Source organism: Ylistrum balloti, unplaced genomic scaffold (assembly GCF_031769215.1).
Source record: "Ylistrum balloti isolate Yb309-2 unplaced genomic scaffold, AGI_CSIRO_Ybal_v1 Utg370448, whole genome shotgun sequence".
NCBI classification, from domain to species: domain Eukaryota; kingdom Metazoa; phylum Mollusca; class Bivalvia; order Pectinida; family Pectinidae; genus Ylistrum; species Ylistrum balloti.
The window spans coordinates 93,175-223,522 of record NW_026782298.1 but is presented as its reverse complement, the minus strand read 5'-3'; the positions used below and the strand labels follow the sequence as shown (position 1 = coordinate 223,522).

Genomic DNA, 130,348 nt, shown 5'->3' with positions numbered 1-130,348 from the left:
AGTATACCCTCACAGACGATTCATCCGATACCAGCAAGGCGCTGTCTCCCCTCCTTTTATTGTATTGAAAGTCTACCACAAAAGAAAAGTGTACACATCTCTCACCTGTGATATAAATATAGCTTTTATTTGGGGTGAAAAAACCGCAATGATGTGGTATGAAAGGTGACCTGGTTTCATGGTTAACTCTAGCATCAATGACAAGATGCAGATAAACTTGAGTGTCTTTTGTACAAGCATCGAGACTACAGCAGGTAGACACTGCTGGTGGTAGACACTACTGGTGGTAGACACTACAGGCGGAAGACACTGCTGGTGGACTCTTAGTCCCACAGGTTTACTGTAACCTGTATACCACGTTTCGGTTCAGAATATACAAACGTACTTCAGTTTTTTTTCTAAAAGATCTGATAAATGAAACTAATAAATCTATTTAATTATGGGGCAGCTGTACCTCCCAATCTAGATTTTTTTTAATTTTCTTTCAATCACTTTGAATATTCCTCAGTCGCCTAAACGTTTCAAAATTTAGATCCTTAGCATGACTGACGTGTACTTAACTCTTATTTCTATGAAAAAGCACTATTTATTTTGCTTTTTTTTACAATCTCCATACTGATTTAAAAGAATACCAAAAGGTTTCCATTCGACCTAGATCGAACAGTTATATCTCAATGTTCGGTCATCAGTAAAGGTTTTACAAAAGACAGGCGAGCGCACCAGTTAGTACATATTTAGAAATAGACAAACAATAATTGAATCATACAGCTTTTCGTCCTTCTAGGTCTCGTCAGTGATGCTACATCATACAGTTGTTTCGTCCTTCTAGCACTCGTCAGTGATGCTACATCATACAGCTGTTTCGTCCTTCTAGGACTCGTCAGTGATGTCACATGATACAGCTGTTTCGTCCTTCTAGGACTTGTTAGTGATGTTACATCATACAGCTGTTTCGTTCTACTAGGATTCGTCAGTGATACTACATCATACAGATGTTTTGTCCTTCTAGGACTCGTCAGTGACGCTACATCATACAACTGTTTCGTCCTTTTAGGACTCGTCAGTGATGCTACATCATCAGCTGTTTCGTCCTTCTAGGACTCGTCAGTGATGCTACATCATACAGCTGTTTCGTCCTTCTAGGACTCGTAAGTGATGCTACATCATACAGTTGTTTCGTCCTTCTATCACTCGTCAGTGATGCTACATCATACAGCTGTTTCGTCCTTCTAGCACTCGTCAGTGATGTTACATCATACAGCTGTTTCGTCCTTCTAGGACTCGTCAGTGATGTCACATGATACAGCTGTTTCGTCCTTCTAGGACTTGTTAGTGATGTTACATCATACAGCTGTTTCGTCCTACTAGGACTCGTCAGTGATGCTAAATTATACAACTGTTTTGTCCTACTAGGATTCGTCGGTGATACTACATAATACAGATGTTTTGTCCTTCTAGGACTCGTCAGTGACGCTACATCATACAACTGTTTCGTCCTTGTAGGACTCGTCAGTGATGCTAGAGGCCTAAAATTTAAGAGGCGACTGAGAAAATGTCTAAATTAAACCAAATCAAATTTCAAAATATGGCTAAGGGACTTTCACACACATCTGTTGAACCTTGCAACATCAAAAGGGTTGAAACACAAATAGGAGAATATTAAAATCACTTATCTGGTAAAACCATGTAAATAGAGGCGATATAAAGGTGGAGTGTTGGTGTGGGTGAAATCGCCTTCAAGATTTTTCATATGATTAGGATGGAAGAACGAATGAACAAGCATACACTGACCTCGTCAATGGACAACTTTTACCGAAAATACTGTCACGTGGATGACAATACAAAAGCTATTTTTTATCATTTAATTTCAACCAATTAAACTTGATCTTTAAAGAGATGTTATCGATTTTTAAGCTAAAACTATCATTTAGGTAGAATCATCGTATGATTTATGAATTGTAGATCGGCGTTGTTGTTCTCCACCATCAATGAGCTGAAATATTTTATAAATCCTGTTAGAAAGGAGTTTTACTATCAGTAATATCAATAAGTGTTATGTGTATTAAATATTTCATTATAAACAGTATTTCTATACCCAATACATGTTTACAAATTAGAACTTAAAATAACAGTAACATATGTTATTTGTCCGGGTATTCCTCGTACTGAAGTTTGTTGATCTTTTAAAAAGTCAAATTGCCTGTTAGATATGAGATTGGATAGCTTTGTTTTCACTTAAAGTTTTAATATGACATAATGTAAAGCTGGAACAATAAGAGAAAGCTCAGGTGTGGATTCCCGCCATTATAATACAGATAGGTACTGACACAATGTATTGAAATGTTGTATATGTCTCTGTGCTATTTATAGATATCCCCCCGGTTAATAAACCTTTGTTTCCCTATCTATCCACAGATATGTTACTACATCCTATCTTCTATACAACGGCATATTTTGTAGACTTTTTACTGCACGAAACCTACCTGTATAGGTAGTATATATATAGGTAAGGCTATAAACACGGTCATTTAGAGTCACTGTAAAACAATGTACGCTTTACCTGTGTATTTACCTGTGTTATATCTACACACATAGACAATCTATCGAGCCTATCACCTGTCCTATGATGTTAAGTCGGCGCTTCCGGACAAACCGAGCACCAAAACAGGTCGTTAACATGTATCCCCGGGGGACAGGACGAGGCTCTCCACTCGTATCCCCGGGGGACAGGAGAGAGGCTCTCCAATGGGGTTTCTAAAAAAACGTCATATGTATTTTCATTATCATTCATTGTTTTTATTCTTTTATTTTGATAATCCAACTTTTCACGTGCTCTGAAATGACACAATGAAAAAATTATCAGAAAGTCTGTTTGGCGGAACGCATGGTAGATCGGGGAGGGAAGGTGTTATAATATGCTATAATATGTATACGTTAATGTATATGTAATATGTAATATGTATATGTGATATGTAATATGTATATGTGATATGTATACGTTATATGTATATGTAATATGTAATATGTATATGTGATATGTGACATGTACTATGTGATATGTATACGTTACATGTATATGTAATATGTGATATGTAATATGTATATGTGATATGTAATATGTATATCTGATATGTAATATATATATGTGATATGTAATATGTATATGTGATATGTGATATGTAATATGTAAATATGATATGTAATATGTATATGTGATATGTATACGTTATATGTATATGTGATATGTAATATGTATATGTGCTATGTAATATGTATATGTGATATGTAATATGTGATATGTAATATGTATATGTATAACCTAGATATAATACCTAGATACCAAGTTAAAATACCTAGATACCAAGTTAAAATACCTAGATACCAAGATAAAATACCTAGATACCAAGATAAAATACCTAGATACCAAGTTAAAATACCTAGATACCAAGATAAAATACCAAGATGCCAAGTTAAAATACCTAGATACCAAGTTAGAATACCTAGATACCAAGATAAAATACCAAGATACCAAGTTAAAATACCTAGCTACCAAGTTAGAATACCTAGATACCAAGATAAAATACCAAGATGCCAAGTTAAAATACCTAGATACCAAGTTAGAATACCTAGATACCAAGATAAAATACCAAGATACCAAGTTAAAATACCTAGATACCAAGATAAAATACCTAGATACCAAGCTAAAATACCTAGATACCAAATTAAAATACCTAGGTACCAAGTTAAAATACCTAGATACCAGATAAAATTCCTAGATACCAAGTTAAGATACCTAGATACCAAGATAAAATACCTAGATACCAAGATAAAATACCTAGATACCAAGATGAAATACCTAGATACCAAGTTAAAATACCTAGATACCAGATAAAATTCCTAGATACCAAGTTAAGATACCTAGATACCAAGATAAAATACCTAGATACCAAGATAAAATACCTAGATACCAAGATGAAATACCTAGATACCAAGTTAAAATACCTAGATACCAAGATAAAATACCTGGATACAGAAACCAAGATTAAAGACACCAAAATGAAATGCATATGAAAAATACAAAGATCAAATGCATAGATATAAAAATGTAGTATCAAGATACTATGATAAAATAACAAGAACGAATAAAAATGATACGGAAACCTTCCTCCGGAGACAGATTTCCGATGACGAGTAAATTCTAAGTTAGAAAACGTGTGTGTTATACATTACTAGTCACGATAATAGATCTGATATGATTTTAACCAGAAATATACAGAACCTATTTTGTAATATGCTAATTTTTGTTTCCTCTGAAGTTGCCGACAGAGGGGTGGGGGTCATTTTTTAATCACAGGATATCATTAAGATAGTTTATTGATCTCTCTGACCCAAGTTAATAATAAAGAAAAGAGATAAATAGATTGATAAATTTATAATCCAGAGCGATTGTACAAAAGACACACAAGTGAATAGCGCCTATTTGATCATTTAGAGCTTGAGACAGTAGCGCCAAACAAGGAACTAAACTGTACCATACAGCTGTTGGTGTAGACAATTTGCCTTTTGTGTAAATCTCTCAGGAGAGATTGTAGAAAAACAATAAATTAAACACCAACATGTCAACAGAATCTTACTGCAAACCCAAATTCAACAAATACATAAGAAAATAGAAAGATTTACCCGGATACTCCAGTAAAAACAGTGAGAAATGTAATTCGATCCCAGTATTCAAGGTACGTTAATGTACTACCAGCCCACACCGTCTTAAATATCATTCCCCGATACAGACCACATCATTAACCTTCAATAACAGACTATAATGTTACACCGGTAACTTTTATACCTTGTACAATATACACTAATTACAGAAATACAGGTGCGTTGTGAGTCGTGTAGTTAAAGGTCTTTTCAGTATTAGAATTATAAGATTGAGTCATGGAGTTCATGCACCTCCCCAACTGATTTCAATTTTCTCTCTCAATTTTCAAATACTTAGGGTTTTTGTATGGTGAACGCGTCCTAGCAGAACGAAACAGCTGTATGATGTGGTATCACTGACGAGTACTAGAAGGACGAAACAGCTGTATGATGTAGCATCACTGACGAGTCCTAGAAGGACGAAACAGCTGTATGATGTAGCATCACTGACGAGTCCTAGAAGGACGAAACAGCTGTATGATGTAGCATCACTGACGAGTACTAGCAGGACGAAACAGTTGTATGATGTGGTATCACTGACGAGTCCTAGCAGGACGAAACAGCTGTATGATGTAACATCACTGACGAGTCCTAGAAGGACGAAACAGTTGTATGATGTAGTATCACTGACGAGTCCTAGAAGGACGAAACAGTTGTATGATGTAACATCACTGACGAGTCCTAGAAGGACGAAACAGCTGTATGATGTGGTATCACTGACGAGTCCTAGAAGGACGAAACAGCTGTATGATGTGGTATCACTGACGAGTCCTAGAAGGACGAAACAGCTGTATGATGTAGTATCACTGACGAGTCCTAGAAGGACGAAACAGCTGTATGATGTAGTATCACTGACGAGTCCTAGAAGAACGAAACAGCCTTATGATGTGGTATCACTGACGAGTCCTAGAAGGACGAAACAGCTGTATGATGTAGCATCACTGACGAGTCCTAGAAGGACGAAACAGCTGTATGATGTAGCATCACTGCCGCGTCCTATTAGGAGGAATCAGCTGTATGATGTAGCATCACTGACGAGTCCTAGAGGGACGAATCAGCTGTATGATGTAACATCACTGACGCGTCCTATTAGGAGGAATCGGCTGGTTGATGCCGTTTTCTTAATTGTTTGGCTTTGCTTTATTCTATTTTGAATTTGTGATAAAATATAGCAATTTTTTTTATAAATACCAGTACAGATTTGTTTTCAAGGAAATCTGCTATACCCCGGCTCAGCCGTTTCTTTACTATTAACATTGACTGATTGACTGACAGGTTTTCCGTCTCCGTGACTCCTGTCTTGTCCGGGTATCGTCTAACCGACGAACGTCACTGTTCTGACGTCGCGGGTGTGATAAGTGGGTCGGCGGTTGTCAGGTTTTCTGTCCTCGTGACTCCTCCCGTTGCCGGGTATCGTCTCACAGACAAACGTCAGTGTTCTGGCGACGTGTTTACAGGAGGAGTAGTACACTTCACATCAGTGTCGTTCCATGATTAAAACACATATAGAAAAGGTAAATATACGGTTCCAATTTGACCTTTGACTCCGGTATCTTTCTAAGTATTAACGCCGTGTTAGGTTTTTCGTCCTCGACCTGTATGCCTTGTCATTTGTTGACTTCTTGAGTTATATTCTTTCCTTGGTGACATTTTGTTGTGTATTCGATGTTACATCGATATCATTCTGTTGTGTCATAACGTGCTAACTTTATCGTATAACTGTGCATTAATATTTCCCTTATTCTTCGTAATGGAGATTAAACGTTACATTTTCCTACTCCAAAGTCTATAATTTCTTATTGGTTCTCATCAATGTCTATAATTGCTGATTGGTTCTCTTCAAGGTCTATAATTTCTGATTGGTTCTCTTCAATGTCTATAATTTCTGATTGGTTCTCTTCAAGGTCTATAATTTCTGATTGGTTCTCTTCAATGTCTATAATTGCTGATTGGTTCTCTTCAAGGTCTATAATTTCTGATTGGTTCTCTTCAATGTCTATAATTGCTGATTGGTTCTCTTCAAGGTCTATAATTTCTGATTGGTTCTCTTCAAGGTCTATAATTTCTGATTGGTTCTCATCAATGTCTATAATTGCTGATTGGTTCTCTTCAAGGTCTATAATTTCTGATTGGTTCTCTTCAATGTCTATAATTGCTGATTGGTTCTCTTCAAGGTCTATAATTTCTGATTGGTTCTCTTCAATGTCTATTATTTCTGATTGGTTGTCATCAATGTCTATAATTGCTGATTGGTTCTCTTAAAAGTCTATAATTTCTGATTGGTTCCCTTCAAGGTCTATAATTTCTGATTGGTTCTCTTAAAAGTCTATAATTTCTGATTGGTTCTCTTAAAAGTCTATAATTTCTGATTGGTTCTCTTAAAAGTCTATAATTTCTGATTGGTTCTCTTTGGACATCAGTTGTTTATCTAATCATTCCCTGGAACGTTTTTGATTAGTTGCTTAACACATTGTTTATTTCTAGTGGTGTGTTTTCAGCCATAAACATCTATTATCGCGAAATTATATTATAATTACAAGTATATCGTTATTAATTGTCAGTTGATTATCAACCATAGTTTAGTGTTACATGGAACATCCACGGCATAAAAACACCTAGAAAAGATGATTCTTGAAACATGATCGTGTTGACAATATGTCCTGCCTTTTTGGATGAATTCTAATTTAAAGTAATATTTCATTATTCAAAATTATTTTCTTTTCGAAAATAAATTCTTTTTGAATATTGGTATTTTCTGTCAATAAATTTTGTTAAAGACATTCATTTGTGTATAAGGGCAATACAGCGGCTATTTTGTCTGCTGTCATTAAACTTTTTTGTTTACCTCTAAGATATGTTATTTTTCCATATCGATTACCCTACCATACGGCTAGGTTTCTTATCAGATTCCTCTAACATTCCGTATTTAATTTGTGGACTGTATAGATGTCTACAAGTCGGTAGTGCTCACCCTCTAGCGCCCCACATTTCATCACGGCGAGATACATATCTTGTGATCTGGGTGCGACAAAACCTTGATAGCCGCGAGCGGTCAGCGTGACGAACAATCAGAGTCATAACAAAGCTTAACGGTGAATCACTTACAAAAATGGCATATCTGAAGTAACATGGACACACGATTTAGTAGCCAAGTCATCTGACATCCCGTAACCATTACCTTCACGAAAATTATAAATTAATAAACATTTGCTTTTAAAATAAATTTCTAGAATCATCAGTTCACACCTGTAGGTATTTACTTTATCGTGAAACACGCAATAATATCTCTATATTGTTCCAAATCATTTGGTGAATTTGTCCTTGGCCCAATCAGGACCATTCATTGCTATTTTATATATCCTTTATATATAATATATATTTGTTTTATATAGTATAGTATATATTTTATATATAAAAGCTGTAACGTGAAGTGGTTCTATCACTGATATTTAAACCTGTTTATTCTTTATATTTCAGAAACATACAGTCAGGTAAGTAAACTTATGTCAGACAAAAGGAAATACAGAACAGATTAGGGTATATAAGCGTTTGTCTACGTTTTTCTCTCGAGTTTCTGCGAATGAAATATGTTTATAGAGGTTCCGTCCCGTACTTTGGCCATTGGTCGCATTGTTCCTAGCAATAAAACAGAACAATTTGATACAGTACGGTAGTGTATCAGGCCAAAGTTTTGCCAGAGTGACCACTTAACCAAAAAGTATTGTCCATACAAGACATTTACAATACTTACCACCGGTGGCCATATTGGTATATTGTCCGTTTGAGTCCAATCTGGACGCGAAAATCACACTAACAAACTAGTGTTGGTTTCAAACAATGGCGAACAGGATTTTTCGTGACAGACGTGATTCGCCGCTGGTCATCCGGAGCGCAGTCATCTGATTGGCTGTCGTGACAGTTCATAATTCTTCGTGACGTCACAAGGTGAAGGGATAGCCGCCCGCGCCCGCGGTTGCTGCTGCAGTCTGGGATCAAAGGTTACGAAATGATGTGTTGAGGGAACAGAAGGATTCATACATGACTGATACAGGTACACTAATTACAGGTGAGTACATGTGACGAAAAGTTGGCGTGAGTCCCTCAACATGGACTGAAGATCAAAGAAACCTACACATGTGTAATTTAAAAACATTACTCTCGACACTAAACATGTATTTATAAATAAACAAGATTCCATAAACATGAACATATTATCATTAATCTGTTTATAACTGACAAAAACAAACCCATGTTATAAGGTAAATGTACCTAAATCTTCAGTCAAATCAAAACACTGGTTTTTACTAGAGTTTCTAAGTTTTATCCTTTATGTTAAAAATATCAAACACGTGCGATATAGAAGTCCTTTCCAGATCACTCAAACGCTTGAGAAAATGTTCTGTCATTGATCCTCAAAACCCATCTTACGTCATCAGTCCTTCAAGTGTCCTTTATGATAATAATCATATTCCTTACATAACGACAAGCTCTACCTGTTAGACTGAATCCATTTTTTGGTTTTATTTTGGTAGACTTAACACAACTAGAATGTAACAGAGTTTATGCAAGATGATTTGCCCAGTATAGATTTTGAAATTCTTGTCCCGAGCGTTAGGAGTTATCTGTACGTATCGAAAGTGATTTTTTTCTAATTTCACGATGTTAAGTGATGACTGTTAACAGTTTCAATGTTAACATAAATTGGGCATAAAGCATGTGACAACATTGACATCAGAGTAAAGGCACGTGCCTACTGTTTTTCCCTATTTACTAAAGACATACTCAATTCTACTCTAGCTAAAGTGGACATGGGTCTGTGATTTAAGACAGAAAACATCCTTCCCGCACGGGAAATGGTCACAAACTTAAGATTAGAATATCTCAAACCTTCCGTATATAATTGTAATAGTAGTGGATCGGTGTGACTTACACATAGTGTTAAATACAGTCTCTGTTATTCAGCTGACGGGGTGGTGTGTCTTGGATATATTGTTGAATACGGTCTATGTCACTCGGCTGACGGGTCGGTGTGGCTTGGATATATTGTTGAATACGGTCTCTGTTACTCAGCTGACGGGGTGGTGTGACTTGTGTATAGTGTTAAATACGGTGTCTGTCACTCAGCTGACGGGTCGATGTGACTTGTATATAGTGTTAAATACGGTCTGTCACTCAGCTGTCGGGTCGATGTGACTTGTATATAGTGTTAAATACGGTCTGTCACTCAGCTGTCGGGTCGATGTGACTTGTATATAGTGTTAAATACGGTGTCTGTCACTCAGCTGACGGGGTGGTGTGACTTGTGTATAGTGTTAAATACGGTGTCTGTCACTCAGCTGACGGGTCGATGTGACTTGTATATAGTGTTAAATACGGTCTGTCACTCAGCTGTCGGGTCGATGTGACTTGTATATAGTGTTAAATACGGTCTCTGTCACTCAGCTGACAGATCGGTGTGACTTGTATATGGTGTTAAATACGGTGTCTGTCACTCAGCTGACGGGTCGGTGAGACTTGTATATAGTGTTAAATACAGTTTCTGTCACAGCTGACGGGTCGGTGTGGCTTGTATATAGTGTTAAATACAGTCTCTGTCACTCAGCTGACGGGTCGGTGTGACTTGTACATAGTGTTAAATACGGTCTCTGTCACTCAGCTGACGGGTTGGTGTGGCTTGTCTATAGTGAAAAATACAGTTTCTCTCAGCTGACGGGGTCGGTGTGACATGTATATAATGTTAAATACGGTCTGTGTCTCTCAGCTGTCGGGGTCGGTGTGGCTTGTATATAGTGTTAAATACGGTCTCTGTCATTCGGCTGACGGGGTCGGTGTGACTTGTATATAATGTTAAATATGGTCTCTGTCACTCAGCTGACGGGGTGGTGTGGCAGTCACAGATTGAGTGTGGACTACGGTTGTTTGGTTTCCAAGGGTTGTCTGCTCGTCAGCTCTGGTGAAGTAACAACCAAGGAATGATTTACATAGAACATGTGACCATTACATACAGCTTTCAATTCATGCTAGTAATGAGTTTAGTTTCGTATTAATTCAGTCGATTGTGTTTTGTGTAATTTTAGTTTCGTATTAATTCAGTCGATTGTGTTTTGTGTAATTTTAGTTTCGTATTCATTCAGTCGGTTGTGTTTTGTGAAATTTTAGTTTCGTATTAATGCAGTCGATTGTGTTTTGTCTAATTTTAGGTTCGTATTTCTGATTGACTCGTACGCACCACTAGAGTCCGTATCCGTTCATATATCATTAACAAGAGTAACTCCAGACGAACAAGTCTTTTTTTCAAATCTCGACCAAAATACAAAATATAGAACGTTTTAGCGTAGATCCGTACCGTGTACGTGGTGATTTCTACGTAAACAAAAAATAACACAGACAAACCAAAACAGGTTTTATTAAGCATTTTCATACCATAGAGTTTTTACTTTATAGAGTAGTCTCCCTTTATCTTTGAGCACGACTTTTGACAACACAAATGCACAATATCTGCTGATAGTAAATATTTGTGATTTCGATGTTACTTGTGTCCAGTCTTTTGTTCACAAGTTTCCAAAGTCATTCTGTTGTTACACAGAATGGTATTTGTCAACAAAATTACTCATCGGCATATTCACCTGCATCAATTAGTAAAAAAATGTATGTCGTAATTATGACATCTGTTAACTACGATTAATTATGTCGTAATGACGGGAAACGATGTCGTAATTATGACGTAACTAAGTGGTAATTACGACGTAAGTAAGTGGTAATTACGACGTAACTAAGTGGTAATGACGACGTAACTACGTCGTAATTACGACGAAACTAAATGGTAATTACGACGTAACTAAGTGGTAATGACGACGTAACTAAGTGGTAATGACGACGTAACTAAGTGGTAATTACGTCGTAACTAAGTGGTAATGACGACGTAACTACGTCGTAATTACGACGAAACTAAGTGGTAATTACGTCGTAACTAAGTGGTAATGACGACGTAACTAAGCTATATTACTAAATTCTATGTACATGTATCTCATGATAACGATATGATATATCTCGTGTGGTACTAGCTGTATCTAGTATATTTGTAACGGGTTTTTTTTTTACAGATTAGAAGGCTGAAACGTCACTTCTGCTTTTCAATCACTTTCAGTAGTGAAATATTTCAGTCACACTTACATATATATATCTATATAGAATAAATTTTATCAGTACTGTAATAAATGTTTGTTAATATCGCCATGATTTACTGATTTGTGATTCTACTCAAAAACAGATCGCAGAAAGCAGTCTCTGTTATACATCAGCATCCTCGTGGTGGTTACCGTTTGGTGACAACCTATTTAATGGAACAGCTTCGTGAGAATTGCCATTCGTTCTAACAGATCCTCTAGTCATCATATCTAATAGCCCCCCTCCCTTCTCTTTTTCCGCTTTTGCCTTGGCTTGAATCTTTTTATTGTGTTCCTCCTCTAGAGCGAATTGGACATGTTTATAATACATGATAAAATTATTAACGAGGACAGGTACAGAAAACCCTATCATAAGCAAACCAGACAATGCACAGAATGACCCTACAAGATAACCCAGGTTGGTGGTCGGGAACATATCCCCGTACCCTACCGTTGTCATGGTAACGATCGCCCACCAGAAAGCGTGTGGTATAGAGGTGAAGGTCGTCCGGTCATCCACGTAGTATATTAGCGAGGAAAAGACTAACATCCCCACCAACAGAAACGCTGACATCAACAGTAACTCCTTAAAGGAGGCACGTAAAGTATATATCAGAATCCACAGTCCCGGCACGTGTCGGATCAGTCGAAATATCCTCAGTACCCTAAAAAAAAACAGTGATTTTAATGATAAATACACAAGAATTGTCTGAATTAAAAGGAATAATATATAAATATATATATATATATTAGGTTTTGATATCGTTTATTCTGAACCAAGCTCATCTGCAGGAGATTTCAGGTTAGAGTTAACTCCCTTAGATTGATCATCACGAACTGGACATTTCTTTTCCGTCCAAAGTAAATCTCCAGTCAGTCTTCCTAATGTTATTCGATTACCTTTATATATAGATTTGAGTGTGTACAGTTACCCGGAAGTTAATCGCCCTTGTTAACTCGGGTACCTTTACACACGTATACTAGGCGGAAATACAAACAGGCACAAGTAATGACAAATTATTGGTACTCTAGTTAGCTGTGACCTGAATTTCCATTTTTCTATTTCTTCAAGAGGGAAACTGCTATCATTGATTGTATTTTCAATTATTACTTAATCTTCACGATCACAAGTCAAACCACTTCGTATTTGGTCTTACCTCCCTTGATCTCAAGCGCTGAATTTTTGGCAGAGTTACCTCCCGCTATCACATCCCCCAGAGAGAAACCTATTTAATTGTTATATCCCGTTACGATTTGGGTTCTATAGGTACTTGCCGATTTTCCTTCCCACAGTTAGACTGATTGTACTGCCTGTCTTAGTCTTAATCTCCGCGGGTTAAGATAATCCAGTCAGTCTTAGTGTTAATCTCCGCGGGTTAAGATAATCCAGTCAGTCTTAGTGTTAATCTCCGCGGGTTAAGATAATTCAGTCAGTCTTAGTGTTAATCTCCGCGGGTTAAGATAATCCAGTCATTCTAAGTGTTAATCTCCGCCGGTTATGATAATCCAGTCAGTCTTAGTGTCAATCTCCGCGGGTTAAGATAATCCATTTAGTCTTAGTGTTAATCTCCGCGGGTTAAGATAATTCAGTCAGTCTTAGTGTCAATCTCCGCGGGTTAAGATAATTCAGTCGGTCTTAGTGTTAATCTCCGCGGGTTAAGATAATTCAGTCATTCTAAGTGTTAATCTCCGCCGGTTATGATAATCCAGTCAGTCTTAGTGTCAATCTCCGCGGGTTAAGATAATTCAGTCAGTCTTAGTGTCAATCTCCGCGGGTTAAGATAATCCAGTCAGTCTTAGTGTTAATCTCCGCGGGTTAAGATAATTCAGTCAGTCTTAGTGTTAATCTCCGCGGGTTAAGATAATCCATTTAGTCTTAGTGTTAATCTCCGCGGGTTAAGATAATTCAGTCAGTCTTAGTGTCAATTTCCGCGGGTTAAGATAATCCATTTAGTCTTAGTGTCAATCTCCGCGGGTTAAGATAATTCAGTCAGTCTTAGTGTCAATCTCCGCGGGTTAAGATAATCCATTTAGTCTTAGTGTTAATCTCCGCGGGTTAAGATAATCCAGTCAGTCTTAGTGTTAATCTCCGCGGGTTAAGATAATTCAGTCAGTCTTAGTGTCAATCTCCGCGGGTTAAGATAATCCATTTAGTCTTAGTTTTAATAAGAACGGGATTTTGTTAACAAGTACTGGGATATTTACAGTAAGTTACCAAAGTTATCTACCTCGTGATCCTGAGAACAGAAATGAAATTCACGGATCCATCATACTGGAGTTCGGGACTGATGCTGTAGACAATAATTTCGATGTAGTCAGGTATGAGTGCTAAAAGGTCAATGACCCCCATTAGTGATATCAGGTACTGTAACTTCCGTTTGGCTAGAGTGACTCTACAGACAAATTCTACAGTAAAGAACGCCAGACACACGAGGTCTATCATTGACAACACAGGGTGTGTCGTGTTAATTGTTTGTTGTGTTATAGTTGTCACTGTAAGGTTCCCCGCGTCATCAGTACTTGTGCTCATAGTGACTGGAACCTCAGTTGCATTGACGTCACCGAATTGTGAGTATGTCGTGACGTTAGACCGCATTGTGGGCGTGTCGATGTGACGTGTGTAGCTGAATGTGGGGTGCGTTTCCGCCATGAAGCTGAATATAGACATCGCCACTACTACTAAGGAGATCCAACCGTATACCTGTAACAAACACAGTGAGGATATCAGCCCATGAAAACACGTTAATTATAACCGTATTAAAAATATATCTTATTATGTCAATAAACAGTGCGCGGAGCTGTTTTGATTTGAAACTTACAAAATATTAAAAAATGAGAGACTTCAGCTTAAGAAAAACAATGTTTCTACGTATTAACTCTAGGTGAGTTTACAAGGAATGCCGAGTATTTCGATCCTTATTGGATGACTGGTTTCTGATGTAAACATGTCAACATCCTTTCCTGGCGCATTTTTGGCTTCGAATGTTCCAGATACATAACAGAAAAGAAGAGATCCTAAATCCCTAGGATGTGAATCTGGTAAAGCATTTTAAGTACACGCTTCTGGCGAGAGAAGACGGACGGCAAAATATATAGAACACATAACAGATACACTTTCAGCAGACTATTGACATACCTTAAGGAACTAACTGTGTCCCTCTTTTGATCGAATTCATTGTGTTTTTTTTCTGTGCTGTGGTTAAATTTTTAACGAGGTTAAATTTATCTAAACAGGTCATAGAGACCTTCCGAAGACCTAAGATATCACTTTTACATATATTGATAGGTCTTGAAATAACGAGACGTTTATTAAGCCTGTTATTACATATGTCCGGCATCAGTCGAAATCAGGGCACAATAGACTATTCTACATCAACCGCTTACCTCGACCTTTTACAGGGACAGTTTTTCAACATGCTGTATATTGTGAGCGATGGTTAAATTTTTCTTTTGTGAACTTTCCATTTCTAAATAACAATCTCTACTTCCCCAGTCTAACTAAGACGTTTACATTTGATTCGACATGCAATTGCTAAACATCGGGTTTCGAGAGTCAGATTGATGGAAATTAAAGGAAAGTTTTATGGTTGCCATAAAGTTCGCTTTGGAAAATATTCTATTTCCTTGTACAATATGAAGTTGGACGCGTTTGATGCTCGTTACTATGCTGTTTGTCTTATTCTCATTCGTGAACAAGATATTACTTTGGATTGGCCACGATTTACATGACGGGTCTCGTCGATGAAGCAGAAGACGCTTACCCTCCCGGAACACCTGATGCAATGCACTTGTCAAGCTATTCTAAGAGCATTTTTTTCGCCAAAAACACAGTGAAATCTCCAACCCTGTGATAAGTCTGGAAATTTTAAAACCGGAGAGTAATCCGACTGTGTACTACAGTCCTGTCAGACATGATTACATAAATGGTCAGATAGTCACTGTACATTTAAATATTCTACTTTATATCAACATCACTGAAGGGCACATTATTTCTACTTATTCTGGAGAAATTTTAGCATACAGACATACACACATCATTCAACGTCTACGTGACCGCCGACGCGAGGAAATTTACAGTAAGGTGCATTGCTGTCTTGTCATAGATGTACCAGTGTGTATCGTTATGTCAACAACAAAATGCACTCAAATACACGGCACCATAAATAGGTTTCAACACTGTCACCTACGGCAGCTAAAATTACATGTTAACATCATGGTCAGGTACACTGCACCTATGAATGCGGAGATCTTAAGTCTGTTTCAGTTTTTTTGTAAATTATTCTGCAGACACGATCCGAGAGGTTAGACCGACCGTTTGTAGGGCCTCAACTCATTTCGGCGAAGCGCATTGATTCCCACGTTTGTGATGAATACAAACTACATCGTGAAGGTCACGTGCCCTTTGAATGACACTAAGCTGGCTTGAAGGAACAGCCGAAATAAAAACAAGGTGTCCTAACGGAACATGAAATGAATATGACATGTTTTGAAGGAGTAATATATAAAGGCTTTAGTGCAGACGAGCACACAAGATGAATTTGCAGACTTGCAAAAGTTAGATATTTTAAAGGAGATCTAAACTTGTGACAGTATTATCAGTATCGCTATGACTCAATACTGGGACCTGTTCTAACCAAACAATGTATTTAGATACAAGACTGTATAATAACAGCGAAGCTATACACCGGTAAGATCACATTCAGCTCACGTCCAGGACGAGAAGTCCCAAGAATGTGTCCATATGAGAAAAAAACTATGACACTATTTTCGCTTTCTAAAATTTGTCTTACTTGCTTTTAATTAATAATTAAACATAAAGATGATTTTTACACAAATTTCTTCACCCTCCAAGTACCCGGCGTATAATTCAACCAATATCATGACGTCACAACAAATACATACAAAACGTCAACGTCACAACTAATACACACAAAAGTCAACGTCACATCAAACACACACAAAACGTCAACGTCACATCAAATACACACAAAACGTTAACGTCACAACAAATACACACAAAACGTTAACGTCACAATAAAAAAACACACAAAACGTCAACGTCACAACAAATACACATAAAACGTCGACGTCACAACAAAAACACACAAAACGTCAACGTCACAACAAATGCACCAAAACGTCAACGTCACAACAATTGTGCGATCGATGATTTCATTTCACGAAACACTAACTTGTTAATAAAACCTTATAGGTATTTTATTTCCTGGACACTTTCTGCCGAGAATTTCCTTGCGGCGAGTAAGTTTCGGTTTTTCCAGGCACTGTCTGACATAAATGATTAACTCCTGTCTGCATTCTCACAAGGATCTGTGTATCTGTTACATTGATGTTACTATATCATAACGTGTTCTCATATTTCCTTTTAAGATACAAAAAAATTATAACAAGCATTCTCTAAACGGTATCTAATAGTGTAGAGTTATTGATCGTATTCTCTATATGTAAATATTAAGTACATACAAGTCAAAGGTCAGGGGTTAAATTTTATTATCTTACTTTAAAAAAAACAGTTAAATGTTAGAACAAAAGTTCAGTTAATGCTTGGTGGATGCATTTAGTCCAATAATTACAAAAGTTTAAGCATTGAACTGGAAAAAAATCAATAATTACAGATACATTTTATCATAAGGGAGACAGCTTCTATCTGTTTACATTACTTATCTCTACACTGTTGGCAGTTCATGGGCTGATAATACACAGCTGGCGTTGGCGAAGTTACATCGTGGCAATGCCATACAATGGTATATATTGTAGAATGAATGCATTCAAGGTAAGGAAACATACTTGAGAAACAGATGTATACTCTACTTGATGGTAGAAGTCAAACATTACTAAGATTTTACCTTGAAAATATGAAAAAAACCGAACCGCATACAGAAACGTACCACGGTAGTCAGTTTCTAAACTCATACGTACGCAAAATTCAAATTTCAATCGAGATTTAAGTTTTGCTGAAATACGATAGGTTATTAAAATGCTTTGGGATTGACACTTTTTTTCCTGAAGGAAAGTAAAATATATCATACCTATTTTTGTGTAAGCTATCGATTTCATACTTCTGGCTATAGTGGTTTAAATACAACACTCTGTTACTGATGTACAACACTGAGTGTAGAGCGGTGATAAGATTTCCAGTCCCGAAGGGTCAATCTGCCGAAGAGGTTTAGGAGCGAAGGACTTTCGTTAATAAAACGTCCTTCCCTTCTTTTGCAACTACGATTGAGAGCGAATGAGTGTAAACGATGACCCCGGTCAGTATAGACGTCTAAATACCAGTTAGAGACCAAGTCTAACACTTACCTACCGAGGTAAGCGGACCAAGATTTTTCTACAACAGGACGACACGAAAATTCACCCCAGGAGAGTTCAGGTTGGAAGCGGTGTCCGAGTGGAGTTATAAACCACATGATTCGTCTTTATCCAAACTATCCATTTCCCAAAATTGGTAATGCTAATTAAGATCTAAGTTTGATCAAAGCGCGTCACCAACTCTTAATATTTGAAACAATTGACAAATAGAATTTCAGTCTACATACAGGTATACAAACTAAACAGAAGTTCCAGTAATAGTTAGGCTCACTTAAAGAGCTAGACCCACTCCTCGACCGATATTATTTTACATTAAAAAAACACGATTTTCTATTTTTCTAGGGTAGCAAAAGTTCTGACTAACCCTGTAATGCCGCAATTTTAAAGTAAATCGCTACCAATCTGACATAATAATAGTTTTAAAAAAAATTCGAAACGACTCGGTGCTAATTCATAATTATGCGGGAAGTCCTGCCCTCTGACGCATGCGCAAAGAACTGTAAATAAATCTGCCGTCTTCTAATATGGCAGAAAGCGTGCGAGGAAAGCGGAGAAGAAAACGTGTTTTGACGGACTCTGAGGCGAAAAGAAGGAAGATGGCTGATTCATACTCTGTATCGCTCTCTGTTTGGCTCTCTCGTGTAGTATCACTCTAAAATCTTATTCATAAATGCTCTTATTGTTGAATATTCGCTTTAGATAGATCCATTTCTCGATGTATTATATGTATCATAGCCCCCATTTGAGGGCCTCTTTGCAATAAATCGTAGTTTTTCTTGTAATCTGCACGTTTTTGTGTCATATCTAAGCATTGAAAGATGTTATCAATACATAAGTTAGATGATTTCCATACAGGATATATAGAGAAATGATTGCATTTATCGGTAAAATCTCTTTACAAGCGATGTCACATGGACGTACTACTCTCCTCTTCCTCCATTTTTGTTTGACCGCGTCTGAACGTATCACGTGACTTTTCCTCATCAATATTCATATATTGGTGTTGATTAATGAGACAAATTCCGGCACCGATATCTCCGGTACCCTTTCAATTTCAAGTTCGAAACTTTATACAAGTCTTTATTTATATATTATCCATTAGTATACACCAGCATTTTCAGTCAATAAAACATAAAAAAAATATCTATAAAGGAGTGGGTCTGACTCTTTAAATCACGTGATCATACATAAACAAACTACAGGCATGAAAACTATGTGATTACAATACCTTAGTAAGTATGTCTGCAACATTATCAGAAACAAAACCATGTGTTTACCTTCGCTATTCGTGATGACGCAGGGTCGTTTAATATCATCCATAGCTTTGGTCGCCATTTCTTCCAGGCGCCCTTGCCTTGTTCCTCCGACTCGCAGGAATCTAGTAGCGACCCCTTACGGTCATGCTCGAGCTGGTTAAGGGCAGTAACTGTGGCATTCCATGAGTTGTAGTCTGTCCAGCAACATCGTTCAATTAAGTCGTCTGGGATCTGCCAAAATGCCAGCTCTGATTTGGCCGCAGGTCCGCATATATTGGAAGGGAGATGTAACTCTCCTGTTCGAAGGTAATTAAGTATACACTGGAAAATACAGACACTATATTATGTCACTTGAAACAGGCAGATAATTCTAAATGTTTTTTATACTATATGGATAATAGTCGTATTTTCAGTGGGCAAATTGGTAGAATAAGTGAGAAAATAATTTTTATAGATTTTGATCTTGTCACATAATTTATCCTTCAAGAGGATGTCAAAAACAGCTGAGTGCAAAAAAGGTGACAACTAAAACAACAAACATTAGGACACCAAGCAAACCGGAAATGTTTAAAACGGTCAAACTGAACAAACCAAAATTACAATCACGTTATTATTGAAGTTGACATTGAAGTTTGAGGTTAGAGCGTGGTATATCGTTACTTAATATCTAAGATTACATTACTATGTAAGGTTACAGTAATATCTAAGACTTTGTTAATATGTAAGACTTTGTTAATATCTAAGACTCTGTTAATATCTAAGACTTTGTTAATATGTAAGACTTTGTTAATATGTGAGACTTTGTTAATATGTGAGACTTTGTTTGTTAATATTTAAGACTTTGTTAATATGTACTTTGTTTGTTAATATGTAAGACTCTGTTAATATGTAAGACTTTGTTAATATGTAAGACTTTGTTAATATGTGAGACTTTAAGACTTTGTTAATATTTAAGACTTTGTTAATATGTAAGACTTTGTTAATATGTAAGACTTTGTTAATATGTGAGACTTTAAGACTTTGTTAATATGTAAGACTTTGTTAATATGTAAGACTTTATTATCTAAGACTTTGTTGGTATGTAAGACTTTGTTAATATGTAAGACTTTGTTAATATCTAAGACTTTGTTAATATGTAAGACTTTGTTAATATGTAAGACTTTGTTAATATCTAAGACTTTGTTTATATGTAAGACTTTGTTAATATCTAAGACTTTGTTAATATGTAAGACTTTGTTGATATGTAAGACTTTGTTAATATGTAAGACTTTGTTTATATGTAAGATGTAAGACTTTGTTAATATGTAAGACTTTGTTAATATGTAAGACTTTGTTAATATGTAAGACTTTGTTAATATCTAAGACTTTGTTAATATCTAAGACTTTGTTAATATCTAAGACTTTGTTGATATGTAAGACTTTGTTGATATGTAAGACTTTGTTAATATGTAAGACTTTGTTTATATGTAAGATGTAAGACTTTGTTAATATGTAAGACTTTGCTGATATGTAAGACTTTGTTAATATGTAAGACTTTGTTAATATGTAAGACTTTGTCATTTGTAAGACAACTGTTGGAGTAGGAATGAATTATTCTGAGAAAAAGACACTACGAGTTATGTATTTTACCTTTTATCCTGACAGAAAATTTTGTTTGTTCGATCGCAAATATTTCAATACACAGGAACTAATTTATGTAACAAAAAAAATCACAAAATATAGTGATAGTTTCGATAAAGATTGGAATATATTGCATCCTTTCATAGGTGTGTGGTATATAGTGAAAGCTAATTAAGGGAGTTCTGTACGAGATTAGTTCTCGTGTTATTAGATCTACTAGTGGGTTTGACAGGGATGTACTGGCGGACACTGTGTCGGGACTGTAGCTAATAGTCCTGGCCCCACTTGTATAAAACATCTCAACTTGAGGTTTCCTCAAGCCCAGATTTTCCTCTGCTAATATCTCCTTGAAAATATCTTGTATGAAAATTCCTCAAGGAATTTCAGGACATCCTAGCCGATGACTTCCTCCTGTTCCTTGAGAAAATTTTATACAAGCCGTTTTGGAGGAGATATCAGCTGAGGAAAATCTCGACTTGAGGAAATCCCAAGTTGAGATGTTTTATACAAGTGGGGCCAGATGACTTCTCTGTACTTGTCACCACCGTAACTAGTAATTAATTGCACTATTACGTAGAGTTATATATTTTCATGAAAGTTGTCTCTGAAAACATCCAGACTGTAAAGGTGAATGAGTTTTTTTTGACATTTGATGTTCAACGTTTCCTATGTCTCTATCGTTCAAATAAGACCAAACCTCGACTGACCGAATTCCACTGTGTAGAACGTTGATAATATAACAAAAACCTTGAAGAACTTGACAAATATAGAACACTGTTTTAACCGAGCGTAGCGACGCGCGAATTATTAATGTGATATTATTAGACCCTTCAGCAGCTTTCCCGCTCCTTCAACTTAAACCCGTCAAGTAACCATGATCGGAAATTATTATTAGTTGCGAGTTTCTGCATAATAAACACTATTTCTTTGCAGAACATTACCCATTTAAATAGCATCCTGAAATATTCAAGATTCAATAGCATGTTTAAATGAGAATGAGAAATGAAGGCAAGAGATATTCCTCACTAAAAGGTAGCATTGAGGAACGATAGACAGAGAAGCAGAGAGGAACGATAGAGAGAAGCAGAGAGGAACGATGGACAGAGAAGCAATGAGGAACGATAGAGAGAAGCAGAGAGGAACGATGGACAGAGAAGCAATGAGGAACGATGGGCAGAGAAGCAGAGAGGAACGATGGACAGAGAAGCAGTGCGGAACGATGGGCAGAGAAGCAGAGAGGAACGATAGACAGAGAAGCAGAGAGGAACGATAGACAGAGAAGCATTGAGGAACGATGAGGAACGATGGGCAGAGAAGCAATGAGGAACGATGGACAGAGTAGCAGAGTGGAACGATGGGCAGAGAAGCAGAGAGGAACGATGGACAGAGAAGCAGTGCGGAACGATAGACAGAGAAGCAGAGAGGAACGATAGACAGAGAAGCAGAGAGGAACGATAGACAGAGAAGCAGTGCGGAACGATGGACAGAGAAGCAGAGAGGAACGATAGACAGAGAAGCAGAGAGGAACGATAGACAGAGAAGCATTGAGGAACGATAGACAGAGAAGCAGTGAGGAACGATGGGCAGAGAAGCAATGAGGAACGATGGACAGAGTAGCAGTGAGGAACGATGGGCAGAGAAGCAGAGAGGAACGATGGGCAGAGAAGCATTGAGGAACGATAGACAGAGAAACAGTGAGGAACGATAGACAGAGTAGCAGTGAGGAACGATAGACAGAGAAGCAGTGAGGAACGATGGACAGAGAAGCAGTGCGGAACGATAGACAGAGAAGCAGTGCGGAACGATGGACAGAGAAGCAGAGAGGAACGATAGACAGAGTAGCAGTGAGGAACGATAGACAGAGTAGCAGTGAGGAACGATAGACAGAGAAGCAGTGAGGAACGATAGACAGAGAAGCAGTGAGGAACGATAGACAGAGTAGCAGAGAGGAACGATGGACAGAGAAGCATTGAGGAACGATGGACAGAGAAGCAGTGAGGAACGATGGGCAGAGAAGCATTGAGGAACGATAGACAGAGTGGTTACTCCGAAGTTCATTAAGAGACCCTGATCAACAAACAGAGGCCATGTTCCCTATTATTAATTCAACCATGACTGTAGAATACAAAACGGTTAAAGGCTATTTAGTCTATGTTCACTCTTGTGTGACAATGTTTATAAGTATGAAACGCATGGTTGAATGATTCATTGTATATATGAGTCAAAGCTTGATATACATATGTTTAACATAAGAAATGGTATATCTACCGCCCCTGGGTGCCAACTACAATGTTTTAAACAATAACAATTAAAAAAAACTTTTAGGTTAATAATTTCCAATTGAAAAGTTTACAAACTTCTTTTGAATTTACCTAGGACAGAATTATCAAACTTATCGGAAAACATCATCTCTGTGATACACAACATCATTTAACAAACTCCGTGTATACAACATCATTTAACAAACTCCGTGTATACAACATCATTTAACAAACTCCGTGTTACACAACATCATTTAACAAACTCTGTGCTACACATTATCATTTAACAAACTCCATGCTACACAACATCATTTAACAAACTCCGTGTATACAACATCATTTAACAAACTCCGTGCTACACAACATCATTTAACAAACTCCGTGTTATACAACATCATTTAACAAACTCCGTGTATACAACATCATTTAACAAACTCCGTGTTACACAACATCATTTAACAAACTCCGTGCTACACAACATCATTTAACAAACTCCGTGTATACAACATCATTTAACAAACTCCGTGTTACACAACATCATTTAACAAACTCCGTGTTATACAACATCATTTAACAAACTCCGTGCTACACAACATCATTTAACAAACTCCGTGCTACACAACATCATTTAACAAACTCCGTGCTACACAACATCATTTAACAAACTCCGTGTTATACAACATCATTTAACAAACTCCGTGCTACACAACATCATTTAACAAACTCCGTGTTACACAACATCATTTAACAAACTCCGTGCTATACAACATCATTTAAGAAACTCCGTGCTACACAACATCATTTAACACACTCCGAGCTACACAACATCACACTGACTTTGATGTCATCAGACACAGGAGAACCATCTAGATTTTGAAGTATGGAAAAGGTTGATGGTTAGCCATCTTTATTTCATTAATAACAACACTTGTACCCAATACAATACTGAGTTTAAATCATTGTTTGGATCTACTGTATCGTATGTTAATTTGTATCAAATGGTGCTAATCATCTCCGATGTGATTCATGTTTTGTATTTCTGATGATTTCGTAGTGAAAATGAGGATTCTATCCTGGGAGGTAGCACTGTTTGTCACGTCAGTTTGTCACATCACAGTTTATCACATCCCAGTTTATCACGTCACAGTCACGTCACAGTTTGTCACGTCACAATTCATCACGTCACAGTTTATCACATCACAGTTTATCACGTCACAGTCACGTCACAGTTTGTCACGTCACAGTTAATCACGTCACAGTCACATCACAGTTTAACACGTCACAGTTTGTCACGTCACAGTTCATCACGTCACAGTCACGTCACAGTTTAACACGTCACAGTTTGTCACTTCACAGTTTATCACGTCACAGTCACGTCACAGTTTGTCACGTCACAGTCACGTCACAGTTTATCACGTCACAGTTTGTCACTTCACAGTTTATCACGTCACAGTCACGTCACAGTTTATCACGTCACTGTCTGTAACATCCCTTTTTTCATTTCGCATTTTTAGGAAAAGAGTACGTAAAAAAAAAAAAAAGGATTTTTTAACTGGGAGTCTGTAAAATACTCAAAGTTGTCAACACAGTTTTAAAAATCTAACTCACAGCAGTGATATTCAACCTATGTAAAAAATCTACCACTCAACGATATACAGTGATCAGGCCATATCTTTATAGAAAGTACCCAGGTAACTTAACCTCGCCAGACAGACTTGATTTTATGTTGAGAAAAGACTGTAAACGATGTTATCAGACAAGACTGTTTGTATCTAGTGAATACATTGTACCCTGTAGATATTGTTTTATCTTGAGAACCAATCATTCGCCCGTTCTAACTTTATGACGAATTTATGTGGTCTCTGTAAACAGTAAGTTTTAGTGTCGATGGCTATAGTCAGTTAACTGACAATAAACAGAGCATTTTGTATAGTGTTCTATAGAGTTACTGTAGATAAACAGGTAGAGTGGGTTTTATTGGCGAAACTCGGGTACCAATGACAAAGAGAGAGAGAGAGAGAAGGAGAGAGAAACAGAGAGAGAGAGATAGGAGGGACAGTCAGACTGAGAGAGAGAGAGCAATAAAGAGAGAGAGAGGAGGGACAGACAGACTAAGAGAGAGAGAGAGAGAGAGGTGGGGGGGGGAGGAAAGGAAAAAGTGTCTTTCTATTGTGCCGGGTAATAAAACTTTTCAGCTGTCTTGTTCAAATAAGAAACGTTTCCCAAGCTCTAACAATTGTCAGTTTACTGATGAATGTACTGAAAGAGTATCATTTTCTGTGCCTACTACAATGTATATTTTATATACATATAGATAACTACAAACTTATTTAATGTAAACCAGGTAAAGTTAACAGTTTCCCAGTTTAATTTCACTTCGATTCACTGTAAAATTAGCCATTTTTATACTTAAATTTTAACCATTGTTTTTTATTGAACAACTGACTTTATATTCGACGTCAGAAAATAGCGGATCCGATAGGATAGTCATAACTATACTGGAATATTCAGTAGCTTCACAAGGGTCATTGATAACGCGAACAACAACAAAATACTTCCATAAGCTGATTGTTAAATTACTTATTTCATGTAGCCTTTTATCTTTCGTGTCGCCTCATGTTTTTATAAGATGTAGGGATGTTAATAATGACGAGATTGTATACTAATAGTATCGATGGCTACAAACAGTGGAGCTGGTAACTAACAACTTCGTCCAGGTACTAAGTAACGGACGACTCAATATTCAAGTTTATATAGCTACGCTCAAGTTTGTGTCAAACATCCACGCATTGTTATAATTTACACCTGAGTGCACTGCGCTGATAAGGGCGCTTTGGAAGGTTTTGAAGAGTAACAAAAAGCAATTCGCTCTACATAACAACATATTTAACAAAATATTGTTCGACATTAAAAATGAAACATGTTAAAATTAAAGACCGTTTAAAACACCTTGTGGTACTATTTGTGAAAACGTAAATTTTTGTTAGATTTATTGGCTAATATCTACAGTGCCCTTTGTACGTTATAAACTGTTATGTTTCTAATTTAACACATTAACCACAGTGAGATGTTCACGTACAATATCCACTTCGGATTTTTTTTTTTATCTATTGCCGAATTTAAGATAAGAAATGATAATATCATTGTCTTCAAAAATCTCTACAAACAAACAAAAAAGCATTTCTACAGCATTGTTTTGAATATTGAAAATAAATTCGAAAACAAGATTAATATGACTGAAAATGTATCACCGATATCTCACACATTCCTCACCAGCGATATCTCACACATTCATCACCGATATCTCACACATTCATCACCACCGATATCTCACACATTCACCACCGATATCTCACACATTCATCACCGATATCTCACATATTCATCGCCGAAATCTCACACTTTCCTCACCAGCGATATCTCACACATTCCTCACCACCGATATCTCACACATTCACCACCGATATCTCACACATTCATCACCGATATCTCACACATTCATCATCACCGATATCTCACACATTCATCATCACCGATATCTCACACATTCATCATCACCGATATCTCACACTTTCATCATCACCGATATCTCACATTCATCGCCGATATCTCACACATTCATCACCGATATCTCACACATTCATCATCGATATCTCACACATTCATCATCACCGATATCTCACATTCATCACCGATATCTCACACATACATCACCGGTATCTCACACATACATCACCGATATCTCACACATTCATCACCACTGATATACCACACATTCATCATCACCGATATCTCACACATACATCACCGATATCTCACACATTCATCACCACCGATATCTCACACATTTATCATCACCACACATTTCAAGTTGTGACCGGACTATAATCAGTGTTATCTCGATATTCCAATTAACTTTTCTAAATACCACTGAATCGGCTTTATATCAAAATATATCACAATTAAAAAAAAAGATAGGTAACGGAGTTGATGATAAAATTTGGTGGTCGGATTAAAAGTGCCGTCAACAACAAGGAGATCGATTTTGCTATCGATAACAGTAAATGCGATTTACAGATCCTAAATATGTCCATATCATAGGAATCCTGATTTCAGAACTTAATGAACAGCAATGATTGAAAGTGATTAATAGGTCAAAATAATGAACGCGAGAATTTCCGTCAAATTTTCACTTCAGAAAATTGCTTACACAGCCAATGAACGCTTAACCTTACTATTAAAGATTTCGTTATCGCTTTCATTATTCAAAATATTTTGTCACGTGCTCTTCAAAAGAAGCTGCGCACTATCGAGCGATACAGTGTATCTTTTCTTTGGAATTTTTGCCCCAAATTCGACATCATGTTCCTATCGCCAATCATGGCCGAGTCCTATATTCGGTTCATCAGTAGAGTAGCTATATCCGGTGTAGACGGCCGATCTCACACACACTGATGTGTACGATATTTATCTCGGGTAAACACCTCTACACCTATTGTGTAGGAAATGTAAGACGCGGTATGGTATTGACACCTGATTGTTACGATAGCATTCTGTCCCGTCAATGTCTCAGATTCATTCGTCTTGATAACGACAAATTAAGCTGTAGCAAAATATTCCTTGGTCGGCAATAAAAATACGGGAAAAGATAAAAACTGGGTATGGGAGTGGGTAAATACCAGTCGTGTAGGTAACCGAAATCGAAATCTCCAATATATTTACTTACTTATTTTTAAAGAAAGTCCCAGTACATGTTCGAGATCTGGGTCGCCACTTCCGTTCTTACGAAGGAAGATCACAAACGATGACAATTCGTTATATCGGGTAATGTTTCCTGTCAGCACAAACATTAATCCTTTCAAGAGGAACTTAACGTCGTGACAAGTAAGGGAGAGCGTGCAACCTGTCCGAATTATTGTAAAATGTGATAAATCACGAAAATATTACATAATCCGTTAACTGCGGACAGTGACGCGGGAAAGATTCGTGATATAATCAAAATATATAGCAAACAATGGGGGAATACATGTATCTATAGAATATACCAAACAACAGTCGGGGATACATGTATCTACAGAATATACCAAACAACAGTCGGGGACACGTGTATCTATAGAATATACCATACAACAGTCGGGGACACGTGTATCTACAGAATATACCAAACAACAGTCGGGGATACCTGTATCTATAGAATATACCACACAACAGTCGGGGACACGTGTATCTATAGAATATACCATACAACAGTCGGGGACACGTGTATCTATAGAATATACCACACAACAGTCGGGGACACGTGTATCTATAGAATATACCACACAACAGTCGGGGACACGTGTATCTATAGAATATACCACACAACAGTCGGGGACATATCTATAGAATATACCACACAACAGTCGGGGACACGTGTATCTATAGAATATACCACACAACAGTTGGGGACACGTGTATCTATAGAATATACCACGCAACAGTCGGGGACACGTGTATCTATAGAATATACCACACAACAGTCGGGGACACGTGTATCTATAGAATATACACACACAACAGTGTATCTATAGAATATACCACACAACAGTCGTCGGGACACGTGTATCTATAGAATATACCACACAACAGTCGGGGACACGTGTATCTATAGAATATACCACACAACAGTTGGGGACACACAACAGTCAGTCGGGACACGTGTATCTATAGAATATACCACACAACAGTCGGGGACACGTGTATCTATAGAATATACCACACAACAGTCGGGGACACGTGTATCTATAGAATATACCACACAACAGTCGGGGACACGTGTATCTATAGAATATACCACACAACAGTCAGATACACGTGTATCTATAGAATATATCACACAACAGTCGGGGACACGTGTATCTATAGAATATACCACACAACAGTCAGATACACGTGTATCTATAGAATATACCACGCAGCAGTCAGAGACACGTGTATCTATAGAATATACCACACAACAGTCGGGGACACGTGTATCTATAGAATTTATCACACAACAGTCAGAGACACGTGTATCTATAGAATATACCACACAACAGTCGGGGACACGTGTATCTATAGAATATACCACACAACAGTCGGGGACACGTGTATCTATAGAATATACCACACAACAGTCAGAGAAACGTGTATCTATAGAATATATCACACAGCAGTCGGGGACACGTGTATCTATATAAATATACCACACAACAGTCAGAGACACGTGTATCTATAGAATATACCACACAACAGTCGGGGACACGTGTATCTATAGAATATACCACACAACAGTCAGAGACACGTGTATCTATAGAATATACCACTCAGCAGTCGGGGACACGTGTATCTATAGAATATACCACACAACAGTCGGGGACACGTGTATCTATAGAATTTATCACACAACAGTCAGAGACACGTGTATCTATAGAATATACCACACAATAGTCAGAGACACGTGTATCTATAGAATATACCACACAACAGTCGGGGACACGTGTATCTATAGAATATACCACACAACAGTCGGGGACACGTGTATCTACAGAATATACCAAACAACAGTCGGGGATACCTGTATCTATTGAATATACCATAAAACAGTCGGGGACACGTGTATCTACAGAATATACCAAACAACAGTCGGGGATACCTGTATCTATAGAATATACCACACAACAGTCGGGGACACGTGTATCTATAGAATATACCACACAACAGTCGGGGACACGTGTATCTATAGAATATACCACACAACAGTCAGAGAAACGTGTATCTATAGAATATATCACACAGCAGTCAGGTCTGTAGAATATACCACACAACAGTCAGAGACACGTGTATCTATAGAATATACCACACAACAGGGACACGTGTATCTATAGAATATACCACACAACAGTCGGGGACACGTGTATCTATAGAATATACCACACAACAGTCACGTAGAATATACCACACAACAGTCGGGGACACGTGTATCTATAGAATATACCTGACAACAGTCGGGGACACGTGTATCTATAGAATATACCACACAATAGTCAGAGACACGTGTATCTATAGAATACACCACACAACAGTCAGAGAAACGTGTATCTATAGAATATATCACACAGCAGTCAGGTCTGTAGAATATACCACACAACAGTCAGAGACACGTGTATCTATAGAATATACCACACAACAGTCGGGGACACGTGTATCTATAGAATATACCACACAACAGTCAGAGACACGTGTATCTATAGAATATACCACTCAGCAGTCGGGGACACGTGTATCTATGGAATATACCACACAACAGTCGGGGACACGTGTATCTATAGAATTTATCACACAACAGTCAGAGACACGTGTATCTATAGAATATACCACACAATAGTCAGAGACACGTGTATCTATAGAATATACCACACAACAGTCGGGGACACGTGTATCTATAGAATATACCACACAACAGTCGGGGACACGTGTATCTACAGAATATACCAAACAACAGTCGGGGATACCTGTATCTATAGAATATACCATACAACAGTCGGGGACACGTGTATCTACAGAATATACCAAACAACAGTCGGGGATACCTGTATCTATAGAATATACCATACAACAGTCGGGGACACGTGTATCTATAGAATATACCACACAACAGTCGGGGACACGTGTATCTATAGAATATACCACACAACAGTCGGGGACACGTGTATCTATAGAATATACCACACAACAGTCAGAGTCACGTGTATCTATAGAATATACCACACAACAGTCGGGGACACGTGTATCTATAGAATATACCACACAACAGTCGGGGACACGTGTATCTATAGAATATACCACACAACAGTCAGAGACACGTGTATCTATAGAATATATCAGAGAACAGCCAGTCAGGGAACTGTATGTTGTATTCGTGTATGCTTACTCCCTAATAATGTGGATATTATATATTATATGTAACAGATTTAGGTTTGTAATGTTGACCACAGAGGATGCCCATTCATAAATAACGTCATACCATGCCCTAGCACCTCCATTATCACTTCTCCAGTCCCGATCAGTCAGTTCTACCATAAACATATTCTAAAACAAGATGTCGTACTTAGAAAGTAAGAAAAATCATTACCAAAGGGAAGATATAAATGTTTCACGAAGTGTTCGTGCAATTAACACACGCCGTTTTCATGTCCCAATTCAGAATTTTGTTGTAACCGGGAACCTAGTGTTTCATAAACATATCTTCTTTCTTTCGCAATATAGTTAAACATTACAATATATACTGGTGATATTACCGCTCACAGGAATCACTGTCAATTTTAAATAATGCCTGAATATAGCTTTATCATGTTACCTCTGCTACTTTAAAGTTGCATAAATCAACAACTATAATTTATGAAGGTTAAAATTGTTGGTCCAGACCAAGTGAATTGATCGCATCATTGGCTTGTGTTATACAGATACTGATATCACTGTGTGGTTTAAATGTAGGATTCGTGTATGTAAAAATGTCACTATATTATAGTACAAAAATCAACACATATCCTCACGTGTGCGAATGTTTACACGTGCAACGCTGAAAAGGAAGTAGGCACAAGAATTTGAACTATCACGTGATATATCCACTTCCTGTCTAAACATCCAGATCATGGGAAAGTTGGTGTTCAGAAGTTGTTAAAATAAGCCAATGTTTATTACGATTTCATCATAACGACTGTAAGATTCTATATTGTAAGGCTGTATTACTTCAATTTTTTCTTCGAGTTGGTAATGTTAATAGAATAGAAGTTTTCATAACCAAAAAAAAAACTAGATCAAATTGAAAACATTCATAGTCAAAGATCAATAAGTCTGCACTTACAGATCATTCTACACAGCAAAATCATATCATTGACTGGGAAAATTCCAAGATAGTCAACAGGAAAAAACAACCATTTCAGACAGTTGGTCAAGGAAGCCATCTGGATATGCTGTAGTGGGTCAGTACTTAATAGGGACGAGGGGGACCACAGATTCTCGCACATCTATGACCAAGTGCTAAACAAAGCTTAGCCGAATTGACAGCAGTACATTGTTACCATCTGGTGGTATTTTTTGTCTATAAGCTGTTTAACATCTCGTCACATTATTTTCGACCTTAATGTACAAAGAATTATAGTGCAGCCGAAAAGTTGGTCGATTCCTTACCATCTTGTACACTAAGTACGTCAGTGCTAGTACGCTCTACACTGGTCATTTGTCTGATTAAGGTGACAGTGTAGTCATCGAAACGTCACACTCTAATCTTCTACTGGTTGTGTTATAAAATGATGGTTACCGTGTAGTCATCGAAACGTCACACTCTAATCTTCTACTGGTTGTGTTATAAGAACTTCTATTCTACCGAAAGTTCCTGTTTGTTAATTCGTCAGAAATTGATATAGCAAATTAATAACTCACAAATTTTGACAGTGCCCAGATGTAAATAATTCTGTTAGTATTAGCAACATGCTGTAAGCGCCCGGATGGAAAGTATAAGAAGTATATTGCTAGTGATAGGACGCACGCTATATATTTAGTTACACAATATTTCGACAGTGCCCGGATGTTTGGTATAACTAGTCACAACAGTACATATAAAGAAATGGCAAACAACTGCCACAGTAACACTCACTTTGAACATATCAGGATCACGATCGAAGAAGTAATCCCCGGCGTCCTTCCGGAAGTGCCTCTGCAGAAAATTTTCATCCGCCAAAGCGAATTCGGGTTGGCTATGGAGCGTTGATTTAAAAGTTTCGAACCGCGTGCCACCGACATTGAAGATGACAGTCTCTCGAGTCGTGCCCACATTTACCACCACTTTCCCTCCTGACTGAATTTTCGCCCCTGGCAATAGAGCCGCCAGTATGCTCTGGTTTTTACCTTCCTCTCTTCCCTTGATCGGCATGGCCAAATTGTCGGCCTTCTCTGTAGAGGCATTACCTCTTAATTGTAACATTGTGACAGTCACGTGATCTGACGAACTAGGCAACTTGTCAAAAAAAAAATCTACAAATAATGTTAAGCAATGGAGTGGAAAGTGTACTATTCAGAATAAATCCGAGGAGTTGAATTGAATGTTTTATCTACATAACAACGACAGCATCATCCAGATATAAATCACGTTCTCAAAGGCGCAATCACCCATAAAAGGATTGCTGGAAATGTTAGGACAGGTAGATATTGTACCGATATGTATTTGCCCTGTAAAGTTAACTATTTAGGTTTCTCATTGATGACAGTTAAATGGCGTCTGTAAATCTGTGCAATGTTGTCAGTCATCAAAACAAACACCCAATGTCTGTAAACACTTGTATATATATGTCAATATCTGTCATTCTCTGTCACTCTGTGCCTGAGTTCTGCTGAAATTTTACAATACATTTCCCCCTCAAGCGTGAAGTTTATCGTGTTGATCTGGTCGGTCTTTTCTAAGTTGTCTGTCCAAAATTCTGTATAGTCTCCGGTATTAACATTACTACTGACCACTTGTATCACAGTTAACGTACATTGTAAACACTTGTGACAAGAATTTCTGGAACGCACTCACATTTTACATACTATAAAACTGGCGAGCACAAAGTGTGAGTGTCTAACCGTAGTTTAAGTGTCCGGAGATATTTTAGCGTCCTACTTTTGGTCCTAGTTCCCGAATGTTGTCCAAATTTCCGGATGTTATCTTAGTTTCCAGATGTTGTCCAAGTTCCCGGATGTTGTCTTAGCTTCCGGATGTTGTCCTAGTTCCCAAATGTCGTCCTACTTTCCGGATGTTGTCTTAGTTTCAAGATGTTGTCCAAATTCCCGGATGTTGTCTTAGTTTCCGGATGTTGTCATAGTTCCCGGATGTTGTCCTAATTTCCGGATGTTGTCCTAGTTCCCAGATGTTGTCCTAGTTCCTGGATGTTGTCCTATTTCCTGAATGTTGTCATAATTTCCAGATGTTGTCCTAGTTTCCGGATGTTGTCCTAGAGTCCGGTTTTACCCTCAAGGTCGTGTGGTATTGATGTAGGGGATATACACGTTGTATCACGGGAGTAAGACTTTTACAGTGGCCTAGAATGGAAGGAGTTTGTGGTTACCCTGGATATCACATTACCTTATGACGGTGAAAACATTTAATTTCACTTGAGAGTGTTATATTCATGGTTTTAATGTAGCTATCCCACGGTGCATATAAATGATTATGCAATCTAATGCTATTTTGATTTAAACACAAGGTCACGGACTTACTCAGGGCGGGTCTCTCGGACCTCTTGTGTTGTAATTGTTAAAGTATTAGGAGTTTACAGCTGATGTCGTTATGTAAACAAAAATAATCGTTTTATATGATGCACAAATAAAATGAAATACTGAACACATAGACACTGGTCATCTGACGTATTTGTCTCTGTGGCTACTCACGTGATTTATATGCACATCCGTCATCATCTGTTCGAAAAGTTCACATGACTGTATGATAGGGTCATCTGTTGAGTTTATGAAATGTTTTGACGAGAGCAGATGGTGTCTGTGATGTTTTATATGCCAAACAGAGACAGTATAATTAATGTAGCTCTTATTTTGAAGGTTGGACCATCTGATCCAACAATGATCAACATTTGACAGTGAAACAACGTGATTTGGGGTTAGGTTACGCGCTCAAGTCTCCTCACTTCTTTCTTCTTGTTTTCGGCATTTATTTCTATCAATCTGATTTGTCAATAGTCGACTTCTAGATTACAATGGATACCGTTAGCATCACTGACGAGTCCTGGAAGGATGAAATAGCTGCATGATGTAGCATCACTGACGAGTCCTGGAAGGATGAAATAGCTGCATGATGTAGCATCACTGACGAGTCCTGGAAGGATGAAATAGCTGCATGATGTAGCATCACTGACGAGGTCTGGAAGGATGAAATAGCTGCATGATGTAGCATCACTGACGAGGCCTGGAAGGATGAAATAGCTGCATGATGTAGCATCACTGACGAGTCCTGGAAGGATGAAATAGCTGCATGATGTAGCATCACTGACGAGTTCTAGAAGGACGAAACAGCTGTATGATGTAGCATCATTGACGAGTTCTAGAAGGACGAAACAGCTGCGTGATGTAGCATCACTGATGAGTTCTAGAAGGACGAAACAGCTGTATGATGTACCGTCACTAGGAGGCCTGAAAGGACGAAATAGTTGCATGATGTAGCATCACAGACGGGTTCTAGAAGGACGAAATAGCTGTATGGCGTAGCATCAGTGACGAGTCCTAGAAGGTGGAAACAGCTGTATGAGGTAGAACGTAGTCCTAGAAGGAGGAAACACCATTGTGATGAAGTTTAATTCATTATTTGACTGTAATGTTTCTAACTCTATATTTGTGTCTTTTTCAATCTCCAACACATAATAAAAAGTGGTGATGAAGGCGTCTATCTCCTTCCTCAATAACATCCAAATCTTTCTACAGAGCCTTTCCTACGGGCGCCAAGTCTACCTAATGTCGCTGTAGAGTAGTGCTTTAGAACAGTTGGCCTATTTAAGTTGCAATAACTTAGCAAACAGTAAAAGCGTGTACGCTTCTTGAACACCTGGTCTCATTCTTCCTGTACCATTTGTTTTGTAGATAACTATCATAATTGGCCCGTTGTCACCGGTCCTGCCGTGTAATTGTTGGGGCCCGAGATGGTGGACAATTGACGTCACTGAGCTTATCTTTAAGAAGAAGGGCGACTTGGTTCACTGCATCACAGCTAAAATTAGCATCCAAGTATCATAATTGCTCACTGTCGTGTGACACCTAATATACGGCTATATGTATCTGACTTCTATCCTGATATACCGAGTAACGCCTAGTATAGTTAGCTTGCCCTTCGGTGGCAAGATCGACGATCAAACATTGACACAAGGTTCACTGGCGGATGATTCTGCTTTGTTGCAATTAATGAAAGGAAACAAAAACAAATCGTATCAGTGATTGGAAATGTTTACGTTTTCAAGATTCACGTACTTTTGAAACATTTGCTCAAGTTGTAGAACAATGCTGCAGTTGACCTACTTTAACTCACCTATTCTCCATGCACCAGCTAACAACATCTGCACCAATGCATTTATAGGTACATAGTATCGTACTTCAGTATAAACTACAGCACGAAAGTTGTATTTCAGGGATTTTATTTCGGCCCGCTCGCATTTTAAAGTATTTGAGGTGCACATCTTCCTTACAATTTTTCCAGTGTTTTTCTTGGTTACAATTTACATAATGATTACGAACTGGACCTTTAGCTCTGTTGCACATCACTTTATCTCTGTCCAGGAGTAATTAGGTGTACACGGATCGTGGAGAGCAGGTTTACAATGAATAGTTCCGCTGAATGTTTCTAGTAACGGTTAAACGTCATTTATAAACACGAGCGTTGAGAGTGACCAAAAACTTGACCAACGTGTATAAATTCTACACCGTGTCCAGAGTGATTCTATATCATATGAGACCATTTCACGGCACCTACAGCTCATTTTTGTAGTCTTAAACACACACGGATTCGTTTTTCTAGTGTCCTATCTTTATTTCATAATTTTTCTTTATTTATCCAACTATATTTGTTCTCATTATTTATTTATCTTCAATCTTTTACTTGTTTACTTGTCTATTTATTTATCTTTGTTTAAAAAATCTAATTTATCTATTTATTTATTTATTTATTTATTTACTTATTTTACTAAAACCAAACAAGGATGTATGGTACAGAGTGTCCCTTACCATGTATCCTCGTCACGACAAAGGTGTACTCGATTCTCTCCACTATTATACAATCATTGATACTAGATTTTGACCTTTTTACACTTAAAACGTGTTCAAAAAGTTTTTAAGCGTGCTTCAATTCTATTATTTCCCCAACTTTTTCATAACTTTCCAAAGCTTATATATTGCATTGCCGAAACAAAACATTACGTCATGTATGATGACGTCACCCGATTGTGAAATGGTCACACCCAATACAGAAATAGCGCGATTTATTAAGATCACCTTTAGAACTGCTTGTGTTTGATAATTCCTAACACTCGTGATAAGAATATTTAAGTTACAGCCTCGATCTATACTTGGATTGATTAAATATGTAGGTCCATCTCCTCCTAGCACGGAGGCAGTCCCTGGCGAAGGTGATGAATATTATAAAAAAAATACGGTGACGAATTTGAGAATATACTGCCACCTTAACGTATATCTAGACCGAAAATTTCTATCTCTTAAAATGAAAGCGAATTAAACGATGATTTACCCAGAAATCTTGGGTTCATTTCAAAACAAGACAAGTTTATTTGCTATTTCTATGTCATTCGAGTGTGATTTCACCCCTCACCGCTTCGACTTAAAAATTCAATAGTGCCACCATTGCCAGCTGTCCTAATACAAGCCTGGACCGCCCGGTACCGTCCATCATTATCCGGAACAGTCCGATATTATTCAGTCGGGTTATTCAAACTATCAATAACCGCATAATAGAAGTGAATATTGACATTAAATTATCATTTTAGAGACAGAAATCTTCGGTCTAACGTATATATTATCTATCAGCCTCCGATGGCGTGACAAATTAGCGTGTAGAAATGAACAGTATGATGACGTCATGGGAACAATGCAACATGACGTCACAGTAAACTTTATTATTGGGGGTGGGATGGCTGAAACTGTCATGTTGAAGAAGATAATGTTGGGGTCTTATATATTTCAGAATAATCTTTTTTGGATTGCCTAGGAGATTACTATTTGTGCAGTATCGCATTGGAATTAGCAGTAAATTTGCGTTTTTAGCATTTTTTGAGTTGGACTAGTATATGTTTGACAGGATGCACAGGGACTTGTATATGTGTGATAGGATGTACTGGGACTTGTATATGTGTGATAGGATGTACTGGGTCTTGTATATGTGTGATAGGATGTACTGGGTCTTGTATATGTGTGATAGGATGCACAGGGACTTGTATATGTGTGATAGGATGTACTGGGACTTGTATATGTGTGATAGGATGTACTGGGTCTTGTATATGTGTGATAGGATGTACTGGGTCTTGTATATGTGTGATAGGATGCACAGGGACTTGTATATGTGTGATAGGATGTACTGGGACTTGTATATGTGTGATAGGATGTACTGGGTCTTGTATATGTGTGATAGGATGTACTGTGTCTTGTATATGTGTGATAGGATGCACAGGGACTTGTATATGTGTGATAGGATGCACAGGGACTTGTATATGTGTGATAGGATGCACAGGGACTTGTATATGTGTGATAGGATGCATAGGGACTTGTATATGTGTGATAGGATGCACAGGGACTAGTATATGTGTGATAGGATGCACAGGGACTTGTATATGTGTGATAGGATGCACAGGGACTTGTATATGTGTGATAGGATGTACTGGGTCTTGTATATGTGTGATAGGATGCACAGGGACTTGTATATGTGTGATAGGATGTACTGGGACTTGTATATGTTTGACAGGATGCACAGGGACTTGTATATGTGTGATAGGATGTACTGGGACTTGTATATGTGTGATAGGATGCACAGGGACTTGTATATGTGTGATAGGATGTACTGGGACTTGTATATGTGTGATAGGATGTACTGGGTCTTGTATATGTGTGATAGGATGTACTGGGACTTGTATATGTGTGATAGGATGTACTGGGACTTGTATATGTGTGATAGGATGTACTGGGACTTGTATATGTGTAATAGGATGTACTGGGACTTGTATATGTGTGATAGGATGTACTGGGACTTGTATATGTGTGATAGGATGTACTGGGACTTGTATATGTGTGATAGGATGTACTGGGACTTGTATATGTGTGATAGGATGTACTGGGACTTGTATAGGTGAGATATGATACACAGGGACTTGTATATGTGTGATAGGATGTACTGGGACTTGTATATGTGTGACAGGATGCACAGGGACTTGTATATGTGTGATAGGATGTACTGGGACTTGTATATGTGTGATAGGATACACAGGGACTTGTATATGTGTGATAGGATGCACAGGGACTTGTATATGTGTGATAGGATGTACTGGGACTTGTATATGTGTGATAGGATGTACTGGGACTTGTATATGTGTGATAGGATGTACTGGGTCTTGTATATGTGTGACAGGATGTACTGGGTCTTGTATATGTGAGATAGGATGTACTGGGACTTGTATATGTGTAATAGGATGTACTGGGACTTGTATATGTGTGATATGATGTACTGGGTCTTGTATATGTGAGATAGGATGTACTGGGACTTGTATATGTGTAATAGGATGTACTGGGACTTGTATATGTGAGATAGGATGTACTGGGACTTGTATATGTGTGATAGGATGTACTGGGTCTTGTATATGTGTGATAGGATGTACTGGGTCTTGTATATGTGTGATAGGATGTACTGGGACTTGTATATGTGTGATAGGATGTACTGGGTCTTGTATATGTGTAATAGGATGTACTGGGACTTGTATATGTGAGATAGGATGTACTGGGACTTGTATATGTGTGATAGGATGTACTGGGACTTGTATAGGTGAGATATGATACACAGGGACTTGTATATGTGTGATAGGATGCACAGGGACTTGTATATGTTTGACAGGATGCACAGGGACTTGTATATGTGTGATAGGATGTACTGGGACTTGTATATGTGTGATAGGATGTACTGGGTCTTGTATATGTGAGATAGGATGTACTGGGACTTGTATATGTGTAATAGGATGTACTGGGACTTGTATATGTGTGATAGGATGCACAGGGACTTGTATATGTGAGAAAGGATGTACTGGGACTTGTATATGTGAGATAGGATGTACTGGGACTTGTATATGTTTGACAGGATGCACAGGGACTTGTATATGTGAGATAGGATGTACTGGGACTTGTATATGTGTGATAGGATGTACTGGGTCTTGTATATGTGAGATAGGATGTACTGGGACTTGTATATGTGCGATAGGATGCACAGGGACTTGTATATGTGAGATAGGATTTACTGGGACTTGTATATGTGAGATAGGATGTACTGGGACTTGTATATGTGTGATAGGATGTACAGGGACTTGTATATGCGAGATAGGACGTACTGGGACTTGTATATGTGTGATAGGATGCACAGGGACTTGTATATGTGTGATTTATATAAAGGTAGTATTTCCCTGTGAAGATACGTGATGTCTAACCCAGGCGAAGCAGACTTACCAGTTATTAACTCGATTCTATAAATATATATATACACACACATATATATATCAGAAAACTAATTACATAGAAAATTATATTAGGAATACAATCATAAATTATTCTGTTTGAAATTTAAAACGCGTTTTATGTTTATGATATTTCTAATATACATGTATTTTAATTCATAATATTCATTAAATATCCTACTGAACATCAGTGGTATTAAATATGACCACAGACACATCAGCTGTATCACTTAATGAACATGTACCGAACAGAGTTGTCGTCCGCTTATAGAATTTGATTAACTCCGAGTGCTGCAAGGGAGATAACAAGAATTGGCAAAATGCCAAGTGTAGTACGAATACTTGTTCTTCGATAACCTGCTTGTCTGATATTTAGCAATATTCAATTAGATTAATATTTCATAGATATTCTTTTAAAAAGCGAAATTTATTTCGTTTCCTATAATGTTTACACAGAACTTGATAAATCAACTTACAAAAAAAGCATTTTTAAAAACGAGACAGGAACGACATATACAATATATTTGTTGACTCCGCCCCATCAGGATATTTCTCTCTGAACAATTCTTACAACTGAGGTGAAAATTATTTCCGCACCACAATTTTTCTGATGTGTGTTATACATACAATAAAAATGAAAATCATCAGAGCCTCACTGTGGATCAGTAGATTGGTCAATTCTCACGACTTTGTTGCCAAACTGACCGCTTTCTGTGAATTCCGTTTTAAGTTCAACAAAACGTTTGCCTGATTTCATGTTTAAATGACGGAGAGACGTTGACCCTCTGAACAAAAACATCTTCCCGACAGCTGGAAATAGGCCTACATGGTTCAGATATTTTTTTTTTCCAATAAATTTTGCTTAAAATACATCAGAAAGTAAGCAAGACGAAAATGAGATAGTAATTGTGTAACAGGGTGTATTTACTTTAATCTGTTTTTAAGAATACTACACCTCGGAGATAAATAGGACGCAATAATAGTAACAGTAATAGTAACAAGACACCAAACCAATCTACGGTACATGTAGTGACTTGTCCCTGTTTACTGTGTAGGATATTTACGGTACATGTAGTGACTTGTCCCTGTTTACTGTGTAGGATATTTACGGTACATGTAGTGACTTGTCCCTGTTTACTGTATAGGATATTTACGGTACATGTAGTGACGTGTCCCTGTTTACTGTGTAGGATATTTACGGTACATGTAGTGACGTGTCCCTGTTTACTGTGTAGGATATTTACGGTACATGTAGTGACGTGTCCCTGTTTACTGTAGTAGGATATATTACGGTACATGTAGTGACGTGTCCCTGTTTACTGTGTAGGATATTTACGGTACATGTAGTGACGTGTCCCTGTTTACTGTGTAGGATATTTACGGTACATGTAGTGACGTGTCCCTGTTTACTGTGTAGGATATTTACGGTACATGTAGTGACGTGTCCCTGTTTACTGTGTAGGATATTTACGGTACATGTAGTGACGTGTCCCTGTTTACTGTGTAGGATATCTACGGTACATGTAGTGACGTGTCCCTGTTTACTTTGTAGGATATTTACGGTACATGTAGTGACGTGTCCCTGTTTACTGTGTAGGATATTTACGGTACATGTAGTGACGTGTCATTGTTTACTTTGTAGGATATCTACGGTACATGTAGTGACGTGTCATTGTTTACTGTGTAGATATTTACGGTACATATAGTGACGTGTTCCTGTTTACTGTATAAGATATTTACGGTACATGTAGTGACGTGTCATTGTTTACTGTGTAGATATTTACGGTACATGTAGTGACGTGTTCCTGTTTACTGTGTAGGATATGTACGGTACATGTAGTGACGTGTTCCTGTTTACTGTATAGGATATTTACGGTACAAGTAGTGACGTGTCCTTGTTTACTGTGTAGGATATTTACGGTACATGTAGTGACATGTCCCTGTTTACTGTGTAGGATATTTACGGTACATGTAGTGACATGTCCCTGTTTACTGTGTAGGATATCTACGGTACATGTAGTGACATGTCCCTGTTTACTGTGTAGGATATTTACGGTACATGTAGTGACATGTCCCTGTTTACTGTGTAGGATATTTACGGCACATATAGTGACGTGTTCCTGTTTACTGTGTAGGATATCTACGGTACATGTAGTGACGTGTCCCTGTTTACTATGTAGAATATTTACGGTACATGTAGTGACGTGTCCTTGTTTACTGTGTAGGATATCTACGGTACATGTAGTGACGTGTTCCTGTTTACTGTGTAGGATATCTACGGTACATGTAGTGACGTGTTCCTGCTTACTGTGTAGGATATCTACGGTACATGTAGTGACGTGTTCTTGTTTACTGTGTAGGATATCTACGGTACATATAGTGACGTGTTCCTGTTTACTGTGTAGGATATCTACGGTACATGTAGTGACGTGTCCCTGTTTACTGTGTAGGATATCTACGGTACATGTAGTGACATGTCCCTGTTTACTGTGTAGGATATCTACGGTACATGTAGTGACGTGTCCCTGTTTGCTGTGTAGGATATTTACGGTACATATAGTGACGTGTTCCTGTTTACTGTGTAGGATATCTACGGTACATGTAGTGACGTGTCCCTGTTTGCTGTGTAGGATATTTACGGTACATATAGTGACGTGTTCCTGTTTACTGTATAGGATATTTACGGTACATGTAGTGACGTGTCCCTGTTTACTGTGTAGGATATTTACGGTACATGTAGTGACGTGTCCCTGTTTACTGTGTAGGATATTTACGGTACATGTAGTGACGTGTCCTTGTTTACTGTGTAGGATATCTACGGTACATGTAGTGACGTGTTCCTGTTTACTGTGTAGGATATCTACGGTACAAGTAGTGAAGTGTTCCTGTTTACTGTGTAGGATATCTACGGTACATGTAGTGACGTGTTCCTGTTTACTGTATAGGATATCTACGGTACATGTAGTGACATGTCCCTGTTTACTGTGTAGGATATTTACGGCACATATAGTGACGTGTTCCTGTTTACTGTGTAGGATATCTACGGTACATGTAGTGACGTGTCCCTGTTTACTATGTAGAATATTTACGGTACATGTAGTGACGTGTCCTTGTTTACTGTGTAGGATATCTACGGTACATGTAGTGACGTGTTCCTGTTTACTGTGTAGGATATCTACGGTACATGTAGTGACGTGTTCCTGTTTACTGTGTAGGATATCTACGGTACATGTAGTGACGTGTTCCTGTTTACTGTGTAGGATATCTACGGTACATATAGTGACGTGTTCCTGTTTACTGTGTAGGATATCTACGGTACATGTAGTGACGTGTCCCTGTTTACTGTGTAGGATATCTACGGTACATGTAGTGACATGTCCCTGTTTACTGTGTAGGATATCTACGGTACATGTAGTGACGTGTCCCTGTTTACTGTGTAGGATATTTACGGTACATGTAGTGACGTGTTCCTGTTTACTGTGTAGGATATTTACGGTACATGTAATGACGTGTCCCTGTTTACTGTGTAGGATATTTACGGTACATATAGTGACGTGTTCCTGTTTACTGTATAAGATATTTACGGTACATGTAGTGACGTGTCCCTGTTTACTGTGTAGGATATTTACGGTACATGTAGTGACGTGTCCCTGTTTACTATGTAGAATATTTACGGTACATGTAGTGACGTGTCCTTGTTTACTGTGTAGGATATCTACGGTACATGTAGTGACGTGTTCCTGTTTACTGTGTAGGATATCTACGGTACAAGTAGTGAAGTGTTCCTGTTTACTGTGTAGGATATTTACGGTACATGTAGTGACGTGTCCTTGTTTACTGTGTAGGATATTTACGGTACATGTAGTGACGTGTTCCTGTTTACTATGTAGGATATTTACGAAAACAGACATATATTATTCGTTAAATATTTGTGATAAAGGAGCATTTAAGAGTCACTCTAATCTCCAGTGTTCACTTATCAATTCCACACAGATAACCATCTCAACCGTTCCGTTTGAATTCAAATCAGCGTTAAAATACTATTCAAATAACACAGGAAATATCGAGAAGGGCGGTAAAATACAAAGCTTATTGTCAACAGATCAATCTGTTCGAGCGCAAATTATTGTCATCAGCAATCCACTGTAATCGAACTCAGTTCTTGAAATGTATTTTAGAAATAAACATTTACTACGCTGCAAATTGAAAATCCATTCCATGGCCTTAAATGCGTGGGAGGCTGTGTTAGGGTGTTTGTCATCTTGCGTTGTACTGAAACGTCTCCGGATCAATCCATTCATGGATCACTGAGATAGCCTGGTTTATCCTCCTTGTTCTCTCAGGACGATACCGTCAATTATGTCCGTTATATCTTTAAATATCCTTTATATATTATAATTTTGATAGAGAAATGTCAGAGATCAGAAATATTATTACTACTTTTTTCAAAAATAACTCTGAGAGTGTACCAAGAACTTGTCTGTGAGCGCGAGGAACACATTAAGTTGAACACAATCGCGGGAACGCAATAATATTTCAAGGGAATGGTCATTGCCTGTGATATGTTATAGAGTAGGGTTGAAAAATTATTGTGAGGGAACGATATATAATGAACGATATGTTCGCACGAATTTATTGCTGGCTGCCGTTCCCATCCAACGTACTCGTCTATTGATAAAACAGTCATCAGAAACCCGCACTAACCAGATACTCACCTTAACCGGAAACCCAATCAAACAGGAACCCCCCTCTAACCGGAGACCTACGCTAACTGGAGACCTACGCTAACCGGAAGCCCATTCTTACCCGAAACCCACTCTAAACGAAGACCTACGCTAACCGGAAACCCAATCTAACCGGAAGCCCACTCTAACCCGAAACCCACTCTAACCGGAGACCTACGCTAACCGGAAACCCACTCTAACCGGAAACATACGCTTACGGTGTCTTCATTTACATCAGTGTTGATAGAAATAGAATTTCTTTAGGAATTTGATCAAACTTACACATGTTTACAGGACTGTAGTATTTGGCACAGATTTTAGTTTCAGGTTTTGTTTTTTTTAATCTTATCAGGACTGCAGTGACTTCGCTCCTTGAGGGAGTTTGAACGTACATTACACACTTGCAATATCATTTTTTATTTTTCATAAATCATGATTACATTTCACATCATATGATATCTGAAGGACTAATACTTTTGAATTGTATTTCCATGAAGAACTTCTGAATTTTAGAGACAGTCCTAAACATTTGAGAGTAGTTCTCAACACAGAAGGTTAATGAGGAGATCACATAGCATCTACTCATACATCCGTCATGAAGAAAATAAATGTTGTTAGGAGTCTGAAGTACATGTTGAAAATATAGACTGTTGATTTTATAAACGTCTTTTTATCTTGTCGATTTTTTATCACTGCACTGAATTGTGGGACGGATGTACAGCTACTGAAAGTGAAAGTTTCGAAAAAATGTCAACGTGAGGCAGCTCGCATCATTACCAGTCACCTATCCTATGCTCCTTACGACTCTCTTTATTTCGAATATTCTAATTATAGACACCATAAAGCCAACTTATCTATTATCAGTTATCCCTAAATTGACAAAACAATGCAATGTTGATGTTTTTCGAGGTGTGCACAGATTTATAAAAACTAGCAAAAGGTTCGATTCATAGAAAGCATATTACTTGTACATTTATTTCTCTCTCTCTCCTCTCTCTCTCTCTCTGTCTGTCTGTTCGTCCGTTCGTCTCTCTCTCTCTCTCTCGCGCGCGCGCGCTCTCTCTCTCTCTCTCTTTCCCTCTCTCCCTCTCTCTCCTTTGTCTTTGTGCTGCTTTTAGTTGCATTAAGTTCCCTAAACATCTTACCATGCATTAGCATTAACATTACTACAAGGTAAGGATGTCCTCTCTATAATGTTAACATTAGTGGTGGTAGGGGAGGGTGAGGGGAGGATCTGGTGTACTACAAGGTAACGATGTCCTCTCTATAATGTTAACATTAGTGGTGGTAGGGGAGGGTGAGGGGAAGGTGAGGGGAGGATCTGGTGTACTACAAGGTAACGATGTCCTCTCTATAATGTTAACATTAGTGGTGGTAGGGGAGGGTCTGGTGTATTACAAGGTTAGGGTTCTCTCTATAATGTTAACATTAGTGGTGGTAGGGGAGGGTGAGGGGAGGATCTGGTGTACTACAAGGTAAGGATGTCCTCTCTATAATGTTAACATTAGTGGTGGTAGGGGAGGGTGAGGGAAGGGTCTGGTGTACTACAAGTTCATTGTTTCTAACTAAAAATAAATAAACCCAACAATGATTTAACCCTAGACACAAATTGATTGGCTGTTATGGTGACCCTTGACCTCAATCTATCACCGCCACATGTTTATATTTTGTGCATAATGGTTTACTCTCTAAATTAAATCCATCCAAAAACTACAGCAACATTGTGATATATGTTATCGATGTCCCCGGATGAAACAATCGGTTCCTATTGTTTTTGTGCTGTCTGTCTGTTTGTCTTTTTGTCTGTTGTCAACTTTAAGCTTGCCCATAATTGTTGCACCGTAAGAGGAAGGGCTGTCATATTTGGTTTGTGTGTTCCTTGTGACAAAACCTTTCCGGTGGTACCAAATATAGTGCAGAACTGTATTTCTTTTAACATTTAATGAAGGATAATTGTAGAAAATATCACTACACATAACAGCTGTGTTACGTGACGTCAGCTTATTCGCGCCATTTTCAGTCTTTCAAAATTCATTCATGACTGGGCCCGTCACAAATCAAACGGAAATGTGAAAATTATTAAATAACATTTTTTTCATCCTGATTAATTTGTTGTTATTTGCCGCCTATTTTTGTATACATTATAAATTATTTGAACATTTTATTTTACTTTTGGGTTACATCATTGAATGTGAAAACAGATATACCATTCGTGCAAAAAGAAGTTCCGACAAACCCGCCGCAAGGTGGCGTGTTGTCATTGACTTCTCCATTCTCTAATTATCCGTTGGATAAGTGAAAAGATAAAATAGACAAATCAGAGAGCGTCTCAGATAGTGGGCTTTTGAAATCGCCCTTCGTCCGTGGTCGGGCCGTCTGTCCGTGGTCGGAAGTTAGATATTATCATCGCTATTTCTGGGAAGGATTGTCCAAATTTTGTACCACGAAGAGAAAAAAGCAGAAGAGAACATAAGGAAAAGATACTTTTAAAGAACATATAAACATCAAACAATGATTGGCTCCAAGATGACTCAAATGAATATATTTCATCTTTCTGTAACAAAACCAAAAGCCAGGTCAGTCGTGTTTCATTTGTAAGCAAAGAAAAGATCGCGATATGTGTCTACTACAGGAGACTACAACTGTGTTTGATACAAGACAAATGATAACTGATCGGAAAGTGTTAGAGGAAACCATGTTTGCAGCTGTTAGAGAGAGATTGGGTGGCACTTGCTGCAGACAGGTCTGCTCCTCGTTCGCTTACGGTAAGTATCAACCCCTGTAAGTACTGTATCATCCCTGTAAGTACTGGATCACCCCTGTAAGTACTGTATCATCCCTGTAAGTACTGTATCATCCCTGTAAGTACTGTATCACCCCTGTAAGTACTGTATCACCCCTTCAAGTACTGTATCATCCCTGTAAGTACTGTATCATCCCTGTAAGTACTGGATCACCCCTGTAAGTACTGTATCATCCCTGTAAGTACTGTATCACCCCTGTAAGGATCACCCCTGTAAGTACTGGATCACCCATGTAAGTACTGTATCACCCCTGTAAGTACTTGATCACTGCTGTAAGTACTGGATCATCCCTGTAAGTACTGTATAACCCCTGTAAGTACTGTATCATCCCTGTAAGTACTGTATCACCCCTGTAAGTACTGTATCATCCCTGTAAGTACTGTATCATCCCTGTAAGTACTGTATCATCCCTGTAAGTACTGTATCATCCCTGTAAGTACTGTATCATCCCTGTAAGTACTGTATCATCCCTGTAAGTACTGTATCACCCCTGTAAGTACTGTATCATCCCTGTAAGTACTGTATCATCCCTGTAAGTACTGTATCATCCCTGTAAGTACTGTATCACCCCTGTAAGTACTGTATCACCCCTGTAAGTACTGTATCATCCCTGTAAGTACTGTATCATCCCTGTAAGTACTGTATCATCCCTGTAAGTACTGTATCATCCCTGTAAGTACTGTATCACCCCTTCAAGTACTGTATCATCCCTGTAAGTACTGTATCAACTTGGTAACTACTGTATCACCCCTATAAGTACTCTATCACCCCTGTAAGTACTGTATCACCCCTGTAAGTACTTGATCACCCCTGTAAGGATCACCCCTGTAAGTACTGTATAACCCCTGTAAGTACTGTATAACCCCTGTAAGTACTGTATCACCCCTGTAAGGATCACCCCTGTAAGTACTGTATCACCCTTGTAAGGATCACCCCTGTTAGTACTGTATCACTGCTGTAAGTACTGTATCATCCCTGTAAGTACTGTATCACCCCTGTAAGTACTGTATCACCCCTTCAAGTACTGTATCATCCCTGTAAGTACTGTATCATCCCTGTAAGTACTGTATCACTGCTGTAAGTACTGGATCACCCCTGTAAGTACTGTATCATCCCTGTAAGTACTGTATCACCCCTTCAAGTACTGTATCATCCCTGTAAGTACTGTATCAACTTGGTAACTACTGTATCACCCCTATAAGTACTCTATCACCCCTGTAAGTACTCTTTCACCCCTGAATGTTCTTGTGTCCCAACTCGTTGAGTGACATTTTCTGTGATATCAAAGGGATATAAGAGTAATTTTAGCTTCTAAAAATTGAGATGATTACCCCCTGCCCCCCACCTCCCTCATTTCCCCACAAACATGCTTCGTTGACTGTAAGTCATTAACTTATTTCCCCACAATGTACCTCATTGACTGTAAGCCATTAACTTATTTCCCCACAATGTACCTCATTGACTGTAAGCCATTAACTTATTTCCCCACAATGTACCTCATTGACTGTAAGCCATTAACTTATTTCCCCACAATGTACCTCATTGACTGTAAGCCATTAACTTATTTCCCCAGTGTACCTCATTGGCTGTAAGCCATTAACTTATTTCCCCACAATGTACCTCATTTACTGTAAGCCATTAACTTATTTCCCCACAATGTACCTCATTGACTGTAAGCCATTAACTTATTTCCCCACAATGTACCTCATTTACTGTAAGCCATTAACTTATTTCCCCATTGTACCTCATTGGCTGTAAGCCATTAACTTATATCCCCAGGATTTTTTGTAGATGTGCGGTATTTCCAGCTAGGAAGTATCAGCATTTATACTAGTATAGATGAACGTTTTATGCAGTCACTGCTTCTACAGCAGTTTCTCTTACAGGAAGCTCAGATCATCAGGAAAAACTCAACAGCCATCGTAGAGGTCATAGTTCGCACAATCATTGAAGTGTCAACTTTACAATATCACAGGCCATCACAATAAAGTTAATTAGAGGTCACAGTTCAACATATCATGGTAGCAGTTAAAAGTGCAAAGGTCATATTAGTAGGTACAATGACAAAGGTGCTTTCAAATACTGAGGTCACGGTTCCTCATCATCATAAGTTCAAAGGTTAAAGGTCCTAACATTTGTAGCATAATTCTTTGTTATGATTTCATTCTAAGCTCTCAGATCTTATCTTTATTTTCAGATGCAAAAACTGAGGATGAGGCTGAAGAAATACGGGAGCAAGCCAGAGCACAGGCTGCTGAAGTGAGGGCCTGAAGGCTGTATTCAATAGGCTGAGCGTTACAGATCAGAAATATAAAAGCAGTTTTGATTATTTACGAACTCTGCGAGGACTAAACCACACCCACCTGTCTGTTGACTTTCAGCAGCTCATCACTGGCAACTTCTAAATACACTCTATACTGTTAATTCTGCATGATTTTTAGAAGCTTCCGCAAATGTGAACTTGGAAAATACTTCAGGGAAATCGGTTGGTTCCAGAGCAAGACAAAGATTTATACAATAAATGTAACACTAGTTCATTTCTAACGAAGGGAGACAACTGTTATTCAATACACAGTAGGTAATGTCTCGCTCCACTAAAGGGAGGGAACTCATTTCAGCAACCACGAGGTAAATCTAGCACTGTTTCCATTCTATGTTTAATGGAGGCGGGGAATTTTTCATTCTTATCTGGAGCTACAAGTACAAGGGGTCCAACCTAAACCGTAGGTCACGGCCTAACTATCCCCGGTCACAACCAAAATGGCGGCGACCATCCGCTTCACGACACAGCGGTGAGTAAAATAAGTGTTTTGTCTGCTTACAGAGAACGTTCCTTATCACATCAATATTGCGTTTCGGATCTAGAGGAATTTATCTTTATATTCGTGCAACGAATTCACAATATAACCCCGTCCTGTAAAAATAAACGTGAAAAAACCTCAGTGTTTTGACAGTCAAAACTGGTATCGAGGTCGGTTTTCCTACTTATTTGACTAATATATGTTTGTCATTTCGTATCTATACATTTGTCATACAAGGGAGATAATCCTTGATACAAAACATTTTTAGAATGATATTAAAGAAACGTAACATTACATATTCGGGATTTTTCATAAAGATACTTGATTCTAATGAGTGTCGTAAAAACGATCAAATTATATACGGATTAAAAAAAATCTACCTCATTAAGACAAAATGACATTATTCTTCAAATTTCAGTTCATTTCTGTTTTATGTAAAATATTTTATGCAAATGGCTGAATTCTTTACCAATTGCACACATACATCTGAAGTGCTAATTAATTGTATGGGCTACATTCATATTATGTATCCTCTTTGTAGAAATAACCACCTTTCGAGTTAGTTCTGTGAATTTTACTTTCTCTCAAGCATGTCATATCAATGATGTGTCAAAACTTCCGGTCTGGTAAATGTTATTGAAAGTTAGAGAAACCTTCACAAACTGGTGTTCTTCATAACGATATCTTACACCAGTTTGTTTGATTTTAATTTGAAAATTGGAGAGTATCATTGTTGAAAACAGAAAGTGAAGATCACCTCAGTATTCTGAAAACAAAAAATGATGTTAAATTTGACTGTAATCATGGTCCAAGAGGCATTTATTGTATTTCAATATTATTGTCAAAAATTCAGTAAAGAAATAATCATATGCATCAGTTTTGTAATTATTCATGAATAAACTTTGTTTTAATATTTTTCAAATCGCCGTCTATGGTCTATCGGTAAACGAGTTGTGTTGTCTCTCTCAATAAGGACAATTACCCTATATAAGCCTATTCCTGGCATTGGGTAAACCTGAATGTTTTCACCCATGGCTTATTACCCTATATAAGCCTATTCCTGGCATTGAGTAAACCTGAATGTTTTCACCCATGGCTTATTACCCTATATAAGCTCAATTCTGACTTTGAGTAAACCTGAATATTTTCACCATGGGCTATATAAGCACAATCCCGACATTGAATTAACCTGAATGTTTTGACATGAGGCTATACAAGCACATTGAGTGAACCTGAATGTTTTCACCATGGGCTTATAACCCTATAACATGTTCTACCACGACTCCAACAGACCATTGGCTAACATTTGTGAGACGAAATCAAGGAACAGGCTGAGTCTTGAAGGCGGAAAACATTTAACGGACCAACCTCGAACAGGACACAAACAATGGCGAGGCGGAACCTACAAGATTAGGCGGAATCGGGTAGGCGGAAAAAATCTGTCGCCAATAAAGCAACTTTTACTGCTGGTCAGATAAATTCGGGACAAATGCCGCGTTGCTTAGGCGCAAAACCTTTAACTGAACAGCTACACGCCGACCGATCAGTAACTACCGTAGCTGAGACAAAAATCTATATCAATGGGTGAAATCGGATGAGTGGAAACCTGTAACCAACATACTAACTTCCTCTACATGTAGACAAACACAGAATATCGTCGGTGAGACGAAACATGGTGAGACGAAACATGGTGAGACGAAACATGGTGAGACGAAACATGGTGAGACGAAACATGGTGAGACGAAACATGGTGAGACGAAACATGGTGAGACGAAAAGCTATAACCAATAAACCACACGTCTACAGATCTTTAACTATCGCCGATATAACGAACTTAAGGAATAGGCTGAGTTGTATAGAAGAAAACCTGTTAACTAACCACCGACAGGACACTGACTGTCGCCGGTTAGCGGGACAGGAAACTGACTGTCGCCGGTTAGCGGGACAGGACACTGACTGTCGCCGGTTAGCGGGACAGGACACTGACTGTCGCCGGTTAGCGGGACAGGACACTGACTGACTGTCGCCGGTTAGCGGGACAGGACACTGACTGTCGCCGGTTAGCGGAACAGGACACTGACTGTCGCCGGTTAGCGGGACAGGAAACTGACTGTCGCCGGTGAGCGGGACAGGACACTGACTGTCGCCGGTTAGCGGGACAGGAAACTGACTGTCGTCGGTTAGCGGGACAGGAAACTGACTGTCGTCGGTTAGCGGGACAGGACACTGACTGTCGCCGGTGAGCGGGACAGGAAACTGACTGTGACGACACGTGGCTGTGTGGCAAATACGGAAGCGTATTCGGGCAACGTTGTGTTTTATTTTATCTCGAAATTTCGCGATAGCAACTCGAAATTTCGAGTTAGTAATCCGAAAATTTGAGATAGTAAGTTAATATTTCGAGTTGTTATCTCGAAATTTCGGGTTAATATCTGAAAATTTCAATAACTCGAAATTTCGACTTACTAACTCAAAATTTCGGATAACTAACTCGAAATTTCGATTTGCTATCACGAAATTTCGAGATAAAATAAAACACAACGTGGCCAGAATACGCTTCCGTATTTGCCACACAGCCACGTGTCGTGACAAAGAATCTCCCAGCCTAATATAATGGGGCTTAGATAAAATAAAACACAACGTGGCCAGAATACGCTTCCGTATTTGCCACACAGCCACGTGTCGTGACAAAGAATCTCCCAGCCTAATATAATGGGGCTTAGAACATTTCCGTGAACCGAAATTATGTGCCATTTTCACCTAAAGGATGACACAACTAATTTTTAATTAAAGATTGTCAAAGTTCAATCAATGTGTTGGAAAGTTACTATACTTGATAACAAGAGGTATACATTTGGAGATTTTTACGTAATACTGCTTTTATTTCACTTTGAAGTTGTCAAAATAATCGTTTTGTTAATAATTCGATAGGACTATGAATGACATTAATGTATAAGTTTTAACTAAAAAATGACACAACTAATTTTCATCTAAAATATATATATATTTGTAACGCAAAATTGTTAAATTACCTGATCAGAGGTTAACATTTGCGATTTTTTTATCTACAAAACGAGATATTAATATTTTTCTGAAATGCCGCTAAGTAATCTGTAGGGAAAAAAACCTTCACCTAGAATGAGAAATTCTCTGATGCGCGACGCTGTCCTCAATAATTGCATATGAATATGTTATTATCACATCTACCATGAACTCCTTCAGAAACAGTCTTGATAAACACTTAGAAAATCAAAACTTTAAGTTTGGTTATAAATGTGATGTCCCATGACGCCTGTTATCGTCTGCGTGTTCATTATTGTTTATTTGAGTGCTGTTTTTAGTGACCATGTACAGGGAGCAAATTTAACTTGTAGATTCCAATGACACAAAGACATTTCACGACAGGCTAAAGAATGTTCTAAATGAGATGACGTATATGTATGCATTATCATACATGGAGCAAATTAAAATTAAATTGATTAATCTGAAAAGTTTTAAATGTACATGTACACAGCAGAGACAGTATGGTTTGAAGATGATCACAATTAAAGTAAATCTTCAATTCTTTTAAAACATAGTTACGGGCATAGTATGGATTGGAACACGTGGTCCTATTGTGTGTTAGAATTCTAAATTAGTCACATTAGAAACAAATGTCTGTGGTCATATTTTGATTTACATGTAAAACGGGTAGCTATCTTACACGTTTAGAAATCTTAATAAAATACTGGTCAGTGGAACATTTGAAAGAAAATAGCTATGAATGCAGTTATGTTAAAGTAGATTCTGGCAAACATCCGGAAAAAAAAACATTATTTTGCCTGACTGCATTCAGGAGTGAAGAAGGAAATAATGTTATTGTCGGTGTTAAGTTTGATTTATATATTTCCTGTACATGTTTTACAAACTTCATGTTCTCGTCCTGTTCTTTCAAGGCCAAATTTTAAAGGGAAAACCACGTGACAATATGTATGGTCACATGATCAAACAGTGAAAATGGCGGACGGTGGACACCGGCGTGCACGAGTACTAATACTGGGAGGTAAGTAATATGAAGACAAATGATGTATCTGATGTAGTCCTTACATAATGGAGTGGCGCATGAGTCGATGTTCTAGTCGGTTGTGTCGAAACACAGGGAAGACAAATGGCAGTCGCTAATGTATGCAGGGTTTAGTCATAAAATAACACAAAATGTTATATACGTCACAATCTCAGACGCTCGTCTTGTTGAACCAGTTGTGTTCGTGTTAATTGTATACCATAATGACAAAGTTTACCTTTGATGTAACTACAGTATAACCACAACATTTTCTATTGTAAACAAACAGGAAAACATCTAGAATTTAAGTCAGGAGCCTGTGGTCAGAATGAGACAGCGTTACAGAACACAGAATAGATTTCTAGAATCTGTCTGAGATTACATGTGGAATTTCTCTTTCCTGGCTTCGGTGTTGATGATTTTTTATGCATTGCCTTACTTTAATTGAAACAAAGGATGCAGGGTATGATAGTAAAATCACCATTAGTTAATGGTCTTCATGTATATAGTGCTGCAGATGGAATGAATCGATGAAGTAACAGTTGAGTCATTACAATGAATCATTGTTACCATTTGTTTAATTTTTTGTATGTGTAACTTAACGCAATTCCAGTTTTGCATTGTTTCAGTATACATAACTAAAAACTTTAAAAGAAATCCAGTTTACTGCGTAATCTACTGGACACTTGGTGGTGCTGACCATTGTTCAGTAGTTCTGACAACATAGGGATTTTGTTACACATATGTTGTGTTCATGTAGAGACTGGGTATTACTATAATTATTACTTCAATGTCTTATTAAATCACTCATTAGCAGGTTCCATTTTAATTACATAAAAAATTAACATTCAGTAAATGTAATTATCATGTTAGGAGCCAGGGCTCTCAATCTGCCAGATTTGGGGCCGATATTTGGCCCCATTCCCAATGCAAAATAGTATCTTTTTTCCCAATTTAGACCCCAAGTTTTCCCAATTCTAAAGAAAACACCATTATTTTTCCCAATTCTAAGGGCCCCGGGCGTCAGTCCCAAAATGGGGTGTGAGAGCCCTGGGAGCAAAATATGTTGCACGATAATATTAAATAAGATTCTTATATAAACAATTCAGGTACAATTACAAAATCATTATCTTCATAAATGTAACTGTTAAGTTACTAAAGCTTACTAGAAAGTGTTTCCTTTGATGAAACTTGTTACCTTTAAGTCCAATTTTTCAATGTGCATACACTATGACTACTAGATGTGACTCGTTTGTCAATACATTCATGATTCTCTCTAGATATATGGTAAGTTGGAGCCTCTGTGTTACTCAGGCGTCTGAATACTTGCATCTGATTTGAGTTATTGTGATAGTAGACAAATCAATCCCTTCTCTAAATCAAGCTGAAGTTAAAAAGAGATAATTATTATCAATGTACAGAAAAAGTTCCGGGGCAAATACATGTAATGACATAATGTTAGTGGTGGAATATTTGTATCAAATAAAGTCTTTCTTTGTATGTGTTATCATACTGAAAGTTTACCTGAGGGCAGTAAAGCAAAGTTAATTTGAAGTGACAAGTTCCAAATTCATTTCAACACTTGATTGAATATTTGGCACTTTGTTGTTTTATTTAATATTTTGTTTATGACAGAAAAGCGGCTTGAATTCCCATTTACAGAATCTTTTCCAGGAAAAGTCTGGCAGGTTTGATATTGATGTTATTTACAAACAAACTAATATGATGATTGTTTCGATGACATGCCTAAAAATATCTCGACGACATGTCTAAAAATACCTTCAATTCAAAAGAGTTTGTTATCGTGATATCTGATATTCAAGGGCTTAACAATCTATTTGGAACTTTCAACTTTAAAAACCTAATATGATATACATCATGCAGTGTTGCCTGCCGCTAGTTATCAAATATCTGGTCATTCCCTTCAAACTCAAGTGCGAAAGGATGTTGTAAAGGGTCATTACATAAAAAGACTATATAATATAGTCCGTTGTATAGTTGTCACATCTGTATGAATTGCATAGTTATCACATTTGTATGTATTGTATAGTTGTCACATCTGTATGTATTGTATAGTTATCACATCTGTATGTATTGTATAGTTATCACATCTGTATGTATTGTATAGTTATCACATCTGTATTGTAATATATAGTTATCACATCTGTATGTAATATATAGTTATCACATCTGTATGTATTGTATAGCTATCACATCTGTATGTATTGTATAGTTATCACATCTGTATGTATTGTATAGTTATCACGTCTGTATGTATTGTATAGTTATCACATCTGTATGTATTTAGATGATGTTCTATGTTTGTATTGTGTAGTTATCACATCTGTATGTATTTAGATGATGTTCTATGTTATGTTTGATTAAATTTAAAAATTGAACTTGAAACGTTGAAATATTGATCAAAATTCAAGTGATTCTAGCATTTTTGATGATCTGAGTAATTAATGGCCTGTATGATTGTGGCCTGATGATATCAGATAAGTTGGTGACACTACATACTTATATGGAAACTGACAACCAGACGTAGTGTACTGGTAAGAGAACTCCTAAGAGATCTGGTGAGGAGATTTACACTGGTAATTGTTACCTGAAAAATTGATTATGAAGCTTCTCATTACAATTTCATGTACAGTAATCAATTCTACTAATTCAAAAATCTCAATTTTGTAACAAAACAGTCACTCTGAATATTCCCATGTTTACTGAAAAGGAGACTCTGGTCCAAAATAACTATCTTTAACTGTATGTCCATTGGAGAATTCAAGTTGGTGATACTCTCAAACCAAAGGCATTTTATTTAACATGCTGTCATGCGAATCATTTCACCTCTTATGAAGATCAGAGATAGGTGTGTTGAAATCCTGTGTAATCACATGTATTTACAGGTGCTTGAAGGATAAATACCTATGTATCACAAATACAGCCTTCCATTGAGAAGACGTACAAATATAATATTGAAAATTCCAGACTAGGTTTCTAGTGATCTTCTTAAATTCAATTAAATAATAGCAAAGCCCAAATGTACTCTCTTGGATAATGTGACCCTACATAAGTGATAACCCAACTGTACAATGTGACCCTACATAAGTGATAACCCTATTGTACAGTGTGACCCTACATAAGTGATAACCCTACTGTACAATGTGACCCTACATAAGTGATAACCCTATTGTACAGTGTGACCCTACATAAGTGATAACCCTACTGTACAGTATGATTACAACTGTGATTACTGTACCCTGTGACCCTACATAAGTGATAACCCAACTGTACAGTATGATTACTCCTGTGATTACTGTACCCTGTGACCCTACATAAGTGATAACCCTATTGTACAGTGTGACCCTACATAAGTGATAACCCTACTGTACAGTATGATTACACCTGTGATTACTGTACCCTGTGACCCTACATAAGTGATAACCCTACTGTACAGTGTTACCCTACATAAGTGATAACCCTACTGTACAGTATGATTACACCTGTGATTACTGTACCCTGTGACCCTACATAAGTGATAACCCTACTGTACAGTATGATTACTCCTGTGATTACTGTACAATGTGACCCTACATAAGTGATAACCCAACTGTACAATGTGACCCTACATAAGTGATAACTCTACTGTACAGTATGATTACTCCTGTGATTACTGTACAATGTGACCCTACATAAGTGATAACCCTACTGTACCCTGTGACCCTACATAAGTGATAACCCTACTGTACAGTATGATTACTCCAGTGATTACTGTACAATGTGACCCTATATCAGTGATAACCCTAATGTACAATGTGACCCTACATAAGTGATAACCCTACTGTACAATGTAACCCTACATAAGTGATAACCCTACTGTACAATGTGACCCTACATAAGTGATAACCCTACTGTACAATGTGACCCTACATAAGTGATAACCCTACTGTACAATGTGACCCTACATAAGTGATAACCCAACTGTACAATGTGACCCTACATAAGTGATAACCCTACTGTACAATGTAACCCTACATAAGTTATAACCCTACTGTACAATGTGACCCTACATAAGTGATAACCCTACTTTACTGTACATATGACTTTACACCTGATAAAGATCACCTGTGATAACACTGTAGTAATCTGTGATCCGTTACCTACGTTAACCCTATTATTTGTTTATCATTACAGGTACAGGATTCATTGGTCGTCACCTGGTGACACACCTGGTCAGTCATGACCTCGTCAGTAAGGTAGGTATGATACACCTGGTGACACACCTGGTCAGTCATGACCTCGTCAGTAAGGTAGGTATGGTTGTCAGTAGTTATCTTTTGTGATTGACACCTTTACAGACAAAAGTGATGTTTGTGTGATTGACACCTTTACAGACAGACGTGATGATGTGTGATTGACACCTTTACAGACAGAGGTGATGTTCTGTGATTGACACCTTTACAGACAGAAGTGATGTTTGTGTGTTTGACACCTTTACAGACACAAAAAGTGATGTTTGTGTGATTGACACCTTTACAGACAGAAGTGATGTTCTGTGATTGACACCTTTACAGACAGAAGTGATGTTGTGTGATTGACACCTTTACAGACAGTGATTGACACCTTTACAGACAGAAGTGTTGTGTAATTGACACCTTTACAGACAGAAGTGATGATGTGTGATTGACACCTTTACAGACAGAAGTGATGATGTGTGATTGACACCTTTACAGACAGAAGTGATGTCATGTGATTGACACCTTTACAGACAGAAGTGTTGTGTAATTGACACCTTTACAGACAGAAGTGATGATGTGTGATTGACACCTTTACAGACAGAAGTGATGTCATGTGATTGACACCTTTACAGACAGAAGTGTTGTGTAATTGACACCTTTACAGACAGAAGTGATGTTTGTGTGATTGACACCTTTACAGACAGAAGTGATGTTTGTGTAATTGACACCTTTACAGACAGAAGTGTTGTGTGATTGACACCTTTACAGACAGAAGTGATGTTTGTGTGATTGACACCTTTACAGACAGAAGTGTTGTGTAATTGACACCTTTACAGACAGAAGTGTTGTGTAATTGACACCTTTACAGACAGAAGTAATGTTTGTGTGATTGACACCTTTACAGACAGAAGTGATGTTTGTGTGATTGACACCTTTACAGACAGAAGTGATGTTTGTGTGATTGACACCTTTACAGACAGAAGTGTTGTGTGATTGACACCTTTACAGACAGAAGTGATGATGTGTGATTGACACCTTTACAGACAGAAGTGATGTGTAATTGACACCTTTACAGTCAGAAGTGATGATGTGTGATTGACACCTTTACAGACAGAAGTGATGTCATGTGATTGACACCTTTACAGACAGAAGTGTTGTGTAATTGACACCTTTACAAACAGAAGTGATGTTGTGTGATTGACACCTTTACAGACAGAAGTGTTGTGTAATTGACACCTTTACAGTCAGAAGTGATGATGTGTGATTGACACCTTTACAGACAGAAGTGATGATGTGTGATTGACACCTTTACAGACAGAAGTGATGTCATGTGATTGACACCTTTACAGACAGAAGTGATGATGTGTGATTGACACCTTTACAGACAGAAGTGATGTCATGTGATTGACACCTTTACAGACAGAAGTGATGATGTGTGATTGACACCTTTACAGACAGAAGTGATGTCATGTGATTGACACCTTTACAGACAGAAGTGTTGTGTAACTGACACCTTTACAGACAGAAGTGATGATGTGTGATTGACACCTTTACAGACAGATGTGATGTCATGTGATCGACACCTTTACAGACAGAAGTGATGATGTGTGATTGACACCTTTACAGACAGAAGTGATGTGTGATTGATGTTTCATTAATCTTTGAAAAATAAAGTCACACCAGACCCAGTCGGTCAGTAGGAAGTGACCAGTGAACACTGATCATCTATTTACCTGATAATTTTAGTGACATGCATTATATTATGCTAAAATCTACTCTTTGTCTACATGAAGCTGGAGTCAAACCTTGAGATGTACCAGATTTTCAAGGGAATATAATTACATACACGGCTGTCAGTGAATTACAGAGGCCTGTGTTATATATTGGTAGCCTCCTGTGTGGTGGGATGCAGGATTTCCTGACCACAAATATTGCACTGCATCATTGTCAGACCAGTATTACAGAAACATTGTTCACAGTGTGACAGGATTTTTATTAGTAATTATACAAATATTTCTGAACTAGAAAAATATTGCAACCACAGCCAACAAGTTTTTGAATGGCCGTAAAACCTAGCCCGTCTTGGAGACCTGGGACACCCCTTACATGTCCCTATTTCCTTCCTGCTGTCTTTACCTGAAGTGTATCATTTTATCTCTCTCTTTGGATCTCACCTATCTTTCAATCCAGACTTAAACAAGTCAACCAAAACATTTCAATCACACTCAATGAGGTTCTCATACTTCTTCATTAATCCTCATACTTCCTACCCTCTCCCTACACCTGTAATCCCCTATAACCTCCCACCCTCTCCCTACACCTGTAATCCTCATACTTCCTACCCTCTCCCTACAACTGTAATCCCCATACTTCCTACCCTCTCCCTACACCTGTAATCCCCATACTTCCTACCCTCTCCCTACACCTGTAATCCCCATACAACATACCCTCTCCCTACACCTGTAATCCCCATACTTCCTACCCTCTCCCTACACCTGTAATCCCCATACTTCCTACCCTCTCCCTACACCTGTAATCCCCATACTTCCTACCCTCTCCCTACACCTGTAATCCCCATACAACATACCCTCTCCCTACACCTGTAATCCCCCATACCTCCTACCCTCTCCCTACACCTGTAATCCCCATACCTCCTACCCTCTCCCTGCACCTGTAATCCCCATTCTTCCTACCCTCTCCCTACACCTGTAATCCCCATACTTCCCACCCTCTCCCTACACATGTAATCACCACACAACATACCCTCTCCCTACACCTGTAATCCCCATACCTCCCACCCTCTCCCTGCACCTGTAATCCCCCATACCTCCTACCCTCTCCCTGCTCCTGTAATCCCCATACCTCCTACCCTCTCCCTACACCTGTAATCCCCATACCTCCTACCCTCTCCCTACACCTGTAATCCTCATACCTCCTACCCTCTCCCTGCACCTGTAATCCCTATACCTCCCACCCTCTTCCTACACCTGTAATCCCCATACCTCCTACCCTCTCCCTACACCTGTAATCCCCCATACCTCCTACCCTCTTCCTACACCTGTAATCACCATACAACCCACCCTCTCCCTACACCTATAATCCCCTATACCTCCTACCCACTCCCTACACCTGTAATCCCCCATACCTCCTACCCTCTCCCTACACCTGTAATCCCCATACCTCCTACCCTCTCCCTACACCTGTAATCCCCATACCTCCTACCCTCTCCCTACACCTGTTATCCCCATACCTCCTACCCTCTCCCTACACCTGTAATCCCTATACCTCCTACCCTCTCCCTACACCTGTAATCCCTATACCTCCTACCCTCTCCCTACACCTGCAATCCTCATACCTCCTACCCTCTCCCTACACCTGTAATCCCTATACCTCCTACCCTCTCCCTACACCTGCAATCCTCATACCTCCCACCCTCTTCCTACACCTATAATCACCATACAACCCACCCTCTCCCTACACCTGTTATCCCCATACCTCCTACCCTCTTCCAACACCTGTAATTCCCATACCTCATACCCTCTTCCTACACCTGTAAATTCCTCCCTCACACACTCTCAATACACCTGTAAATACATCCCTTCTCTATCTCCTCTTCTTACCCCCTAAAGACCAACATTTCTCCAAATCACTTATCAGATTTTCCCCTTAAGCACTGACCTAGAACTGCAATTTCCCTCCGTTTTATCTGAAAACCAACTTTTCTCATAAGCTTCTGAAGTACCTTTTTGTCATAAACCCTTATTCAACTTCACTTTAAATTTTTGCTCACCCCTCCGAAAGGACTAGACACTTGAACCTGTGTCAGTGTAGGATATGTAATACAAGTATGTTATTTTGTAGGTACGCGTTGCAGATAAAGTTCCACCTCCGATGGCCTGGCTGAACAGCAGACACAAGGTAACTATTACAGCACCTCAAACTACGGTCATTATATCATTATGTTACCAACAAAATGTCACAGGATTGGACATCAAGTTAAATCCTTTTCAAACTTAATTTAAACATACATATAATACTATGTGGTAAGGGGAGACAATTCCATTTTGATTTGGAAATATATAATTTTAAATCATTAAAGTCACACTCTTATTCTACATATTAGCTGTAATATATTAACAACTGTACAAAAATTTCATTCTGCATAAACCCCTTGGATACAAACCATTAAACTACATATATTACAAGTATTGACCTTGAACTTGACCTTTTGTTTTATTTAGATATTGACCTTGACCTTGTTTTTGTTTACACAGGATGTGTTTGCTAATCCTCTGGTTGAGTTCAAGCATGCCAGTCTGATCAACCCAGGTAACCATAGCAACAAGTTGAAATGACATCCATAGTATATAGATAAAAGTGAAGTAGTGTGTCTTACTCATATTTATAGATGATTATATAAAACATGCGATACTGAAACAGCAAATAAAAATCAGATTTCTTTTACCTTTTAGACTGATCTCATTATCTTTTTTTTTTTTTTTTTGAATTTTTATCCTATTTTTTCAATCTTTTTGATTTCATTAAGCTTGTTTTTTTTAAAAGTATTTTAGGAAATATTTATTTTTCTTATTATCAAGGACTACAAACTTAACTGCCAGACTATTTACATAAAGACTTTGTTTATTTTATAAATGAGTCACAACCGTTGATCGTACTAGCCTACAAAGACAACTACTTGATCCCTACGTTTACAGGAAAACGTCAGCACGAGATTATTATTAGTATTAATTAGCTTAAGCCCGTGTGATTCATCAATGTCATGAACATTCATAATGAAATCAGGTTGTAGATATTTATACCTGGAATCACTTTCTGTGCCTTCTTTAACCTCTGATTACTTTTTAAATTGCTCTGGGTTTGTTTCAGCATCTGTGAGGAATGCGTTTACAGATTCTGAGGGCGATTATGATTATGTCATCAATTTGGCAGCAGAAACCAAGTACGGCCAGACAGACCCCGTAAGTATGAACTGCCACTGTAACTAAGGACATACACACAGACACAGTAACTAAGGACATACACACACACACAGTTACTAAGGACATACACACAGACACAGTAACTAAGGACATACACACAGACACAGTTACTAAGGACATACACACAGACACAGTTACTAAGGACATACACACAGACACAGTAACTAAGGACATACACACAGACACAGTAACTAGGGACATACACACAGACACAGTAACTAAGGACATACACACAGACACAGTAACTAGGGACATACACACAGACACAGTAACTAGGGACATACACACAGACACAGTAACTAGGGACATACACACAGACACAGTAACTAGGGACATACACACTGACACAGTAACTAAGGACATACACACAGATACAGTAACTAAGGACATACACACTGACACAGTAACTAAGGACATACACACAGACACAGTTACTTAGGACATACACACAGACACAGTTACTAAGGACATACACACAGACACAGTAACTAAGGACATACACACTGACGCAGTAACTAAGGACATACATACAGACACAGTAACTAAGGACATACACACAGACACAGTAACTAAGGACATACACAGACACTATCAGTAATAACAGACAGACACTATCAGTAAGAACAGACAGACACTATCAGTAAGAACAGACAGACACTATCAGGAAGAACAGACACAGAAAGCATAGACAGAAAACCCAAAGATAGGTACAGCATGGACAGAACCTGTTATCTCCAACCTCAAATATATTTATAATACAAATATATATATGAACAGTCTTATTACAATACTTAACAACACATACTCCTTCTGTATTATTCCATCTTGGTGTAGAATTAAATATTTGGACATACCTACAAGATGTGTGATATGGCATGAGTTGACATTCTCACTATGAATCTAGTATTTTAGAGGTGTGTCATTCTATTGCTTGTCACTAACTGAATTTTTCATTTAGATCTGACAATATTTTAGTGATGACATAGACATGATTCCGTTGTTATCAGTAGTCGTCAATAATGTTGATTAATGATTGATGAGTTGTCTCCCTTGCAGGTATACCAGGAAGGAATTATTCGACTGAGTATGAACTGTGCCCAGGAAGCTATGGTCCGGAAAGTCAAGTTATACATGGAGTTCTCAAGTGGTCAAATGTATTCCACTGATAAGGTAGGTTAACAGGTGTGTAAAGGTAGAGGTCAGTCTACTGATAAGGTAGGTAAACAGGTGTGTAAAGGTAGTGGTCAGTCTACTGATAAGGTAGGTGAACAGGTGTGTAAAGGTAGTGGACAGTCTACTGATAAGGTAGGTAAACAGGTGTGGAAAGGTAGAGGTCTGTCTACTGGTAAGGTAGGTAAACAGGTGTGGAAAGGTAGTGGTCAGTCTACTGATAAGGTAGGTAAACAGGTGTGTAAAGGTAGTGGTCAGTCTACTGATAAGGTAGGTAAACAGGTGTGGAAAGGTAGTGGTCAGTATGCTGGTAAGGTAGATATACAGGTGTGTGAAGGTAATGGTCAGTCTACTGATAAGGTAGGTAAACAGGTGTGTAAAGGTAGCGGTCAGTCTACTGATAGGATAGATATCCAGGTGTGGAAAGGTAGTGGTCAGTCTACTGGTAAGGTAGATATACAGGTGTGGAAAGGTAGTGGTCAGTCTACTGGTAAGGTAGATATACAGGTGTGTGAAGGTAGTGGTCAGTCTACTGGTAAGATAGGTGTACAGATGTGGAAAGGTAGTGGTCAGTCTACTGGTAAGATAGGTATACAGGTGTGGAAAGGTAATGGTCAGTATGCTGGTAAGGTAGATATACAGGTGTGTAAAGGTAGTGGTCAGTCTACTGGTAAGATAGGTATACAGGTGTGCAAAGGTAGTGGTCAGTCTATTCGTAAGATAAGTATACAGGTGTGTAAAGGTAGTGATCAGTCTACTGTTAAGATAGGTATACAGGTGTGTAAAGGTAGTGGTCAGTCTACTGGTAAGGTAGATATACAGGTGTGTAAAGATAGAGGTCAGTCTACTGGTAAGATAGGTATACAGGTGTGGAAAGGTAGTGGTCAGTCTACTGGTAAGGAAGGTATACAAATGTGGAAAGGTAGTGGTCAGTCTACTGGTAAGATAGGTATACAGGTGTGGAAAGGTAGTGGTCAGTCTACTGGTAAGGTAGGTATACAGGTGTGTAAAGGTAGTGGTCAGTCTACTGGTAAGGTAGGTATACAGATGTGTAAAGGTAGTGGTCAGTCTACTGGTAAGGTAGGTATACAGGTGTGTAAAGGTAGTGGTCAGTCTACTGGTAAGGTAGATATACAGGTGTGTGAAAGTAGTGGAGGACAGGTGTTCATAAAATACTGGGTATAAGTGGTGATATATATGTTACAGGTTGATGAGGAAGTGACAGGTGTTTATAAAACACTGGGTATAAGTGGTGATATATATGTTACAGGTTGATGAGGACATGTGTTTATAAAACACTGGGTATAAGTGGTGATATATATGTTACAGGTTGATGAGGAAGTGACAGGTGTTTATAAAACACCGGGTATAAGTGGTGATATATATGTTACAGGTTGATGAGGACAGGTGTTTATAAAACACTGGGTATAAGTGGTGATATATATGTTACAGGTTGATGAGGAAGTGACAGGTGTTTATAAAACACTGGGTATAAGTGGTGATATATATGTTACAGGTTGATGAGGACAGGTGTTTATAAAACACTGGGTATAAGTGGTGATATATATGTTACAGGTTGATGAGGACATGTGTTTATAAAACACTGGGTATAAGTGGTGATATATATGTTACAGGTTGATGAGGACAGGTGTTTATAAAACACTGGGTATAAGTGGTGATATATATGTTACAGGTTGATGAGGACAGGTGTTTATAAAACACTGGGTATAAGTGGTGATATATATGTTACAGGTTGATGAGGAAGTGACAGGTGTTTATAAAACACTGGGTATAAGTGGTGATATATATGTTACAGGTTGATGAGGACATGTGTTTATAAAACACTGGGTATAAGTGGTGATATATATGTTACAGGTTGATGAGGAAGTGACAGGTGTTTATAAAACACTGGGTATAAGTGGTGATATATATGTTACAGGTTGATGAGGACAGGTGTTTATAAAACACTGGGTATAAGTGGTGATATATATGTTACAGGTTGATGAGGACATGTGTTTATAAAACACTGAGTATAAGTGGTGATATATATGTTACAGGTTGATGAGGAAGTGACAGGTGTTTATAAAACACTGGGTATAAGTGGTGATATATATGTTACAGGTTGATGAGGAAGTGACAGGTGTTTATAAAACACTGGGTATAAGTGGTGATATATATGTTACAGGTTGATGAGGACATGTGTTTATAAAACACTGGGTATAAGTGGTGATATATATGTTACAGGTTGATGAGGAAGTGACAGGTGTTTATAAAACACTGGGTATAAGTGGTGATATATATGTTACAGGTTGATGAGGACATGTGTTTATAAAACACTGGGTATAAGTGGTGATATATATGTTACAGGTTGATGAGGAAGTGACAGGTGTTTATAAAACACTGGGTATAAGTGGTGATATATATGTTACAGGTTGATGAGGACATGTGTTTATAAAACACTGAGTATAAGTGGTGATATATATGTTACAGGTTGATGAGGAAGTGACAGGTGTTTATAAAACACTGGGTATAAGTGGTGATATATATGTTACAGGTTGATGAGGACAGGTGTTTATAAAACACTGGGTATAAGTGGTGATATATATGTTACAGGTTGATGAGGACATGTGTTTATAAAACACTGGGTATAAGTGGTGATATATATGTTACAGGTTGATGAGGAAGTGACAGGTGTTTATAAAACACTGGGTATAAGTGGTGATATATATGTTACAGGTTGATGAGGACATGTGTTTATAAAACACTGGGTATAAGTGGTGATATATATGTTACAGGTTGATGAGGACATGTGTTTATAAAACACTGAGTATAAGTGGTGATATATATGTTACAGGTTGATGAGGAAGTGACAGGTGTTTATAAAACACTGGGTATAAGTGGTGATATATATGTTACAGGTTGATGAGGAAGTGACAGGTGTTTATAAAACACTGGGTATAAGTGGTGATATATATGTTACAGGTTGATGAGGAAGTGACAGGTGTTTATAAAACACTGGGTATAAGTGGTGATATATATGTTACAGGTTGATGAGGAAGTGACAGGTGTTTATAAAACACTGGGTATAAGTGGTGATATATATGTTACAGGTTGATTAGGAAGTAACAGGTGTTTATAAAACACTGGGTATAAGTGGTGATATATATGTTACAGGTTGATGAGGAAGTGACAGGTGTTTATAAAACACTGGGTATAAGTGGTGATATATATGTTACAGGTTGATGAGGAAGTGACAGGTGTTTATAAAACACTGGGTATAAGTGGTGATATATATGTTACAGGTTGATTAGGAAGTAACAGGTGTTTATAAAACACTGGGTATAAGTGGTGATATATATGTTACAGGTTGATGAGGAAGTGACAGGTGTTTATAAAACACTGGGTATAAGTGGTGATATATATGTTACAGGTTGATGAGGAAGTGACAGGTGTTTATAAAACACTGGGTATAAGTGGTGATATATATGTTACAGGTTGATGAGGAAGTGACAGGTGTTTATAAAACACTGGGTATAAGTGGTGATATATATGTTACAGGTTGATGAGGAAGTGACAGGTGTTTATAAAACACTGGGTATAAGTGGTGATATATATGTTACAGGTTGATTAGGAAGTAACAGGTGTTTATAAAACACTGGGTATAAGTGGTGATATATATGTTACAGGTTGATGAGGAAGTGACAGGTGTTTATAAAACACTGGGTATAAGTGGTGATATATATGTTACAGGTTGATGAGGAAGTGACAGGTGTTTATAAAACACTGGGTATAAGTGGTGATATATATGTTACAGGTTGATTAGGAAGTAACAGGTGTTTATAAAACACTGGGTATAAGTGGTGATATATATGTTACAGGTTGATGAGGAAGTGACAGGTGTTTATAAAACACTGGGTATAAGTGGTGATATATATGTTACAGGTTGATGAGGAGGTGACAGGTGTTTATAAAACACTGGGTATAAGTGGTGATATATATGTTACAGGTTGATGAGGAAGTGACAGGTGTTTATAAAACACTGAGTATAAGTGGTGATATATATGTTACAGGTTGATGAGGAGGTGACAGGTGTAAGTACTTACACACAATATACAGTGTATTGCATTATGGGATATGTGTCATTATCATCCTTAAAAAGGTCAAAAAATAGCTTCGTTTTGAGACAAATTTCACCAGTTTTCTTTTCAATGATTATTTTTCAGTTGTTTGATAAAATAGGTGGGAAAAATTGATACCATCTCAGTGATTTGGACAGATAGTCAGTAAACCTTTCTCTACAGATTTGTAATCAGGATCTCATTATTTTTAATTGATGGTTTAATTATCCAATATACATAATATTCGTTAATGTTTTAACAAAAATTGGTTGCTTTTATAAAAATTCAAATCTGACAGATAACTGTTCTAAGTCCAGTTCTTCAGTGAAGAGCAGTAATTCTGTGGTAACAATACTTTTGTCTGAGAAACAGTATTTTTTGGCCTCTGTAAGGAGAGCTTTTGAAAGTTAATCTGTTGTAAGTATATTATACACTGTTTCAGCAAATCACTTCATTCTGTTTTACCTTTTATTTTGAAAACTTTTTGTCACTTTATTTGTCCATCTGATGTTGTGATGTACATTTTTAAGTGTCGTTGCATGCTTGTTGTCTGATTCTCGATGTACAACAGTACAAAGGAGTAGAGGATTGTTTTCTGTGTGTAAAGTCTCACAGGGGTTTATATGTCTTGTAGTTTATAGGGATTCTTGAAGGTCTGAGAGAAATCAACAGTGTTTGATAACCGGGAAGGGACATAGTCGGAGTCATTTTGATGTCCTATCGACTTTTCTATATTGTCTTGAAGTTGATATATAAGATTTGACAGAAGATCTAAATAATTCAGATTAAGGAGGATGCTGGCAAGTAAACATAGTCAGTGAAACCTCTTTATAAATCTCATGTAAATCAAACATTTAGGTGATTGCTTAATAGGAAAAGTTTTGTTAATGGGTTTTGGTTATGATTTTTCATAATTACATATTTCGGTCTGAAATGATACGATGATGCTACGACATGACGTCTCTCTTGGCACAAAGATCACTGGGAAAGTTGGCCCAGTCGCCTTTAGTTCAACTTGGTGAATATCTTTATTTTCAATATGGAACAAGGTCAGGTGATACGTGATTTCAGAGTGTTTCTTTGGCCACAGTGAGATTATACACACCTCTACATGTTGCATCTATTTACATACAGACAAAATTGTTTTAAAGTGAAATCAGAGTGTTTCTTTGGCCATAGTGAGATTATACACACCTCTACATGTTGCATCTATTTACATACAGACAAAATTGTTTTAAAGTGAAATCTCTATGTATCATTTACATAATGATGAATGATGTGAATGGCCTTGTCCCAGATCATTCAAAGCCATTATATCCAGATAAATTTCTCTAATAACTAGTAAATTGTTACTTTACAATTTTTTCATTGTATGATAGTAAATATCATGACATTGATACCTGACAATCTTTGTAACAATATAGATAATTTATTTCAAAACAAATCCAAACTGAAATTTCATCCAAATAAAAAAAACACTACTGTTTATCCTACATCAGGAATTACAGGTGTTAAAAAGTTGTTTGTTTGTTTAATGATTCTGTTACCATCACAATATAAACAAGAGAGAGGGTATTTGTTTTGACATGACATGGTCTGAAGGGCCAAGTGAGGGATTGGCCTACAATGCCAGCCATCAATCTATCCCTCAGTCTATCCGTCCATCTATCCCTCTGTCTATCCCTCTGTCTATCCCTCCATCTATCCCCTCAGTCTATCCCTCTGTCTATCCCTCTGTCTATCCCTCTGTCTATCCCTCTGTCTATCCCTCTGTCTATCCCTCTGTCTATCCCTCTGTCTATCACTCTGTCTATCCCTCTGTCTATCCCTCTGTCTATCCCTCTGTCTATCCCTCCGTCTATCCCTCTGTCTATCCCTCTGTCTATCCCTCTGTCTATCCCTCCGTCTATCCCTCTGTCTATCCCTCCATCTATCCCTCTGTCTATCCCTCCATCTATCCCTCAGTCTATCCCTCCATCTATCCCTCAGTCTATCCCTCTGTCTATCCCTCTGTCTATCCCTCTGTCTATCCCTCAGTCTATCACTCTGTCTATCCCTCCATCTATCCCTCTGTCTATCCCTCTGTCTATCCCTCCATCTATCCCTCTGTCTATCCCTCCATCTATCCCTCCATCTATCCCTCCGTCTATCCCTCTGTCTATCCCTCCATCTATCCCTCAGTCTATCCCTCCATCTATCCCTCAGTCTATCCCTCCATCTATCCCTCAGTCTATCCCTCCATCTATCCCTCAGTCTATCTCTCAGTCTATCCATCTGCCTATCCCTCTGTCTATCACTCTGTCTATCCCTCTATCTATCCCACTGTCTATCCCTCAGTCTATCCCTCTGTCTATCCCTCCGTCTATCCCTCTATCTAACCCACCGTCTATCCCTCTTTCTATCCCTCCGTCTATCCCTCTGTCTTTCCCTCCGTCTATCACTCTGTCTATCCCTCCATCTATCCCTCAGTCTATCCCTCCGTCTATCCCTCTATCTATCCCACCGTCTATCCCTCTGCCTATCCCTCAGTCTTTCCCTCCATCTATCCCTCTGTCTATCCCTCTGTCTTTCACTCTATCCCTCTGTCTATCCCTCCGTCTATCCCTCCATCTATCCCTCAGTCTATCCCTCCGTCTATCCCTCTATCTATCCCACCGTCTATCCCTCTGTCTATCCCTCAGTCTTTCCCTCCGTCTATCCCTCTGTCTATCCCTCTGTCTATCCCTCAGTCTATCCCTCCATCTATCCCTCTGCCTATCCCTCCATCTATCCCTCTGTCTATTCCTCAGTCTATCCCTCTGTCTATCCCTCAGTCTATCCCTCAGTCTATCCCTCCATCTATCCCTCCATCTATCCCACCATCTATCCCTCTGTCTATCCCTCAGTCTATCCCTCTGTCTATCCCTCTGTCTATCCCTCCATATATCCCTCCGTCTATCACTATCCCTCTGTCTATCCCTCCGTCTATCCCTCCGTCTACTCCTCCATCTATCCCTCAGTCTATCCCTCTGTCTATCCCTCTATCCATCTATCCATCCATCTATCCCTCTGTCCCTCCCTCTGCTATCCCTCAGTCTATCCCTCAGTCTATCTTCCGTCTATCCCTCTGTCTATCTTTCCATCTATCCCTCCATCCATCTATCCCTCCATCTATCCCTCAGTCTATCCCACCATCTATCCCTCAGTCAATCCCTCCATCCATCTATCCCTCCATATATCCCTCTGTCTAGCCCTCTGTCTATCCCTCCGTCTATCCCTCCGTCTATCCCTCTGTCTATCCCTCTGTCTATCCCTCCATCCATCTATTCCTCCAGATATCCCTCTGTCTAACCCTCCATCTATCCCTCTGTCTATCTTTCCGTCTATTCCTCCGTCTATCCCTCTGTCCCTCCCTCTGTCTATCCCTCTGTCTATCCCTTCATCTATCCCTCTGTCCCTCCCTCTGTCTATCCCTCTGTCTATCCCTCCGTCTATCCCTCTATCTATCCCTCCGCCTATCCCTCCGTCTATCCCTCTGTCTGTCCCTCTCTCTGTCTATCCCTCTGTCTATCCCTCCGTCTATCCCTCCGTCTATTCCTCCATCTATCCCTCAGTCTATCCCTACGTCTAATCCCTCAGTCAGTCCCTCCATCCATCTATCCCTCCGTCTTTCACTCTATCCCTCTGTCTATCCCTCTGTCTATCCCTCCGTCTATCCCTCTGTGTTTTTTTTTATGTTTTGATATTTAGAATTCCTTTTCCTTCAGTTTTACTGAAGCCTGGTGAGTGATACAGGCCATATGGGCCTCTTGTTGTACATTGATCTTCTTTGGTTGATCTGATTGTAATCTGCATCGTTCCTTGTAGGCTTGTTTTTATTATAGATGATTTAATGGTATAATTAAACAGGCCTTTTCTGGTGGCCTTTAAAGTAGTGGTTTAATGAAAGCAGAAGTTTCTGATGTTGAAGATGATCATTAACACTGTTATAATCCATGCTCATTGTAACTTTATACTGAAATAGATTTGGTATGAACTTAATTAACCACTATGATTTAATCGCCATTAAGATATAACACTATCAAAATATAACACCATTAAAGTATAACACCATTAAAGTATTACACCATTAAGAATCATTGTATACCTTTAACTCTGCTTCAGTTATACCTATAAAACGACTACAAGCTTGATACAAACAATTGATGCTCTACTCAAATCATCAGTTTTCATTTTTTTTTATAATTTAATCCACTCACCTTGTATCATAGATCTTTAATAATGTCCTGACTTCCTGTTGTCTAATTATATCAAACCTCTATGATACAACCAATGGTAATTTTAACATGATATTATCACTATATTTAGTGTAAATATACTCAAATATGCCAGGGGGAGGCTGGGGCTACAGTTACCATATTAAGAGAGGGACTGGTATTTTATTATTTCTGCTACAGTGAAACCTCGCTATTAAGACCACTTTGGGGACTGGACAAAAGTGGTCTTAATAGCGAGGTGGTCTTAATAGTGAGGTGGATCAGATTTAACCACAAAGAACCGTAACTCTGTTTAAAATAAAGAGTATATATATCATTAAGTAATGTACATGTATATTAATCAACAATAATAACTAATAATAATAAACTAAAATGTTGAATTTTATGAAATGCATGTAAAAAAGACAAAATTGCTGAATTGACAGAAGAATAATTATGTATATATTCCTTAGTTTATATCATAATAAACATGTATATTTACTATTGTAAACATTGAATAAAAGGAAACAAACAATCCATTTTAAGTTAAATTGGAATTTAAGGTTAATTTTGCAACTATTTCACATAAATTTACGAACACATTTACTCAATATTTGTAACAACTTTAATGAAGTCACTATAAAGTCTTTCAACGCTTCATTTTTCACTTAAATTCGCAAACACATTATCTTTATCAGTGTATCACTCAGTACAACACATCTTTCTTTTTACTTAAAAAAAGAGTCCGGAGCACAATATTGCGAAGAGCTACGGATCTGGACAGCCTCCTCTTTCATACGTCCTTTTTACCGATCGCGATAGCTCGTTTCGTTTCCGTGGTTTCGTCATTGCTTGATAAAGTTCATCGGAGTTTTGTGACAGAGAAATGTGTCGTAAAAAAATTGGAACACATATACGTTTTTTTTATTGTTCAAACGATATCGAGAGTGAAACATTACTAGAAAAACAGTTAAAAACCCTCGACAACGTGTGCGCGTGCAAGCCAATGAATATCGGCCGAAACGACTACATAATTCATTTTTGGGTATGCAGGGCTTCTAAGGCGTTTATAAACCTACCGATCTATCAATATATAATTAACAAACAACGGATCGCTATTAAAATGTGTCTAGCACGCGGTTTCGGACGGGTAGGCCAAGCTAGTCCGATAATGATGTTTACTTCGTTTAACGCCACCTGGTGACAGGGTCGGTAACCCGTGACGAAAACAATGGTCGTGAACGACCCACAAGTCCGCGGTTCACTGCCCACCAGGTAAACTTTAATCACTGGTCAGGCCGTGGTCGTAATGGTGAGGTCAATTATCGTTAATAAGTGGTCGTTGGGACTGTAGGAAGTGGTCGTAATACGGAATAGCGGGGTGGTCGTAATACTGAAGCGACCAATACAAAGATATATAGTGGAAAAAAACGGGACTGAAAAAAAGTGCCCGTAATAGCGGGGTGGTCGTAATTTTGAGGTGGTCGTTAGGTGAGGTTTCACTGTATATCTACAACAGATGCGATTTTCCTTATTATCAAACATGGACTGATTACCAGACATGGACTTATTACCAGACACGGACTTATCACCAGACATGGATTTATTACCAGACACTGACTTATTACCAGACATGGACTTATCACCAGACGTGTACTTATCACCAGACATGGATTTATTACCAGACATGGACTTAACTTATTACCAGACATGGACTTATTACCAGACACTGACTTATTACCAGACATGGACTTATCACCAGACACAGACTTAATACCAGTCATGTACTTATTACCAGACATGGACTTATTACCAGACACTGACTTATTACCAGACATGGGCTAATCACCAGACATGGGCTTATTACCAGACATGGACTTATCACCAGACACAGACTTATTACCAGTCATGGACTTATTACCAGACATGGACTTATCACCAGACACTAACTTATTACCAGACATGGTCTTTTTACCAGAAATGGACTTATCACCAGACATGGACTTATTATCAGACATGGACTTATCACCAGACATGGGCTTATTACCAGACATGGGCTTATTGCCAGACATTGATTTATCATATGACATGGATAAATCACCAAATATGGGGTTAGTAACCAGACATGAGATTGTTACCAGATGAAGACTTGTTACAAAAATGATATTATATGTTTAATGATGACTTTTCTGTTTTTAATGATATAAAAGAATATTATATTACTGCAACTCAGAAAATCCTTTCTCGTGTCTGTTAAGTGTTTTATCAAATGGTAAATAAATTAAAACCTGATATTTATCAGGCAAAACCCTCACTCTTGTGGAATGTAGTGCATTTCCATTGGATGTCCTTGACCTTGATCCATTCCAAGAAAGTGAGTGGAAGGTCAGTTAAGTGCAAACTTTTTTCGAGACTGTAAATTTTTACTTCTGTTTGAATTTGGTTGGAATATGTGTTGATAACGAAGTGAAAGGTCAGGAGTAAATAACTCACAGAACAATACAAACAAGGTATCTAATTGGCTTCAAGCTTCTGGTCAATGAATATAAGATGATTAATATAGGTAGTTGTTTGATGAGTTATCTACCCTGATTACAGAAACCGTGTCGTGAGGACGGGAAATGTGAACCATGGACACATCTTGCCAAACACAAACTGGAGGTGGAGAGTCAAATAGAGGACCTTAAAGATTTAAACTACATCATAGTGAGGCCAGCTATAGTGTACGGCCCAGGGGACAGGCAAGGACTCAGTAAGTACACAAAGGGGACAGACAAGGCCTCAGTAAGTACAACCCGGGGATACACAAGGCCTCAGTAAGTGCTACCCGGGGACAGACAAGACCTCAGTAAGTACACCCCGGGGACAGACAAGGCCTCAGTAAGTACACCCCGGGGACAGACAAGACCTCAGTAAGTACACCCCAGGGACAGACAAGACCTCAGTAAGTACACCCCAGGGACAGACAAGGCCTCAGTAAGTACTACCCGGGGACAGACAAGACCTCAGTAAGTACACCCCGGGGACAGACAAGGCCTCAGTAAGTACACCCCGGGGACAGACAAGACCTCAGTAAGTACACCCCAGGGACAGACAAGGCCTCAGTAAGTACACCCCGGGGACAGACAAGACCTCAGTAAGTACACCCCAGGGACAGACAAGGCCTCAGTAAGTACACCCCGGGGACAGACAAGGCCTCAGTAAGTACACCCCGGGGACAGACAAGGCCTCAGTAAGTACACCCCGGGGACAGACAAGACCTCAGTAAGTACACCCCAGGGACAGACAAGGCAGAGTCTCAGTATGTACAGCCCTGGCGGACAGGCAGAGTCTCAGTAACTACAGCCTTGAGGGACAGGCAGAGTCTCAGTAAGTACAGCCCTGAGGGACAGGCAGAGTCTCAGTAATTACACCCTGGGGGACAGGCTGAGTCTCTGTTAGTACAGCCCTGGGGGACAGGCAGAGTCTCAGTATGTACAGCCCTGGGGGACAGGCAGGACCTCAGTAAGTACAGACATCATAGTGATGCCTGCTTAATGTGCAGCTATGATCCTTGTAGTGTTAAAGACAAAAGGGAAGAACAATATGAACACTGATCGTTGGAAATTAAAATATTTCAGGCGGTATTTTGTGAATGCTAATGATTAATAGTGTACTGTTGGATATAGAATCATAGTCTGCCTATATAACTTGAAACACTTTATTTGAAACCATTTCGTTTTTTTACCTTCCAGCACCCAGACTGATTATTGGAGCAATCTATAAATACATCAGACAGAAAATGAAGGTGAGAGTCATGTGATCTGTTGGTATCTTTTATCTGTCATTTTATTTTATCTGTTTGCAATGTATGTCTGTCTGTCCTGCTGGTATGTGACAGATGTCTGTCCTATCATCCTGCTGGTATGTGACAGATGTCTGTCCTATCATCATCCTGCTGGTATGTGACAGATGTCTGTCCTATCACCATCCTGCTGGTATGTGACAGATGTCTGTCCTATTGTCCTGCTGGTATGTGACAGATGTCTGTCCTATCATCATCTTGCTAGTATGTGACAGATGTCTGTTCTATCATCAACCTGCTGGTATGTGATAGATGTTTGTCCTATCATCCTGCTGGTATGTGACAGATCATCCTGCTGGTATGTGACAGATGTTTGTCCTATCATCATCCTGCTGGTATGTGACAGATGTCTGTCCTATCATCATCCTGCTGGTATGTGACAGATGTCTGTCCTATCATCATCCTGCCGGTATGTGACAGATGTCTGTCCTATCATCCTGCTGGTATGTGACAGATGTCTGTCCTATCATCCTGCTGGTATGTGACAGATGTCTGTCGTATATTAGTCCTGCTGGTATGTTATACATTTTTGGAAATGTCTGTCCTTTCATCCTCCTGTTGTGTTACAGATGCTTTGGACGAAGGATCTGAAGATGAACACAGTTCATGTGGAGGATGTGTGTCGAGCTGTGTGGCATCTCTGTCTTCATGGCAACCGTGGCCAAGTGTACAATATTGTAGATAGTGCAGACACCAGTAAGTTACACTCGTAAATAACACCATGGCAACCACAGCCATGTGTACAATATTGTAGATAGTGCAGACACCAGTAAGTTACACTTGTAAATATCACCATGGCAACCACAGCCATGTGTACAATATTGTAGATAGTGCAGACACCAGTAAGTTACACTTGTAAATATCACCATGGCAACCACAGCCATGTGTACAATATTGTAGATAGTGCAGACACCAGTAAGTTACACTTGTAAATATCACCATGGCAACCACAGCCATGTGTACAATATTGTAGATAGTGCAGACACCAGTAAGTTACACTTGTAAATATCACCATGGCAACCACAGCCATGTGTACAATATTGTAGATAGTGCAGACACCAGTAAGTTACACTCGTAAATATCACCATGGCAACCGTGGCCATGTGTACAATATTGTAGATAGTGTAGATACAAATGTGATTTTTATTGTTACCTTTATAAAGAAATTCCAGTCTAATCATTCTGAGAATTAATGGATTGTTATTGATTTGTGTACATTGATTCATTTTTTTTTCTGACAGCTCAAGGTAAAGTGTGCCACCTGGTGTCAGAAGTTTTCAACATCCAGTACGACTTTGTCGGCTCTATGTTCTCAAACATTGCCAAGGTAGGTAACTCTAGTCAAGTTTTTACGAGAGTAGACTACTGCGATTGAAATGACATTTTTAATGGGTGAAGTAAAAGTTCTGATATATGGACCTGTGTCAAGTTGTAAAGTAATAGATGGTATGAGGTCTGAACATTTTTCAAGATAAAGAGTTTTCTTTATTGAACTACCATATTCCTAATTTTACAGTTCAGTGTTTCCAACCTCTAGCTATCTAATATCTGGTCATAGCCATTCAAGATTGAGTAGAACGAGGTGTTTTAAAAGTCATCAGGAAAAATGTCTTTTTAATGTACTCTGTTGTTTGGACACCTGAGTCTCATATTGACCTATTGCCTTTTGTATGGCGTCATGCATCAGTAAACTTTTAATATTTTTGCAAACTTAAGGAAAATAAACATCACTCAAAAAAAGTTTATTAACACAAACTCTGATACCATTCAGTGAAACAAATGTGAAACACTTTTCTGATTTTTAGGTCATCTGACCCGAAGGGTCGAGATGACCTATAGCCATCGTGCTTCGTCCGTCGTCGTCCGCCGTGCGCCGTCCGCCGTGTGTCATCCATAAACTTTTCATTCAAAAAACTTCTTCTCAAATACTAGAAGGCCTAGGGGGCTAATACTTGGCCCATAGCATGCTGGCAAATTAATGAACTTGACCGACTTTCAAGGTCACAGGGGTCAAATATGTTAAAATATACAAACAACTTCTTCTCAATAAGCAAAAGTCCATGAGTACTGATATTTGGCCTGTAGCATGCTGGGATGAAGGGCTACCAAGTTTGTTCAGATGAATGACCTCAACCCACTTTCTAGGTCACCGGGGTTAAATATGTGAAAAATTTTAAACAACTTCTTCTCAACAACCAAAAGGCTCAGAATGCTGATAATGGACCTGTAGGATGCTGGGATGACATGCTACCAAATTTGTTCAAATGAATGACCTTGACCCACTTTCAAGGTCACAGGGGTTAAAAATGTTAAAATATGCATATGCCTTCTCAATAACCAAAATGATTAGAGTGCTGATATTGGGCCTGTAGGATGCTTTGAGGAAGTGTTACCAAATGTGTTCAAGTGAATGACCTTGACCCACTTTCAAGATCACAGGGTTCAAATATGTTAAAATCTGTAAACAACTTCTTCTAGGTAACCAAAAGGCTCAGAGTGCTGATATTGGGCCTGTAGGATGCTGGGAGGAAGGGCTACCAAGTTTATTCAAATGAATAAAGCCAATTGTTTTAACGGCAGACTCACTGTTGTTAGAGTTTGGCATGCTTTTTGTCAGATGACCGTTAAGGCCCATGGGCCTCTTGTTTAAAATCTCCATGTTTTTACATTGATGAGTTTATGAAAAAAGTTTTGCTGTGTGTTAGGTAAACATGACGAGTGTGGTGGAGGAAATCAATGACAAGCATATGACGCCATGGGCCGCCGCCTGTCAGGCAGACGATGTGTCTAACACCCCACTTAACCCTTTCATCGACGAGGTATGTTTAGAGGCTGAATCAGATACACAGTTAAGGGGGAGTTTAGGGAGTTTTTTTGTCTTCTGTTGTGTTAGATGTGACTCTCAGTATCTGTCTGCCATAGTTGTACATTATTTGCCAACAGAATAAAAATTATTCAGTATATTAAGGCTTGCATGGTGGTTTTCATGTCGACCCTTATTTCCGGCATATTTCTTTTAGTTAATACAATTTCAAACATAAAAAAGCCTCCTGTGAGCTATGTTAATGAAGCACGTTATCAGACAAAATGTTTGACTGCTGGCTATAAAACACTTGTTAAATTCATGGTCATATAATCTCTTTAATTACCAAAAAATACACAAGTTTACCAATTAAATAATTGAAACATATATACATGTACATTGTAGAGTCCCAATAATCCCTCATTAATAACTGCACCCCAATCCAAATCAGAAGGCTCAGAGTAGCTCTTGAACAGCTGATCTCGGTCTGGTGTGGTCTTTGTACGTGGGGTATATCACTATCTACTGGTTCTCCTCTTACAACTTCGCTTTATTTAAAGCCATCTGAACTCAGCAAAGCTATTAACATTCAGCTTTGTTGCTGTTATCACGTTCATGTCTAATCCATCATCAAGAATTAAATATAATACCCATTGTTACCTGTAACTTACATTTTGTCTTTGTGTGATATCAGATGCCGACATTATTTCCTGTTAAGTGTTTGCATCAGAAATATTGACGGTACATTTACCTGTACGCCGACGTCAAAGAACTTACAAGTTAACAAACAAGTTAATAGAAACTTTTAAAACAAAATTGATTTAGAATTAGGTACACTAGAGCATAATAATGAAGTTAACTGCATCATACAGACGTTTTCTTCATCAGTGAGAATAAGGGGCTAAAGTCTGGGAGGTGACTGGGGAAAATCTAAAGGATTAAGGGCCTAAAGTCTGGGAGGTGACTGGGGAAAATCTAAAGGATTAAGGGCCTAAAGTCTGGGAGGCGACTGGGGAAAATCTAAAGGATTAAGGGCCTAAAGTCTGGGAGGCGACTGGGGAAAATCTAAAGGATTAAGGGCCTAAAGTCTGGGAGGCGACTGGGGAAAATCTAAAGGATTAAGGGCCTAAAGTCTGGGAGGTGACTGGGGAAAATCTAAAGGATTAAGGGCCTAAAGTCTGGGAGGCGACTGGGGAAAATCTAAAGGATTAAGGGCCTAAAGTCTGGGAGGCGACTGGGGAAAATCTAAAGGATTAAGGGCCTAAAGTCTGGGAGGTGACTGGGGAAAATCTAAAGGATTAAGGGCCTAAAGTCTGGGAGGTGACTGGGGAAAATCTAAAGGATTAAGGGCCTAAAGTCTGGGAGGCGACTGGGGAAAATCTAAAGGATTAAGGGCCTAAAGTCTGGGAGGCGACTGGGGAAAATCTAAAGGATTAAGGGCCTAAAGTCTGGGAGGTGACTGGGGAAAATCTAAAGGATTAAGGGCCTAAAGTCTGGGAGGTGACTGGGGAAAATCTAAAGGATTAAGGGCCTAAAGTCTGGGAGGTGACTGGGGAAAATCTAAAGGATTAAGGGCCTTAAGTCTGGGAGGTGACTGGGGAAAATCTAAAGGATTAAGGGCCTAAAGTCTGGGAGGTGACTGGGGAAAATCTATAGGATTAAAGGTAGAAGTCAAACTCTAGATGGGAAATTACACTTGCCCTATAATTCAATACATTGCCCAGATTTCATAAAATCTGATAATTTCAGAAGAATGTCAAGTGTATGTTTTAATTAAGACTTGACAGGGAGATTAAAACTAGATTAGAACTAAGGCGATATGTTGTAACCTTTGGTCCCTTTCTGTCATAGGATATATGAGGTCATTATTCAAAGGTCAAACTGGCTGAGATTTAATTTTGTTTTTGCAGAATGAATTTGATATATAGGAAACAGAAGTGGTTTGTATGTTTACCTGCAGTGTTAGTTGTTGTGAGTTTCCATGGATTTTTATTTATCATTTTTTACTGTTTTTCTTAACAGGAACTTCTGTACAACAAACACCTGTATCTTGATGGGAAGAAGCTTTTAGACTCTGGATTTAGTTACCAGATACCGGCTCCAAGGCAAGACCATCTCCGTGAGGTAACTATGGAAACATAACTTGTTTTCTTTAAAATCATTCATGATGTAATATATGCTAATGTTTGTCAGAGTAAAGTACCTCTATAATCCATAAGATACAGGATGTCTAATTCTACACCATTAGTGCAGACAGGAAGTGTGATGTTTCCTACCATACAGACCTGCACAGACAGGAAGTGTGATGTTCCCTACCATACAGACCTTCACAGACAGGAAGTGTGATGTTTCTTACCATACAGACCATCACAGACAGGAAGTATGATGTTTAATACCAAATAGATCTTCACAGACAGGAAGTGTGATGTTTACTACCATTAAGATCTTCACAGACAGGAAGTATGATGTATCATGCCATTAAGACCTTCACAGACAGGAAGTATGATGTATCATGCCATTAAGACCTTCACAGACAGGAAGTATGATGTTTACTACCAAACCGATCTTCACAGACAGGAAGTATGATGTATTGTGCCATTAAGACCTTCACAGACAGGAAGTATGATGTATTGTGCCATTAAGACCTTCACAGACAGGAAGTATGATGTATTGTGCCATTAAGACCTTCACAGACAGGAAGTATGATGTATTGTGCCATTAAGACCTTCACAGACAGGAAGTATGATGTATTGTGCCATATAGACCTTCACAGACTGGAAGTATGATGTATCGTGCCATTAAGACCTTCATAGACAGGAAGTATGATGTTTACTACCAAACCGATCTTCACAGACAGGAAATATTATGTATTGTGCCATAAAGACCTTCACAGACAGGAAGTACGATGTTTACTTCCAAATTGATCTTCAAAGACAGGAAGTATGATGTATCATGCATATAGACCTTCACAGACAGGAAGTATGATGTATTGTGCCATTAAGACCTTCACAGACAGGAAGTATGATGTATTGTGCCATTAAGACCTTCACAGACAGGAAGTATGATGTATTGTGCCATTAAGACCTTCACAGACAGGAAGTATGATGTATTGTGCCATTAAGACCTTCACAGACAGGAAGTATGATGTATTGTGCCATTAAGACCTTCACAGACAGGAAGTATGATGTATTGTGCCATTAAGACCTTCACAGACAGGAAGTATGATGTATTGTGCCATTAAGACCTTCACAGACAGGAAGTATGATGTATTGTGCCATATAGACCTTCACAGACTGGAAGTATGATGTATCCTGCCATATATACCTTCACAGACAGGAAGTATGATGTATTGTGCCATTAAGACCTTCACAGACAGGAAGTATGATGTATTGTGCCATTAAGACCTTCACAGACAGGAAGTATGATGTTTACTACCATAAAGATATTTACAGACAGGAAGTATGATGTATTGTGCCATTAAGACCTTCACAGACAGGAAGTATGATGTTTACTACCAAACCGATCTTCACAGAGAGGAAGTATGATGTATTGTGCCATTAAGACCTTCACAGACAGGAAGTATGATGTATTGTGCCATATAGACCTTCACAGACTGGAAGTATGATGTATCCTGCCATATATACCTTCACAGACAGGAAGTATGATGTATTGTGCCATTAAGACCTTCACAGACAGGAAGTATGATGTATTGTGCCATTAAGACCTTCACAGACAGGAAGTATGATGTTTACTACCATAAAGATATTTACAGACAGGAAGTATGATGTATTGTGCCATTAAGACCTTCACAGACAGGAAGTATGATGTTTACTACCAAACCGATCTTCACAGAGAGGAAGTATGATGTATTGTGCCATTAAGACCTTCACAGACAGGAAGTATGATGTATTGTGCCATTAAGACCTTCACTGACTGGAAGTATGATGTATCGTGCCATTAAGACCTTCACAGACAGGAAGTATGATGTTTACTACCAAACCGATCTTCACAGACAGGAAATATTATGTATCGTGCCATAAAGACCTTCACAGACAGGAAGTACGATGTTTACTTCCAAATTGATCTTCAAAGACAGGAAGTATGATGTATCGTGCCATATAGACCTTCACAGACAGGAAGTATGATGTATTGTGCCATTAAGACCTTCACAGACAGGAAGTATGATGTATTGTGCCATTAAGACCTTCACAGACAGGAAGTATGATGTATTGTGCCATTAAGACCTTCACAGACAGGAAGTATGATGTATTGTGCCATTAAGACCTTCACAGACAGGAAGTATGATGTATTGTGCCATTAAGACCTTCACAGACAGGAAGTATGATGTATTGTGCCATTAAGACCTTCACAGACAGGAAGTATGATGTATTGTGCCATTAAGACCTTCACAGACAGGAAGTATGATGTATTGTGCCATATAGACCTTCACAGACTGGAAGTATGATGTATCCTGCCATATACACCTTCACAGACAGGAAGTATGATGTATTGTGCCATTAAGACCTTCACAGACAGGAAGTATGATGTTTACTACCATAAAGATATTTACAGACAGGAAGTATGATGTATTGTGCCATTAAGACCTTCACAGACAGGAAGTATGATGTATTGTGCCATATAGACCTGCACAGACTGGAAGTATGATGTATTGTGCCATATACACCTTCACCCAACAGGAAGTCTGATGTATTGTGCCATTAAGACCTTCACAGACAGGAAGTATGATGTATTGTGCCATATAGACCTGCACAGACAGGAAGTGTGATGTTTACTACCAAATCGATCTGTATTGTGCCATTAAGACCTTCACAGATAGGAAGTACAATGTTAACATAAGCATGTAGTGTGATATTTCAAAACACATAGACATTCTGTATATATTGTTACACATGCACCATGTTTATCCTGTGATGTATATATTGTTACACATGCACCATGTTTATCCTGTGATGTATATATTGTTACACATGCACCATGTTTATCCTGTGATGTATATATTGTTACACATGCACCATGTTTATCCTGTGATGTATATATTGTTACACATGCACCATGTTTATCCTGTGATGTATATATTGTTACACATGCACCATGTTTATCCTGTGATGTATATATTGTTACACATGCACCATGTTTATCCTGTGATGTATATATTGTTACACATGCACCATGTTTATCCTGTGATGTATATATTGTTACACATGCACCATGTTTATCCTGTGATGTATATATTGTTACACATGCACCATGTTTATCCTGTGATGTATATATTGTTACACATGCACCATGTTTATCCTGTGATGTATATATTGTTACACATGCACCATGTTTATCCTGTGATGTATATATTGTTACACATGCACCATGTTTATCCTGTGATGTATATATTGTTACACATGCACCATGTTTATCCTGTGATGTATATATTGTTACACATGCACCATGTTTATCCTGTGATGTATATATTGTTACACATGCACCATGTTTATCCAGTGATGTATATAGTGTGACACATGCACCATGTTTATCCTGTGATGTATATATTGTTACACATGCACCATGTTTATCCTGTGATGTATATATTGTTACACATGCACCATGTTTATCCTGTGATGTATATATTGTTACACATGCACCATGTTTATCCTGTGATGTATATATTGTTACACATGCACCATGTTTATCCTGTGATGTATATATTGTTACACATGCACCATGTTTATCCTGTGATGTATATATTGTTACACATGCACCATGTTTATCCTGTGATGTATATATTGTTACACATGCACCATGTTTATCCTGTGATGTATATATTGTTACACATGCACCATGTTTATCCTGTGATGTATATATTGTTACACATGCACCATGTTTATCCTGTGATGTATATATTGTTACACATGCACCATGTTTATCCTGTGATGTATATATTGTTACACATGCACCATGTTTATCCTGTGATGTATATATTGTTACACATGCACCATGTTTATCCTGTGATGTATATATTGTTACACATGCACCATGTTTATCCTGTGATGTATATATTGTTACACATGCACCATGTTTATCCTGTGATGTATATATTGTTACACATGCACCATGTTTATCCTGTGATGTATATATTGTTACACATGCACCATGTTTATCCTGTGATGTATATATTGTTACACATGCACCATGTTTATCCTGTGATGTATATATTGTTACACATGCACCATGTTTATCCTGTGATGTATATATTGTTACACATGCACCATGTTTATCCTGTGATGGATGTATATATTGTTACACATGCACCATGTTTATCCTGTGATGGATGTATATATTTATATTGTAATATTGTTTTGATTCAATGACAGCAATACATACTTTGCTTACTGAGACATACATGTATCTATTGTATAGTAAACTCATGCTTGATAATATCTACTGGTGTCTAGTAGAATTTTCAACAGTCACTTTACCCTTGTCCTGTAATAAGCCCAGTCCCTGGCAATGGGTCAGAGACTAATGTTGATATCTAACCAATTCTCTATAACTGGGATATGATTTTCAGTACATCAGATGTGGTTCATTGTCCTCAGATGATGATAAGATCCTGATGATTAAATATTGTCTGTTGTCTCTTCCAGATGCTGGATGATTACATCAGCCTTGGCCTGTTTCCAAAATCTCTTCTCAAACAGGAGATTTCTTGCAAGGGAGGTAACTCCAGTGAACCCGACGACCAAGATGAATGAATAAAGTACTATGTATGACTTTAAACTCATTGTCTCCCTTGGACCATTCAGGTTAGGTCCCTGTGAACTTGTTTCTCATGTATTGTTGTAATTTCCAAGACAAAATTTGCAATAGTTACAGTGTTGCTAACTTGCCTGATTTTATCCATATGATGACTTTCTCTAATCATCAATAATGCTATATTTACTTTAAATTTCATGGCTTTTGATCAATATTTAAAAGTTTCAAATTAACATTTTGGATCTGATACGGCCAAATAATGTGGAATCCTAACAAACATCATGTTAATGGCAACAGATGTGATAACTATATATTAGAATTGGCCATTTGGTCTTTGTTGCTTGACAATGCTTTAAAATATGTCTTCTCTTATTTTGAAGGTTATGACTAGGTATTATTTGACAGATGTTGGCGACATTGTAGTTAAATATTTGATGAAGGCATATTGTATAAGAGGTAGATTTACCTAAGCTCAGTAGTTGTAGTTTATTTGTTGTAATTAGTAACATGATGTGTCTAACTTAGTCACTCTCTGTGTGTAATTAGTAACATGTTGGGTCTAACTTAGTCACTCTCTGTGCGTAATTAGTAACATGATGTGTCTAACTTAGTCACTCTCTGTGTGTAATTAGTAACATGATGTGTCTAACTTAGTCACTCTCTGTGTGTAATTAGTAACATGATGTGTCTAACTTAGTCACTCTCTGTGTGTAATTAGTAACATGTTGGGTCTAACTTAGTCACTCTCTGTGTGTGTAATTAGTAACATGATGTGTCTAACTTAGTCACTCTCTGTGTGTAATTAGTAACATGATGTGTCTAACTTAGTCACTCTCTGTGTGTGTAATTAGTAACATGTTGGGTCTAACTTAGTCACTCTCTGTGTGTGTAATTAGTAACATGATGGGTCTAACTTAGTCACTCTTTGTGTGTGATAGAGACATGTATGTACTTACTGTGTGTAACACAGGTCAGAGTGTTATTCTATTTTTAGCCGAGTTAGAATTCGGATGAGTAAAAATACCAGTGCATTGTTACATATATTTCAAGAGATTTTAAAAACTATTTTCTGCTGGTCTGGAACCAGATTGTTATCCTGCGTAATTCAGTGTTCAATGATATGAAATCCTGTTATTTGTACAAATTGAGATGTACAATATTACCATAGTATTACTGGCAATGCTTATACCCTTTTCTAGGTCTAATTTAGGAATTTGTCAAGCACCTGTCTGATTGAGATTTCAATTCATATTTGAATCAATATTTGTCAAAACGTGGTAAATCAATGTTAAACTATCAATTAGATTGTTTGGCCTGAATAGCTATCTGATAAACACATAACTGGTTTTTTCCTGTCTTTGTTTGTTGCTGTATAGCTGAGAGTTTATGGATTAAGATGGTCTTACAATATTTGTTATATTTTCTAAATTCTTATCTGAAGCAGAAATTTACCTGCTCTGACACAAAGATTTTCATTGTATGTTGTCTTCATATACGATTTACTTTTGTACCACCCCTATAAAAAGCCAAGCTGTATTAAGGGACCATTTGAATAACTCCCTGCAGGTTGTCTTGGAATACATGATTGTTTTATTATATAAGATAAAATTGTGAAAAAGAAATCTAAGATATAAATCTTGTTATCTTGAACTTAACTGGAAGACCTGTTTAATTTGAAGTATTTTGGTGGTCCCAGCCAAACTTAACACTTAACATTCAAAGTGATTTATGTTGAATACTTCGATGACCCGAGACTTTCCTCTGGTCCGGCCTAAACATTCCCGCAAAATATTTTGGATTTTTATTTTTTTTTTGATAAAAATATTTCTCAGACAATATCATCATGATAGATGAAGCAGGTAAAGATCTTTTAAGAATTCTTCTGGTATGACATTGTGCAATCTAACTGGTTTAGGTGTCAAAATCTAACTGATAATAAACACATTAATTACTCTAAGATCTATAGATATTTACTTGAGGAAACTCATTTTGTCTTTACCAGCCTTGAAGTGTTCCAATTTTGTTATACTGCCCTTATTGGGGCATAGTTTAGGACATTTTGATGAGGTCAAGGTCATTGCCTCATTGTAGTTTTTTAGGCATAGTGTTTTAACAGCATGTTACAGCTAGTGTATAACTGGTGAGGGTTTTGAATGTTATCTGTCTGACACAAAGTCACTGTCATTTACTATACAATACAAGTGTATAGAAGTAATTATAATTAAACACTGATGTTAGTTGATGGATTCTATTGTAATTCAGTAAAAAGATTTACTTTACTTTGCTGTCTCGCTGTCACCAGGAAGCTCATCATCCCTTATATGAGTCAAACGTTCTCACTACCTAACCTTTCACCCTCACCCAGGATTCACTGTCTTACATTGTCCACAACCCCCGATTTCAGTCAAAGTTTTGTTGTCACTAAGTCAACTCACCCCTTAAGTCAATGTTTTAGTGTCTTGCAGTCAACTCATCTCTTGTTTGAGTCAAAGTTCCCTTGTCTTACAGTAACCTCCACCCCTGATTTACGTCTCTTTCATTGTTATGCAGCAACACAACTTTTTTAATTAATTTAACGTTTCAACACAGGCACAACCTCACCCCCTGATTTATGTCATGTGTTTCTTTGTGCCCTTGGCTTTTTACATCATAAATATAGTGATGAGAAGAATTATAACCATGGTGGTATAAAATTCAGGAAAACTATAAACATTATTTGTTTTACAACAATTGTGAAACAAATTATTTCAGCTGATAATAATCACTCTTGTTGGCCCGGATGTAAGCAAGTGAGGGGTCTTATTGTGGGAGGAAACCGGAGTACCTGGGAAAAAGGGGTTGGGCAGGTGACCTTACCTTTTCACATCTGTTCCAGGAGTCGAACCCTGGGCGGCTAGGTGAAAGGCGAGTGTGTTACCACTGCGCCACGCGACCAGGATTCAGGAAAACAATGTTGAAGATCTGACAGTTTCTCATACAATGGTCATTACATGTATCAATTAGTAGTCAAAAATTGTCATTTATATTCCATGTGATAAAACAATCAATCTTTGAGATGATAAAAATATTCCTTTAATATAAAGAATTATAGCCAAAGAGATATTACTTTCAGCTTATATCATGGTGTTGATAAATAAATACAAATTGATGTATCAAACACGATATGGACATTTACTATATTGTCCTGTTAATATCACATTGTTTTATTAATAATAACATTTTCCTGTTATTATCATGTTATCCAATTAGTATCACATTCCTGATATTATAATATTCTCCTGTTAATATCACATTCCCTGATATTATAACATTTTTTGTGTCAATACCATATTTTATTGTTAACATCGTATTCTTCTTTAGCTACATTTAAGATATTGTATTTGGTTTTCTGTTTATCTGTGTGATAAAAGGTTTATCAGTATGAAGTATTTACTCAGACAAAACATTTATTGTTACTGTTGTTTACTTACTTAACTGCTTCCAGTGATGGAAATATGACATCATCAGCTTTTTACATTGTTTTTCAAACACTACAATTCTATGACATTCCACAGGATATAAATATTTTCGTTACTCTATATCATATGTACATACGTTCGGTAACAAATGACTCGTATTATAACATACAACTTGTGCCAAAGTACAATCATACATTTGTGTAGAGGTCCTTACAAAAAAAAATTATTGTTAAAGAGGAGAAACAGGATATTTATGTCCAAGTGGACAGACAACAACTACTTACAATGATGATCAAGGTCTGTCTGTCCATCCATCCTTAGTACACTTTAATGTCAGAAAATTTCCTTTCTTAGTTTTTATTCAGTCTATTTGAAATTATTCAAGCACAAATATTGTGTTTGTTTTCTGGAGTTTTCTTTTAAATCTTTGTAAAAACTCTGAAAACTTTGTTGGCTTTAACACGCACAGTTATAGTATGTATAACAGTAGTTTGACACACGGTTACCATTCCCATGTTTATTGTAGCTCAAGTATAAGTTACAAGCATGTTAACTTTTTACAAGTATAATTACTTCTTACAAATCTAGTTACTAGTTACAAGTATTATTACTTGCTGCAAATCTAGTTGCAGGTATAATTACTAGTTACAACTGTAGTTGATAGTTACAATTATATTTACTAGTTAGAAGTCTAGTTACTAGTTACAAGTCGAGTTACTAGTTACAAGTATGTTTACTAGTTACAAGTATGTTTACTAGTTACAAGTATAATTACTAGGTACAAGTATAATTACTAGTTACAAGTCTAGGTACTTGTTACACGTGTAGTTACTAGTTAGGAGCCACAAGCTACAGTTTTTTCAGGGTTTTATTACAGTATCAATCAGTTGATACTGTGTTTTAGAGGGAGTTGTTAGATTTAATTGTCTGTAATATTACTGGGGATAAGGACGTGATGTTTGGTCCAACAAGAACTGATTTAATGGTGATGATTCACACAATTTTCTCCTGGTGTAATGACTACCTAACTGTTCATTAAGAACCAAAGTTACGTTGAAGGTTTGTTGGTTGCTTTGGATTAAAAACTGTTTGTGATTTGCATAACTGTAGCCTAAGGCTTCATTCAGTAACCAGTTACATGTTAGGTGTGATTCTGAAGGAAGAGATTATCACCCTTAATGTCTACCCCAACTCCAGTGCACCGAAACAAACTCCACTGCACCGAAACACACCGCACCAAAACACACTCCACCGCACCGAAACACACTCCACCGCACCGAAACACACTCCACCGCACCGAAACACACTCCACCGCACCGAAACACACTCCATCACACCAAAACACTCTCCACCATTTTTATCAAGATCTGTATGTTTTTTAACTTATTGAGGGTACATTTGATTCAATAACCAGCTTTTGAAGGTATACATCACAGAGAGGTATTACTTATACTGGATTTGATGAATTAATTACAATACCTTGTCAGTGTAAGCTCAACTTTACCTATATATAATTAGGTCATTACCTGTCATTTTCTGGTTTCTGTATAATGTTGTATATCATTGTTGTCTTTTTTGAAGTAAGGTGTTGTCCTGTTTTATAATATATGTGCATATTTGAGTGTTGTTTGTGTGGAGTTAATTACACAGGGTTTCTATTGCAAGGATATGTGGTGTTTTACAGGTATCTGTAGCTCATAATTCTTCATATCAGTAAAGTCATGACACAAGTAAAATATCTATACGTCAAGGGGAATTCCCAACATTGATATAAATATAGTCTGTCTTGTGTAATGATGGGGGAATCCCTAGGATTGGTATAACCTTTCATGTGTAATGATGGGGGAATCCCTAGGATTGGTATAACCTTTCATGTGTAATGATGGGGGAATCCCAAGGATTGGTATAACCTTTCATTTGTAATGATGGGGGAATCCCTAGGATTGTTAACCTTTCATGTGTAATGATGGGGGAATCCCTAGGATTGTTAACCTGTCTTGTGTAATGATGGGGGAATCCCTAGGATTGGTATAACCTTTCATGTGTAATGATGGGGAAATCCCTAGGATTGTTAACCTGTCTTGTGTAATGATGGGGGAATCCCTAGGATTTTTAACCTTTCATGTGTAATGATGGGGGAATCCCTAGGATTGTTAACCTGTCTTGTGTAATGATGGGGGAATCCCTAGGATTTTTAACCTTTCATGTGTAATGATGGGGGAATCCCTAGGATTGTTAACCTTTCATGTGTAATGATGGGGGAATCCCTAGGATTGTTATAACCTTTCATGTGTTAATGAGGGAATCCTCGACATTGACATTAATGATTGGGAATCCCCGAGATTAACATAGACTGTCATATGTAATGTTGGGAAATCCCCCATATCGTTATATTGATTATAGGAACCGAGAACAGAAAGGGAATATCCGCACGAGAGAAATGTCGCCCATAACACCTTATAGTATCGAGGGTATTACTGGTTCCCATGGTAACAACTGGCCCAGTCGAGCTATTTTTAACTTTACCAAGGAAACATTCCTTTTATATGTTGTATTAAACCTAGTCCTTGTAGCTTTTCTACTGTTTTGTACCGATCATTGTGTCAAATTTCATGTATCATCACTTTCTATTTGCTTCACATTTTTATTAAATGTATAATTCTATCACACAGGCTTTTGTTTTTAATTTTTGTCTTCCGAATTTATCGTGAAGTTGAAATTGTTTCTTGTAAACATTTGATTTGTGAATGAATGATTTTCGTGCTTCAAGGTTACATGTCAAGGTCGTCATTGCTATAAATAGAAAAGTATTACATAGGGAAAACACATACGTACATATTTATGTATTTGACTGTTATCCAGTCCATTGCCATTGATTCACAGAGAAATGATGCTTTGGAGCCTTAAAATATCACACTTTTAATTGGTCTCAAAATATATCAGCTGTATACAGTACAATAGATGTGAACAATGACCTTGTATAGATATATTGACCCCTCCTTGTGTATATATACCTTATGTTCATATACTGAAAAGATAAAGAAACGCAGGGTAATATTTATTCCGGTATTTTGAAAACGCGTTCTCCAAATAAAGTGAAACTTTGTGGATTGAGTAATTAGGTCATATTACACCTTGTCATGTATCGAAAATTTAGTCACGGTACAGTACGCAGCTCTGGTAAATGGAGGAAGGAAAAAACAAGAATCTCGTGCACCGTGTTGTTCTGGTCTCATGCAGCGTTGGTCAAGTCACTCTTCGTTAGTCTTTATACAGACCAACTGCTTCCCTAAAATTAATTGAGAATTTGATTCGTTTTAAGAATAGCACGACTCACAGAAGTTCAGAGGGGTCAGGCCATTCAGATGCTGATGCAAGGACAGCTGCAAAATCAGGTTGCTAGGCACTTTGGTGTTAATGTTTTCACCATAGAACGTCTTGTAAGACGTCTTCGGGAAACTGGGCGATTGGGCGATTGGCCGATCGACCTAGGTCAGGACGTCCGCGCGTAACGTCACGACATCAGGATCGCTATATCGTCGTCTCTCATGTGCGTAATCGGCGCCTTACTGCCGTTGAGAGTGCACTTAATGTTCGTGGAAATCATGGGCGTCCTATAAGTTTAAAAACTGTAAGGAATCGATTACGAGAAGTTGGTGTAAGAGCACGTCGCCCCTACGTAGGTCCACACCTTACCCCTGCTCGACGTCAGCGTCGTATGGCCTGGGTCGCTGCACATGCTCCACGACGGTTTCCACTGAGGCAGTGGAGACAAGTTTTCTTCACGGACGAGTCTCGATTCTGTCTTTATCGATCTGACGGCCGTCAACGTGTCTACCGACGTCGTGGCGAACGTTTTACGGAGAGGGGGTAGAGAGGGATAGGTTTGGGGGCGGTTCAGTAATGGTGTGGGGAGGAATCTCACACGGGTTAAAATCACAATTGGTTGTTATTGATGGCAATTTAACAGCAGCTAAGTATAGAGATGAGATCCTCCGACCCCATGTTATCCCTTTCTTACAGCAGCATAATCTAACCCTCCAGCAGGATAATGCTAGGCCCCACGTAGCAAGGATTTGCCAAGTCTTTCTGGCCAACAACAACGTTCAACCACTAGAATGTCCGCCATATAGCCCTGATTTGTCCCCGATCGAGTATCTTTGGGACCAGTTGGATAGACAAGTTCGAAAGCGCCAGCCACCCCCTGCTACTCGAGAGCAGTTGACCAGAGCTCTGATTGAAGAGTGGGACAACATCCCCATAAGACGGATTAACGCTCTCATGAACTCTATGACCAGAAGAATAAGGGCCGTGACCACAGCAAACGGCGGACACACAAGATATTGATGACTCAGTTCAATTTCAATTTCAAAATCCTGTGGGTCCATTCAATTTAATCGTTAGTACCTCTAAACCAATTATCAGATGCAAAATACAGACTTTGGAAATTTTTAAGCTTTAATTTATCTGTAAGTATACAAAATTTCGTTTTAAATGAAGCCCGATATCATACTTAATTTATGGTTTAAAGTTCACCCTGCGTTTCTTTATCCTTTTAGTATATATTATTAACCTGATCCCTTGATGCAGATGTTCTTTAAATCAACAAAGAAACTCTTACTAATGATAACAAAACTGCTGTTATATTCCACCTACAGAAACAAGCTCATTCACTTGTATACAGTCTAAGGTTAAAGCACTTTTTACTGTCAATGAAAATACATCTTCAATGACGTAATTGATTTCAGGACAAAGAACCAAATGACATTAGTCAGCCACACAAGCAACAACTGTAGGTCACGTGATGTAGAATGTTCTAATCACATGGTTTACCATATAAACTGGATGGCATACGTAATGATTGGACAGACATACGTAATGATTGGACAGACATACGGAATGATTGAACAGACAGACATAATGATTGATAATGATTGGACAGACATACATAATGATTGGACGGACACACATAATGATTGGACAGACATACGTAATGATTGTACGGACATACATAATGATTGATAATGATTGGACAGACATACATAATGATTGGACGGACATACATAATGATTGATAATGATTGGACAGACATGCATAATGATTGATAATGATTGGACAGACATACGTAATGATTGATAATGGTTGGACGGACATACATAATGATTGGACAGATATATATAAATGTGCTGTAACCTAAATCATAAGAAAATTAAAACATCCTCAGAATTTCTCAATAGATCAAGACATTGTGTCGCTATATATTACAAATGGACAAAACTTACATTGTGTCTCTATATATTACAAATGGACAAAATTTACATTGTGTCTCTATATAATAACAAATGGACAAAACTTACATTGTGTCTCTATATATTACAAATGGACAAAACTTACATTGTGTCTCTATATAATGACAAATGGACAAAATTTACATTGTGTCTCTATATAATGACAAATGGACAAAACTTACATTGTGTCTCTATATATTACAAATGGACAAAACTTACATTGTGTCTCTATATATTACAAATGGACAAAACTTACATTGTGTCTCTATATAATGACAAATGGACAAAATTTACATGGTGTCTCTATATATTACAAATGGACAAAATTTACATTGTGTCTCTATATATTACAAATGGACAAAACTTACATTGTGTCTCTATATATTACAAATTGACAAAATTTACATTGTGTATCTATGTAATGACAAATGGACAAAACTTACATTGTGTCTCTATATGTTAGATGTAGGACGAAATCGATCTTACATAGATTTCAAATTATTGGAATATTAGAATTCAAAGCGATTAAAATGGCAGTTAAAAGACAAAATCAAATTAAAAAGTTGCAACATCAAATTATTTTGAAATGTAGATTTAGGATTTAGGATCGGAGTCTTTATCCAGCCAAATTATAAGGGTACAATTGATTTCTCATGCGATCGTAAGACAATACCCACCCATTGCTGAAAATAGTCAGAAAATGTTTATATACAGAAATGGATATACTAATATGCAGAGGTCATTTGAAAAAAGAATGGAACATTCATCAAAACTCTCTCTCTCTCTCTCTCTCTCTCTCCTCTCTCTCTCTCTCAAAGGAATCTCTCTCTCTCTCTCTCTCTCTCTCTCTCTCTCTCTCTCTCTCTCTCTCTCTCTCTCTCTCAGTCTCTCTCTCTCTCTCTCTCTCTCTCTCTCTCTCTCTCTCTCTCTCTCTCTCTCTCTCTCTCTCTCTCAGTCAATCTCTCTCTCTCTCTCTCTCTCTCTCTCTCTCTCTCTCTCTCTCTCTCTCTCTCTCTCTCTCTCTCTCTCTCTCTCTCAGCGCAATCTTCTCACAGAAACGAGATATAATGTCCTTATACAGCTAGAGAAAGAGATGAAAATATGATGTTGCGGACACCATCATTATCTTGTTTTTCATTTCATGTCAGTATCGTTTAGGAGACCGTATATGTTGTAGTCGTAAGAGTGTCCCCAGAACTTGAGTAAACTTCAGGAAAACCTACAATCGAAGGAACCTGACCTGCAATCAAAGGAATGTGACCTACAATCAAAGGAATGTGACCTACAATCAAAGGAACCTGACCTACAATCAAAGGGATCTGACCTACAATCAAAGGAACCTGACCTACAATCAAAGGAACCTGACCTACAATCAAAGGGATCTGACCTACAATCAAACGAACCTGACCTACAATCAAAGGAATGTGACCTACAATTGAAGGAATGTGACCTACAATCAAAGGAACCTGACCTACAATCAAAGGAATGTGACCTACAATCAAAGGAATGTGACCTACAATCAAAGGAATGTGACCTACAATCAAAGGAATGTGACCTACAATCAAAGGAATGTGACCTACAATCAAAGGAATCTGACCTACAATCAAAGACCTACAATCAAAGAAATGTGACCTACAATCAAAGGAATGTGACCTACAATCAAAGGAATGTGACCTACAATCAAAGGAAGCTGACCTACAATCAAAGGAATGTGACCTACAATCAAAGGAATGTGACCTACAATCAAAGGGATGTGACCTACAATCAAAGGAACCTGACCTACAATCGAAGGAATGTGACCTACAATCAAAGGAATGTGACCTACAATCAAAGGAATGTGACCTACAATCAAAGGAATGTGACCTACAATCGAAGGAATGTGACCTACAATCAAAGGAATGTGACCTACAATCAAAGGAACCTGACCTACAATCGAAGGAATGTGACCTACAATCAAAGGAATGTGACCTACAATCGAAGGAATGTGACCTACAATCAAAGGAATGTGACCTACAATCAAAGGAATGTGACCTACAATCAAAGGAATGTGACCTACAATCAAAGGAATGTGACCTACAATCAAAGGAATGTGACCTACAATCAAAGGGATCTGACCTACAATCAAAGGAATGTGACCTACAATCAAAGGAACCTGACCTACAATCAAAGGAATGTGACCTACAATCAAAGGAACCTGACCTACAATCAAAGGGATCTGACCTACAATCAAAGGAATGTGACCTACAATCAAAGGAATGTGACCTACAATCGAAGGAATGTGACCTACAATCAAAGGAATGTGACCTACAATCAAAGGGATCTGACCTACAATCAAAGGAATGTGACCTACAATCAAAGGAACCTGACCTACAATCAAAGGGATCTGACCTACAATCAAAGGAATCTGACCTACAATCAAAGGAATGTGACCTACAATCAAAGGAATGTGACCTACAATCAAAGGAATCTGACCTACAATCAAAGGAATGTGACCTACAATCAAAGGAATGTGACCTACAATCAAAGGGATCTGACCTACAATCAAAGGAATCTGACCTACAATCAAAGGAATGTGACCTACAATCAAAGGAATCTGACCTACAATCAAAGGAATCTGACCTACAATCAAAGGAATGTGACCTACAATCAAAGGAATGTGACCTACAATCAAAGGGATCTGACCTACAATCAAAGGAACCTGACCTACAATCGAAGGAATGTGACCTACAATCAAAGGAATGTGACCTACAATCAAAGGAATGTGACCTACAATCAAAGGAAGCTGACCTACAATCAAAGGAATGTGACCAAAAATCAAAGGAATCTGACCTGTTCAGACGACGACTTGTACAGGTGCCACGTCACAAATCGCGTCAAAAGCGCCGCACACGAAGCCCTCTTCACCCCGTACACCGAGACAAACAAAACAGAATTTACATTTACAGTTGATACATATCATGTGTTTACATCCCTCTGTATGTTCTATCATGTTGTGACATTCTGGGCATGCGCGAATCGCGGGACAATTGCTTATTTTCCCAATTTTCTTGAGTTCACCGTTAAGGAGTGTCTCCTGGGCAGTTAATTGCTCGCACGTATGTGAGGATGTCCAGCAAGCTAAACAAAAGCGACAGAACAGGAACCGAGACTTTCCAGCTTGTTGACAGTGAACACATCTCGCGCAGCTGTTTTTAATATCAGGTTGTTTGAACGCTCTGCGACAAATCGGACATGGTGGTCTTTCTGATGGCAGATTCCTCCGCGTTCTGTTGTTGTACGATTCGAAAAGAAAGCGTTCATCTTTTGACAGACAGGCTTTCTCATATACTTCGTTTAAAAACCATTTCTTGTCACAGCAGCCACCGTCGACGTCGGCAAAACACCGGAAATATGATTTCTGAGCTGCGATTTGATTCCAGCAGTATTGATAAAGGTTTTCCGGGGCTGAAATAAGAGAAATATACATCAAACAAGTGTCCGGAAGTCTAGGAGCGATGTAGACTACCGATAAACAAAGTCTTTGTCACGATTCATATTTCATAGGTAAGTATTTTTTGGTATTTTTATCAATTTCCGGATATTTTTATATCCCGACCCGGAAATTAGGCACCGCCGGGTAGGTAGTTGACACACAGTCATAGAATATTGAAGTAGAAATACCGGTCACATTAACGGGCCGATGACTTGATATTGCCTTATTTATTTCGTCGGGTTTGTATAGTTATACTTAATAGTGTGCATGTATTGTTTAGGTGAGATACGGGTGCGCGCTAATCATGCGTGACGTGATTACGTGCTCAGTTTTTCAGTATGGTTCAATTTCAAATACTTTGTTTGTACAGTTTGTCTACAGCTTATAGTACCGAATAACTTTCCCGGTTTATTCAGAATAAGGTTAGTTGTTCTTAATGGAACTGAATTCTACGTGAGCTAATTTTAAGTTAGAGTTATAGAATAAATGTCAATTCCGTATGTAGAATATTCGAACAGGCATAGTGTTTTATATATCATTCTAAGTTGTTCTAGACATGCACACTCAAGTATTAAAACTTTTATGTAACGCAATATTCACTGTGAATAATAGATTGCAGTATATCAGATACGTGTATGTATAATATAGAGATTGATAGTTGTTTGGTGTGTGGTAGATGTTCTAGGTAATACGTATTTTTCACATCTGTATTTTATAGATGTCTGGTTTATACGTTGGGGGCACCATTCTTTCACACTTGGCTTTATCACGTTAACTATTTCAATAAATTTCAGGAGAATTTCTATATGAAAACTGTGAGTTTGTAGACCGTTTATGTCGCTGTCACTAAAATGCTATGAAAGCAAAGGATTCTTATATATACTCCGATACTTACTGATCGCATGACCACACGACATCGCTACTCGTGGTCCCTCTTCCTCACTGTCAACTATATCAAGAGAAGATGTCTGGTGAGTTACTGGCACTTGTCTGTTATTGTTGTGGACAATGACCTGAAGAGGGCATTGTAAGTCACGCACCAGTTTTTTTCCCTCCACTATATGTCCACCATCCAATATGTCGAGATGTGTTTTGTCCTTGTCAATAGCTTGGCCGATGGCGAATTTAGCCTCATCGACAGTATTGTCCTGCAATTAAGATTTCGAAAAAAGGAACTTGTGGTTTCTTTCATTAGAAAGATACGATAAGAAAATATGGTTTATGTTGTTGCAAAAATTACTACATTTTGCCAAACTTTGTTATTCATTTAAATGCATGATATCACACAAAGGGATAATTGTCAGTTTAAACGAGGCTCGTAAGTAGGTGATCATAATATTTTGGAATTCTCGGAACGTTTGGGACATTGAAAATCTTACCCCAGTAAACCTGGCTTGTCCGACAGAAGACGCACTAAGACACTTGAAGGTTCCAACAGAACCTACATAAGAAAAACGAAAATATGTTCCATTTGTTAAAACCGATAATTGTATGTAGAAAAACATAACTATTCAAACTTCCTTGTCAATATTTTAATCATTCTAGAAATAAAATCACAAACTGGATTTTTTATGCTAGCTTAATTGCCTAGCCTGTGGAGTCCATCGTTTACGGATATTAAGAGATCACCAACAGAAGAGAATGATAATATATATATAGATATTTATATATATAAAGATATATTATCAAAGCAATTTGACACTTAGAACTAGGAAATAGATTAAGCAGTGTTTACTAGGACGTGTAAAATTGCAAAAAATATCTAGAACGTAATATCAAATTAATCTACCCCTCTACTGTCTCTCTGTTGTACCTGCATATACAGAACGTAATATTCACTAAATTTACCCTCAACTGTTAGTCTATTGTCCCTGCCTATCCAGAAATATTAAATAAATTTACCCTCTGTTTGTTTGTTCTCTTTTCTGTCAATCTGTACGGGTGAACTGTCCACGTTCGACATCAAGCGCGAGCGTTTGGCCTTAATGCCCACTCCTTCTTTAATGCTGTCCCCAGTTTTGACCCTGGAAGTACAAGATCTCGTCTGTATGGTACGTTTGACACCGGAAGTACAAGATCTCGTTTGTATGGTACGTTTGACCCCGGAAGTACAAGATCTCGTCTGTATGGTACGTTTGACCCCGGAAGAACAAGATCTCGTTTGTATGGTACGTTTGACCCCGGAAGTACAAGATCTCGTCTGTATGGTACGTTTGACCCCGGAAGTACAAGATCTCGTTTGTATGGTACATTTGACCCCGGAAGTACAAGATCTCGTTTCTATGGTATGTTTGACCCCGGAAGTACAAGATCTCGTCTGTATGGTATGTTTGACCCCGGAAGTACAAGATCTCGTCTGTATGGTACGTTTGATACCTGATATCTTGTTTGAAGTTTTTTGTTTTGTTATTTGAACTTTCTGATGGTCATCCCTCGATAAGGTTGTTACTTGTATTTTTCCTGTGATTGCGTCTCCTTTGTCAGAATTTGATGGTTTGTGCTGGTGGTCGTGTTTGTGAAAGGTCCCGGAAGCATCTGGTTCTAGAGTTTCAGTGGATGAATGCACTGTTGTTGCTGGTCTCATTCTCTTCTCGTGGTTGATGTCTGAAATGGTCATTGATGCACTGTCGTCACTTACAAGGTTCGAACTCTGGTCCTTGTCGCTGTTATCCTGTAAGCATTCACCAGTCATCGTCTTCTCTTCCATTGATGGCTTAAACTCTGTCACAGTTTCATTGTCCGTTTTAGCTGAACCCTGTTCTGTGGCCGATACACGCAGCATGTTATCGATCTCCTGCCAACATTTAGAAACGACGTGGATGTCTTTTAACGGTGATTGTTTCAGCTCTTCTAGAATATCGTCTTGTATTTCAACACCAATTTTCAAAATGGCCTCCGGGGACCCAAATATCTGTAGTTGTGTAATGTTTTTAACAAGATGGTCACACATCTTGGCCCTCTCTTGAGACCGTGTTATTTGAACTTTGCATGGTTCTACGCTGATGATGTTAGAAATTGAAGCATTGTCAATTATATGTTGATAAATGTCTTGAACAGTTTCGTGCTCTTTCAGTTTTTTCTTTAGCGAATGACTTTGATCCAGCAGTTTATTTAGATAACTCTGAAATTTCTTCTTGATGTCAGTTGAAGTGTGATGAGGGTGTTTATCTAACCTACAGAAGTTACACAAGCACTCCTGACATTCCTCGCAGAAGGTGACCAAGTCATTTTTATGGACTGGACACATTTTGTGTTTATTTATATGTATTATACGTAATAACTCTCTTGAGATGTGTTTGTAAGGACAAGCCTCGTGTTCACGTTCGGTCTGCTCGCCTTCAATGGTGCCTTGACACGTGCGTTTCCTGCAGCTTTCACAAAGACATGACTGGCAGTAGATGCAGATGTACGGAACCCGCTCTTGCTCTTTGCATGATTCACAAGTGCTTCGAGCCGTTTGACTGGTCTTTAATATTTCTTCTAATGGACGAGACACGTCCTTTAATTCCGGCGGATTTCCAGATGGTGAATGACACAAAGGGCATTCGGCCTCCTTTTGAGTTGGAGACTGAAAGTACTTATGAATGCAGATGTGACAAAATACACACCGGCAGTTTAACTCTTTTGGATTCTTAAATCTTTGAAAACAGATTGAACAATCTAAAATCCCTCCTTTGTCCTCCACGTGCGGCTGTAATTGAGGAGTGTCCATTTTGGTAGCTATTCTACAATAAAATCAAAAGATATTTGATTTGGTTTTCATCTCGTCAAACTTCAAAGGGGAAGCTCAAGAACGAAAGAATAAAAATTGAACAGCTAGTCCTAAACAGAATCCAAAAAATATTTGTCAGTGACAAAGCTAACTCTAATAACGTCGCATTTTTAACGGAGTTACATTTTTCCTAATTAAATATAAACAGGATTTATTTTACAACAATTTCGAAACCATCTTATGTTAATCAGTCTTGTTGGCCCGGATGGAAGCGGGTGAGGGGTCTTACGGTGGCAAGAAACCGGAGTTCCAGGGGAAAACCCACATGGTCGAGCAGGTGACCACATACCTTTTCACGTCCATTCCGGGAATCGAATCTCGGACGGTTAGGTGAAAGGCGAGTGCTTTACCACTGCGCCACCCGAATTCGAGAAGCATTTTACTTCGATTCCACCAGGAATAAAATTGAAAAGTATCGAAACGTATTTTAATTCATTATTTAAATGTCACCATATCATTTTATATATTTATCTTTCATGTAATAGTTATAAATCGTTTCCAAATTAAGTTAAATTTTAAACGTGGGTGAATTACTTATTCATTGAATGTCTTACTCTCTTGGCAAACGTTCCCATTTTCATTCTCGCTGACTCGAAAATCCTAGTGTGGTTCGGTGTTCGTCTGACGTCACAATAACCACGAGATCTAGAATTATGATACTGTCTCGATACTTCTTTTCATGTTTAGTTTGTGAAAAAAGGGCCTTGACCTATATTCATGGTCGAAGATGTAAAAATTGTTTAAAAATTCAAACGACATATTCTAAGTAACCAAAAGGTTTCACTTGAGAAGTTTTAAAATGTTTTTTTGAAGACGGCTACTCGATAAGAAATACATTATTCATATAAACATCCAATGTATCATGAAAGTTCTCATAACGATATTGTTGTGGCAATGAGAGGCCAGGGGTTGGTTTGAATTATGAATACTATCTATGTTTTACAAAAATCAATCGGTGTCAACCATCCAACCACTCTAGTTATATCACCCATACCGACAGTAATTACCAGTCACTTCATAACATTCGATATGAGATTTTTTCCAGGACGACGTGTGGTCTACTTTCGCTTTGACGAGCCGTCAAGGAAAAACCATGATACCGTGTTACGTCATATCACAGATAAAAAATGTCGATACAGATGATGTAAGAATATCATCTTAATACCAATAAAGGGATAGTTTACCTAAGTTCTCACTACTTTGAAAGTTGCATTCTATTTTCATCATTTACGCTTTGAAACGAAACGTGCTTACCGCGAGAGCTTAAGGAACGAAACAAAAGAATGACATGAAAGTGTGTCAGTGCATTCATACGCTGTAGTACCGTTGCTACGATTTACGAAATCTATAATTATGTTAATAAAGAGACAGTGAGATGAGTCAACAATGAGTTGTGATTTTAGTAAATTAACTGCTCAATGACGTCATCAAGAAGTTTAAAGACATTTTCACTTTGTATTGGCATTTAACTTTGTTACATTTTTAATACTGTGTTGCTTTTTTAATACTGTGTTACATTTTAAATACTTCGTTACATTTTTAATACTGTGTTGCTTTTTTAATACTGTGTTACATTTTAAATACTTCGTTACATTTTTAATACTGTGTTAGGTTTTCAATATTTTGTCACATTTTTAATATTGTGTTGCTTTTTTAATACTTTGTTACATTTTTAATACTGTGTTAGGTTTTCAATACTTTTTCACATTTTTAATATTGTGTTGCTTTTTTAATACTTTGTTACATTTTTAATACTGTGTTCCATTTATCATGTCTTTCGAACCTAATTCTAAATTACTTTCCTGACATTTTAGCACATTCGTAGGTAAAAAGTAAACTCTTGATCAATGCTCAATAGATATAAATTACGATACTATGGGGAGGAAACTGTTTCATTAAAGGTGGACAATATACTTTTACAAATATTTAGAGCGATTCATCTCTCGATGAGGACAAGTTATAATGTACTTCACGGCAAGGCAATAAGCAAACTCAAGGTTATGGATATTTGCTTGTCATTTATTTATTTTTTTTTTTACTATTTATTTTTAATTTTTAAAATCAATTATTTACAAAGACAACAACGACAACCAACAAAAAGAAAAGTCTCTCATACATATTTATGTTTGTCAGTAACTAAAATGATTGGATGACTTTATAGCTTACACATACAAAACCCATGTTTCTGTTGAAATAAAGTCATTTCTTTCTAATCTATCTGTAAATAAACAGACGCTGGTGGGAATGAACATAAACAAGGTGTGATACAAGGTTAAACATTTGTAAGGGACATATTTTAGTCATCGCTGGTTACGGGTTACAGAACGAAAGTGGCACACTTACATCGAGGCTGGAGTACACAAGGCACGTATCTGATTTAATCCTTAAAGAGGATCCTGAATGATGATAGGTTCGATTTTCAATGGATTTGTTGTTGTATAAGAACAAAAATGCTGAAAACCGCATCGAAATTCGACAATCCGTTTTCCCATTTACACCTGCTTCGAGATCTTAATCAAGCAAGCGAACAAACTACCCTGATTTACATCCGGGTATTGATGACGTCTCTAGTGGAAGCGCATTTTGTCCTGTCACCTGTAACCCGTTTTGTCGGAGGTCTATGTATATCACTAATTGACAGAAAAATCCACGAACGCTCACAAATATTTGAAACCTAAGTAGGCCCAAAAAACGAAACGATATAACCTGGCTTCTGCTAGAAAACTAATGGTTGCCGGAGTGGGACAGAACGCGCGCTCACACCAGTGACGTCACTACTGAAGAACTCTGTTACAGTGCCGTTCGATGATCTCGTTCAGGTGTGTTTTTAGCGTTTTCGACAATAACTTTGGAACGCGTGGATCGTTTTCGACGATTTTTGCGGTAATTGAACGAGCAAAGGCTATTTGATTTAATGACACATATGTGACAAAGCATTCAGGTTCCTCTTTAAATATACATGCAAGTTCAAAACTTAATAAAACAAAGTTATACAAAACACTATTTAAATGTTTTGTTTTAAAATCCATTTTTGTTGAGGTCGGATAGCCGTGCACACGTAAGCATCATGCACTATGGGGTACGGATTAGTGCACCATGGCTAGATATGGGAAAATTTTAATTTGAATATCAACCATCCATATATGGAAGTGATCTAGTATAGCGCCATTACTTGGTTACGTGTTGCTACTTTTAACATTTCATCTGCGTTATAAATAACTGGAAATTAATATATATATATATATATATATATATATATTATTTGGTTATCCCGTATTTGTCAATAGAAAACGAAAGTGAAACTAACATACGGTCATACATTTTATGTTTGTGTAATATCCTATGTACCTGATAAGGATTCGTGGCGATGACTTAAAAAACCTCTGTTCATGTAGGACTGTAGATAGTAAGTTCTCTTCCTTCTTCTATAGTTACAAGACAGAAGACTAGAATGTATGGTGGAGATAGTTGTATATGTATTCTACTCTAAGTTAAAATAGTTTTAGTATTTTATACATGTAACCGTGGGTGGATAGACTACCAAAACCCCTTCTTTGGTAGGAAAATGATTTAATTGTCTGAAGAAGACCTAAAATTAAAAATACAATTATAAATACACATTCACTCACACACCTTGCACACTGCGGTAAATTATGAGGAATGTATTTATAGTTTGAAGATTAAAATATATTAATGTGACTTATATTAATTAAGCTTACCAGCTTTGGTGCTCTCGCTTCAGATTTGACAGGTTAGCCTACGTGTTGACTGTCTGAGTGATGCTGTGCGAGTTTGGTGGCTCTTGGTGGGAGTTGGCGGTGACTGGACAGAGGACGTGAAGTCCGTGCTCGACGTGCACATACATACATTCTTTCATACTTGCTTTACGCGCGATGATTTTAAAATGATGTATTCTATCACCTGGCTACATACACTGATGTTAAAAATAAATCACAAATGACGTGTATTACATAAATACATTGTATATTGATCAAGTGATAAATTTCTGCGAATAACTATTTCACTGGAATGGAATTTGACGGTAGGCTGATTAATTTTGTCTGTACCTTCCTGTTTTTGCAAAATCTTTGAAACTGACCCTGTGGAATTTGAATGTTTAGAAATCGAATTATGAACTGGGAGTTTCTTTAGATATATGTGAACACGGTGTAGTGTAGTAGTATCGCTATCAGTAATTCCGGATATAATAGATCGGATTCCGGTACTTCGGTCAATGCCTGTAGTGTGATTCAAAGTTCATGTAACACACCTCCTGTAGCACCACTTTTTTCGTGGAGCTGGCCAACACGAGTGTGGCAAAGGTTAACATTGACTTCGCGGAGAAGGACAAACAACATTTTTTGTTGTTATAGATAGCCATTCGAAGTGGTTGGAAGTGTTTCACACGACGTCCACAACCTCAAATTGGACAATTGAGGTCTTGCGGTGGTTATTCGCGTCATATGGTCTCCCCGAGGAGATTGTATCAGATAATGGACCCCAGTTCATTTCTAGTGAATTTGAACAGTTCATGGTTAAGACCGGAGTGAAACATACTCTTGTACCTCCGTACCATTCCGCATCACATGGTGCAGCGGAGCGGTCTGTGCTAATCCTTAAGTGGGCACTCCTGAAACAGGTTTTAAACAGTGATGGACAGTATTCCATGCAGCATCGCCTTAGTAACTTTTTGTTGAAGTACCGGTCAACACCTCACTCTGTAACAGGTGTGTCTCCCGCGGAATTGTTTTTGAAGAGACAACTCCGAAACAAATTTTCGCTCTTACAACCTAATTTGGAGGGGAGAGTTAGTCGTAGGCAAATGATTCAAAAGAAACATCATGACAAAGGGCGAGTGAAAGTTAGATCATTTGTGGTGAACCAGACAGTTCGTGTCAGGAATTTTCGCGGAGGACTGGAGAAATGGGTTCCAGGGAAGATTGTAAAACAGTTGGGTCCCTTGACCTACTTAGTGCGCGTCGGACCAAATATTCGGTATGCACATGTCGATCATGTCGTGTCATCGGGAGAGGAAATACTCAATGATGGACCAACAAAAATGGAGACTGAAAGTGTAGTTGACACAAGTTTACCTACAAGTTAACCGATTACGCCAAGTGCTATTTTGACATCAGTACCAGAGATACAACAGACACCGCAGAAATTGTCATTGACTTCATCAGACACATCTCCAACACCTATTGTGTCCAAACCTCTTCAGGTATCTCCAGCAACCATTAGAAAAGTTAGAAAGCAATGTACAGTGAACAGTTCATGGTGTTGTCCTTGTCTGGGAGGGACCATATTAACTATATTATCTTCATAAACGTCAGATTACAATTGTGCTGTTAGCTCTCTCTCTCTCTCTCTCTCTCTCTCTCTCTCTCTCTCTCTCTCTCTCTCTCTCTCTCTCTCTCTCTCTCTCTCTCGTTCTTCTTCTTCTTCTTCTTCTTCTTCTTCTTCTTCTTCTTCTTCTCTGATACATTTGTCACTTAAACATGCCACCTTGTATATTTGTTTGTACAATAGTTTTCAGGAAAGGGCTTAATATAAGTTGGGCAACTTGTGCCCAATCCCAATGTATATATTGATACAATAAAATATGTTGAAATCAAAATCCAGCAACCATGTTGTCACCTACCGATAAGACAGACATTCCAAGGAACTCACCGTGCGCTCCTGATGCCTCAGTTTCCATTCCATTGAGACGCAATCCTCCAAGGCATCGTCAACCTCCAGTTCGCATTGATTTGTGGATTGTTCTTGATTGACTTGGTTAAAATGTTCAGTAACATTTAATAAGTGTTCTTTTCAGTTAGTAATTCTATACCAAAGACTGGTTAAAGATAATTTGAAGTTTCAAAGATCTTATTTTGATTGTGTACATGGACAAGACAATTTAAAGGGAAGGAGTGTAGTGTAGTAGTATCACTATCAGTAATTCCGGATATAATAGATCCGATTCCGGTTCTTAGGAAGATCCCAAGATCCATTCATACTCCTCGACCATTACCCTGTACTTACATGTAGAGTATTGAGATGGTCCGAATAAAAAGTAGTCCATGCTTGTTGATGCCATTTGTATGAGTTGTGTCGTCTGTCCGTAAACTAATTAAGAAGCTAGGCTGAGATGTTACAAACAGCCAGGAGCTTGGCATGATGTGACTTCTCTCTGACACTATTGCTGTATATCAATGTAACATAGCTGTAACATCAATACCTTCATGAAAAAATGTCGACGATGAAACCAACAGGCTGTTTTTTTATCTTCTGATAAATGCTGAACTTGCTGTACACGAGGAAACACTACGAAACACACACTCTCACCTACCCATCCTCCACCCCCCCCCCCCCCTCTCTCTCTCTCTCTCTCTCCCCCTCTCCCTCTCTCTCTCTCTCTCTCTCTCTCTCTCTCTCTCTCTCTCTCTCTCTCTCTCTCTCTCTCTCTCTCTCTCTCTCTCTCTCTCTCTCTTACAGCGCAATCTTCCCACAGAAACGAGATATAATGTCCTTATACAGCTAGAGAAAGAGATGAAAATATGAAATTGCTCCAAATGTCAATCCGATTCTTGTTGTTGAGCTAATACCTGATGTTCTAGTAAATATATTACTACATGGATATGAAACTTTAGACTGTCAATCAAACAAAGTTATATTTGATCAAGTTTTCGATTTCATAATCAATTCAAACCGATTCTAATCATCTCTCTCTCTCTCTCTCTCTCTCTCTCTCTCTCTCTCTCTCTCTCTCTCTCTCTCTCTCTCTCTCTCTCTCTCTCTCTCTCTCTACAACTTAGAAATATATTTCATCAGATTTATTCTACATCTTCTTAATTTTACTATGACTTTTGAACTTTGCAGCTTTAACAAATATGTTTAGAGTCAGTGGATTTTAAACTTGCATGTCTCTGACTTAGCTGTTGATACAATATATGTGTACTGTACCCTATGTTTATTATTGTAACAGTAATTCAATCACGTGTATTGTACAGATGGACCTAGAGATTTGTGTACGTGTTGATATAATCTATACTGTGTAATAACAGTTCATATCAAATAGATATTTTATTGTATTGTTTCTAATTCTTAAACTTATTTAATGAATAAAAGTGTCATTAATGAATTAATTTCATGTTGACCTAGTTATTGAACCAATATGAAATAAGGCAATTAATGATACTATGGTATTAGTCATACTGAAATATAGTCATTGTCATTGTAGTAAGTTGAAATCGAAAATGAAAACGTTACATTTCTAAGTACTAGTAGCCGTCCTTTCAGAAAAAAAAACAACTTTCATTTACCAACTAGTATTGCACAACCAATAGATGTAATATAACTGTGGTTGTTTCGGTTTTGTTTCAGACGAGATATCAGGTATTGAGCAAGTAACATCATACATAAGTTAGAATTTGTAACGACAGTATATCAGGAGTAACGCCGCGTATCCAGCACGTGAAAGCACGTAAGTATGATATTGTACTGAGTTTTGGTGTATCTATCAGAAGGTAGATACCAGTACTTAATACATATATTCTTGTTATTTCTACATAAATAGATTTATTTTGGTGTTTATTCTCTGCGGCCCAGCGGACTCCTGTTGACACTAAAGTGCACTGATCTTTAATATGCTACCACATCATACCGTTGGTCCAGGTGAAAATATTTACATATTGTGTTGTAGACTCAACTTTTGATTACACTTCTGTAAACTTAAATAGGACAGTATAGTGAACCAATCTGTTTTGATAGGTGACTGACCTGTAAGTTTTAAAACCCGTGTACAGACGTCTGTCAGTGTGACTGTTATAATCAGGGATATTTTTGTACTAGCCATCTTTAGAAAAAAAGTTACTTTTAACGACACAACACCGCCTGAGAAATTTATAATCAAACGGAGGTATTTGTTTTTAAAAACGGTATCGGAGACGTATGACACACGATAAATTTATATCATGATCATAAGTTATGTGATTACATACATGTCTATGTAGATGTGAAAGAGAAAGTAAACCCCGAATGGACTGAAAAGTTGTTTTTTTTCCCGTAACATTTACAACCTGTCAACTTGATAGAAAAGTACTTTTGGAATGATCTTGGTCAATATAATGTTGTTATATCGAACGTGATCTTGGTAAATATAATGTTGTTATATCGAACGTGATCTTGGTCAATATAATGTTGTTATATCGAACGTGTCTACAATGATAATTTCTCCGTGACTGTACTCATTTTGCGTTCTTAGAACCGAAACTGAAAGTAGAAGCATTGTCGACAATGTAAATGACGTCACCGTCTAGTGGTGTGGGCAGACGATACAGATGTAAATTTCAGTCCGTGCTGCACGTCTGACGATGTCAACAATAGATTTGACCTTATTGTATGTTGTCAAGGTCAAACGTATGTCTCTTATCAATTGACTGCCTTCCCTATGTGCACTTGACTATAAATACCAACAGGGAATTCTAATTTCTTTTTCGGTTTCAAAAGGAAAATCCAATAACTGACGATTAGATCAGAGAAGTCAGGAGCAGAGTTGAGGATTAAATAAACAGACAGACACTAATTTCTACAAGATGCCTATTCAAATCATGGTAAGCGCTGGAACAGACGGGAAGACACAATTAGTGGATGTGGAGCCGGTAAGTTCCGTTTTGTTTATTAGTAATGTCTTGTTTATAAGTTCCCAAAGATTTGCTATTCCATGACTTATCGGGCTGTTCCGTCAGTACACATAACGAACATCAAAAGTAAAAAAAAAACTGTCCAAAAGTATATATAAACTTTGTTTTCTTTCTTGATTACTGGCGTGTAAACGCGTAACATTTGAAATATCTTTTATTTTTCAAAATTCTATTTATGCAACAAAACAAGTAAAATTATTTCTCAGATCATTATAGTTTGTTTAATGAAATATTTAGAATTGTGACAAAATACACCCTTAGTATCACTGCCGAATTCTAGAAGGACGACACAGCTGTATAATACAGTTTAATTCATTGTCTAGCTCCACTGTAGGTAACATAAATTTGTAATTAAATGGTGATAGTTAACTATGTCTCCTTTGTACAACTTTTGATATGAGCGGATCCTGTTTAATTAATTTTTTCTTTCTTTTGTAGGGTGAAAATCTGTCATTGCTGTTCCAGAAGATCTCGGACCGACGTGGGGTAGAAAAACAGTATTTACAGATAGTGTACGCAGGGAAAACGTATCGCCCTGGCGACGCAAAAACCGACTATAAAACTCTTGCCGACCTGGGCATGAAGGATCGGTCCCTCGTACAACTTGTTACCAGGCTACCAGGAGGTCAATAGGTCAGCCTACGCCACCGGTGATCCAGGATTTTTTTTCAAACTTGTGACTTAGACATATGACGTCATCAGTACAACATCATAAAGTATATTGTCCTGGGGGGTGGGTGGGGGATTAGGGGTGTACTCGTGCGCACCGAGACCTTTCTTATGTATATCTGGTAGCTAAAAGCTGGAATGATACAAAATGGTGTGGTAATGTCAACTCTAACAGAATTGATGCAACAGGACTGAACTTATTAGTGCACGGTTCCTGTCGAGGACTTTTGTTTGTTTATTTCTAAGTATAAATGCGTCTCCTTGTTACAGTTTGAAATGGAAGAAAAAGAATCAACTTTGTGGTCATTTGATCTCTTGTTATTAAATGTGAGTGAGAGTTGAGGATATTACACTCAGTGCTTTTACTAATGTACTGCATTTCGTTTATTCGCCACGCAGAGTTATCTGCTCTTGTGAGCGGGTATTGATTGTTACGTCATCTGTTTGTGTGAGTAACGTCAATAGAAAACGACGTCATTTGTCACTCAAACTTATGACAGCAATCAATACCTGCATATCTCTCTGCATTAAGTCGGAAATGCAAAAGTCGGAAAGTGTTTGACCAAATGAAAGATATATTCATTAATGAACTCGATATATCGATCTGGTTTAACAAAAAACAAAAAAAAATAATAATAATAATAATAAATGCGGAATAGATGTTGGAAATAAGGCAGAGTAAAATGTTTTATTTCAATCATGTTGATGCCTAGATCAACTGTTTACTGCATAGTAACTAGTATAGTATTGTGAATGGTTATGTAAGTTGGTGTCAGAGAAACAGGTTATTAAACTCTTGCTGTACATAGTGTATAAGAATTACTATGGCAGTAGACTTACTATGGTAGTTTTTCTATGATAGGTGCTTTGTAAACCAGGAAATTTGATATGTGAATATGGACATCTATGATAACAAGGATGTAGACCATAAACATCTCTAGAAATATAACTTTTGGTTGAAGGATGTCTCGACCTTGCGGCCATTTGAAAGGGTTCTATCAGTCGTATGATTCACGTGTCACTCTCTTTGTTGAACTAGCATGTTACCATAGTAATGAGACTGTTGAAGACTGTGCTGGATGTTCTAAGATAAGTGATTTTGAATAAATGTATTTATTTCCATTCTTGACGTGGTTCATTTCTATATTTACGAACAAAAATATTAACAGCTGATAATTAACATCTCCTTTTCGTTCAAATTTATTTACAAAATATTCGTTAAACAACAAAATCGTACAAAAATAGATATCATGGAACCGTCTTATTAAGTCATTAGTTGTTGTGATGACGTCACTAGTGCGATATTTCTCTTATATTTCACTGACAAAATGAGCCTTCTCATCAATATTGGTCAATCTTAGTAAGTAAAGTGACGTTCTCATGGCTAGCAGTCAGTGTTTCCTAATATACAATATTCTATAGTCAGTGGTCAGTGTTTCCTAATATACAATATTTTATAGTCAGCAGTCAGTGTTCCTTATACACAATATTTTATAGTTAATAGTCAGTGTTCCTAATATACAATATTCTATAGTCAGTAGACAGTGTTCCTAATATACAATATCTTATAGTCAGTAGACAGTGTTCCTAATATACAATATTCTATAGTCAGTAGACAGTGTTCCTAATATACAATATTCTATAGTCAGTAGTCAGTGTTCCTTATACACAATATTTTTTAGTTAATAGTCAGTGTTCCTTATACACAATATTTTATAGTTAATAGTCAGTGTTCCTTATACACAATATTTATAGTCAGTAGACAGTGTTCCTAATACACAATATCTTATAGTTAATAGTCAGTGTTCCTAATATACAATACTTTATAGTCAGTAATCAGCGTACATTCAAACCCTATTATTGTTAGATTGTTTTGTTTTCAAAAGATCAATAATATGATGTACTGGATAATTATCTGGTGTACATGTCACATTTGTACATATACTGTCATATGTATTTGCTTTTCTGGTTCAGTATATCACGGTCTAATATCTATATCTGTACTTAACTATGTCATACGTCATCAAAATACCTAGCTGACACCGTATTTAAACATGATTTAATCTGTAAATTAGAAAAAGAGAATTCCTGGTATTCTATAAATAACTTCACGTCACTTAACACATGTACCCGATTACGTGATAATTAGGGTATGAACTAATAGGAAAGTGAAAGTAACGACGGTCAGGTACAGGATTTCTGGGCCTTTCTTAGGATATATGTATGTGATTTAAACAATGAAGAACAGTGGCTTTGTTTTTAAAAAATGTTTATAAATCTTTTTATTGACGACTAAGAAGTAACTGCTACATTACAGTTGTTTCTTTTATTTAAATTATAGTTTGTCAGATTTAGACGTCAATTTGGCTTCATTCAAACTAAATTAAAACGCAATAGGTAACTATTTAATGTATCACTTATTTATTAACTGTAAAATGATGAAAAGTGCTCGCCCCTCCCTCCATCTTATCGATACACGACTCCCCTACCCAGGATATACACAAAATATCTCAGGCTATGTGAAGATGTAGATTATTTCACAAATAGAATATCCTTCTCTGCTTTTCCATGCGTTTTAATTAATAGATTTTCAAATGATATATTTTTTATTCTTTTGTGTTACTGTTTACAAGATCATATCACATCACAAAGCGAGAAATTACGTGGTAGAGTGTAATTGTTCTCTGTATGTGAAATGTTTACTTTATAACTTTGTGACAATTCGCTATATTTTCCGAACCCTTTCGACTGGAAATTAATTCTATCGATGTTTCATTGATTCTTTCTCAACTTCGAACGAAGAGACGAGGGTAGTTTATTGACAGCTTCTGTGTACGCAATTTCAATTTGACAACAGTGTCTTACAAAATAAATAATAGAACAGGTTCGATACCATATAACGAGCAATGAAGACAATAGTTATGATGATTAACTTAATCACAAAATGAACAGCTGATTTGATTTTTATTCGTTTATTTCAATATTTCAAATAACCCTGATATAAAACAATGCCCCGTCCAACCCCCTCCCCATCGGAAAAAGACCAAACATTTATCACTAATCAATTATTGTTAAACAAATAAGCGTCCCACTAATGTGTGACGTTAACTGACGAGAAAAGTAAACATTTTGAACAGAGTTCACACAAAAATGATAGGTCAGTTGCTGTTTTCTGTAGGCACGTAGGTAACTTCTTAAAGTAAAATCAAAATTCTAATTTTCAGCTCGATTACGTGGGATGTGTTTATTTTCTAAAGATATTTTATTAAAGAGGTCAAGAAATCGAAAGTCAAAGCTGAAAATCACATTTTTCTTAGAATTTTACGTTTATTGTTGAAGGTGTTCTTCCTAGACCAGTCAGATTAACGAAATGAGATACGACATTCATGTTGACAAATGTGACATGAAACAGCAACAAGCTTATGTCATACACACAGAGTGGAAATTTTCGCGCAAGCTATTTATAGATATGGTATGATTACTCCGAATGTCTGCTTACTAACAACTTTCGGTTTACATAAAGTTAACATAATTTAACTGCCTCGTGACATTTCAACATGGCCGGACAATTTAAGAGACTGAGTGAATCAACACTCCAACGTGCAAGCTTTATAGGGGTGAGTGAAAAGTCCCATACAGTTTTAATTGTGACAAGAGGAAGTATTGATTGTTAAAGTAAATTTTTAATAACTGTTGTTAATTTATATATACGATAAAGTACACTGTGTAATATATTTACCGTTGCCTAAGATGTTAGGCCAAATAACTGCTATATTTGAGATCTTCACTGGGACAGTTAAATCAGTACTCAGTATTTCATATCATTTGTAAGCATACATTAAGACGTACACTATATGTTTACGTTTGTATATAACATTAGATACTCAATATATCTATTACATTAAAAATACACGTGTTAACTACTGTTGTCATGAAAATACGAAGCCGAAGTCTAAGCAACATGACGTGGTTAAACCGCAGGATAATGGTGAAACTAGCCCGTTTCATGTTTCAGAAGATTAAGTATTGTCTTAGCTTGATATGGTCCTGTGTCCACATGGTGTTACGTTTTAGCAAACAGTAGACTATTTATGGTTCAACTGTAAATTTTAAAGTAAACTTTTTTATATTATTTTAGTAGATCTATACAGAAGTTGTCACTTTATTGTACCAGGTCACCATTTAGTGCTGTATCACCATTTATCGTATTGTTGGTTCAGGGAACTACTTTCACTTTCGATTTCCCTTTTTAGTTATGTTTAGGCTCTCTGTTAGTTACTTAAGTAAAGGGCTTATGCTTTATTTTCAAGACTAGCCGGTGACATCAACAGGAAATTTCACCTTGACAAAAGTAATGTCAATTTTTGGACGCTCGAAACACCAGACACTTTATCAAAGAGATATCATTATCACGTGATATATTGTTACAAAAATCATTTGTAAAGAATCGAATTTGAATCAAAGTACTGAAGAAATGTTTATCCGGTAGAATTATAACCAATATCAAAATAAGCAATAAGGAAAACAGCACTTGTATATCACACAAATGTCTTTGCAATTTATTTATAGTAACACTCCTGATTAATCAAATATTGATCTTATTATGTTTAGAAAAGAATAAGAAACAATCTGGTATAGCCGCTGACGAGATAACTACACCAATTTCTGGGATTCTGATGCACTGTCCGAGTGTTTCTGGGACCTCTTCCGTTCTCTAGTGGGTCCGATCAATTGTTCAAACATTGAACCCCTTAACTAAATCATTCTCTAGACAGAATTGGGTCAAAATTACATGATCGGGTTTTAAGAAAGGTGTGCAACAATGACCTGTTTTGTATTCGTCCTTTCTGTCACCCTAAACATTGATAAGATGTCACGTGTGCAAATTTGCATTCTTGACCAGTAGCATTTTGACTTCGTCTTATTGAATGTACAGTGAAACCTGTCTAATTCGTCACCATGGGGGAGTGACATTTTTGGTTGGATTAGACAGGCTGTTGACTTCACTTTGTTTACAAAAATATATGCTACCGCCGGTAGATACGTTAAGAATACAACTAATGTACATACAAATACACTCTGGTGTTAAAAATAAAACAAAACAATGAAGTATTAATTTACTGGCGTTTTAATTTTGTTTTAATCATTTTAATACAATGTACAGGTACATTAATTCCCCGTGTTTTGATGAATTTGTGAATCTGAACTCACAGTTATCTTGAAATTGTTGTTTTTGTTTCAGAGCAACACTGTTACGGAAGCTAAGTCTATTGTAGCCAAAGTACTCCGACAAAACATATATGACATCGAAATTGTTGAAAATGGAGGAATTATAGACGGAAGTTTATTTGTAAAGGACGTACAGAATCCTCTTCAGGTGGTCATCCACAATACCGACAGACAAGTTCCTCTCTGGCTCCAAACCACAAAGAAAGATATGGTAAATCCTTGGGAGGAGGAGCCACGATGTATCATGTCATGCAATCATGCAATAAGTAAGTACGATAGCAGATCCTTATTCTCCCTCCGTCACTCCCCGCCTGTACAATAACAGATCCTTATTCTCCCTCCGTCACTCCCCGCCTGTACAATAACAGATCCTTATTCTCCCTCCGTCACTCCCCGCCTGCACAATAACAGATCCTTATTCTCCCTCCGTCACTTCCCGCCTGTACAATAACAGATATAGATCCTTATTCTCCCTCCGTCACTCCCCGCCTGCACAATAACAGATACAGATCCTTATTCTCCCTCCGTCACTCCCCGTCTGTACAATAACAGATCCTTATTCTCCCTCCGTCACTCCCCGCCTGTACAATAACAGATCCTTATTCTCCCTCCGTCACTCCCCGCCTGTACAATAACAGATCCTTATTCTCCCTCCGTCACTCCCCGCCTGCACAATAACAGATCATTATTCTCCCTCCGTCACTTCCCGCCTGTACAATAACAGATATAGATCCTTATTCTCCCTCCGTCACTCCCCGCCTGTACAATAACAGATACAGATCCTTATTCTCCCTCCGTCACTCCCCGTCTGTACAATAACAGATCCTTATTCTCCCTCCGTCACTCCCCGCCTGTACAATAACAGATCCTTATTCTCCCTCCGTCACTCCCCGCCTGCACAATAACAGATACAGATCCTTATTCTCCCTCCGTCACTCCCCGTCTGTACAATACCAGATCCTTATTCTCCCTCCGTCACTCCCCGCCTGTACAATAACAGATCCTTATTCTCCCTCCGTCACTCCCCGCCTGTACAATAACAGATCCTTATTCTCCCTCCGTCACTCCCCGCCTGTACAATAACAGATCCTTATTCTCCCTCCGTCACCCCGCCTGCACAATAACAGATCCTTATTCTCCCTCCGTCACTTCCCGCCTGTACAATAACAGATATAGATCCTTATTCTCCCTCCGTCACTCCCCGCCTGCACTAACACACACAGATCCGTCACTCCCCGTACAATAACAGATATAACAGATCCTTATTCTCCCTCCGTCACTCCCCGCCTGTACAATAACAGATCCTTATTCCCTCCGTCACTCCCCGCCTGCACAATAACAGTCACTCCCCCGTCACTTCCCGCCTGTACAATAACAGATATAGATCCTTATTCTCCCTCCGTCACTCCCCGCCTGTACAATAACAGATACAGATCCTTATTCTCCCTCCGTCACTCCCCGTCTGTACAATAACAGATCCTTATTCTCCCTCCGTCACTCCCCGCCTGTACAATAACAGATCCTTATTCTCCCTCCGTCACTCCCCGCCTGCACAATAACAGATCCTTATTCTCCCTCCGTCACTTCCCGCCTGTACAATAACAGATATAGATCCTTATTCTCCCTCCGTCACTCCCTGCCTGCACAATAACAGTTCCTTATTCTCCCTCCGTCACTTCCCGCCTGTACAATAACAGATATAGATCCTTATTCTCCCTCCGTCACTCCCCGCCTGCACAATAACAGTTCCTTATTCTCCCTCCGTCACTCCCTGCCTGTACAATAACAGGTCCTTATTCTCCCTCCGTTACAGATTTGAGACTGCCCCAATAATAGTTGTATTTGGTAATAAGATACAGATTGAAACTGTCCTTCAACATTTTACGAAAATATTTTGTAATATACGAAACCTGACATCATCCTTGTCAACATGTACATATGAATTTTCATAAGGATTTATTAATTTATTTGTCTTTCGTGTGGTTTTGTGTACGTGGTGTTGTTTTTACCACACCGTGTCGTGCTACCTTAAGTGTATATATTTATATAGGTTTAAAGTTTTATGCTTGTTACAGCTCCCGACAACCTATACGGCTACTGTTGGAATCAGCTCACAGAACAACGAACGTCGTTTAAGTGTTTTGTTGACGTCGACGGAAAACGCTGTGATTGGGAATGGTTCTTTGCGGAAGTAGCTGAAAACGCCTGCTTGTCAACCGACGAACGTGTTTTGTTTGAATCGCGCATCAACCGGAACTGGTTCAATCTCTCGGCGGGAGTGCGTGAATGTCCATTTTGTCGCTGCGTGTGTGAACGCCAAAGACCCGACGACCCATGTGTGTTGTGTATATACTGCAGGGACGCTGGAAAGCCTCACTTTGAGTTTTGTTGGTACTGTCTTTATCCGTGGAAAGATAACCATAGCTGCACTAAGGACTCTGCAAGACAGATACTCAGCACGTGCCCACGTAAGGAAATAGTGAAAGTGCCCGGATGTCCATCAATAAGGGCGTGTCCAAATTGTAAAATTTTGATTGAACATAAGGAGCAATGCAAACACATGGACTGTCGAAACTGCAAGGCTTCCTTCTGTTTCATATGTTTAGGGGTCAGAGGGGAACGTGGGTTTACGTGTGGGTCTTACAACTCGAAATGTGCCGTGGCACCAATACAAACTGTGACGTAACTGTTTCACCTGTTTAGGGGTCAAAGGTCAGCATGAGCAAACAAACTATAATCAGCATTGACGAAATCTTGTACATTATATAACCGTTGTTGAGTTATTTATCAATAACAGGTTAGAATTTTATCTCAACCAATGTATTCATAACGTATTGTTAGTTTTGACATCAGTCTCTAATAAAGACATGATTTGAAATTTAGTTTTGACATCAGTCTATGATAAAGACATGATTTGAAATTTAGTTTTGACATCAGTCTGTGATAAAGAGGATTTGAAATTTAGTTTTGACCGCAGTCTGTGATAAAGAAATGATTTATAATTTATTTTTCACATCAGTCTGTGATAAAGACATGATTTATAATTTAGTTTTGACCTTAGTGTCTGATATAAACACACAAGCTGTTGCAGTCAGGCAATTTTCGGTAGTGATATCATCAGCTTTAATGACGTAGTTTGGAACTCCTGCCTTATGCATCATCAGAGATCGAGTTATACTCTTTTTACTCCTAACACTTGCCTGCACTCTTTTTACTCCTAACACTTGCCCGCACTCTTTTTACTCCTAACACTTGCCCGCACTCTTTTTACTCCTAACATTTGCCCGCACTCTTTTTACTCCTAACACTTGCCCGCACTCTTTTTACTCCTAACACTTGCCCGCACTCTTTTTACTCCTAACACTTGCCTTCAAAATCCACTTATTCGATGGCTGCTTTGTTACCACAAAGTTACATTAACAGGAAGAGTGCAAGAGAGAGTTGGGTTAGAGTTGTTAAAATATATTTAGTCCTGAAAGGGTAGACTTTCAGACGTTGTTTTATGTGGTTTAAAACAGAGAGATATTTACAAATCAAACATCTGACTTACATATGTTTCAGAGCAAATGTTGTTTACTAAGTATTTCCGCTCATTTTTTCAACAACTTTACTTTTTATCAAATTTCCAATGGCCATATACAGATGATTTCTAGAATTATAAACCAATCATTTCCACTAATCTCGCGAGATTTTATAATTGGTTGGTACACGACAGGCCGGTGACTATGGCTACGACCTTTTGTACTAATTGTTTTACTATGAATTATTTTGCTTTTTCTATTTCACTTGTGTGTGCGTTTTTGGGTTTTTTTGTTGTTTTTTTGTTTTTTGTTGTTGTTGTTGTTGTTTTTTCCCTGCGGAAACGGATATCCAAATGTAAAATAGATCGTAACAATTATTAACAAATTGCTAATAAAAAAACTGCTAATCTGTCAAACTTCAAAACTAAATTGTTTTTCAGTAAACTGATGACTGCTGTCTAGCGGATGTAAATATGCAGAGTGAAACAAACAAAGGGCGGTAACTCGTGTTTGCTAACTTAATCCTCTTTCCAAGTCGGTTGAAATCCACCTATCTCACCGTAAAGGGAGTGAAGGAGTCTGTTGACCTCACACCGGTAAAAAGTGTGGATTTCTTCGTTCAGAGTCAGATTAGAAATTTTCTCCAATTTTGTAGGTTTCCTTTGGTCCCTACATGTGTCTTGATTTCTACACTGATCAGACAAAATATGTGGCTGACGGGTGACCATGAAAATGTATTATTTATTTTTAGAGAAACACCGCATGGATTTTTCTCAAATTCAAAATGTAAGTTTCTTTCTTATTCTCTTGCTGTACCGATGTGAAGTTGGGACTGATCAGAAAAGTACAATGTCCGACAGGCAGACATCTTGCTAATTAAAAATCGTTATTAGTATTTTATGGGGATTTTTCCAATTTCATTTAATTAAGAGCAAGTACAGAGGAAAGATTCGAAATTGTCGGAAAAGATCCGACTTTTATACAACAAGGGAAAAACAATGGTGGTTGCCATGATCCCTCGGGATTGTTTGTCAGATTTTTTTTTATAAAAGTCCACCTCGGTCTTTTTGTAAGGTGTGAATTTGTCAATGAACTGTTCGTCGTTCGTACAATGAATGATGTATATGCTAGCCTGAATTGTGTATATGTACTACAGCCACTATGAGTGATACTTGTGTCGCGTGAGAGGAGAGTGAGTGCATGATTTAATGTTATGTCTGTAGATGTACGAAATAAGGAACCATTAATGTCCCCGCACGCTTCTATATTGTCATGTTTGGCGGTAAGGATTTCAAACGGAAGTAAATGAGATCAGGCTCCGCTTGTTCAAAGGCTGTTTAAAAATAACCAGTGGTTCGTGAAAATGTTTCAAACATGAATTAAACCAGGTACTACAACATGGCGGTCAACCTGACCTGACGTGTCACCGATCGGCAGTGAGCTAATACAGATATTACACCATATCCAGATAAGTATTGATGCTGAATATTGTACTACATCTATATAACGTCACGCTCTGTTGGTGTCTCGGTGAACTTTGTGGTACACTTGTTCTATTTTGCGATATTTGGAGCATAATGTAACCGAACTCATTATCGCTATATTATATATATATAAGGAGTGACGTTTTTCACCTGTCCACAGGTGAGTCCAGGTGTTCACGTAACTTTTCCCATTGTTAACCCTATCCTCGGTATGCCAACTAGTCTGGTTAAACGCAAGGTGCAAGCCTCGAGTCCTGTTGACTCCGCTGCTAAGACTATGAAGCATGGTACCGTTGGTTCGCTTCCTGATCTTTCCCAGTCTGATCTGTACGCCACTCCTCAGAGAGATACGGCTACTGGACTTTCACTTCAACTATCTAAGGGTAGAACTGTGAACTTGGACCAAATCATTACCTCGAAACTAAATGACAATAAATTTATGATTCAACTGTGTGTTCTGGTTACTGAAGCAATTACCCCAAGCCTTGACTCTGTAATCCAAAACGTCGTAACGCAGGCTGTAAGTCCCCTGATAGACCGGATTGAGTTCCTTGAGGAAGAAAATAAAAAACTTACTGAAGTAAACGCCCTTCTCTTTAGTCAAGTTACGGAAAATCAGTTTGGTCTAGAAGAGCTTGAACAATATGGGAGGCGCAATTCCCTCCGTTTTCACAATGTTCCTCTCAAACCTGTCGAGATTCCGGAAACTGATGCTGTGATCGTCAAAGTGGTGCGTGAGAAACTGGGTGTTCAGATAATAGAAAATGACATTGACAGATCCCATATTATCTGTAAAATTAACAATGGCAAAGCCCAGCTCATCTGTCGTTTGAGAAACTGGAAAATTAAAAACAAAACATATCGAAATCGAAATTAGCGCGAAACCCTGACAAAACATTCGTTACGGAAGACCTCACGAAGTATCGGCAAGGTCTAGTATCCCATTTACTACAGCTGAAAAGGGACAAGTACATTAATTCTTTCTGGACGTCGGACGGTCGTATCTTCACCAAAGAAACCGAGACGAGCCGCAAAATTCTTATAACATCCCATGAGGAGATCGACGGGCTGGATCCGACGTGCTGAACAAAAACTTTGGTTCAAACTATTCTTAGTATGAAGCTTTGTCTATAAGGAAATGATTATCGGCTTAAACCCTGATAACTTCCGGTCAACTTAAATGTTTTCTTTTCTATCCATCCGGCCTCCCCCATTACAAAAACCATTCCTCCATCAAAGTACACTGTAAAATCCTGCTTAAATTTGTCTACTTTTACACTCGAATATCTATTGATAGCCGATGGTCATTTTCGATCGTTCCTTATCTGTATTCCATGATAAGTAACTTGCATGACGTAATAATTGTACGAATTATTATGTCCTAACTCTTTGTGCGTCACATCCGTTGCGGGGTCGGTGCTTTTCCGTGTGGTGTCGATGCTTTCCGTCAGCAGCTCCGGCGATGACACATTGCCACATTCTCTTAGTGACATAGGTGTCCTAATGTTACGTAATAATCGTGACGATGTCGTCGTTTGGATGATGCGGGAAGTGCCGGCGTTTGCGCGGGTTGGCGATTTCGTCGCGGATGGGATGCTTTCAGTGTGTCGTTTAATATGCATACAGAAACAAGCAGGTCTTAGCCAACAATTGTTCTGTATAAATGTATACTTTGTATAATTTATCTATATCAAATATTTTTCCCATGCAGTTATTGCCACGTACTATATAGTATATTACTGTAAATGTATTGTACAGGTGTGTCCATGCATACTTGACAATTTGAATTGGTCGATCAACCAAATGTTTTCATATTCACTCATTCATAATAGATCAAATGGACAGTTTGTCCTGTTTAAATGCTATATTGTGGATTACCTGTACAGTAATATTAATCAGCTAATATGTCTTTTCTTTTTCTGTAATTCAGATTGACTTTATATTTTTGTTCCAATGGCTTTTTATTCTACTTAATCCCTAGTGCTACACTACGCTTTCAATGTGTCATTTTAGAACCCCTCATAGAGAGACATTCACTCTAGCAGTTGATCATGCTGCATGAAGCTAATACTTTTGCGAAAATTTAAAGCCGTATTGAGTCTTGACGATTATTGACTCGTACTTACTCTACTCTGTCAAAGAGGCATGGTTGGCTGCGGGAGTTATGTCCCTTGTATGAGCTAGTCGGTTGTGGTATGGAGGCGTCCTACCCTTGGACACAGAACCGCATATGGTTCTGTCCCCACGGGTTAGGTCTCACTGAGTTAACTAAAACATATTGTTCTTACTTGACTCTAACCATTTAACATATACATGCATATTCAGTAATTTCATTCTTTTTCGTTATACGTTTCACATAGTTCCTGAGTGTACATGTACACGAGCGTGATAGGTGTTTATATTTTTGCTGCATTTTGTTTTTCTCATAATAGCTTATCTTTTTGCCGTTTGCTTTCAATAACTTTACTGGTGAAAATCATTTTTTCCTGTACCGCCATTGTATATTGTATTGTCTCTATTGCTAGATCTTTCTATCTATCTATCTCTTTTCTTTCTTTCTTTTCTGTCTTATATACTTGTCAGAATGATTAGTCTTGAACAATATCGATACTCGATTGGCACTTGGAGCTTTCATATCCGGAATAACAAGTTAAGTAAACAATATGCTTGTAATGCACGTCCAAAAGTTGTACATACAAGTACCCATTCAATCCCGCTTTGCCTTTTTCTGTGTGTATTTTATATTTTTGTTATCGCACTTCTTACTTGTGGTGACATTCACCCGAATCCCGGCCCTAACAAACTTGACCACTTATCGTTCTGTCACATTAACGCCCGAAGTATTCTGGCCATCACGAATGAAAGTAATAGTCATTATTATAAATTAGATGAAATTGAAAGCATTCTTTGTAATCACCTAATGTATGATATTATTGCTATTTCTGAAACATGGCTATGTCCACAATTAGAAGATTCTGTATTGTTACTTCCAAACTATCAGCTTTATCGTAAGGATCGAAATAGACATGGTGGCGGTGTAGCTATTTATATACGTGAGTCCATTAAGTGTAAACGTCGGGCTGATCTTGAATTCCCAACTGTGGAGAGTATCGTTTTAGAATTATCTCACCATTTAGGAAGTATTTTATTTAGTACCATGTATCGCCCTCCTAATCGGGATGCTCACACTAGATCCTCGTTTTTAAACCATTTCACGGACACAGTCCAATCCATGCAGTCTGAAATCCCACTTAATATTATAATCACCGGAGATTTTAACGACAGGTGTTCTTCGTGGAATGATCAGCATTCCACAAGTGAACTCGGACGTCGCCTCTTTGATGCTGCTACCCAAAATAATTTACATCAATTGATTCATGAACCGACACATATTACCCATAACTCAGCTCACATCCTTGATTTTATTTTTATCGACAAAGCCCATTGGGTCGTTGATAGTCAGGTAACTACCCCTCTCTGTAATTTTGACCATAGTACTATTACCTGTAATCTGAGGTATCACGTACCAAAACAGAAGTCATATAAGAGAACTGTATGGGATTATAAAACAGCAGATATCGAAGGTTTGAATAATGCTTTCTCAACTGCTCATATTGACATATTTGTTAACGTTTTTCATTCTCTAAGTGATATAATTACTACTGTAAATACTTTTATTTTAGATACCTGTAAATTGTTTATAGTGAATAAAGTTGTTACTATTCGTCCCCGTGACAAACCGTGGATTACAAATGAAGTACGCAGAGCTTTTAGGAAAAGGGACAGGTACTACAAGCTATTTCAGCGTACCAAAAATGATTTTGATAACTTAAGGTTCCAAGTAGCACGTCGAGAAGCAAATAGGGTCAAGCGTGATGCCTTAAAACGCTACCAAGATTCTACAATTAGAAAACTAAGTCATAAAAATACAAATCCAAAACAATTTTGGGCTATTTCTAAATCTTTGTTAGGCAAAAACAATGTACAACTTATTCCCCCACTCGTTGATAATAACCATCTCATACATGATGACCTGGATAAGGCCAACAATTTCAATATTTTTTTCTCTGAGCAGTGTACTATCCCTGAGTGTGTTGAGAAACCAGAATTACCTACTTTTACCGTGGATGATAGTAGACCTACACTTTCTGATATATGCACAAATCCAGAAGAAATACGTAATATATTCAAGGCGTTGAACATTAGCAAGGCATCAGGTCCCGACGGTATATCTAATTTTATCCTTAAAAACTGCTGTCAATCTTTATGCTTCATTTGGTCCCATATTTTTAATCTCTCTCTCAGCTCAGGTATTTTTCCATCTATGTGGAAAACAGCTCAAGTTTGTCCTATTCACAAAAAAGGTAATAAAAATATTGTCAGTAACTATCGACCCATTTCTCTCCTTTCTACTGTTTCTAAATGTCTTGAAAAAATTGTATACAAGAGAATGTATAAATTCCTTACAGAAAATGACATTCTTATTAAGGAGAATTCCGGGTTTAAGGAAAATGATTCTACTGTAAATCAATTGTTGAAAATAATTCATAATATATATCAATGTATAGATGATGGTAAAGATGTATGTACAGTTTTTTTAGACGTTTCCAAGGCTTTTGATAAAGTGTGGCACGCCGGTCTCCTTTATAAACTAGAAAATGTTGGAATCAAAGGTAATCTACTTTGCTGGCTTAAAAGTTACTTATCTGAACGAAATCAATTTGTTGCCTTGAATGGCCAAGCTTCTGAAAAACGTTCGATTAACTCTGGGGTTCCTCAAGGATCTATATTAGGGCCTCTATTATTCTTAATTTACGTTAACGACATCAGCGAGGGTATTTCGTCGGATATCAACTTATTCGCTGACGATACGTCACTTTCTTCGGCAATATCTGGTCAGGCCTCTTTAGAAAGACTGAACAATGATTTATCTATATTGTCTCAGTGGGCGAAACGATGGCTAGTTTCTTTTAATGCTTTGAAGACCGAACTTGTTCTTTTTACAAAAAAACGAGCATTGGTTATACCTAACTTAATTCTTGATAATGTTGTTATAAAACATGTTAATACACATAAACATCTCGGTGTTTTCTTGTCTGGGAATCTGAGCTGGCATTCTCATGTGTCAGAAATTGTCGGTAAAGCTAATAAAATTCTAAACATACTTCAGTCACTATCGTATATAATCCCACGAGCCTGTCTTGAAACTCTCTATAAATCAATGGTTAGATCTATCTTAGAATATGGTAATGTATTATTTGATAATTGTAGTCAATTTGAATCCGACCTCATTGAAAGCGTACAGAGAAGAGCAGCTTTGATATGCACCGGTGGTTACAAGGTAACTAAATATACTAAACTGTTAAATGAATTAGGATGGGAATATCTTAGTGACCGAAGAAGAAATTGTAGACTAAAAATGTTGTATAAAATTAAGCATGATCTTTGTCCTTCATATCTTAAATCTGTATGTCCCCTACTTAACAATCGCACTCAAAATTATGGCTTTCGAAATTCTGATACTATTCTTCTCATAACATCTAGGAAATCCTTCTTCCACCAATCTTTCTTTCCCAAGTCAATAAGAGACTGGAATAATCTGCCTGTACATTTTCGCTGTAGTTCTACATTAGCATCTTTCTCAAAATCTTTGTGTAATAGTACGACTCCTCTGTCTAAATCTCTGTATACATATGGACATGGAAAGGGCAAAGTGAATCCTTGTAGAATACGAATGGGACTTAGTGCCCTTAACAAACATAGATTTTCTTATAATTTAACTGTAAATAAATTTTGTGACTTGTGTATACATTCTCCTGAAGACGAGAAACATTTCTTTTTATATTGCCCTATATATAACGGATCCCGTATTATTATTGGTATGTAATGAAATTGCTCCAAATGTCAATCCGATTCTTGTTGTTGAGCTAATACCTGATGTTCTAGTAAATATATTACTACATGGATGTGAAACTTTAGACTGTCAATCAAACAAAGTTATATTTGATCAAGTTTTCGATTTCATAATCAATTCAAACCGATTCTAATCATCTCTCTCCCCCCCCCCCCCCTCTCTCTCTCTCTCTCTCTCTCTCTCTCTCTCTGTCTGGTGTGCGAGCAGGTGTGTGCTGTGTGCGTGGATGAGTGTGCGAGTATCAATTTAATGAATGAAAGGAGTGAGTAAATGTAAGCAAGTTTTGTCAGTTTCGAATATGTTTTCTTGTATTGTACTATGTAATGTGTTTCATGTCGAGGAGAGCAACTAGTAGCCCCAGGGCTGTTTGCAATCCTCTTAAAAAAATTTAAACCAAATAGGGAATACTATTTATCATTTCACAGACACTGATCAGATTTATAAATCTGGAATTTGGATTTTGCATTTTGCATTCAACACCATTACTTCACAACAACAATCTCGCACTGGTCAATTATAACTAACCTTTGAGTAACCGGAGTCTGTTGGCAAACCTGTTGATGGTTTTGTCTAACTAAATGATCGTGTTTTGCTAAAAATAGTTTAGATAAATTATGTTTTTTTCTGATAAAAAGGAGCATAGAAAATTAATTAATGGCTTCTATATTGGAATGGTATTTAATGACAGATGAACAGATCACATGAAATTACGGTGAGGTTGTAAGGAATCGTCAACCTGCTGCGATTAAATAAAAACCTTTAAAAAAAATGTATATTCAAGAGATGAGGAAAATTGTATTGTATTGTGACATGACGACTACGCTTTATATTGTGAGGTAAATACAAATATCGACCTGCTATCAGATGAATACGAGAATTTTTGAACCTCTGAGAGCGATATTTCTAGCGTCCAGAGGTCGAGAGAAAGTTTAATGAATCCTCGATATGTTGAAAAGAGTCTTGCAAACTGCCATTTTGCACAATACTGTTAGTGCGAAGGGCGATAACTCCACTTATACCTATATTTATTTACTGTGAACAAGATCTATAACCCCAATATATCCCAGAATGCATTGCTGTACCACACTCTATTGTGACTGTTGAGGAACGATAATTGTGGTAGAAATTGCTCTATCCAATTTTATAATTAAGCTACACGCTAAATTTGAAGACATTTTCCCACGAAGATGACAGAAAAAAAGTCCGGAAAACTGACATCTTGCACAGTAATAACAGATATTGACGACCGGACAAATCACCTCAGATATTGAAGACCGGACGAATCACCTCAGATACTGACGACCGGACGAATCACCTCAGATATTGAAGACCGGACGAATCACCTCAGATATGGATAACCGGACGAATCACCTCAAATATTGACGACCAGACGAATCACCTCAGATACTGATAACCGGACGAATCACCTCATCACCTCAGATGTTGACGACCGGACGAATCACCTCAGATACTGACGGCCGGACGAATCACCTCAGCTACTGACGACCGGACAAATCACCTCAGATATTGATAACCGGACGAATCACCTCAGATACTGACGATCGGACGAATCACCTAAGATATTGACGACCGGACGAATCACCTCAGATACTGACGACCGGACAAATCACCTCAGATATTGATAACCGGACGAATCACCTCAGATACTGACGATCGGACGAATCACCTAAGATATTGACGACCGG

General features: G+C 37.9%; 7 protein-coding genes across 7 annotated transcripts; 6 read left to right on the top strand and 1 right to left on the bottom strand.

Moving 5' to 3' along the window:
• Positions 1–11,088: 11,088 nt before the first annotated feature.
• Positions 11,089–33,782, bottom strand: LOC132554876 (potassium voltage-gated channel subfamily C member 1-like). The gene is made up of 4 exons (XM_060219202.1): positions 33,008–33,782; positions 19,472–19,771; positions 14,093–14,565; positions 11,089–12,529 (listed from the first exon to the last, which is right to left on the bottom strand). The coding sequence occupies exons 1-4, from the start codon at positions 33,332–33,334 to the stop codon at positions 11,989–11,991; spliced, it is 1,641 nt and encodes a 546-aa protein (XP_060075185.1). The 5' UTR covers positions 33,335–33,782; the 3' UTR covers positions 11,089–11,988.
• Positions 33,783–47,945: 14,163 nt separating this feature from the next.
• Positions 47,946–50,537, top strand: LOC132554833 (uncharacterized). The gene is made up of 4 exons (XM_060219156.1): positions 47,946–48,093; positions 49,912–50,070; positions 50,330–50,391; positions 50,439–50,537. The coding sequence occupies exons 1-4, from the start codon at positions 47,946–47,948 to the stop codon at positions 50,535–50,537; spliced, it is 468 nt and encodes a 155-aa protein (XP_060075139.1).
• Positions 50,538–54,929: 4,392 nt separating this feature from the next.
• LOC132554832 (uncharacterized) lies at positions 54,930–90,424 on the top strand. The gene is made up of 13 exons (XM_060219155.1): positions 54,930–54,975; positions 59,170–59,231; positions 63,075–63,131; positions 63,488–63,542; positions 64,101–64,192; positions 65,270–65,383; positions 76,335–76,488; positions 77,471–77,523; positions 78,150–78,276; positions 78,822–78,907; positions 80,286–80,399; positions 82,406–82,507; positions 87,043–90,424. Exons 1-13 carry the CDS (start codon positions 54,930–54,932, stop codon positions 87,148–87,150), a joined length of 1,170 nt encoding a protein of 389 aa, XP_060075138.1. The 3' UTR covers positions 87,151–90,424.
• LOC132554831 (zinc finger protein 780B-like) lies at positions 88,995–98,846 on the top strand. The gene is made up of 2 exons (XM_060219154.1): positions 88,995–89,010; positions 97,507–98,846. The coding sequence occupies exons 1-2, from the start codon at positions 88,995–88,997 to the stop codon at positions 98,844–98,846; spliced, it is 1,356 nt and encodes a 451-aa protein (XP_060075137.1).
• An 8,826-nt stretch (positions 98,847–107,672) lies between these two features.
• On the top strand, positions 107,673–108,245 carry LOC132554830 (uncharacterized protein K02A2.6-like). The gene has a single exon (XM_060219153.1). It carries the CDS (start codon positions 107,673–107,675, stop codon positions 108,243–108,245), a length of 573 nt encoding a protein of 190 aa, XP_060075136.1.
• Positions 108,246–110,520: 2,275 nt separating this feature from the next.
• On the top strand, positions 110,521–112,531 carry LOC132554889 (uncharacterized). Its single transcript, XM_060219222.1, has 3 exons — positions 110,521–110,606; positions 111,632–111,783; positions 112,264–112,531. The coding sequence occupies exons 2-3, from the start codon at positions 111,718–111,720 to the stop codon at positions 112,456–112,458; spliced, it is 261 nt and encodes an 86-aa protein (XP_060075205.1). The 5' UTR covers positions 110,521–110,606; positions 111,632–111,717; the 3' UTR covers positions 112,459–112,531.
• Positions 112,532–116,051: 3,520 nt separating this feature from the next.
• Positions 116,052–120,409, top strand: LOC132554829 (potential E3 ubiquitin-protein ligase ariadne-2-like). The gene is made up of 3 exons (XM_060219152.1): positions 116,052–116,111; positions 117,737–117,989; positions 119,799–120,409. The coding sequence occupies exons 1-3, from the start codon at positions 116,052–116,054 to the stop codon at positions 120,407–120,409; spliced, it is 924 nt and encodes a 307-aa protein (XP_060075135.1).
• The last annotated feature ends 9,939 nt before the right edge of the window (positions 120,410–130,348 follow it).

Bases quoted from the DNA above. Each gene is read 5' to 3' on its own strand.
- LOC132554876 (XM_060219202.1), bottom strand. From the start codon at position 33,334: ATGTTACAATTAAGAGGTAATGCCTCTACAGAGAAGGCCGACAATTTG. The intron at 14,566-19,471 runs GTAAACACATGG...TGTTTGTTACAG, and splicing joins CGTCATCACGAATAGCGAAG to GTATACGGTTGGATCTCCTT. The intron at 12,530-14,092 runs GTAGATAACTTT...GTTTTTTTTTAG, and splicing joins TCTGTTCTCAGGATCACGAG to GGTACTGAGGATATTTCGAC.
- LOC132554833 (XM_060219156.1), top strand. From the start codon at position 47,946: ATGTGTCTACTACAGGAGACTACAACTGTGTTTGATACAAGACAAATG. The intron at 48,094-49,911 runs GTAAGTATCAAC...TTATATCCCCAG, and splicing joins CTGCTCCTCGTTCGCTTACG to GATTTTTTGTAGATGTGCGG. The intron at 50,392-50,438 runs GTGAGGGCCTGA...GTTACAGATCAG, and splicing joins CCAGAGCACAGGCTGCTGAA to AAATATAAAAGCAGTTTTGA.
- LOC132554832 (XM_060219155.1), top strand. From the start codon at position 54,930: ATGGCGGACGGTGGACACCGGCGTGCACGAGTACTAATACTGGGAG. The intron at 54,976-59,169 runs GTAAGTAATATG...TTATCATTACAG, and splicing joins ACGAGTACTAATACTGGGAG to GTACAGGATTCATTGGTCGT. The intron at 78,908-80,285 runs GTAGGTAACTCT...GCTGTGTGTTAG, and splicing joins TGTTCTCAAACATTGCCAAG to GTAAACATGACGAGTGTGGT.
- LOC132554830 (XM_060219153.1), top strand. From the start codon at position 107,673: ATGGTTAAGACCGGAGTGAAACATACTCTTGTACCTCCGTACCATTCC.
- LOC132554889 (XM_060219222.1), top strand. From the start codon at position 111,718: ATGCCTATTCAAATCATGGTAAGCGCTGGAACAGACGGGAAGACACAA. The intron at 111,784-112,263 runs GTAAGTTCCGTT...TTTCTTTTGTAG, and splicing joins AATTAGTGGATGTGGAGCCG to GGTGAAAATCTGTCATTGCT.
- LOC132554829 (XM_060219152.1), top strand. From the start codon at position 116,052: ATGGCCGGACAATTTAAGAGACTGAGTGAATCAACACTCCAACGTGCA. The intron at 116,112-117,736 runs GTGAGTGAAAAG...TTTTTGTTTCAG, and splicing joins AACGTGCAAGCTTTATAGGG to AGCAACACTGTTACGGAAGC. The intron at 117,990-119,798 runs GTAAGTACGATA...TGCTTGTTACAG, and splicing joins GTCATGCAATCATGCAATAA to CTCCCGACAACCTATACGGC.